The sequence below is a fragment of the Festucalex cinctus genome, chromosome 1, assembly GCF_051991245.1.
Source record: "Festucalex cinctus isolate MCC-2025b chromosome 1, RoL_Fcin_1.0, whole genome shotgun sequence".
In the NCBI taxonomy this organism is placed as follows: domain Eukaryota; kingdom Metazoa; phylum Chordata; class Actinopteri; order Syngnathiformes; family Syngnathidae; genus Festucalex; species Festucalex cinctus.
Genome location: NC_135411.1, coordinates 53,245,283 through 53,386,760, shown reverse-complemented (window position 1 = coordinate 53,386,760; position 141,478 = coordinate 53,245,283). Strand labels below are relative to the sequence as shown.

General features: G+C 40.8%; 11 protein-coding genes and 1 long non-coding RNA gene across 25 annotated transcripts in view; 6 read left to right on the top strand and 6 right to left on the bottom strand.

Annotated features, from left to right (window-relative positions):
- Window positions 1-35,318: 35,318 nt before the first annotated feature.
- On the bottom strand, window positions 35,319-39,193 carry ndufa4a (NDUFA4 mitochondrial complex associated a). Its single transcript, XM_077494316.1, has 4 exons — window positions 39,020-39,193; window positions 38,301-38,389; window positions 36,119-36,176; window positions 35,319-35,559 (listed from the first exon to the last, which is right to left on the bottom strand). Exons 1-4 carry the CDS (start codon window positions 39,059-39,061, stop codon window positions 35,503-35,505), a joined length of 246 nt encoding a protein of 81 aa, XP_077350442.1. The 5' UTR covers window positions 39,062-39,193; the 3' UTR covers window positions 35,319-35,502.
- Window positions 39,194-39,729: 536 nt separating this feature from the next.
- slc35b1 (solute carrier family 35 member B1) lies at window positions 39,730-47,415 on the bottom strand. Of its 2 annotated transcripts, none has more exons than XM_077494302.1 (9): window positions 46,891-47,415; window positions 46,372-46,475; window positions 43,961-44,091; window positions 43,844-43,874; window positions 43,505-43,575; window positions 42,487-42,613; window positions 41,931-42,037; window positions 41,698-41,851; window positions 39,730-40,746 (listed from the first exon to the last, which is right to left on the bottom strand). In XM_077494302.1, exons 1-9 carry the CDS (start codon window positions 47,013-47,015, stop codon window positions 40,694-40,696), a joined length of 903 nt encoding a protein of 300 aa, XP_077350428.1. In that variant the 5' UTR covers window positions 47,016-47,415; the 3' UTR covers window positions 39,730-40,693. The 2 variants fall into 2 exon arrangements, with proteins under 2 accessions (XP_077350428.1, XP_077350423.1); XM_077494297.1 differs by having other exon boundaries at window positions 43,415-43,575; window positions 46,891-47,315.
- A 437-nt stretch (window positions 47,416-47,852) lies between these two features.
- fam117aa (family with sequence similarity 117 member Aa) lies at window positions 47,853-59,807 on the bottom strand. Of its 3 annotated transcripts, XM_077496611.1 has the most exons (9): window positions 59,566-59,807; window positions 56,941-57,089; window positions 52,062-52,157; window positions 51,867-51,983; window positions 50,292-50,408; window positions 50,003-50,210; window positions 49,852-49,927; window positions 49,729-49,821; window positions 47,853-48,704 (listed from the first exon to the last, which is right to left on the bottom strand). In XM_077496611.1, exons 1-9 carry the CDS (start codon window positions 59,666-59,668, stop codon window positions 48,488-48,490), a joined length of 1,176 nt encoding a protein of 391 aa, XP_077352737.1. In that variant the 5' UTR covers window positions 59,669-59,807; the 3' UTR covers window positions 47,853-48,487. The 3 variants fall into 3 exon arrangements, with proteins under 3 accessions (XP_077352737.1, XP_077352653.1, XP_077352830.1); XM_077496527.1 differs by having other exon boundaries at window positions 49,729-49,927; XM_077496704.1 differs by lacking the exons at window positions 56,941-57,089; window positions 59,566-59,807 and adding an exon at window positions 53,746-54,049 and having other exon boundaries at window positions 49,729-49,927.
- Window positions 59,808-61,091: 1,284 nt separating this feature from the next.
- Window positions 61,092-91,817, bottom strand: rundc3aa (RUN domain containing 3Aa). Of its 2 annotated transcripts, XM_077542205.1 has the most exons (12): window positions 91,743-91,817; window positions 91,137-91,389; window positions 81,992-82,107; window positions 80,972-81,105; window positions 80,814-80,899; window positions 79,085-79,174; window positions 77,764-77,844; window positions 77,532-77,697; window positions 74,905-75,062; window positions 62,634-62,747; window positions 62,420-62,526; window positions 61,092-61,571 (listed from the first exon to the last, which is right to left on the bottom strand). In XM_077542205.1, exons 2-12 carry the CDS (start codon window positions 91,241-91,243, stop codon window positions 61,429-61,431), a joined length of 1,302 nt encoding a protein of 433 aa, XP_077398331.1. In that variant the 5' UTR covers window positions 91,244-91,389; window positions 91,743-91,817; the 3' UTR covers window positions 61,092-61,428. The 2 variants fall into 2 exon arrangements, with proteins under 2 accessions (XP_077398331.1, XP_077398321.1); XM_077542195.1 differs by lacking the exon at window positions 91,743-91,817 and having other exon boundaries at window positions 91,137-91,601.
- LOC144000424 (uncharacterized) lies at window positions 63,541-69,098 on the bottom strand. 2 transcript variants are annotated; one of them, XR_013278233.1, is made up of 5 exons: window positions 68,623-69,098; window positions 65,902-65,994; window positions 65,729-65,803; window positions 64,050-65,572; window positions 63,541-63,881 (listed from the first exon to the last, which is right to left on the bottom strand). XR_013278233.1 is itself a non-coding variant. In XM_077494238.1 (4 exons), exons 1-4 carry the CDS (start codon window positions 68,814-68,816, stop codon window positions 65,524-65,526), a joined length of 411 nt encoding a protein of 136 aa, XP_077350364.1. In that variant the 5' UTR covers window positions 68,817-69,098; the 3' UTR covers window positions 63,541-65,523. The 2 variants fall into 2 exon arrangements, 1 of the variants encoding a protein (XP_077350364.1); XM_077494238.1 differs by having other exon boundaries at window positions 63,541-65,572.
- zwi (zwilling) lies at window positions 82,420-83,543 on the top strand. The gene has a single exon (XM_077494283.1). The coding sequence runs from the start codon at window positions 82,532-82,534 to the stop codon at window positions 82,778-82,780; it is 249 nt and encodes an 82-aa protein (XP_077350409.1). The 5' UTR covers window positions 82,420-82,531; the 3' UTR covers window positions 82,781-83,543.
- LOC144000432 (uncharacterized) lies at window positions 83,678-88,855 on the top strand. 3 transcript variants are annotated; one of them, XR_013278235.1, is made up of 3 exons: window positions 83,686-84,399; window positions 86,281-86,421; window positions 87,363-88,855. It is a non-coding gene; the product is annotated as an uncharacterized LOC144000432 (long non-coding RNA). The 3 variants fall into 3 exon arrangements; XR_013278236.1 differs by lacking the exon at window positions 86,281-86,421 and having other exon boundaries at window positions 83,678-84,399; XR_013278234.1 differs by having other exon boundaries at window positions 86,281-88,855.
- A 194-nt stretch (window positions 91,818-92,011) lies between the features above and the next one.
- rnf113a (ring finger protein 113A) lies at window positions 92,012-95,798 on the top strand. The gene is made up of 10 exons (XM_077494228.1): window positions 92,012-92,261; window positions 92,354-92,433; window positions 92,759-92,854; window positions 92,979-93,086; window positions 93,200-93,309; window positions 93,902-94,008; window positions 94,083-94,172; window positions 94,314-94,407; window positions 94,468-94,574; window positions 95,658-95,798. The coding sequence occupies exons 1-10, from the start codon at window positions 92,156-92,158 to the stop codon at window positions 95,726-95,728; spliced, it is 969 nt and encodes a 322-aa protein (XP_077350354.1). The 5' UTR covers window positions 92,012-92,155; the 3' UTR covers window positions 95,729-95,798.
- On the bottom strand, window positions 95,760-112,596 carry strada (STE20 related adaptor alpha). 5 transcript variants are annotated; one of them, XR_013288094.1, is made up of 14 exons: window positions 112,451-112,596; window positions 112,165-112,222; window positions 111,921-111,978; window positions 110,418-110,446; window positions 106,054-106,156; window positions 105,546-105,667; window positions 104,856-104,964; window positions 104,653-104,776; window positions 103,670-103,841; window positions 102,602-102,706; window positions 102,268-102,536; window positions 102,145-102,187; window positions 95,982-96,199; window positions 95,760-95,902 (listed from the first exon to the last, which is right to left on the bottom strand). XR_013288094.1 is itself a non-coding variant. In XM_077542158.1 (13 exons), exons 2-13 carry the CDS (start codon window positions 112,174-112,176, stop codon window positions 96,044-96,046), a joined length of 1,302 nt encoding a protein of 433 aa, XP_077398284.1. In that variant the 5' UTR covers window positions 112,177-112,222; window positions 112,451-112,596; the 3' UTR covers window positions 95,975-96,043. The 5 variants fall into 5 exon arrangements, 4 of the variants coding, with proteins under 4 accessions (XP_077398284.1, XP_077398292.1, XP_077398302.1 ...); XM_077542158.1 differs by lacking the exon at window positions 95,760-95,902 and having other exon boundaries at window positions 95,975-96,199; XM_077542166.1 differs by lacking the exons at window positions 95,760-95,902; window positions 110,418-110,446; window positions 111,921-111,978 and having other exon boundaries at window positions 95,975-96,199.
- A 22-nt stretch (window positions 112,597-112,618) lies between these two features.
- Window positions 112,619-134,544, top strand: ddx42 (DEAD (Asp-Glu-Ala-Asp) box helicase 42). Of its 2 annotated transcripts, XM_077542144.1 has the most exons (18): window positions 112,619-112,712; window positions 114,529-114,750; window positions 114,829-114,979; window positions 115,251-115,297; window positions 117,992-118,028; window positions 118,744-118,896; window positions 121,162-121,266; window positions 121,346-121,465; window positions 121,546-121,722; window positions 126,227-126,355; window positions 126,439-126,538; window positions 126,629-126,676; window positions 126,757-126,854; window positions 127,236-127,512; window positions 127,838-128,064; window positions 128,275-128,385; window positions 130,641-130,748; window positions 132,981-134,544. In XM_077542144.1, the coding sequence occupies exons 2-18, from the start codon at window positions 114,536-114,538 to the stop codon at window positions 133,383-133,385; spliced, it is 2,508 nt and encodes an 835-aa protein (XP_077398270.1). In that variant the 5' UTR covers window positions 112,619-112,712; window positions 114,529-114,535; the 3' UTR covers window positions 133,386-134,544. The 2 variants fall into 2 exon arrangements, with proteins under 2 accessions (XP_077398270.1, XP_077398274.1); XM_077542148.1 differs by lacking the exons at window positions 112,619-112,712; window positions 114,529-114,750; window positions 117,992-118,028 and having other exon boundaries at window positions 114,881-114,979.
- LOC144006098 (general transcription factor II-I repeat domain-containing protein 2-like) lies at window positions 123,062-124,551 on the top strand. The gene is given in 2 exon segments (XM_077504777.1): window positions 123,062-124,220; window positions 124,223-124,551. Coding segments are annotated over 2 exon segments (1,392 nt in total). The 5' UTR covers window positions 123,062-123,157.
- A 2,775-nt stretch (window positions 134,545-137,319) lies between the features above and the next one.
- The window catches only part of limd2 (LIM domain containing 2), a 22,624-nt gene continuing 18,465 nt past the window's right edge, over window positions 137,320-141,478 (top strand). The window contains exons 1-2 of one of the 2 annotated variants that reach the window (XM_077542136.1): window positions 137,320-137,538; window positions 139,955-140,151. In XM_077542136.1, the coding sequence (XP_077398262.1) occupies window positions 140,149-140,151 (3 nt within the window). In that variant the 5' untranslated portion in view covers window positions 137,320-137,538; window positions 139,955-140,148. Of the gene's footprint in view, window positions 137,539-138,301; window positions 138,375-139,954; window positions 140,152-141,478 lie in introns of those variants that run through there. The other variant, XM_077542127.1, reaches the window with a different exon arrangement.

Genomic DNA, 141,478 nt, shown 5'->3' with positions numbered 1-141,478 from the left:
GTTGGTTGGTTGGTGTTTGTTTGGTTGATCAGTCAGCTGTCAGGTTGGCAAGTAAGCAGTCAGGTAAAAAAAACGTCAACTAGATAGTAAGCATATTGGTAGGTTGGTTGATTGGTCAGTTTTTAGTTATTGTTGGCACTGTGGGTGGTAGGTAGGTAGGTAGGTAGGTAGGTATATTTAACTTTCAAATGTTACTTACTAGGCAGCATGGTGGCTGACTGGTTAGCATGTCTGTCTCCCAGTGCTGAGGACGCAAGATCGAGTTCGGCCTTCCTGGGTGGAGTTTGCATGTTCTCCCCTTGCCTGCGTGGGTCTTCTCCGGGTACTCCGGTCTCCTCTTGCATTCCAAAGACATGCATGGCAGGTTGATTGGATGCTCTGAATTGTCCCTAGGTGTGATTGTGAGAGCGGGTGGTTGTTCGTCTCTGTGTGCCCTGCAATTGGCTGGCAACCAGTTCAGTATGGATGGGTGGTTACCTACTATGCTACTATTTTAATGTAGGTCATTGTGTTGGTACTTGTAGAGATAAATAGTTTGTGAGGTGGCACTTGTTAAAGTATGAGAGCCACTGCTGGTGTTTTTCCATGCGCTCACAAAGACAAAACAAGCAACAGCACCACCTGCAGGCAGGAGGCATAGAAAGTAGTGGCCTTGAAATGAAACCCTGCTATACCATCAAGTGCAGAAGAAGAAGAGGTGTGCTTTTTGAATGTGGTGCCAGCATCTTAATTGGGCTGCGAGGAGAAGGCAGGTTTGTTTGTTTATTTGTGCGGCAGATGTGAGTCGGCATCAAGTCGCCGCATGTGGGACGCTGCCCATGTCGGCTGTCTTGGCAAATTCCACCACAGAAGAAGACTAATGTGATTTTCACCCCTCTACTCCTCATACCTCCTCCGCCCCCCTTTTGAAGATGGAGATCATCCGACGTGAACAAAAACACTTGGGGGATGAAACGAGGCTTGACTGTGATGCTCATCCAAAAGTTGCCCTGGTGGGATCTTTCATTTAAGGCGAACGAAGGGGGAGAAAAAAGGCAGAGGAGGAAACCTGGCAGCTGAAGAAAGCAAGAAGCTTGTTGTGACACCTGGATTGTTTTCATCCGCGCCGCCTTTCATCTCCACGCACAACAATATTCACGAGATGGACATTTTTGCCCCTATTAAACACGCACATTGTCTCATATTGTCTTGACTTGGCCACGTTTGGGAGGCGCTCCAGTCTTTGGCTCACCACTCCAATGCAATTATCAACAAATAAATAAGCATGTGTGTCTCTACCCAGAGAGAGAAAACAGAAAGTTTAATTAAAGCTGCAAAGTCCCACTCATCCTCCCACGCATAAGCACACACGCGCGCACGCACACTTGTGCTTATATCAGTTGATATCATCCATTGACATAATGCATTTCCGAGCCCATTACCCTAACCTTAAATTGATTGCCTCACCCGAACTCTTACCCTAACCCCAACCAAAATACAATTCAAACCTAACTCTAAAACCAAGTCTTGACCCTCAAAAAGAGTTCTTGAGTTGTGAGGACCGACCAAAATGTCCCCACTTCACAAAAATGTCCGAATTCAGTTGGTTAAAAACTACTTTTGGTCCTCATAATGTAGTATGTACAAGTACACAAACACATTGACACACATGCACTGCTTGCATGTTACTATGCTTATCTCCAAATGTATTTTTACATTTTTATCATGATTTTTACATGTAATTTTTTTACATTAAAAAAATATATATTTTTGTTATTATATATTTCTGATTTTCTGAATTTAATTTGATCTGTAAATACTTTTATGCTACAGTATTGTGTTTTCACAAATGGATAGTGGCTGCATGTTTTCATTTAAATTATTTTCATCTTAATTACATTGCATTACAAACTTTATATTTGTAATTTTGTTTTTTAATAATTTGTTTTGTCACTTTGCATAATTTTGTACGAATTGAATTTAGTTTTTAAATGTATTTAGTGTATATAGATATATATATATATATATATATATATATATATATATATATATAGTGTATATTTAGTATATATATATATATATATATATATATATATATATATATATATATATATATACATAGTGTATATGTAGTATTTAGTGTATTTAGATTATATATTAGTTTATGATTTTGCTATGTTATTATTTTCATCATTTTAATTATTTTTTATTTAAATTTAATACATAATATATATATTTTTAAAATGTTTTCAAACTAAGTTGTTTTATAATTATATATTTTATTTCAATTGTGTTATTTAAGTATTTTTTTAATATTGTTTTATTTTTATAAGTATTTGTATTTGTATATTATAATATCTATATACGTTATGTATGTAATATGTATAATATGTATCAATTATTAATAATTTTAAGATGTTTGTCAATACTATATTTTATTTGTTTTTTTTATTTAGTTTTCATCATTTTGTATTATGACTGTTATAATAATTGCTTTAACTTTTAATGATGATTTTTCATTTTTAAATGACAGTTAGTTCATGTTATTCATGGGAGAGAGTGACCGAAAGTAGCCTGTATATATAAAAAAAAAAAAAAGGAATATGCAAAGGCGGGGGGGAGTTAGATTTTAAAAACAATATGAATTGAATAAGCAGGAGTTTCTGCAAATAATGCCCAAAATAACAGTGAATAAGTGAATTTGAGAATACTGAACCGCAAATATGCTGTACTGTGTTACACTGTGTTGCGTTTTGGGGACTTTGTTACTTGATGCTCCATTATTTGACAGGAGGGCAAAGCGCAAAGAGTCTCACATATTACAATCAGGAATGGAGCAACTTCAGCGATGTGGACTCGAGTCATATGCCTTGGACTCAATTTCACAAAATGTTAAAACTCCACTTGGACTTAAAACAACAATCACTTGTGACTACACTTAGACTTGAACTCTTTGACTTGAAAAGACTTGCTTCTTCCACCAAAACAAAAAGATTCAAATGCATATTAAAGGGGAAATCAGCCTGTTTTCTGAAGCTGAGCTGTGATTACTTGTAGTTGTTACCTAAGACCTGAGCAACTGTGATGTCATTTTCACTCGACAGCAAGTGGCAAAATGGCCGCCTTCTGATATTGATTAAAACTGCTGGATTTTGCTGCTTAACTCATATTGCACTAACGCAGTATTAACAAGAAACCCGTATTTAGACAGTCGTTACTTTGTTTTTAAAAAGCAAGATCTGCCTTCTGCAGTTACAATATAAGCGCGGTGTCATGAAAGCAAAATATTATCATCTAGTATTATAGGTACGAGACTAGCTCTGTATTGTTTATAATGCTGACCACGTTTTGCGCGCGTGTCACCTGCAGCGGGCAGGTGACGCGGCACTGGGTGCGGTGATGTTTTTAATTAGCCGCAGCCTTCGGAAAGGCTGATGAGGGACTATTGAATTTGCACTTCAATTAGAGTGCTTATCAAGTGTAGATTACACAAGGCTCACACTCAATTACTACACTGGCTGCGCGAAGAGTGTGTGTGTGGGGGGGGGGGGGGGGGGGGGGGGGGCGGCATTGCAGCCAGGGAAGGTGGTGACTGAAGGCATTACTTACAGCAGACTTTTGTTTATGATCAGTTTGTGTGATCACTGGCATGAACACAGCAGATCGAACGGTAACGCTGTGTTGAGGAATTCAGAGAGCGAAAGAGCAAAGTACACTGAACAATGGTAGCCTGCCAAACCACACACACTTTCTCAAAAGAAAGTGGATCTGGACGGTCTTCACCATATGGTGATTTGGCAGTTGGCACAGTTCAAAAGGAACCATGAAATCAAATGTTTTTATTTGCTGCGACGTATTCTTCATGAGCAACATCACTCTTCGACGGCGCAAGTCCATCCTCATTGCATTCAAAATGGCGCACAGGAGAGCCCAGCAGGTAAACAAGCTCATTACCTGCCGGTTAGGTAGAAACACCTGTGGCTAAAGCCAATCGGTGGCAGGGTTTTTAACTTTCTGGATCTGAATTTTCCACCTCTAAGCATGATCTTTCACTAAACTGTTGTACACAGTTAAACCTATCTCGTGACACTTAAAGCTTCTCTAGCTAACATAGCTTAGCATAGCTGGTTCCAAAATGTGTGTATTATTGACATGTGGTTAAAACGCATTTGCTCCCAATAACATATAAATACGTTCTATTTTAAATGATTTAAGTGTCCCAAAGCCGTATTTATACGTGTTTTATGTTGTTTTGTGTTGCAGTGAATGGGTGAAAAAATTGTAGTAATTACAAAAACGACCAGCAGGTGGCAGCAGAATTTAAGAGATCAACCAGGGCCATGTTGAAAACAAGCTGCTTCCCTACAATTCTAAGCAGATTTGTGAATAATGATTAAACTTAGCTGTGAATGGCGGCACTGAGTGAAATGGCCACTGGGTGGCAGTTTGCGCCATCAGCCTGGTGTTGGGGTGAGCAGGTAATTAAGTCTGAAAGGTTTCACCTACTCAGGTCTGCTGCACTGTCATTGTTTGGCACATCAAACATGCGTCTCTGTGTGCTGCTGTTGTTCGGGTCCTGATTATTTCTTCATGTTAGTTTTCTTTCACAATCTCAATGAGTCTTTTATTATGGCTATTGTTGTTGATCATCCGCATCGTTTCTGTGTAGGATGTGAACTCACCTGAAGTATTTGTTTCAAGCGTTTTAGCACCCTTGGTTTGTGGAACGAGGTGCTTGAATTATTTGTTAATAGATTGTCTTTTTTTAATGTTAGAGTAAATGTGTTTATTGCTAGGTGAAAATTAATGGTGCGTATATATGTATGTTTTACTTTTTTGGAAAGTGCTAATATTTTGTGTATATTAAAGTTTGTGTAGTTATAGAGTTTTTTTTGTTTTATATTTTATTGACCCTTTGTTTTTTTGTATCATAGTTTTCACGGTGTCTTCAGTAAACCACCCGTTTGAAACTCTCCACTATGCGTGATCATTGATGCCAAGGGCAGCTACATTTGCTACATTCTAATGCTAAATGCTGCAAAACAAATGTACTTTTATCCTGATGAAAGAAGAGACTCTAATCTTTCGTTTGGTAGGTTACATTTATTTATTTATTTTTAAAGCAAAAGAACACAACATTCTGTCTCCTTGCAAAATCAGTCAAGATCCAGTGAAACAGCCGGGAGCGAATGGGTTTGCTTCAATGAAAATGGCTGGGTGTGAATGAGTTAAGTAATGGTCCAGTGTGAACTTAAGCAACGTGATTATTGTGGGGTGGGGGGAGGCATGGATTACCCAAGTAATTGATGAAATAGTCAACTGGATAATCGATTGTGAAATGATCTGTTTGTGACAGGCATTCTGCATTTAAAGTATATCAATTTTACTGTTTTTTTATTATTATTATTGATTTAATACTTGTTTCACTTGGTCAGTCTGTATTCACCTTTTCCATATTTTTTTCTTTTTTTTTTCTTTTTTTTTAATCAGTTTTACTTGTTTACACTAAGTAAGGATGAGCAGTTCAAACAATAGCTGGATGGACTTTTTTAATTAATATTTGTCTGCATCTGTTTTACATGTTTTATTTCGGCACTTGGCATTTATTCTTTTATTCTGTATTTATTTAAATTTTCTTATTCACTCATCTTGTCATTTGTTCTGTTTTTTTAAATATATTTATTTGTGCTTTCCTTTGACATTTACGGAGGACATGTGAGCACTCCAGCAAGGACGCGTGACAGCTTGCTGCTAATTCGCACCGTCTGATGCGCGTGTGCTGTTGAAGCCTCCTTCAGAGCGCCAAAGAGGAACACGTTGTTCAGAAGAAGAAGAAAAAGAAGAAAAGACAACAATGGGTAAATTCTCTGATGGATTACTGCAGCGATGACTGAACGTTGAGAGTGGATTTGTCTGCAAGGCGCCGATAAAAGGACGACTCAGCGCCTTCGGCGCGTCAAGGACTTTGGAGTCGACACGCCACCAAGATGGCGGAATGTGAATGAGGTTTTGGGGGGTGATTTACCAGAAATTGTGGCCAAGGGAGGGCATTATTTGACTTTAATTGAAGATCAGGTGGAGGCTGGTATTTTCATAAATGTGTATGAAATCAATTGGGGCATTGTTGTTTTTAGTGGGACGGCAACTAATCACTTTCTAGCCTTCACAAGGAACACCAAAGAACCAAGTCCACATGACGTGTTTCAAGCTTTCTATAAAGACAAAACACAAACAACTTTTCCCCTTTTGACTGTGTATGTTTAGATCATCTCCTCCTTTCTACCTGCCTCTACTCCCGCTACTCTCCCTCCTCATCTGTACTGTCAACAAAGAACATTCAGTCCTCCCACAGGACCCGAAGGCATCGCTCTCCTCCAACCGCGCTCACATAATCACTTCAGACCTGCCGGTTTAGGCCGACATCTCCCCCGGGACCGAGATGCAGCCTGAGATGAAGAAGAAATGTAGTAAATGGACCGGTATCGTCGCTTACATGTTGCTGAGGATCTGGGTTAAGAAATATTGTGTTCACCTATTTGATGATATCATAGAAAGTGTACTGCTCCGAAGAATCATAACCCTGTTGCCAGTTGATACATCATCTGCCAGGAAATAGTCAAACTATTACAAACTAGGTCTGTATTCTACGTTGTGACATTGTGCGGCAATATATGGCGATATTACTGTGCACAATTCTCAAATCGATTCCATGTGTATCGTAGGTGACAACGGGCAGTAGGTGGTGTACACCCTGAACTGGTTGCAAGCCAATTACGGTAAGTAAATACAAATTATGTGAAATAAATTGAAAAAATAAAAATATAAATGATGAATACCAAATTAAAAGTAAAAAACTAAATGCCAAATTTACAATATATATAAATAAGCAAAATTACAAGTAGAACTACAAAAAATGGCCTAAAAATAAAGAAATACAAAATAAAAAAAAGGAACAATACAAATCATGCCTTGCGATTGGCTGGCAACCAGTTCAGGGTGTCCCCCACCTACTGCTCAGAGCCAGCTGAGATAGGCGCCAGCACCCCCCGCGACCCTTGTGAGGAAGAAGCGGTTAAGGAAATCGATGGATGGATGGACAACACAAATCAGACACCAAATTTCCAAAATATATAATCAAATACAAATAAATGCAAAGTTATTAAAGAAACTGACTAAATAAAAATAAAATATCAAAAATATAAAAGGCAAACTGGCGGCACGGTAGTCGAGTGGTTAGCACGTCCGCTTCCCAGTTCTGAGGTCTCCGGTTCGAGTCCACGCTCGGACCTTCCTGGGTGGAGTTTGCATGTTCTCCCCGTGCCCGCGTGGGTCTTCTCCGGGTACTCCGGTCTCCTCCCACATTCCAAAGACATGCATGGCAGGTTAATTGGGCGCTCCGAATTGTCCCTAGGTGTGCGTGTGAGTGTGGATGGTTGTTCGTCTCTGTGTGCCCTGCGATTGGCTGGCAACCAGTCCAGGGTGTACCCTGCCTACTGCCCAGAGCCAGCTGAGATAGGCGCCAGCACCCCCCGCGACCCTTGTGAGGAATAAGCGGTCAAGAAAATGGATGGATGGATAAAAGGCAAACTGACTAAATAAACAATTCAAATATCAAATTCACACACTAAGTACAAAAGATGAGGGCTGCAGATGTGCTCTCAGCAAGCTGGTTATTTGCTACGTGCAAAGTAGCATACGCTTGCCAGGAGTGCAGTGTGTGCCCGGGCTCCAGCAGCAAAAAGAAAAGAAAAAAAATTAATATCTTAATTAACAAGAAAGCAGAACGCAAGCGGCGCTTGCTTTGGCCCGCTGTCAGGGGTTGAGCTCACTTTGACTGACTTGAGGAAGCCGATGCAGCCTCCAGCGCGACTCCGGCGGGGAACATTTGCATAGTAAAGCCTGGCGTCGGAGCTCAAGGGCTCTCACAACCGTCTAATTACGCTCAAAGTGTGTGAAATATACACAACACTGCACAATGGTGCAGTAGTACACAATAGGGATACATAGAGGGTTTAACATTTATTGTTTTTCTTTGTGAAATATACGCTTAAACAAGGTTCTTTATTCACTTTTGACAGGTTTCACGGGGAAGGATTGAACAAGCCCTTTCCATAAAGGACTGGAAGGAAACAATTTAGAAAAGGAATTTTCAAAGCAGAAGCCGTAAGCGTGGATATTTCTCATATTTTAGCTTACAGAGCTAAAAATGCTAAATGAATCTCGCTGGAATCGCACTGCCATAAAACAGAACAGATTTGAACAGATCCACAATGTAGCACAGGGATGTCGCTTCACCATGGCGAGGGGGTGCTACAGCTCTGTCAGAAATCTGTGTAGCCCCAGTTAAGCCCCTCCAAAAATATATTTGATATTCTAAAACTACTTTATTAGCCCCCAATGTGTCGGTCAAGCCAGGCTTTTGACCCGGAGAGAAAAAATCCTGGTGCCGTGCTTGAGCGAGGATCATCACGACTTGATCAGCGGGCCGTTTTCAGAGGTGGAGAATTCAGAAAGTAAAAACCCTGCCACAGGTGCCAAAAGGTGCTTCCACTCAACTGACAGGTAAACAAGCTGGATACCTGCCAGGTAAACATCAGATCTGTGTCAGGGTTTTTACTTTCTGGACCTGAATTCTCCACCTCTGGTCGGTTTAAAAAAAAAAAAAGTGCTTTTTTTTCCATTTACTTGGCAAAAATGGTGTTACAGAGGCTGAAAATGGTAAAACAAAAGGATAAAGTTTTATCAATTTTACACTTTATTTTCATTTATGTCTTTAGCGAGCAACGCACAATATTTGACAACGCAGCACACGAGGGGATGTTTTTTTTTTCCACTGAAAATGCACAATATTCAAAAATCTGTATCAACGGGATTCATTTCTAAATAAATTATAAATGTTTCAAGCTAAAGCTAACTGCACTGTAGCTTTGCTTATGCCCCGGAAATGCATCTTTCCTTTGGAAAGTCTGCTTTAGAGCGCCTCGTCTCGTCGGCTGTGAGTGAGCGCATGTTGTGTGAGGAGGGCAGAAAAGATCATTTTTCCAGGTCGTAGCAGTGGTGTTTGATTCACAGTTGACATTTGTAACACCCACAGTGCTGAAGAACAGTTTGATTTGATTTTGCAAGATTGTAAAGCCGCATTTCATTGGTTTTGTTTGCTTTATAATTTAGCAGGTTGGTTAACAACGCTATTCTCTGTGGTATGTCAAAATTACAAAACTAATAATTATCAGTGGGAATGCTTAGTAAGTCACATATGTGTTTCCTTTAAGAAAAAGAAGGTGACACTGTTGACAGCGGGCAAACAAAGTGGTCTATGTGTCAAAGTGAAGCGAGACAGACTGAGGCTGTCTGTCTTTCAAGGCTTGGTTGTGCTTGGCTGGTGAAATATGAGCACTCCAAGGAGAGACAAGGACACGCGGGGGCAACATGGCCGCGAGCGGACGCTCTTATTTGTCATTTTGCTTCATCTCCGCCTGGCCGCTGTAAACATCTTTCAATAAAACGAGAGCGGTCGCAGGCGCAGTTATCCGTCCTCCTGACGCGAGCGGGACGCGGCGACCCGGCACCACAGGTCCGAGCATTTTTCTTCTAGCCGCCGCTCATTAGGGAAGCCAGGCTTTTAAAAAGTGCACAAAAACAAGCTCTGCTGCGCCCATTAAAGTGGCACGTGGACTTTTTAATTAAGTCTCATAACGTGATGGAGGCCGGTGAAGTCGTTCCCATCTCATTTATTGTGAAGGTTTAACGCCATTAAAGCACCGCAAGTCTAACGCCTCACGTCCCAGCGGTCGCGTGCGTCATCGTCCGTTGGCATTGTGCTCTTTTTGTCCCATCATGACAAAGAACCAGAATTCTTTGAACCAAAAGGCGCTCATTGGTCTTCTCTTTGGTGGCGACAAAACATAAAACTCCAGATTGTGGTTCGCTCACATCATGCAGTGAATGTGACGTTAGGAATGAATTAAGGCAGACATGAATTCAGCAGTCTATTGACCTAATGTAGGTCAGAAAGAGAATTCAATCCTAAAAGGCAAAGAGCTGAATTTCTTTTCTGTTGGTTCACTTTTTTGTTCCTGACTGAATAAAATTCGTTATGTTTGACAAAAGAGTCTGACTGAGCCATAGCGCAACAAAACAACTGGAAGTGGTCTTACTTGGGTCCACTATGTTATGTTAGTTCACTCTTTAGTGAAAGTGCGAAAACTCTAGTAGGGCATCTGATTTTGTTTAAAAGTAAATACACACACCAAAAAAATGCTGACTAACTGCTCTAAATTCACTTGGATGGTTAAAATGTGTGGCTCACTGCAGTTGATGCCGAGAGACACATTTGTCATGTACAAAGACTGAAGAGATTCATGTAGTTAGGAGTATTGACATAGAGCCCTTGAAGCCCTGGCGCCTCCCAATTGGGTACTCTACGAACTTTGAAGAAGAAATTGTGTGAAACAATGCACTAATCATGACAGAATATAATGATGTTGCACATCAAATTAAACTGCAGAGGCTATAAGCCATTTTTACATGCCCCAAACTCAACTCAAACGCCAACTAATTTAATTATCAAATATAGAAATTGCAATGCGTCACACAGTGAAATAACTTGTCTCTCCCGTTGTGCTACTTCATGCAAAACAGGTTTTGTGTTTTGTTCTTTTCACATTTGTGCTATGCGACATCTTCATTTACTTATAACCAGTGACATTTATTACACATATGTTTACACATCTCATTTTAATAACCAGTAACATTTATTACACGTATATTTATATAACTGAACAAACCTCACATGTTTTCCCTATATTGTGACATAAAAATTATTCAAATAGACCTTGTGGTTGCAGACATATCCTCTTTTTTTTATTTTGGGTATGCAATTTTCGAGCAAAAGTCTGAAAAATAGCTTAGGGCTTAAAAGGGAATTTTTCTTTAAAATATGCTCTATGCAGACCCACTAGTCCAAACACGGCATTCTAATTAATATTGTGTTTCAGGAATATGACTTAAACAGTAAAATCCACCCATTTTTGTTTACCAATCATGGCTGAGCTTTGCAAACAAAATGGCCAAATTCAGAAAACGGCTGAGCTCTGATTGGTTGTTACCTAAGCCCTGAACAACTGTGATGTCATTTTCAGTCAACAGCAAGTGGCAAAATGGCCGCCCCTGAGATAGATTAAAAACAGGTGGATTTTGCTGCTTACCTTATATGGTATATGGTCTTTCACTTACTTCATTACAGGTAATCAGAATGTCACATTTAGACAAGTGGTAAAGAATATTTTGGGTTGACTTTCCCTTTAAAATGGATCAGAAAGAGAACCTGGAAAGAGTCTTTGAACGTTATCAAAAGGCGAAGAACTGAATCCCTTTTATGTTGGTGCACTTTAAGACTGACAGTTTGTTGAGTTAGAGAACAAATGACAACAATCAAGTCAGTAATCGCATGAGACACCCAGAAATGGTCTGACACCAGGTTGAGTTCAGGTCTGGGTCACAATGCCGGTCACCGGTACTTTTTTTTTCACCGTACTGATTGAGACCATATTAGATCCGAATTCATTAAAAGCATTCAAATTTGTCCAGAAAATTATGACTAATTGCTCTGAATTGACTTTGAAAACTAAAAGCAATAAAGTGGCTCACCGAAGAAATCCAATTGAGCATACTTGGCAAATGTGAACAGCACAAACCACATTGAATCCTTTTTTTTCCTAAAGTGATTTAGAGTCGGGCGGTACGGTGCACGTCCGCCTCCCAGCTCTGAGGACTTGGGTTCGAGTCCAGGCTCCGGCCTTCCTTGGTGGAGTTTGCATGTTCTCTCCGTGCCTGCGTGGGTCTTCTCCGGGTACTCCGGTCTCCTCCCACATTCCAAAGACATGCGTGGCAGGTTAACACATTCACTGCCAGTCCAGCAAAGATGCATCATTTGACGTGTTTTTCCGTCAATGGTAGTGAATGAGTTAATTGGGTGCTCCGAATTGTTCCTAGGTGTGCTTGTGAGTGTGGTTGGTTGTTCGTCTCTGTGTGCCCTGCGATTGGCTGGCAACCAGTTCAGGGTGTACCCCGTCTACTGCCCGAAGCCAGCTGAGATAGGCTCCGGCACCCCCGGGACCCTTGTGAGGAATAAGCGGTCAAGAAAATGGATGGATGATTTAGAGTCACTTCACCACTTGTTAGGTCACTTTGCTAATAGGACTTGAAGTGAGCTTTGCAAGATAAATTTGCTAAATTTGATCCAATTTGATATCAGAATCTTCAAATCGGATCATACGAGACCTTGATTCACCCTAAATCTGCATGTCAGGAACTGTAAAATTTTCTCCATCACTCTACTCCTGGCAAAAGGCCTCCTGGAGCATCCTTGCGGGGGACTCTGGTTGAGAGCATCACACTTTGGGTCCCCTTTGGCTCGGCCTGGCTCGCCGCTCATCACTTCTTAAACGCCTCCTTCCATCGCAATATTCCATTCTGCCTTCCATCTGTTTATTTATCTCGCTTCCTCTTTTCTGCCTCCGAGGGGGTTCTGTTGCCAGCCACGTTGGCCTGCTCGTGGATTTGCATATGCAAATGAGTGCCAACGTGCCTGCTAGATCTGCAATTAAGGCTGACAATCAACGTTGTCCCGCGTAACTGCAACAATGAGAGACTTTCCTCGTGTGGGTTTACTGTACGTGGCTGAAGCGGGTGAGCGCGGTCCTGCACCGCACGCCTCGTCTTTGATGAGCCAAGCAGTGACTTACTTTTTATGCGTTGAAGAACGTATTAACAATTGATTAACATACTCTACAAAGAAGCGGGCCTTCGTTATTAATAAGCCGCAAATATCAGGAGCTAAAACCGACATTAACATTTTATATCAGGGAAGGGCGAAGAATGGCCCACGCAACGTTTACATCATCGAGAATATTTGCTGCCTTCATCCAGTCGTTTTTTTGTTTTAACCTAAAATTGGGCTATCCAAATTTTGATGCCAAATTTGAAAATGGGTCTCGATGTGGACTTTATTCAAGCCGTCTGGATGACCCAAGCAGCGACTTACATTTCATGCATTAAAGAGCTTATTAACAATCAAAGCATCGGGAACCCATTTACATACTCTAGAAAGGAGCGGGCCTTCTTTAATAAGCTGCAGAGGTCAGAAGCCACGACCGACATTGAGATTCTATACCATCAAACGTGGAGTTAATGACATGCAGGCCCAGATTTTTTTTTTCTTAGCGCCAGGAGCTCTCACTTTTACGCATAATTAGCATTCTCTCTGAGTCACCTGTCAAGTCCAGGAATCATTTGGAATTCAGTCCCGGATTCGTCTCCAAATGACCGCATCGGGACCTTGGCTCGGGGAGGTTCAAGGACCACCGCTGGAGGGATGCTTGGGGGGGCTTCCATTGCGAGGCACTAAACCTAGCTGCCTGCCTTCGGGTTGAATCCCAGTTTGTTTAAATGCGCTAAATTATTTGTGATGAGCTAAACTTTGGATAACCCCTTTTTGGACACTTGGGAGTACAAAAAAAAAAAAACACCACAGTATTCTATCCTCAAACTGTTTCCTTAACGTTGCGTTCCTCTCCACACACTCGACATCAAACAACATCATGCCTGAATGCGGCGAATGGAGCATTCTTGGATGTTATTCTGCAACAACAAAAAATGCTAATCTGAACATTTTAAGAGTTGTCGGCATTGCCTTTGCAGATGATGTGGTGATGTTTGTGGAGACATCCTTGAGGTTGTCTCTGAGGAAAAAAACAAAACGTGACTTTGACTTTGTGTGTCAGGTTTAGAAAAATAAAACCAGCCATTTAAAGACTTGTTTGCTCAAGGGTGGCAGACCACTGTGAGGCGAAGAGCCACAATTTTTATGGTGTTACTGCAAAGAACCACATCATACACTTTTGCATGTTTTGACAAACACCAGTGACCCAATAGAAGAGTGATTACATTGTGATACTCTTTAAAGGGAAGTCAACCCCCCCCCCCCAAAAAAAAACCAAAACAATCCCTAACAATATGTTCTATGCACTAGTTTAAATACCGTGTTTTGTTTAATATTGCATTAGTGGAATATGAGTTAAGCGGCAACATCCAGCAGTTTTTACCACTATTAGAAGGTGGCCATTTTGCCACTTGCCATCGAGTAAAAATGGCATCACAGTTGCTCAGGTCTCATGTAACAACTAATTACAGCGCAGCTTCGGAAAACAGTGATTGGTCGTTGACTGAGCCCTGAGCATCTGTGATGTTTTTTCAGTCAACAGCAAGTGGCAAAATGGCCGCCTGAGATGGATTAAAAATGGCTGGATTTTGCTTCATAACTCATATTCCATAAATGTAATATTAATCAGAATGTCATATTTAGACTAGTGAGGTCACATATTCAATCCAATCCACTTTATTTCTATAGCACACTTTATAAACAAGTGTTTCAAAAGTGCTGCACATTGAGATCCACACACTATCATACACATTAAATCTAGTAAAACCAACTATCAAAAATAAAAAACAGTTGATAAAATACTAAAATACAATAAATAAAATAAAAAAATACTGCGATTGGCTGGCAACCAGTCCAGCATGTATTACTGCCCAAAGCCAGCTGAGATAGGCTCCAGCAACCCCCGCGACCCTTGTGAGGAATAAGCGGTCAAGAAAATGGATGGATGGATGAAAATAAAAAATATTTCAATAAATAAATAAAAGTAACGTGAAAAAACACAAAAAAATATAAGAAAGACATAACATATTATTGTCAAGAAATGTTTAAGGTTGACTTGACCTCTTAGATAAACCAGTTTTCTTCAATCAAGAGAATGAACGCCAACCGCTCCACCAACCTGAAGCAAACCGGAGTGAAACCAGTTTCAGAACTGTTGATTGTCAGCCAGTCTGTCGGTTATACTCGTATGAATTGTGAGTGTGTGCTGCCTTGAAAATGACATCTCAATGTCTTTCTTCATCTCAACATTCACGCTGCTGCTGATGAGCCTGGAACTCCACGTGTCTCATTATATCAAACATGGACGCACGCACGCTATGCAACCTATTCCCACTGCATGCATAAACATGAGAATTGGGGAGCGCTTCATCCGGATACTATTTATTGTACTGCATGTTTAACCACATAGTAAACAGTGAAAAATGTTGGAACAGTTTGAACAGATAATGCAAGCTTACTTGAAATTAAAGACCACAACATCAATTGTATTATTTTGTTTTCTGCAGATTCAGAAGCTATGCAGACAAACACATAGCTTTATTAAGATCCAAAATGGTAGTGGGCCTATGGGCAGAGCCTAACCAGTGCTGTACTGTGATTAGTCAGTCTCAAGATCAAATGCGCCCGATGAACTGCTGTGAAGGGAAGCCTGTTGATTCTTGATGGCTTTAACCATCCATGAGAAAGGTTGCGTAGTTTAAAATAAATAAATACAAACGCATAGCTTTACGCATAGCCTCCATTTATCTGGGTTGCCTCACCAGGCAGACAATGAATTCTACTCACGTGAATGGACCACATAATACCAACCTTCCTGAGCATTTTCACGACACTCCATCAGTATCATCTCCACTCAGTCATGATCAAAGACACGAAGGGCACCCACATGTTTTTTTTTTTTTTTTTGTCCTTCTTCGTTGGCCGATCCAGGTCTTTAGAACGCCTACAAAGACCTGTTCCCCAACAAAATCGATAATCCAATATGCTCCGTCAGTGGTAACAGATGATCCGAGGAGATAGGCGGCGGCGCCTCCATCAGGAAGGCCAAAGCGCCGCCCGATCTGGCGGGACTGCCAATAAGAAACTAGCAGACGGATGAAGGCAATAAACAGCAATGGCTTTGGATCTAATAAGAGGTGAGACAGGACATTTTTCTGACATTTGTCTGCTTCCATAAGGCAAACATACAAAAGGTGACCATTTGTAGTCATAACAATTCAGATGACATTCTACTATTGACCATTTTTCAACGCAAACTAAGTGCCCCAAACTCATAACAAAACTATATTTTAAGGTTAGAAATGGTTTTAGAATGTGTAATTCCTTAATTTTGTAAGTATGTATCCAGTGGCAGACAGAGAGCGGGGAGGGAGGCAATAGGTCACTGGCCCCGGGCATCCTAATGAGGCAGGTGGGCATTACTTCCACCAGGTCCCCTTGATGATTGGTTTACAATTGAGAAACGTCCATCCTCACAAGATTGATACAGAACAGCATGTATAAGCTTTTGGAAAATATATTGTTCTTTGTAGTATTTGCAGCCAGTGTGAAAGGGGTTTCCAAAGTCGAAAAAGACCGCTTTGCAGAGGTGGGTGCATCAATGAATTTTGACGGTCCGTCATTCATCATCCATCATTGTTACAAACCGAACCAAACGTAATCGTCAATCTGTCATCATTATTTTAACCGTGCTTCTGCCATCGCAAAATTACAGCCTGTCCATCAATTTGTCACTCAGTCAACGTTATTATCGTCATGAAATGGTGAGTGGTGAAACATTTTTTTTTTTTCAAATACACTTTATCAAGTGATGCACCTGGCTGAAATTAAGTATTAAAATTGGATTTACTTATATTTCACAGTTCTGAAGGAGTTCTCCTCTTAGTTTTTTGGCGGATTGCAGCCTGTCATACTCTGCGTGGCCTGCAACTGCTGGAGTCTATTCTCCTAGACTATAAGACAGCAGTAAAAAATATCTACAGCATATGAACAACACTTCACCACAATAGAAGTATAAAGCTTTTTTGTTTTTTTTTCTTTTCAATGAACTATTGACAACAGTTTGGGGTGGACAGTATACATGTATTTAAATGAAAACAAGGAATCAGGAAGTACAAATGTTTTGCTACGCGGACCATCCGTGTAGTTACTTACGGACGTATATAATGTAGTTAGCAATGAAGCCACTAGCGGCCATCTTACGTTGCCACTCGCTAAACTTGCCTATGTTGAATACATGGATTTATATGCTGTGTTTTCACATTATTTTCTATTTCCACAGCGAAACTGCTACACTGTAGCAACTACAGTGTATGGCACACGGTTGCACTAATGAATATGAAACGGGAGTCCGTCAGTCGGTACTTGACTCAGTTATTGAGGATTACATTGACAGACGAAAACCTGCTTCCATCAATGCTTAAGTGTGTCAATTTTTGAACTTTTCCGTCAATCATCAACAAATGTCTTCCATTGATGATTTCATTAATACAGAACAGTGACATGGAACATGATGTATTTTCCTACCAGTGCAAAATGGGCTTCTGAAATTAGCTTCAAAATGGGAAACATTTTCATATTAACTTTTCAACAATTACATGTCGGTGCCATTAAAATACCAAAAGACTTAAAATTGTGTTCCTTTCCAGGCAATGTAAAATGAGCTTCTGATAATACCGCAAAAGGAGAAAATGACAGTGCCCTTGTCAATGTTAATATAGAACAGCAACCTGTAAAAAAGTATGAAAAACATTGGCTTTTTTATAGTACAATACTTACAGGTGGAGTATTTTCACCATTGGAGTTTCCAAGTTGCAGGATTGACTTCCTCCCCCCATTCCATGTTCATTCCATTTGGCACAATAGTGACACCAGAAAAAGTGGGAAATGCCATCGTTTCACGCAGGCATTGTGAAAGAAGCTTCTGATAGTAGCTACATCTGAAGGTGAAAAATTCCCAAATCAAGTTCACACCCCAATTCCATGTCAGTGTGATTTACGTATACATAACAACGAAACGGAAAAAAGTCAATGTTAAGGGGACATCTGATACAAGCTCAAAAGCTGGAAAATTCCTGAATCGATTTCACCCCGAAGGAAAATGTTATCTTTTTCATGTAGCGTGAAAAAGCCTTCTGAGAACGCAGAAATATTCCCGATCAGCTTGGCCCCTGTTTCCATTCCTCATTTCCAATGTTGTTGTCTTTTTCTGGCAGTTGAAAGGAGTTAGAGTGATGTTCTTTTGCATAGTTAAAGTTGGGCTTTTTTGAGTGTGCGTGTGTCTTATTTACTCTAAGCCGCTTGACTGTGACCTGCAGTACGTGATTGCTCGTGCTCACGGCCTAATTGTGCGACCTCTCTGGTCGAGCAACTAATTGACTTGAAAATTGATTCAAGGGGGTGGGTAAAAAAAAGTGAGCGGGACAATGGCATCCACTCTGATGAGGCCGCATGTTGCCAATTAGGCTCACTGGCGTTCGTCTGAAGTGTGGGCAAGCGGGCGAGCGGGGTGGGAGCATTAGGCCGACCGGAGGGCTTTTTGTCCTCGCCGTGACATCATTACGAGTGTGTTCGCTCACATTAATGCCGCTTTGTGTCGGCGCCCTTTCAGTGATGAACAACACGCTTTGACTGGCCCTAATGAAAAGCTCTAATAACATGCAAATGAGCTCATGAACAAGAACAACTACAACAAACTTTCTTCTGTGATGTTGTAATTGGACTGCTTTCCAGTTGTTGCTTTGACATCATTTTTAAAAAATAAATAAATAAATACATAAATACATATATATATATATATATATATATATATATATATATATATATATATATATATATATATATATATATATATATATATATATATATGTACACTAATGTTATTTATCAAGACAAATACTGTTGTGAGATTAAAGAATTTTCTTAAAAAAAGAAAAAGACTTTTTAATCATGTTCAGGGGCAGGGGAGGGGGATATTCTTGCAATATTGTTACTGTTTTTATCAAGACAATGGTTTATTCTCCTAATGTTATAATTTTGTCCTAAAATAACTATTCACAAATTACAATTAATCATGTAAAATAAATATTGTTGTAAAAAAAAAATCATTTTTTTTTATTTAAAAAAGATCTTTTTTCTATGATTATTATGATTTATTTCTGCAAATTGTGGTGTTTATATATATATATATATATATATAGATTGATTACACAAATACAATACTGTATTCTAGTAATTTTATGATTTTTATTTTTCTCACAATATTGCCAAGACTATCATTTTATCACAACAGGAGGTGCCAAAGGAACCGGGTGCGCATTGAGCTGGATTGGCAGTCTCATCCCCGGCTTTAGAAGCTAGCTTTTGGGAAATGGAATGCCACCTCTCTGGTGGGCAAGGAGCCTGAACCGGTGTGTGAGGCAGACAAATTCCAACTAGATATAGTCAGACTCGCGGTTAACGCACCTCTATGTTACATGGAAATCAGGGACAGTGCCTCTGGATTTGCAGTCCGGGGTGGTGGTCCCCCTTTTTAGAAGGGAGACCGGAGGGTGTGTTCGATCTATAGAGGGATCAAATTCCTCTGCCTCCCTGGTAAGGTCTATTAAGGGGTACTGGAGAGAAGGGTCTGTCGGGAAGGAATCTCAGATTCAGGAGGAGCAGTATGGTTTCAGTCCTGGCCATGGAACAGTGGACCAGCTCTACACCCTCGGCAGGGTCCTCGAGGGTGTGTGGGAGTTCGCCCAACCAGTCTTCATGTGTGTTTTTTGGATTTGGAGAAGGCGTTCAACCATGTCCCTCGGGGGGTGCTTCAGGAGTACGGGGTAGCGAGCCCCCTGATACGGGCTGTTGGTTCTCTGTACGACCGTTGTCAGAGTTTGTTCGTTAAGTCAGATTCGTTTCTAGTGAGGGTTGGACTCCGCCAAGGTTGCCCTTTGTCACCGATTCTGTTCATAATTTTTATGGACAGAATTTCTAGTCGCAGCCGAGGCGTTGAGGGGTTCCGGTTTGGTGGCCTCAGCATTGCATTGCTGCTTTTTGCAGATGATGTGGTGCTGTTGGCTTCTTCAAGCCGTGATCTCCAACTCGCACCGGAGCGGGTCGCAGCTGAGTGTGAAGTGGCTGGGATGAAAATCAACCCGTCAAATTTGAGACCATGGTCATCAGTCGGCAAAGTGTGGAGTGCCCTCCCCGTGTCGAGGATGAGATCCTGCCCCAAGTGGAGAAGTTCAAGTATCTTGGGGTCTTGTTCACGAGTAAGGGTAGGATGGAGCGGGAGATTGACGGATCTGTGCAGCATCTGCAGTGATGCAAACTCCGTATCAATTCATTGTCGTGAAGAAGGAGTTGAGCTAAAGCTCTCGATTTACCGGTCGATCTACGTTCCTACCCTCACCTATGGTCACGAGCTGTAGGTCGTAACCGAAAGAACAAGATCCCAGATATAGCCGAAATGAGTTTCCTCCGTAGTGTGTCCGAGCTCTCCCTTAGAGATAGGGTGAGAAGCTCGGTCTTCCATGAGGGACTCATACTCGAGGTGCGGCTCCTCCACATTGAGGAGCCAGAATCTAGTTCGGATGCCTCGTGGACGCCTCCCTGGAGAGGTGTTCCATGCATGTCCAAAAGGTGGGAGACCCCCAAGGACGACCCAGGACACACTGGAGAGACTCTCTCTCGGCTGGCTTGGGAACGCCTTGGGATCCCGCTGGAGGAGCTGGTTGAAATGGCTGGAGAGAGGGAAGTCTGGGCTTCCCTACTAAAGCTGCTGCCCTGCAACTGACCCCGGATAAGCGGTAGGAAATGGATGGATGGATGGATGGATGGATGGATGACTTCATTTTCATATGTCTTATTTGATTTTTTTTTTAAATTACATATTACTGTAATTTACAACTCAACAAAAAATAAAATTTTACAGTTTTTTTTTCTAGCAAACAACACTTAATTCTCATATTCTAATTTACTTGAATAGACTTTTTTTTCTTGACCTTCACGTCCTGAAAAATTGTCATTCAGTAATGCTTGCTAGGGCGATGCACAATTCTATATGACAGAATAAAAGCCTATATGATAAAATAATATTTTTTTTTATTTTTTAAGAGACTCCTCATAAAGAACATAGCAACTGCTTAGCAACTACAAAATAAGAGTGACTAGACAAAATGACAGTGACAAACATGTCTTCATCATAAGGGACCTAATATCATAAAAATACAATGAATGACCCCCATGACTCAACCGAAAACAGTCATAACAATTTTATCTTTTTCTTTTAGAATTGTAACTTTTTTTTATTTAGTGTTCCTGCAAAGTTTTTTAAAAAAGTTTTTTTTTTCTTCAGCCACTAGTTTACTAATACTAGTTTATCACAATATTTAACTCTTTATTGTATCAATAAGACGATTCAAAAATAAGAATTCTGAGTAAACTTTCCCAGTTCACCCACATTGCGCGACAAACAATTACACTTACGTGGAACAACAAAACATCACGTAATGACACGAGCGGGCGATCAGAATGGAAATATTCCCTGCAAATTTGTTTTCCGTCTGCATATTAGCGCGGGGCGGCATTTAGCCTGCTGGGCTTCATCTCGCCTCTGAGCGGACGTTGACGTCCATCCGTCGGCTGTCATTAGACCTAATAGACGCGTTGCGCTCGGGCTCGACTCAGTTATGAAATGCATTAAGGCCGCAATGAGCCCGCGCGTTCTCCACAACGTCTTCAAAGCACGCGCGGAAGACTTGTTTTGCACGCAATCTATATTTAAATGTCTCTGATTGCGTGGCCTGCCTCTGCAATAAGGTGTAATGAAGCAGAAGCCTGGCTACATAAGGAAAATGAGACTGTGTGTGCTACATTACCCAGCACTAAATTGCAAACATGGGATGGAAATTAAGGACTCTGATTGTTTTGTTCGCATTCTCCATTAATCATAATCATTGCAAGGATGTACGAATAATAGATGACATGTGAGAGATGAGCGGATGCTGAATGAAAAGGAAATATGGAGTATGAAAATATAGATTAAAATGGACAAAACCAGTGGCATTTTTTGGCATGTGCGACACATTAGAAGGTGTAAACAGTTGGCATTTTAAATGAAGGATTTCCGAGCCCTTGAGGCACACTCTAATGTATGATAGTAGCAAAAGAGATGCATAGTTAGTGACGATTCGTCTAATGATGTGTACAGCTTTAAATTGAATGACAATGAGACCACATGAGTAGCCTGCGGGCCTATTCTAAGTACCTCACCAGTCACGGGAAATTTTGATTTCCTAGGAATCTTGTAGAAGTGTGCTTTCATCAGAATGAATATAATTAACTATTCATAACATAAAATAATACAATATTAAAGGTCATTAAAGAAAATGTATTTCAAAAGTGTATATCAAACTGGTAGGTAGCCTTTCCCATTAGTCATTACCCCAGAATTGACCTTTAGGAAACCACGCCCCAAACAGTCCAGGTCTGTCAAGCTCTCATAGACTCTTAATGTAGCAGTGATACAGAACACTTCTGTCAGCTGCCATAAAACCTTACCAAAAAGTTCCAACAAGCAAAATGGTGAAGTGATGTGCTCATGGATTATGTACTGCAAATCGGACACCAAGTTTCGGACAACAGGTTGTCAGGTGGAGTCCTAGCCTTTCCAATCCCAAAGACAAAAACAAAGCTGTAACGTTGTCTTCAATGTATTACACAGTGTGGACGGCCTCACTCCCAGCTATATGTCTCCAAGATTAACATACATTCTTACGTTTGCTCCAAAATAAGGAAAGGCCTGTAAAGTAGCTAGATGGGCTAGGCTAAAGCCATATCGGTAATAGGAATGTAACGATATCCAAACATCACGATACGATATTATCACGATATGAAGGTCACGATACGATAATTATCACGATATTGTGGGGGCGTTGGCGATATTTAAAAAAGATTGCAATATTGTAAATAAGAGAGCTCCTACTAAAAAAAAAAAGCACAATATTGTGCTTTTGTACATAACAGCAATGCATATAAACCACCTACAATCTCTAATAACAATATTGAGGCACTTACTTGCTAATGCAAGCACACATTGATCGCTTCACAAGCAAATTAGTTTCCCCTTCAGCTGACAATTAGCCTAGATTTTAAACATAGAAGGCCAAAACATCCCTAATGAAAATTAAATTGCATTAATAAACTAGCCACTAGAGGGTGCTAAAATTGCACAAATGGAAATCAACCTGACTGGGGGGGCGCTCAGTAGATCTACCTTGTGTTGTTGTTGTTGTTTTTTAACCAAACCTCAAAGGAATGTAGGCCTAAGTGTTTTTCAAAGAAGCCACAGCCTTTAAATCAGATTTGGGCCTCCACCAGAAACACGAGGTGATGACATTAAAAGAAACACAGGAAAGTGTTATCACGACCTCCTGCCGACATTTGAGAGCTTTTTCAGGCTGTTGGCCAGACTTTCTGGCATGGAGGATTCTTTATCAAGTCGTAAACACAGCAGGTGAAGAACATCTGGTTCAGCGTTGCCAGGTCGGAAATATAGGATTATCGTACCATAGACTCAAAATTATCATATTTTGATGGAAATTATCGTACATCCATCATAACCAAAATACACTGATTTGCGACAGTCAAATATAGTCGTTCTTGTGTTTAAAAGCGCTCACCGCTCACAGGCACTCAAGGCTTCGTTGCGGGTTAACGTCACTAATCTGGATAGGTGGTTTGAGTCTTGCGCGATTTCCTGTTTGGGAGCGTTTCCTGGGGGCGGGTACTTACCCTTCAGCCAATCAATGCATAGACGCCTCTTGTTTCTCATGCTCAGCAAAACGTGATTGGCTGGTATTATGTCACATGAGAACAGATACCTTCAGGGTTCGCAAAAAAACAACAACTGGCAGTTTCAGTTTTATCGGTAATAATCTAAAATGGTCAAATTATCGTACATTTGCCATTTTTTGGGATTATTAATCGTACATCGTACAGAGGGTCAAATTATCGTACAAATACGATAATTATCGTACACCTGGCAACACTGATCTGGTTTAGCCACTCCTTGGAAGTCTACACGGTGTGGTTCGCTTCGACTGATCAGTGGGTGGCAGTGTTTGGAATGAAACACATTACAAGCATCCACTGTAGTAACTGAATTTCACATCAAGACTCTACACATGCAGTGGTAAGCAGTTTTAAATCACTCTTTACAATGATGATTGATGTACGAAGCTGATATTACATGACTCAACACAGATGGAAGAAAACAATGTTTCTGTAGTGACTGATGTATAACTTTGACATCTAGACTCATGCTTACAGACGAAAACTGCTTTTGAACAGCTTGTCACTGTAGTTCCTGATGTGCAATATTGAGATCAAGATCCACACTGGTAGAAAAAAAGCTTTCAACAGCAGTTCATGTAGTGATTGATGTGCATCTTAGACATCAAGACTTCACTCTGTGCCAGATGGCTCCAGGCCTCTGATCCCTCTTCTCCAGTACGGTTGTGCAGATCGATCCAAATATCAATAGACTCGATATTAATGTGAGTATTGGTATCAGCTCAATACCAGAGTACTAGTATCGATATTTGACATTTATTTATTTAGGTTTCTCATGGGTCCCTTTGTAGCACACGCGCATGTGCTGACCTGCCAATCACAGCAGTGGGCGGCACTGGCGGTAACAATTCATTATTTTTACAGTGAATGCAATGATGCTTCGTTTGAGCTATTTTAACACTTGTTGAGCTAAGTGTTCGTGTAGCACAACATGTAAGTGTTTTTTATGTAATGTGACTAGACTAGAGGAACTTCGGTGGCTGATATTTCTTTGAATGCAAAAGAGTGACAGGGACTAAGAGTATGAAGATTATTACTACTTTGCAAATTTAAATAACAGCCCAGGTATGTTTCCATTGGGGATATTATATTATGGCATGTTTAAGAACTTAACTAGAAAGTCTACTTTGAAAAAAAAGAGGGGGGGAAGCTTATTTTTTAATAGGATAAATGATTAAAATAACCTAAAAAAAACTAAACCTAAAAGTACTTGGTGTCGGTACTGGCGATATTGGCACTAGTATTTACTTGGTATCGATCGATCCCAATATCTCTATCGCACATTTCTATCCAACAAGCGTGGCTTGCTCTCAACAGCTCCGCACTACTCTGCTGACCCCCAGTGGAGGTTAACCGCGCACTCATTCCAAGAGGACACTCGTCTTCATCTGCGTTTTTAATTGAGGCGACGAAGGGTTCGGTCTCCGAGGACGGTGTCGTAACCCCAAAGCGTCGGAGTCCACAGCTCTGTGACCTCCAGTCAGCGCTTTGGCGATCAATGCAAGCCCGGCAAGATCATTAGGGATCCTTTAAGGAGCCGGACACCAACTCCAGTTTTCTCCACTGGACCTCGTATTAACCTCCCGCTCATTTAGCCGTAACGATCCAACGGGCGCTCGTTAAAAGTAGCTCCCAAACAAAAAAAAAAACAAAAAAAAAAAAGCCAGTTAGGTTTGAAAATGCTGGCGCCGGTAAATGTTCCCTCCACACCTCATTGAAGGCCTTCGCCGTTATATTTTCCAAGCCTGAATAAATTCCATCACCTGAGTCCGTCGCCACTGCTGCTTGTTCGTTAAGCGCGCCGCTGAATTACGAGCTCCCAAGGGCGCCCTTCTGCTTTTGTTCTTTGCGACAGTCAACTTGCGGCGGCAGCGGCTTTAAAAAGAAATCCTTTGGAGTGTGACGCCGTGCTCTGCGTTCAGCCGCAGAAGAAGCCTCGCAGTGTCCTCTGATGAACCCCAAAGAGAACGTTTTTCACCTCTAATGCCCATGAAGTCAGACAAGGCCGGGATTCATCAAGTGAGACCTCACTTCAACGTGCATCAGAGGAGTCCTTGGAAAATATTTTGAGAGTTCACTTTCAAAGCAGCAAGTCTCCATCGTCACTTCTCTCGAGTGAGTGTTTTCGTTAGGTAAGTGTCTTTCTCAGGAGCACGTACAGGAGTCAGGAAGCAGACAAGTTACGTTTGCCATTTGTCCACAGTGGAACTCCATTCCAAAGACTCAGGTCCTTACAAATGAGAAACATGCATCAAATCAAGCTCCAAACTCGAGAAAAAAACATGAAGTCACTCCCAATGCCTGCTGTGGGAATGTCTGATGAATATGCTGAAAACAGCAAATAAGTATGATGACCTGGGAAAATGGATTCTACTTCATCTAAATTTTTCATAGTTTTTACTGTATGTAGTGGAAGGGAGGTGACTCATGCTGGGGAAGAAGAAGAATTAGGCAAACTGAAATGGTGGAAAATAGCTGTGTACATATAGAAGTTAGCGGTTTGTAATATTTTAGTTACTGTATTTAGGATTGTGATGCAAATATAGAGCAGGTTTTAACATTGTCTTGTCTATTTTAATTTTACTATGCTACTTTTTGTTGCATTCTTTGCTTTTAAATGTATTCAATTATTTTGTTCATAAATTATGTATTATGTATTTTAATTATGTGAAGCGCATCGAGTTACCTTATGCATGAAATGACCATGCCTGCTTGTCTTTTTTTCCCCAGTGAGCGCCGCTAAGAACATTTGTGCAGAATCTCCTTTGCCTCCATTTTAGACAACCAAACAAGATTTCATTTGCACTCCATCAAGCTGCGGGTTGCCACGGTGCCCACATCCCGCAACGCCCTGCTGCCACACGTGTCGACTGTCACACCGGAGCCTCGAACGACCACGGGCTGCAAGTGAGTGATAGATACCAACTTGATTTATTTGGCTAAGAAAAAAAAACATGCTAACCATTCGGGCTTGAGTAACTTTCCTAAATCCAGGGTGCAAACAAAAGATCCTACTAAAGTTCCTGGGGTAAAGAAAAGCTAGCATGCTAGCTTGATGTCAAAGTTGTGCATCAGTCACTACAGTGGAGTTCTAAAGTTTTTTTTTGCTTCAGGTTTTTGACAACAATATGCGACACATACACAAAACAGCTATGAAACAGCTGTTCATTATATCGTGACCGTTACACAAAATTGACATCAAGACTCCACCTTGTGTTTGAATTGTCGTGTTTGGTTAGCGCGTGGCCTGAGTCTGTTGCCGCCGTCGAAGTGTCGCTAATCAGCTGTTGGCAGCCGCACGAGTGGCGGGAGGGTGGTAGTGTGTGTGTACGCGGGGGGTGCACAGGGAGGGGGATGGTGGTCTCTCCCGGCGGCAGCGCCCCGGGTCGGAAACAGGTTTGAAGTTTAATGATGCCAGCTGCCAACTCTGCCAGGCTGCGAGTGCTAACGAGCTGGCACCGGCGGCGGACTGAGCCGCGGCGGTAGCACCTGGAAACGTAGCACGCTTTTTCCGAGAGGGCGGGCGGGGATGAGAGGGGGACTGGTGAGAGGAGGGTGGGGTGGTGGGGGGTGGGTGCTGGAGACCTCGCCACCAAGAGGCCCACATCTTCTCTTTGAAGACTGCCGAATTTCCATATTTCATTACACACCGCTGACTGACAAGGCCCAGCCAGATGTTCTATTTTCAGCTATTTAAATTCTGACCTGCTTTTCCAGCGGTGGGGAAAGAAACAAAAATTGTTTTCTTTTTTTCTCATCTATTCTTTTTCTATACAATTTATGCTGTTCAGAAAACTTATCCCAACTGTCATCGGGCAAAAGAGAAACGACATCCTGGATGGGTCACCAGTCAATCACAGGGCACAGACAGACCACCAAAATGGCCACCTAAAACTAAAATGGCTTCTTGAGACTTTTCCATGGGTCTACTCGTGATAGCCAAATTTCATGTTATGAATTGAAACTGAAACTTGTGATTGAATTGCATTTTCAAAGTAATCATGAGTTCTTTCAAGAGAATTGTGTTTATAGTGATTGATCAAATGTTGCCATCATGCTCCCCCTACAAGTATAAAAGATTTAAAAGTTTCCGTGGTTCAAATTTGATGAGATCAGATCCTACTCATGGTTCTTAAACAGATGCCATGACAAGGAGGAGGATGATCTGTGACTTTTTTGTTCATCAGCTGCCTCTTCTCCCAGTGAAGATGTACCCTCTGCCACATAAAACACACAACACCTGTCGTCTGCGCTTCTGGCTGAGGACACTATTCACGCGGCACTGATTGTCCCCGGGATCAAACCCGCGGCCTCGGCACGTCTCATCCCCACACGCCACATAAAACATCGCTCGGCTTCAGCGTCCCTGACGCGTCGGTGATTCATCCCGCTGCTGTTTCTCTAAACAGTTGCTAAACGGCGCCGTTCCGACGCCATTCCTCATGAGGAAAATACAGCGACAGCCGTGACCTTTCGCTGCGTACTGTGTAAAATGGCACTTTGTCATCCCCACGTGACAAAGCACAAGGATCAATAAGAATTTGTCGGGATAAAAGTTCCTTGACAAACTCCCCCGGTCCACTCATGTTAGTGTGTTTGAATTTGTCTCCCCAGTAGAAGGCACTCCTGTCAAAACACACACCATCAATATCATCATCATTAATGATGACCAAAAACCCAGTTGAGTGATTATCATCATGGGCAAGGATTGAAATAAGCGGTATAGTGTGGCAGTTTAAGGCAAAATTACCATTTTGCACTGCATCAAAACACATTCAATAGCAAGAGAATCCACTACCAAAAAGCTTGGCTGGGTTGGACACATACGTCGCTCACATCACCTACCATGGGTAGTTGGAGGAAGTATTCACGCTGCACCAGCTAGTACAGTCACACCTCGGTTTTCGAGCACTTCTGTTCTCAACCAAATCGGTTTTCAACCGGAAAATTCGAGAACCGGAAAATTCGAGAATTTTATGTCTCAGAACTTGTCCGAAAATTCAACTCTCAGCCAAACTGAAAAAAGCAGAGCGGACCTGAACGCGACTCACTCGGGAGCCGAGCTAACTGGGGTGCTTTGGGGGGCGGGCGTGCCACCTGCACCCGCCGGGTTGGGTGAGGCCCCGCTGGTCGCTCCTCTTACTCACTTCACTAGTTTTGCACTATACACTTTGTAAATATACACATTGGGCACACAACACATTTCTTGGTGGGGTGGGGAAGGGTGGAAACACCGTCTTCACCCTTCAACTCCCCTCCAATTTTAATGCACTTCATGTCCAAGGGGAGGGGTGAGTTGGGGCGGGGAGCCATCAGGGGGGATGGACTGCAGTGCCTGGCAGCGCTGTGGTCCCCCCATCTGTGTCCCTGCCCCACCACTTTGTCCCTCCATTTCCTTTTTTAATGCACCACACATATACATATTAATTTTTTGGGGGGGAAGGGTGTATCGGATTAGGGGAAATTTTTTTCCCTCTGCTCCGACTCACCTGCTCCCAATTTTAATGCACCACACGCACACACTTGTATATACACTGGGTGGGGCCACATTCACGGTGTAAGGGTAAAGCTCGCCAGTCGGCGAGCTGGCGGACTCAGTAACAGGGTTAGGTGTCACTAGTACGCTGGCGTGACGACTGGGGCCTCTTCCCACCGGGCTCGGTGTTCTGGTGTTCCGCCTCTCCCCCGGTGCTTCCTCCTCTGCTTCCCCCCTCCCGCCGCTGTGCTCCTTTCGCACGGCTGGAGGTGGGGTGGGCACGTCTTCCCTCTCTGCGCTTCTGCCCGGTGCCGGTTTCCGGGGGTGGGGGGGGACTCGCGGGGCGGTTGGCGGTCGTCGGTGGGGGGCGGCTTGTTTGTGGGGGGGGGGGGGGGGGGGTATGGGTGGGTGGGGTGTTGGGTGTTGGGGGTTGGGTGTTGGGGGTCGGGGTGTGTTCGGGGGTTTGGGGGCCGGGGGTGGCGGGGCCTGGGTCGTGGCGGGTGGCGGGTTTGGGTGGGGTGCGGGGGGGTCGTGGGGGGATGGGGGCTGGGGACCGGTGGGGCGCTGTGGGGGCCCGCCGGGCCTCGTTCTGCGGCCTTGGGCTCGGGGGTGTGGGCCGGGGCTGGGGCGGGGGTGTTCCGGGCGTCTGGGTCGGCTCGCCGACCGGTGTCCGCTCGGGTGGCTTGGGGGTGGCCTTGGGGCTGCCGCGGCCTGGGGATTCCAGGGGGGGGAGGGCGGTGCTCGCTTTGCTGGGCCGCGGTTGACGGCTTCTTTCTTTGGTGGTGGTCCTTATGCATGCCAGATCCATCGCACCAGCATCTACTAAAACTCAAACAGAATTTGCCTCTCCCTCCCACAGCCCCTTGAATCAGTGGGTGCTGGTGTCTGTGGATCTCACTTTGCTTTATCTATCCTTCCCTCCTTCCTCTCTTTAGTTTTTCCTCTGGTCACTTGAGATCTCAATTTATTGGAAGTTTGAGGTTTCTGGGGTTGGCATAAGACTCTGGTTTTGTAACCACGCAGGAGGGGTTTGGTTGGTGCTGGATTTCACTTTGATTGATTGGATGTACTGGCTTCTATGGATCTCACTCTGCCTCATCGATCCTTCCCTCCTTCCTCTCTTTAGTTTTTCCTCTGGTCTCTTGAGATCTCGCTAATTTGTTGGAATTTAGAGGCTTCCGGGGTTGGCGTAAGACTTTGATTTTGTAACCATGGGGCGAGGGTCAGTGAGGGGGCGAGGGTCAGTGAGGGGGCGAGGGTCAGTGAGGGGGCGAGGGTCAGTGAGGGAAGAGAGAAGGAGAAAAGAGGAATGTCACATGAGGAACTACATTTCCCATCGCGAGATGCTGTGACTATCGCGAGACCGGTAGCGAGACTGGGAAAATCTAACATGGCGGCGTCCTGCTGCTAAAATAGAATTAGCTTTATATTATAATATTAGTAATATTTCTAATTAAACCCGAATTTAATGATTAGATAAATTCGATTTTTTTCTTTTCTAAGAAAGATCGGAAATATTATCCAGTGTGGACGACCTCGAACGTTTTATTGACGATTTTTTTTATAGCTGCGCGATGGATGAGCCGGCGGCTAGTCGGGATAATCCTTCGAAAAAAAAAAGGAAAAATGACTCGTCAACAGACACGGACGATTTAGCAACCGCCGACGTATCGGTGAGTATGCTGGATTCCATAAATAAAAAACTTGACGTCCTCTGTCTTATCCGCGAGGACGTCAAAGAATTAAAGGCAAGTTTGGAATTCGTTAGCCAACAGGTAAGCGATCTCCAATGCGATAACTCCGAGCTACGCTCCTCTCTCGTCGCTGTCACAGCCGAGTTGGAGACGATTAAAAAAGAAAATAAAATGCTAAAGGAAACGGTCTTAGATGTTCAATCCCGTAGTATGCGGGAAAATCTAATATTTTCAGGTATATCCGAAAATACCCCAGATAATCCAGAGGGCGAGATAAAAAAATGTATGACATTATCGCTAAAGATCCCTCAGGAGACGGTAAATAATATCTCTTTTCACCGTGTACACCGGCTCGGAGCTCGTAAGGGCAATAAGCTCCGTCCTATTATTGCTAAGTTCGAACATTTTAAACATAAAGAATTGGTAAAAAGTAAAGGACGGGAGCTCAAAGGGACATCTTTCGGGATGAATGATCAATTCCCAAGAGAGATAAACGAGCGGCGAAAAGTACTGTTTCCTATAATGAAACAAAATAGACAGGAGGGTAAACGGACTTCGATGGTCGTTGATAAATTATATATCGACGGCCAGCTATTCCGAAACCCAACCTCGACCCCTTGGCTGTTCTAACTGATAATTGGTAGAGCCGAGTATTGTGTGATTATTTGACGTATGTATATGTATGTGTATGTATATGTGTATATATGTATATATGTATGTATATGTATGTATATGTGTATGTATATGTATGGATAATGGGTTACGAAACTGAGAATATGAATTTATATCATGTATAGGCTATATAGTAATAATAATAATAATAATAATAATAATAATATAAAAATATATTCTTAAAAAAAAAATTAATAATAATAATAATAATCTCGCTTAGGTCACCATTTACTGGTGTATTGTTATGTTGAATCCCCCACAGATTTCCTTCACACTCACTTCCCCCCACGTTTCTTCACTATTATACTTATCTACTTGCTATCTCTCTCTTTATATAAATTATATAAATTGCCTAATTACTCTTTTGCTATCCTACAATATGTTAATATTAATAAGCAGCTTATATAGATGTATACATAAGACTGAGTCTATATTGCTTGTATGCAGAAATTAGTTCTGGTCTCCTGGAATGTGTGTGGCGCTCGCTCCCAGGCAAAAAGAATAAAAATTTTAGACCATCTCTCAAAATTTAAGGCAGATATTTGTCTCCTACAAGAAACCCACTTACAAAAATCAGAAGAAAAATTATTTATAGATAAAAATTTTAGTCAAGTTTACTCTGCCTCCTATAATAGTAGACAAAGAGGTGTCTCTATACTTATACATAAGAATTTATTCTTTACTCTAAATAATATAGTAACAGATTTAGAGGGCCGATATATTATTATCCAGGTAACTATATTTAATAAAGTATATACAATTGGTAATTTATATGCCCCAAATAATGATTTTGTAACCATGGGGAAGGCAGGAAGTGTTTGGTCGGTGCTGGATTTCACTTTGACTTATCTTTCTTTTCTCTTTATTTTTTCTGACCTTTTCTCTGGTCTCCTGACCATTTGAACCTCACGACTCTGGCAAGATTCTGAAGTACCTGGTTAAGGCGAAGGGTAATGGGATATTTCTAAGGTTTTAGGTGAATTCATGAGTATAAATTTATACGTATTTGCACGCACACGCACGCACGCACGCAAACGCACACACGCACGCGCACGCACGCAAACGCACGCACGCACAAAAAAAAAAAAAAAAAAAAAGAGCAATGATGATAAGCGGTTGAATCGGTAAGACTACCGAATGAACAATTCTGAGCTCTGAGAAAAAAAATAAATAAAATAAAAATAAAAATAACTCGAATGCCCAGGATGCTTCCTCTGTAGCACATTTGTGTTCAAAGTTCGTTTGGAGCAGACCTGTTCATTGTTGTTTACGCAAATCTTTTTTTTTTGTTTTTTTTTTGTTTTGCATCGTGTATTAGCTCCTAATCATGGGTCCAAAGAAAGCAAGTGCAAGTGGTAAAGCTGGTGAAGAAAAGAGGAAAGTAGTGCACAGAACTATTGAATTTAAAAAATAAATGTTTGCATTGTTTGTTTGTTTTTTTCCTCATTTTAGATAGGATATCTAACAGTATATAGTGTAGTTTATGGTGTACAATAGTTCAAAAAAAAAAAAAAAAAACTCGGAGAAAGTTTTTTTTTTTTTTTTTTAGACTTGGAACGGATTAAAATTATTTATATTAATTATAATGGGAAAAATTGTTTCGGATTTCGAACAAATCGCTTTTAGAACAGCCTTCTGGAACGGATTATGTTCAAAAACCGAGGTTTGACTGTAATTGGAATTAAATGTTTGGGTAAATCACAGAAGTCTAGCATAAAAGCGGAGGGGCTATAACAGGGTTCCCATGCTGACTGGAAAACCTGGAAAATGATTAGCTGATTTTCAAGTCAAGAAAAACATGAGAGGGGGGCGTGGGGGGTCAGAACGTCCTGGAAAATTATATTTCCGACCCTCTGCTTGTCACTGCCTTGTGGATGAACGCAAACAGATTTAACAAGACTGATTGTTATCGTACTCAAGCAACATTTCAGCACATTTAGAAATCAAAATAATCCTCACAAATTAAATTACAATGATCCAAAGTCCAATACTTTTCCGTGGTCATTTCAGAGTTGGCCGCCATTATTGACTTGCGACGTAAGCTCGGAATTGTCAATACCGTGTGACGTGTGTTCATACTAGTGTGGGCACATAAAATGTTATTGCAAATATTTTTTGCCTTTAATTGCTATTAATTGTATAACAATGTAAACTTCCCCCTAAAAATGATAACATTATTAATACTATTTTATGGACTAACAGTGACTACCAGCGGTAAAAGGCAGTACAGCTGCAGGTGCATCTTCTCCTCTTTCAAGGAAACGACAGTTTTCTACATGGCAACCTGCTTCTGACCTGTGCGGGAAAGCATTAGGTGAGTTGAGTGGTTACCATGGCAACTCATCCAATCTCTTCCAAGAATCTTATTGATAACAATAAATTTAAGGCAATCACTTTATTTGCGCATTACAAAAACACAAGGGTTTTTTGTGTCCGATTTTAGGGCTTATTTATAAAATCATTTAATTTTTCAAGACATGCGCCAAAAACAAGGCAGCGCTCTAGCATGTTAAGGCTTTATTAAAGCTCCCATAAGTACAAAAATAGACTTTAAGGGAAAGAAAAAAGAAAAAAAAAACACTCCAAAACAGTCCCTGAGACAAAATGGATGACTTGGTGAGCCTTTTTATGGGTCTGCATGTGACAAATATGTCCACTAACCTTTATGTTACTAAATTAAATGGGCTTTGGGAGATCATTTAATTACTAGACGGTTTATGGTGAATCATCCAACTTTGCCATTATACACATTTATTTAAAACAGAGGTGTCCAAACCCTTTTCTCTGCCAGCATCATACAGGGGAAAATACATGGGCTTGCTGTCGCCTTTAACTATTTTTCATGCTTAGATTGAACACTAATTTATTCAGAAAGCTTCCTTCACCTGTGTGTTATGTGCATGCTTTTTGCAGTGACAGACCTCTGACCGGAGTGAGCAAAACTGCAGATAGCGCTAATTCCAAATCAACTCAACTTCATGTTAAGGATTTCCATTCCATCAAGCTCATTTGGGAACATTTAGACTTCCTGGTGGAGTAAAGATATAAGGCAAAAAACACAGAATATTCCAGGACTGTGGCGGTCCGGGGCTCTGTATTGCCTTAGAAAAGATAAGTCCCTGCACTAAGCAGATCCTCACAGAACAATCTGCAGTTTAAGTTGAAAACATTTAAACAAGTGTTTACATGTGTTTGTATATAGCTGTTTTTGTATTTGTATATATATTAAAAATAAATAAATAAAAAAACAGGTTATTATTTGTGGCGGTAGTAGTTTTCAGTTCACACTTACCTCTTCAATGCTATTTTTTAGTGTATGGCGCTGGCTGTTAGAATACAGACAACAGAATGCAAACTGCCCCTTACTGTATTTAGGACTAGCCTTTTTTTAGTCACACATCACCATTAAAAAGCACTTCTAGATAATGAAGCGCACGGGCCTTTGCAAAAAAGCGCATGAAGAAGGTGCTGGCGGATTTAGCAGAGTGCTTCTGTTCAAACACAAAAGGTCTTCTTGACATTTTGCACGCCCGCATTGGGTGCTCATCCTTGTCGCGTCGTTCTCGCACGCAGCGACGCCTCAGAAACGGCGACATGTTGACATTTACAAACTTATCAGACTGCAAAAGAAATGCTATAGCACCAAGTAGTCTTTCTGCTTAATTGTTACTACTAAAAAAATAAAATGAAAATAAAGCACAAGTCAAGTCGTTGCTTGCTTGTTTGTTTGTTTACATAATATTCCTAGAGGGCGCTCCCCTGTGGATTTTTGACCCCATTCGACTGATAAGATTCTGGATGGTGGCCAAATGAAGTGAGCAGCATGCAGGTGAAATGAGGGTAAGGGATGATGAAACCCAGCAAATAAAAAGCAAACATACACGACTGAACATGTTGCACAAGGACAAGGGGAAAAAAATCAATAAAAAGAAATAGATTATTTTCTGTAGAAGACTCCTTTCATTTTATTGACACACACCCAAGACTGAAAATGAGGTGTTCCAAATAAAAGGGTATGTGATGAGGGAGCTTAAATATGAATCATTGCGCAGGTGCAACCTTTGCCACCCGACGGGTCCAACAGTGTGCTTGTGCGTTTGGTCCAGCAGACGAGAGACGCTTTAGAAGTCGGGACCTTCCTTCTTCAGTTTGCTGTAGTCCATGTTGATTGCGAAAAACTGGAGAGCATAACGGAGAAGAAAGATGGCTCAGAAAACTCTCAACCTGCTCCCTCCCTCCCATCTGTTTCAATTGCAAATGGTGGTGGCTACAGTTCCACTCTGGTCCTGTTGGTGGCAGTAATTACAGTAACCTCATTGAGCTAGTTGAAAACTTGGATCTCTAGTAAAATATTTATTGATTTCATCCTTGGCCAGTGTCACACCATTCCACGGGATCTTGTACGAAGCATTTTTTTTTTTTTTTTGTCTTTGATAATGTTCATTAAAAAAATAAAGATCCTTGAATTAAAAAACAGCCTGATACAAAGTTACATTGACACTGAGCTCACCTTTGAGTTATAAAATTTCACTTAACAACTCGTGAGAACGATTGCACTGAATCAAGCATTTGAGTAATCCATGTCAACTTTAATAGGTAATTTTCAACACAAAACTACCACCTAAAAGTTCCTTTACTTTCTGATATTTTCATTTGCTTGTACTTTTTAAAAACACAGGCACCTTGTCAAAAATACTTGATGTGATATTAACAATACTGATGCTTTTTCAAACCAACCTTGTACTGATAAGTTGGGTCTAACTTATTCCAGGGCTCGGGGTTCCTGCGATCCCAGCTGCAAAAATCAAACAAATGATTAAAAACTTAATTTAAAACGGGGGGTTGACAAATGATTTAACACAGTCAACACATGACAGAAAAATGTATGGCAGAGCCTTAGTTCAAAGTGGAAAACAATCCATTCTGTGAAACATTGTGACATTAATTAAATCGTTCCTAGTTCGATGATTAAAGGGGGGGTTTCCCAATCAGGTTTTATGATCCTGATTATCCATTAGTGAGAGATTGGCTGATACAGATTCCAATACCTATCACATGGATTAGGTACACTCTTGTATTGTTGTTGCTCACAAACGATTATTGTAATAATCCATTAATCTGTCAATTTTTTTTAATTATTAATCAATGATTCTGATTTTTTTTTTTAACATATCCAACGTTACATCCTTTTATGATACAAAACTGGCCATTATTTGAGATTGACGGTGAAGAAAACGCACAAACATTATGATTTAGTATTTCAGTTACTGGTTTGATCTGTAACGTGCAGTAAAAAGGGATGGGACTAAACCACATACAGGTTGGTCTCTACTTGGCTGCAAACTGCGAGATGTGGGTGATCGGATTTTGTGATCGATATATGCTGATCACGTACTTTTTCACGGAAATTGGCCCAACACGATTGGCGCACCACTAAATAATAAACGTTTGTATCGCGCCTATTCAAGGTGCTTCACAGTAAATACAGTCAATGAACAAAAGAATACTAGTGAGCAATTTTACACAAACTTTATAAAATACAAGAGAAAATCAACAAGTAAAAAACAAAATGCAGAGACAGAAGAATACCAACAGCATCTAAGAGTTAAAGTTAAGCCTTTTAAACAGTTATTACTTGTAGGGTCAATGTTTGATGTAACACTTAACATTCCTGTCACACAGGTGTAAAAAGCAAAAACACCAAACACAAGCTGCACCTGAAGGCCACAATGGAGCTGAAACATCTTTGTGGAGCGATACTGTCACCTAGTGGTGTTTTTGGGCACTGATACAATTTACAAGTGTAGTGGTAGCACCGGTAAGTTTATTTACACTAGCATCTCTTTAGCAAAATCTAAGGCTGTGTGATCTGAACACAATTTCATATCTCAATATTTGTGCCACATATCTTGATATTGCTACTATGGGTCCAGTGAAAAGTAAGGTGTTTTTTTTTTTTTTTAAAGCAAAACTATCAATCCAAAAGGATGCATGCATTTTTTATTTTATTTTTTTTAATTTTGAAATTACTGACAGTAATCAACATGAACAAAGTTGGCAATACATAAACGGCAAGGGTCCTTTTGTCCCTTAAAAGCACTAGATAAATACAAGTTATAATTATGAGTAGTACCTGTACGAGTACTCAACTCAAGTACACACCGAGACCACTTGTACTTTTGATGCATAAAATTTCTATTAATCCAATGACAGATCATTTTGAAAAAAGCCCTTTCGGGTTTTTTTTCTACCCAAAGTCAGAACAGCTGCTCTGCAATAGAGACCGTAAACGTAATCCAAAATAAAATACAAACAACGATCTCCGGATCTAGGATACATTTCTAAGAAAGTAATACAAGTGCAAAATAAAGCTGACAGCTCCCTGAGTTTTAGTCTTTTTTTCTTTCAAAATAAATAGCAGATTGTCATTTTAAAATTATTTAGAAGGATTATAATTAATTTTATTTACATATATTGTAAGTCCCATGAGGGAAAATAAAGATGAATAGCCGCTTTCACGTCTACTATCAATGAACAGGTAGACAACAGCAGGTGTTCACCCATCCATAATAATTATTACAAAGTGGATATTTTGCCGTGAATTGCACAAGAACTACAAGTCCAAATTCTGCGCCAGGGAATGTTCACTACCTTGGGGTCTAATGCAGTTACCCTGCAAGCACGTGGTTACAAGATCAAATCCAGCTTTCTATCCACTTTTTTTCTTTTCCTTAAACTACAATTTATTGACAACGGCCGATTTGCTCTGACGGTTAGGGTTAGGCAGGTAATGCCGATAGCAGCCCATCTTCGGTATCAAAAAAATAGAAGAAAGAAAACTTCGTGAAAATCTACAGAAGGGGTTGAATAGCAGTAGTAGTAGTAGACGTTATATTCCTTCTAATTTGAGCATATTTACCAGACATCCGGGCTTTTCAGGGCCAGTCGAGCCAGGTACATGCCAGACATGAGTGTGCCACCGCCGATGAAGAAAAAAAGTGGAATCAACTGCAAGGAGGGGGGAAAAAACAACAACATAACCGTTGACAAGTTAGTCACAAACAACCACGGACACCTGAAGCATAAAAATAACTAATTAGATTATTTATGTAATATGCATGTTTATGTATTTATTAATTTAATACTAAACGTTTGAATTATTTACCCGATTAAAATTAGGTGTTACCACTATCAATAACTAATAAAAGGTAGGCTAGGTATGCATACTATTTATAGATAGGCTACATTTTACTGATTTAATTTAAATAAATACGTCTATTGAATTCATTTGCGTTTAATGTTTCTGAATGGCATTAGTACGCTGAAAGCGATATTCGATATTTACTAAATGGCTAATAAGCTAAGCAGCTGCTATTTACGACCTAACAACTACTTGTCTTATCAGGGTGTACGCCATCTGATCCGATTTGACTCCAAAGCATCCCTTGACACACGTTTAAGCACTGCAAATGTTTAATGAATCTACACGTTATGGAATATCGACAAAATGGGTTTTAATTTACGTTTGTCGAAGACATTCACGGCGTGTCAGAGCTAGCGTTGCTAGCTAACCACCAAAATCCACAGAATTCCGAAGCAGACATTGCTGTTTTTCTCGGATAAAAATTGTTTACTTACAGCTGGGTGGTTCCTAAGTTGCTTGCGGATCGTGGCCAACATCCTGACAGGTAGCAGGGTGTGCTTTCTCCCAATTTGTACACAAATAACAGGATTAAAGAAAGTCAAGACAAAAACCGTGTTCGTTAATCCGCCAGTTTGAGCCAAAGAAACGCAGACAGCACTGAAATAGGAGGTCGAGGAGATTGCCTGACGAAAAGTTGCAAAATCGTAAGAATAATAAGTATTCAATTGTTTTCTATACTCTTCAGAGTAATACAGATAAATACGTAGACACGTTGAAAAGTTCTATTAGTGTAATTTCAGACTTCATTGATACGTTTGTATTGAGCTGTCAAAACGACTGTCTTAAGGTTGTCACTATTGTAGTTTGTGTAAACAAGTTATTTCTGGTATGTTTAATGTAAAGTTTCTTTAAATCAGTATGTAGTATGTATGTAGTAGTATGATGAAATGATTTGTTGAGCCACTCAACCAGAGCACCAGCTGTATCTTTAAAGTAGCAACAGGAGTCGCTGTTTAGCACGGTTGGAGATGAAGAACTGACCAGAAAATAAGCCTCACAAGACCTTCAAAACATTCTTCAGGTCAGTATGCCACGTTTTCACCTTTTCAGTTTCTCAATGGGAAAAATAATGTGGATTTTAGTCATCAAAATAGTTAACGATGACTGGCGTATTCACTAGGATTTCAATAAATTAAAAAGAAAGTTACGACAAAAGGTGACAATTTCCTTTTAATGCAAGTGATTGGTAACTTGTACAATTGTACAAAAAAAAAAAAAAAAAAATCAACCATTATGCTGGCCAACGTTTCTTTCTAGTGCCAAAGATATTTTAATGGTTCCTTGGTAATTTAGGCTGCTACATCCGAGAGTGACTCCCGTTTCTTTGAATTGGCTTTAGTTTTTGAGTGATATTTTTTACAATTAATTAATTGATAAGGGGATACCAAAAATCTTGTGAAACAATGGTCTCTTCCTTTACCGTCCGCGTAGTCACACATATTAACTGTGGAAGAAAATGTGTAAAGGTTCAGTTGACTCATATAAATGATGATGTGCTTTGACCGTTTACGAAATGTATGTTTGTGCTTTGACACCACATCACCTGTTTTACATTACAAAAAAAAATAGTTTACTGCTAATGTCAAATTTTCTTTTCTTTTTTTTTTTTTTGCTTGATTTTCATATGAAACATGATTTGCATATAAAAACCTCTGTGATAATTGCTGTTTTTTACAATATTGCAAAAATAAATAAAAGAATGCTGTATGGACATGCTTGAAAAGACAAAATACAGCCACATCAAAAATTGTACCATAAACATAATTTGTGTAATTTTAGCATTTTTTTAAGAACAAAAATATGGACTATCCCAAAAACTAGAGCCAATAGGATTCAGCAACATCAAAATACCCTTAAAACCGTCGAACCGTTTTTGGCACCAAAATGTGCGTTGACCAGTTTTATTGGCCCAAAACACGTGATACTGTAACATTTTTGCAAGCAACATGATTTGGTAACGTCAAAGTGACTTTAAATGCTGGAATTGTTTGTCCTTGATGAATGTATTAAAACAGAAGAGTCTGAATTAATTTTTAGAAAATGAGGTCATAGAAGTTACAGCCTGTACGAGAAGTAAGGTTCCGGCTGGTGGATTGTGTATCAGGGTCCTAATGTGTTGTCTTCTTGGGTCCTTTGCCAAATTTAGCGTCCAATCCAAGGCCTGAAAGGTCAACAGAGGCATAATAAGGAGAAGTGTAATTGTCAAAAAAAAAAAAAAAAAAAAAAAAAAAAAAAAAAAAAAAAAAAAGATATCTTAACTTGTGAATTTTTTCGACATACTGTAATAGTAGCTGCCACTGTTATGAGCAATGTTTTCAGTTACAACCGCTAGTTGGCGGTGGTGGTAGCAAATTTTACAACATTGAAAAAGGGGATGTTCAAACTGTTCATTGCCACTCACAGTTTAAGTCAACTGTAAAAGTAAACATTAACCAAATAGAATTAATATCTATTTAACCACCTACATAACTTTGCGTTGCAAAAAGTCCCCCAGTTTAATGTTAAGATATAATGCAAAATGGCATAAATGGGCATCAATATTGCAGTAATTTGACACGTTTAAAACAATGGACACTTGAACACAAACGGTGAGGCAAACATATTGACATATCATTTAAAAATATGGTGGCAACCTGGTGTGCGCACCTTTGGTGGCAAAGGTGCGCACACCAGAAGGCAAAATTACTTTTTATGTTGATACCGTATGTTTTTAAACAGTAAAATACTGCAGAGTGCACTTTTTCTTACTAAAAACATATTACAAAAATGTTTGTTGGTGTTTTTTAGGGAGGACCGCCACAGATTAATGGCATTTCTAGTAAGAACAGTAAGAAGATAATATTTTGTCTATAACTAATTTGATAATTTCTTTATTTTTTAATGAACAATTAATACCTTTCAAAACACATGTTGCCACTTGCTGTCAACTGAAGTCTACAGCAAGCAAAGTTATCAATTTAATTCTGGAAAAACAAAATAACTTTTTACTGCTGGAAATGGGTCAATAAGTCAAGTATCCCTTTAAGTAAGTTACAGGTGTGGTCACAAAGCAAATGAAACTCGTAAGTGAAGGTACCACTGTACGTCCAACTAAATTGCCACTCTCTCTCACCAAGGAACACCAGAATGGTGCCGACCCACTGCATGTCGCTCATTTGGTTCCCAAAGAGAAGGACGGAGCCCAGGATAGTGAAGAATTTCCTGGTGGTGGTGACGATGGAGCATGTCAGGGGTCCAAAGTAAACCACCGTCATGAAGATGAACGTCTGGCGTCAAACAGGAAACCATGTCATTTATTTTGAATATGCCCTCTTTGCTTTTAATCAACTTTGACCGTTGGCTCACCTGGCCCAATGCGCTGGTCAGTCCAAAGAGGAGGATGTTGTACAAGATGCTAGGGTAACGTTCTGTAAAGCTCAGGAACTCCCACACTTCACCGGTCCACAGCACAGCTGCACACAACATATTTCACCTGTACTGTATTCCCTTAATCGGCTCCAGTTTGAGACCACAAAAAGGACAAAAGATGATCAAATGCTCCTTTCTGACAAGTTTGGATTTGGATGTGCTGGCATAAGTGCTGTGTCTATGGTGCCACCAAGTGGTGTGTAGAAAAATGACATACAGAATGAATAGATGGAACTCAAATCAGCTTTATTTATAAAGCACTTTAAAACAAGCATTCGTTAGCATTCAGCTTAACATCCAGCTATTAGCATTCAGCTTTCAACATTCCCATGCAATTCCTCCAGAAATTGCACTTAGTCTAGTTGTGGGAATGCTTAACATTGTCAGACAGATGTTATGATTTAAGACTGTCCTTGAAGGCAACACCTGAATTCATCAAATAAGTCAAGTGGTGATTAATTTTTCCATTTCTAATATTGCAAATGTGACTCACCCAGTCCCAAGAGTACAGTGGACCACAGGTTGATGTTGAGCATCATGTGGTTGGCGCTGGTTTGGAAGCGAGACCTCATGTGGTCTTGGGCCACGCCTGTCAGGCCATCCAGCGTCAAAGACACCAGCTTAGGAAAAAAAAAAAAAAAGATAATAAATGTGTTACCCTGAGGCTTTTTTTTTTTTTTCTCAAATTTTACTGTCTACACTTTTAGTATGTTTGCAGCCATGCTTATCCACGGAGAGGCATTTTCTGTCATTTTTAAGATTAAAAAAAGATTTATTTATTTATTTATTTTACAGCATTTACTGCATAAAGTGGTCTACATCAACTCCTTTTTAACAATTCAAATTCTATTTTGTTCTCAAATATTCTCAGCACAACCATTTGTTTTAGTATTGCTCAGAGTACATTATTGTAACAACCAGCAGAGGGGGTGTCTACCTCTTAAATGAAAATGTGATTCTTCATGGTCAGCAGAAGTCTTCAATCACAATTGTGCAATTCAATTGTTCCATTGGAGTGCAATAAGCCATTAATCATCACTTCTGGAAACTAAAAATATTATTTGAAGTAGCTCTATTTTTTTCTTTTCTTTTTTCTTTACTTTACAAAAAATGGTACAAGACATGATTGGTCATTACTGGATGCATGAGCAACTGCGGCAAAATGGCCGCCTCCTGAGATGGATAAAAACGGGTGGATTTTTCTGCATAATTCATATTCCACAAACACAATATTAATCAGAGTGCCATGTTTAGACTGTTGTTTGTTTGTATGTAGTTGGAAATAACAAAATTATACAAAAATTACTGTACATTTTCATGATTTATTTTTTTAAAGTAAGCGAGGTGGACACAAATGGCCACTATAAGAGCCCAAATGGTTTAACAGAGTTTTAATTTGAATTCTAGACGCAAATATTCACCAAGAGGATCTCCCCAAAGCCAAAGACGTGGCCGTCTGCCACCGTCGAGCTTTTGTTGGGCTTGTATAGAAAGAGCGCCACGCCACTCACGATCAGAATCACGCACAAGTACTTGGCCATCGGGTAGCGCTTCCTCAGGATGGTCACCCCCAAGATCATCACTGCAGTGAAAAACAACAATGAGATGGAACGACATTTTGAGCAAGAAAAACTCCAGGAAGGCATGACAGCAGGACAGGTGCACACGTGCAGAACCGCAAACATGGCTTAAGTGAGATAAGTGTGTTTAACTTTGTGTGAAACACCACAGTTAAAAACACAAAACATTCATTATGAAACATAACACGTGATCATGAAATACTCAGCTTTATAGAATCGTGATAAATATTAGCTAATTCATTGAAGTCATGGGAATTTAAGTTAGCTCACCCGGGATTGGCTTGCAAGATTTTCCCAGCACCTAAAAACAGTGTTATTGTTTTAGAAACTATGAACACTTTCTCGATAAACTATGATTGGTGCACATTAGAAGGACTTCTGACTGACCTGTGTGGGGTAGTTAACATACTGTAGAGCAGAGTTACTGGACACCATGGCTCCCACATAAGAGAGGGAACACAGGCCGTACAACCAGCTCCTAGTGAAGTCTGGTTTGGGACCCTCGAAAAACTGAATCACTGGGAGGAAGAGGAAAAAGAATAAACACAAGAGGAGACTTGTAGTAAGCACATTCACATTTAAAGCAAGAACCTGACATCTCAGTGTTTTATTTTTTTTTGACAGATTTAAGAATAAATAAATAAATCATAGATACACTTGCTTCCCCAAGCCATAGAAAACAAAGTCTGAACTTGCGCCAGCCACATTGTCACCCAGCTTGACATATATTCATATTCAATGTACTGCAATGCAATGGAATGTTTCCCAAAATTGACCAAATGTAAGGGATATTAATATTTACACAGAACCTTGACAATATGTTACATTAATCTTAGTGAACTATAAAAGAAATAATCTACAATTATTAAGACTCTTTTTTTTTTTTCTTTTTTTTTTCTTAAACCAAAACCATCAGAAGAGAGCAGAAGCTGTGCTGGCAGTGGCAATCACACCCTTTTCAAAAATTTACATTTTGACAACAATTCATTATTTATCTGTTTTAATGACACTACATTTTGTTCAATAATTATTTGATTAATAATGGGTTTAAACCTATTGTATTTGTTTATAAATTAACAATGTTCATGGGTAAGTGTGACCTGTTCTAATATTTAAATCATCAAAAAATATCACATAACACAAACGGAAATGTACAAAAAAAAAATGAAGGCAAGCAGACAAATTTGAACCTGAGTTTTGTTTGTTTGTTTTTTCTAGATTTTCCAAACGGTTCAATTTGACCCACAACTTCTTAACAGGAGGGTTAACTCCCACAGATGTTATCTTTCAGGACACAAATCTGCACACCTTCTCTGGGATTAGTGGAACTGACTACACAAACAATTTTGCCAAAAACTGGAAAAAATTCATTGGTCAAAAGTTAATGATCAAGCCTAACGCAAGGCAATGCCAAATGGAGAGGCGAGTTGACAACAAGGCAGCTATAAAACAGGTGACATTGATTTAACCAATAACAGAGCAGTGCCACAAGTTCAAAGACTGTCCATATTTTTCTCTATGGCTTTGTTGCATTAAAGGTTATTGCTAGGCCGAATTCATAGGATTCAATCGTGATTTCTCATTGACAAATGAAAAAAATGACAAGCCAGTCACACACCAATACACAGTTGTGATCAAAAGTTTACATACACTTGTAAAGAACATATCTCTCCTGAGCTTTCAGTTATTTCTTTAACTCTGATTTTTCTCTAATAGAGCAATTGGAACGGATACTTTATTGTCACAAAAAAAACATTAAAGAAATGTTGTTCTTTTATGACTTTATTAGGGTGAGGGTTTATTAGAGGTTAACAGAAAAAGTGAGCAAACCTGCTGGGTCAAAAATAAACATACAGCAATGCTAATATTTGGTCTCCTGGCCCTTTTCACTCCAATTAGGCGCTTTTGGTAGCCAGCCACAAGCTTCTGGTAAGCTTCTGGTTGAATCTTTGACCACGCCTCTTAACAGAATTGGTGCAGTTCAGTTAAATTTGTTGGCTTGCTTACATGGCCTTGTTACCTTAGCATTGTCTGCATGTTCTCAATGGGGTTTAGTTAGTACTTTGGGAAACCATTCTAAAACCTTAATACAAGCCTGATTTAGCCATTCTTCCATTACCACTTATTTATGTGAGGTTGAGTTATTGTGCTGTTGAACACCCAACTGTGCCCAAAACCCAACCTTTGATGAGCTTGGGACCTGCAGATGCTTTGAAATGGCTCCAAGCAACTTTCCTGATTTGTTCAAGTCAATGAGTTGCCAGATCAGTTTTGAGACTGCTGAGCTCCTTTTACTGTCCATTGTTGCATTTGTGGGCATTGGTATCCAATGAGCCCTATTTCAATGGCCTCAGAGAAGTCACAGTCACTCATAATCACACACAAGAAGTTAAGAGGCAATGGTATTTAGCTTATTTCATTGACAAACTTTCTAAGTCACCAAATGGCTAATTTATTTTGCTGGATACATATGTGTGACGTAGTAGATTCGCTCACTTTTTCTGTTAACCAATCATAAAGTCATAAAAGAAGCAAACTTTATGGATGTTTTTTGTGACAAAGTAGTATCTGTTCCAATCACTCTATCAGAGAAAAACTAGAGTTGGCGAAATAACTCGTAACTCAGGAGTGCCATGACATTATGTTCTTTACAAGTGTATGTAAACCTTTGGTCATCAAGGATTTGTGATGGTGACAGTTTGATTATTTCAATTACGTATAGTTCCTGTTGGGATAAATGACCTTGAAATCTGAACCAGCATCCAACTGTGTTGGACCTTGGAGGTCGAAATACTTACATATCCTGGCAAATAGAGCGTTGATGATGCACTGGATGAACACCAACGTCCTGGCAAATCGAAACTTCTCTTTTAGGTCACCATGGCTGTAATCTCCTCTTGTACTGCGGTGAAAAATGTTAATACAAAAGTTATATACTTCATCAGGTGGTGATGTCCTGAGGCGTTTGAGTTCAACCAACTTATTGTTAGATAAACAGTGTGTGTGGGTCGTTCGGTTTTAGTAACCAGATAGGATCTCTGCACCCTCCCCATACCACTTGGGCAACAGCATTCCATCAGTGTCGTGGGCCACTACCAGCTGACACTGTAATAATCAACATCAATCACACAGCCACAAATAAGTAGCATCAATATTTGCTATATGTTTACAGTCATATACTATAAATAGGCTACTATATTCATATTTACATTATTAATCGCGTGAGAGAAGATAATGAATAGCAGCTACGTCAATTATCAATGAAGTAATCCCACCAGCTGTCGCGTCAAACGCCAACTAAAGTCCTGGTTACTTACATGGTTTCCTGTAGAATTCCATAATAAAAGTAACACACAAAGACGCCCAGGAAACAGACGATGAAGCGCAACCGCATGTTTTCCCATAGTGATGGGCCCCTGGATGCTCCTTTGCCCGAAGTCATGCTGTCCGCCACTAGTCCGGGTATGGAAACCGACACCGCCGCGCTCCCGTTCCCCCCGACGCCGACGTCCCGCTCCACTATAGCTGCTGTCCCGAGGCGGAGCGGGTGTTCTTGTTATCTTTTCACTTTTGCACAGCAGGTGTCATTATTGTTGTTTTTAATTTACTGTTTTGCATTTGCGGTGTCTGAATATCTCTGATCCGCTGCAGTGGAATGTTGTTATGATGAGGTAATTTCAGGTTTTATTCATGCGTCCGGAAATTTGCTGTTGTGAAGACCTTCAAAAAAATGGTGCCCGTAAATTCGCCTGAATGTTTCGTTTTTATTTTACTGCTCTACTTTGGTACGTGAGCGAAATTTATCTCTAATGCGCGGTGATGAAACCAATCAAAACAACTTTTACATTAGTAATATGTATATTTTATACCCGGGCACACATTGTACCACGCAATGTGAAAGGCAGCTGTTCTAGTAACCAAAAACAAAAGAGGTCCTTTTCTTAAAAACGTCGCATACCTTTTTAACGTCACACGATGTGGATTAAGCGTGTTGGTCCATACGCTACAGAGACAATTCTCCTCGGCCTATTACAGGGCGGCTCTGGTAGAGATAGGCGGGACTTAGAGGTTTAAAAACCGCAAATCCACGTGTCCAAGGAAAATATATAGGGTGCATAGGAAATTGGATTTTAATATCGAAAAAAAAATTAAAACAGAGCATTTTCCCCCAAATCAGTCACTGGTTAATCTTTATACTGCATCGTTGTGCTGAGAAGTTTATGCATCCAAGCAGAATGTGTGAATTAGGACATTTTCTTTGGAAAATACAACTGACTAATGACCATCTCAATATTTTCTTTATTGTTATTATGAACCACCTTGTAGTAAAATTTGAAATTCATTAAGTCAAGTTAACATGCTTTGCCTGATCTTTTCTTTAAAGAATGCTATTGTTATTCATTAATTTTACCAGGATATGTACACTAATGAACACAACTGTACAAGGACATTAAGGCAAAAATGATCATCACAGAGAATAAAACGGAAAGCTTTCTAGCCACAGTATAGAAACATGGGCATGGTTGAATGAGAAACAATTCTACATAAATAAAAATTCAATTTAACAATCTTGCATTTGCAATATTTTGAATAGAAAGAAAACTTCAGTGGGCAATTAAAGCTTCCTGTTTCTAATGTTGGACACAGTAGAAACCTAAAAATGAAATTATTTATCCTGCCTGATACAAATAGCATCACAGATGTTTTAAGAAAGCTACAAAAATATACTTTAAACCTTCTTAGTAAGGACTTGGTAGAAAAGTAGCCATTCATAAACATAAAAATAATACAGTAACAAACTCACAAAACATTTTGGTATTCAGTCACAATTCCAGGATCAAGGCTACAGTGACGAGGCAGTAAACTCCCCAAGTAAACTCAGAGCGGTTTAGCCCAGTGAGGCAGTCGTCACCCTTACTGCATGCCCAGCTGCCTGGTGGGAGATGCCTGGCCCGGGCAGCCGGTGACGGGTGAGACGGACAAGCCGCGGAAGAGCAGGTCCATGGAGGGCAGGAGGGGCTTGAGGAGGCTGACGGGGCAGAAAGCAGAGCCACCATGCGGGGTGAAGTTCACCTTGTTGAGGTCGGGACAGGACGGCTGGAGGTGGACAGACTCGTCCGAAAAGGCCAATCTGCAGTGAAAGATATAGTGTCAAAGCGCACAATTTGTCCATTGTTCTTAAACATTTAAATATCGCACCACACAATGTTTTTTACACTGTACTTAACCATTTTAACATCAAACTGCACATTGTTCCATTATTCTCAGACATTTTCAATGTCAGATTGTACCATTATGTTCTTTAATTATTTCATTTTGACTTTTTTTTTTTTTTTAATTCAGTTAATTTTTAGAGCACGTTTGTTAGTTTTTATTTTTTCAAAAATGTTTCATTTCAGTTTTGTTTTTTTATGAGGTAGTTTTAAGAAATAGATTTCGGTTTATTCAAATGTAGTATTTGTTGAGTACAAAACGGGGAGGGGCAAAGGACACTAAATATTGTGCAATAAAGTAAAATAAACTATTAACTACAAATAATTCTCAAACGATTGAACTTCCTTCTTCTGTACAGCCATACAAATAAATACATCGAAAATGAACCCCAAAAGCTCATATATATTAATTGAAAACTAAGGACATGTTTGCTTTAATAATAGCTATTTTCAGTTAGTTTTATGAACGCAATATGTATTGTCAATTAATTTTAATTTTTTTTTAAAGCATTTTCATTTTTATATTTTAGTTTTTTTATAAGTTTCTATTTTTTTTTTTAGTTTTTCAATTTTAGTTTTAGTTATTTTATAAGTTTCTATTTTTTTTAAAGCTTTTTCGTTTTTTTGTGTTTTTCAATTTTAGTTTTAGTTATTTTATAAGTTTCTATTTTTTTTAAAGCATTTTTGTTTTGTTTTTTGTGTTTTTCAATTTTAGTTTTAGTTATTTTGTTTCTGTTACCTATAATAACCTTATCTGAACCATTACATTTTAATTTCAAACCACACAGATTTGACAAAATTTTTCAACATTTTTAAGCATCAAACCTCCCAATTTGTAAGCTGTTCTTAGGTATTTGAATGACAAATGGTCAACCATTTTTATATCAAACCCCACCTTTCTCCAACGTTTACATTGTATAACATATAGGAAAGGGAACTCACATTGTGTCCTGGCACACTTGAAGCGGCTCGCAACCTTCTGGAGGTGGCCGCTGGAAGGACAATCTTTGGTCAGGACACGGCAGCCGCAGTGGCGGCGAGGAGGACGACGACGCGCATGGTGGCAACGCAGGAGGATCCACTGCATATGAAGGGAAAAGCGTGGAAGGAGATGGACAAAAGACCTCACGAGAAGTCGCGTCTGTTACATGGACATAAATGCTGGTTAGTACTTCTGAAAAATATTAAGATAAACCCATGAAAGCGCCAACCTGACCTGGTGATTGGGAAGGGGAGAAGAGCGAAGGGTTCAAAGGCGAGGGTGAGGTGGACGGAGACAGTAAGGAAGGATCCAAGGTGCACGGCGACTGAGAAGGAGACAGCAGGGCAAGATCCAAGGGCCCCGGTGAGGACTCGCTCTGGGAGCCGCTGCTGCACCTTCGGACCGGAACGGGAGCCCTGTGTCCGTCCGGGATGTCCAAAAGCTGCAACACAAAGCAAGGCCTTTTTGATTTCCCTCTACTCCAAGAATCCCCATTTTCACGGCAACTGATCCCGATCTGAACCTCATGCTGGTCGTCGCGCTTTTCCGACACAAACACCTCCTCCAGCTCCAAGTTGAGGCCCTCGACGCTACGCCGTAGACGCGAGGCCAGTCTGCTCAGCGGCACCAGGGGTGACATCTGGAACAAAAAACACCCACACAACAATTTCATGGTCATACATTCATTCTCCACATTAGGTTTCCAGCTATTTCCTCGACCTTGATGAAATTTTCAGATGCATGTGTATCATCTTGAAAAATAATCCGTCCGCAAAGCACCTCCACCAACTGCCCGAGAGCTGTGCATATATTCTGTTTATTTTTAGTATTTGTTTTATTTTACCGTAATTTCCGGACTATAAAGAGCGACTTTTGTCACACGCTTTCAACCCTGTGGCTTATACAATGATGCGGCTAATTTATGCTTTTTTTTTTCTAACGGCCAACAGGGGTACTCGAGCAAAAAAAGTAAGAGTGAGACAGGTGGAATATATGTGTCGAGGAAGACGTAAGTTTAATGTAACTTTGTGCTTTGTGCATGAATAAAATAAGCATGAACAGACACTCATCATGGAAAATACAAGAAGCCTCAGTGACTTTTACCGGTATTTTATTTTTAACCAGCCCTGTTAGTTACTACCGTATTGCTGCTGTGCTACTGCCACATCACAGGCACTCTTTGAAAAGAAAAGTAATGTATATTATTAAACCTTTGAAACCTCTTTCTGTGTACCGTCTTTCTTTGTAAATATCTCATGTTTCAATGTGGGCACATGCGGCTTATAGTCAGGTTATGTATGTACAAAATGCTTTTTCCTTCAGAAATGTACTGGCTGCGGCTTATAATCAGGTGTGCTCTATAGTCCCGAAATTACGGTAAATGTATGTTTATTTTTAGGGTTAAGGTCTTTTGAGCTTCATTTTCAAAATATTTAGCGTTATGTTGAAAATGTTTACATTGTATTTTTTTTTTGTATTTTGTTTGTTATTTAAAAAAATAAATATGTATTTAAAAATTGTAATGTATTTTATTCATTATATTATGTTTGCATATTTATTACATTTATTTTATAATTATTTTCTAATGTATTTGTTTATAGGATTATGACTTTCTAAAGGTGCATTTTCCAGGACCTTTTTGTAGTTCCTGGAACAAAAAGATTCCAGTCAGATATGCCCCCGCCTGCAAAGTTTTCTACAAAGTGTTACTCCACTAGCCGGGTTTTTGTTCTGACCCTGACAAAGACCTCAGAACTGAATTTAGACGACAGCTCCAGCTGCCCAACCACTCCTTGGTCCTCCAAAAGTTCAAAAAGTGACAACAGTGTTTCCTTACGAATATCGACTATTCCCACAAATGTTGTATTAAAAACCCATAAAAGTAACTGACATCCACCACAAAAAAAAAAAAGTTTACAATTAGATACCACAAAATGGCAGAAAAGCATGACTGTTCTACCAGACAGAACTGTGACCTGAGCATGGAGGCTAGGTAACAAAAAATTTAAAAAAATTTAAAAAAAAAAAAGCATTGTAGGCCCATGTCTAGTCTAGTTCCTATACAGAGAAGAACCAAAGATGGCCTCAGCAGTTTTACCTGGCCGACGCTCGCGGCGTGGCCTGCGGTCAGCTGGTGGTGAGGTGATTCGTACCCTGCCACGGAGGGAGGAGCATGGCGGGATCGCTTCTGCAGCTGCTGCCTCAGCTTGGCTACCTGGGGGCAGTTTAATGATAAAGAGGAACATGAAGAAGAAGAAGAAGAAGAAGAAGAAGAAATGATGAAGATGCTTGCCTCTTTGAGGTGCTCGGCGCTGCCCCACGATGCTGAACGCTTGTGACCACCAATACTTCTCCTGGCCTGCGTTTCCTCAGCCCAACAAGATGGTGTCTGAATGCACCATAACAAAATGGAAGACAAAAGACACAGAAAAATGACAGGGAACGATCATGCATTTTATTTTACAGCACAGCAAAACCTCCACCAAGTAACTGGCTGATAACTTCGTGATAACCGACTACCTGATTTCCTAAGTAATTGACTAACTTACTCATTGACTGACTAAGTAAACAATTGACTGAATAATTATGCTACAGACTGACTGATTTACTAAGTAACTGACTAAATAACGTACTAACAGACTAACTGACTTACTGACTGATTGAATAAACGCTCATTGAGTAACTAATTCACTGCTGCATGAAACACTTAAGTTCGTCTCTGTGTGCCCTGCGATTGACTGGCAACCAGTTCAGGATGTACCCTGCCTACTGCCCGAAGGCGGCTGGGATAGGCTCCAGCACTCCTGGTTAAGAAAATGGATGGATGGATGGATGGATGGAACACTCAACTTGCATCTGACTGGAGCATAACAGATTTTATTACCGTACCTGACTGGCTAACAACTGTCTCACTTGGTTGAATGATTACTAATAATTAAGAAACTGACTGACTCTTAGACTCACTGACTGACTGATTAACTGACAAACAAATCTACTACAAAACTGACTAACTGACTGACTGACTAATAACTAACTAATGAACTGACTCTTGAAGTCAGTTATAAGTAGTGTTGTTCCGATACCGATACTGGTATCGGCAGAGGTGCCGATACTGCATTAAAACAGTGGTATCGGTATCGGTGACTACTCAGAAGTAACATGCCGATACCATTAATTCCAACGCTAATATAGGATTTTGGATGAAGCATCTTGTGTCTTGCTCATGCACGACATTCACTGATATGTGACATGTTCACTGCATGCTGATCTAAGATATCCTATTGGCCCTTGAATGCTCTAAACCAATGGCAGGACAGCTTTTTCATGTTGACGAAAATAACCTTAAGTATCGGTATGGTATCGGTATCGGCCGATACTGCAAAGCTGGGTATCGGTATCGGGAGCCAAAAAACAGTATCAGAACAACACTAATAAGTATCTGACTGCTAGCTAGACAGCTACTGAATGACTTACTGGATGATTGATTGATTGAAGTCATTGAGTAACTGACTGACTAATTATATGACTACTCTGATTGACTGCCTGAGTAATTAACTACCAGGTTAGCTTACCCCCTAATTAACTAATTGAATGACTTCTCAAACTCACAAAGTCAGTGACTGACATACTAACTGACAAATAACTGACTGACTAAATAAAAAGGGAGGTAGAGTATCATCCAATGCACAAAACATGAAGGCATTTCATTGTATAGTTGCTCCAAGGCAATCCTAAAAAAAAAAAAAAAAAAAAACGGAAGCTTTCATGCTTCCAACAAGCATGACAAACAAACAAAACAGGTGTGTGTGGTCCACCTGCCAGGATGCACCTGCACAGAGGAACACTACAGGAACCACTCAACAGAACCACTTCCTCTCACGGTACAGTGGAGACAACATCACCAGCACCTCTATGAATAGACGCAAGCATGCAACCATTGGCATTCAGCACCTCACACATACACACGCACACACTACCGTTTTCTTCACATGGACTCTCGATCTTCTAGCAGGCACTCTGCTGTCCATCACTGACCCCCAAGTTGCAACTCTCCTGGTTCCGACCCCCGCTGTGGAAACCTAGCAGACTCAAGTCAGTGTCCCACCTTCACTTAGTCGCCGTCACAACACACAAAAGAGAAAAGGGCTGTCGTCGTCCTGGACGTCGCGTCCAGTGGCTAAATAAGTCTGGGTGAGTCATACCATGACTTTCCTGGATAAAGTTACAGCCGTCACCCTGACACCTCGCACCCTCTGCCAGCAGGGGGATCATGAGACACCCAGCTATAAAAAGACCACCAAAATGGCACTGCCATGCTACATGTAGTAATTAAGCAATACTAGAGTACATTTTTGACAAGCGGTAGTATCAGACGTCACCTTTAGTTACACTGCTTATTAAAGACCCTGGAAGGTGAATTCACAGATTTGTTTCTAATCCACATGTTTGAAGAGAAACTGCAATACATAGTTAAACTTCTTTTCACCATTTCTGTTTTCATGATTGTTTTGTGCGAAGCTAAAATGGCATAAGGCGCCCCTCCCCGCTGTATAAGAACATATCTTGGCTGGCATCAGCGGTTATCTGGCGCAATTGTGATGTGAAGTTAGCTAGCTAGCTATGCCTCCACCCCGAAAATGCACCTTCCCTTCGAATGTTCTGTTTGCCTGGTCACTTGAGCAGGGGTCTCCAAGTTCGGTCCTCAAGAGCCCCTATCAAGCCTGTTTTCCACGTTTCTCTCCACTAACACACCTGATTCATGATCGGGATCGTTATCAGGCTTCTGCACAGCTTGCTGATTAGCTGATCATTAGATTCAGCTGTACTGAAGGACGGAGACATGGAAAACAGGCTGGATAGGGGCTCTCGAGGACCTAACTTGGAGACCCCTGCTTTAGAGTGCCCCATTTTTGGGCATGAGTGTGCACACATTAAGTAAAGAAGGTGGAAAAATGAGGTACTGTTCGCACTGGGGTGGCCGCTTTTGAGCACTTCGTTGTCATGGCAGGATAAAGGACGAGGTGGGATATAGCCACCAGAACCTTTGAGTGGATTTAATTAAACCACTCATTGTGGAGACTTAAGAAAGATGCTAGACAAAGTCACATCCATTTTTATCGGTTGTAGTAGCATTTGCGTGAGAGTTAACAATGGGCGTTGTTTCAGAATATCAGGACATGCCCAAAGCATTTGAGAGCAGAGAGAACTATTTTTATGTCTCATTTTATTATATTAATCAGTTCCATTTGGCAGGGTTTTTAACAACACTCTTCTACATGTTATGTTGAATTAAGAAGAAATATTTATATTCACATATTGATGGTCACTTTACATAAATCTTAATGACAGTATTTGTCCGCCAATTTCAATGATCTGTTCTGTACAAAGTCAAGCTAGTAATTTTCAAACTTCTGAGGGAGTATCAGAAGCCCCTTTTACACTGTCTATATAACACCCGCCACCACCACCCCCCGGTTCTGTATAAACACCTTCAACACAAAGCATATAAAAACATGAGTCTGCAAATTTTCCACCCGTGGATTTAATATCAAAAGCCCTCGTCCTACTACCTGTAAAGTCAGCACTTTTACATCAGCTTCCATGTTGCTGTCCGCTGTAAATGTCACTGACGCAAAAAGCGGGCAACAAAATCAACTTGCAGGTAATTTTCCACCTTCTGAAGTAATATTAAAAGCCACATTTTTCTACATCTTTTCCATGTTTTTTTAAAGTTTGTTTTAAAAGATGTGTCAATTAACAAGCATCTGAGTCTCACATAATGCTAAAATAATCAAGTCCAAAGATACGGTTTGCAAAGAAAGCGAGTCAAGGATGAAATCGGGGCAACAATAAGTTGTATGATGGGATGCCATGGGGCTGGGGGTGGTTGGGCGGCAGACGCTGACTGGTGTGTGTTTGTGGGGGTGCGTGTATGGAGGGGGATGGGGTGTGCGTATAATGAGGTCAGGAGGGGTCTGCCGCTCCTCACAATGGAGGCCGAGGGGTTCGCTCGCCTTTAAACTGTGTCAGGAGCCCAGAAACCTTGGAGGAGCTTGGTGAAGCTCCTCGGGCTCGGGTGGCAAGAAGGGAGTGTGGGCGGGTGGGGTTTTGTGCACCATTTTGATGCATGCTTGAGTGTGACACACACACACAAAAACCATCAATTTTCAGTTGGTTAGCGCGTGTGTGTAAAAAACACCTGCAAGCCAAACACTACACAATTTCTCTGAGTGTCACATTACATAACCTGACTGGCATGTTGATTCTGTTTTGAATGTTTATTTTCTTTATTTTATTTTTATTTTTTTTATATTTGTGGCTTTGGTAGCAATTGGAACAAATGTGGATAGAAAGGATGAGCTTGTCTTTGAAGAACCCCTGCGAATGGCTAAATGATGTAACTTTGCAACAGTTGTTGCCTCAAACCAAAATGGCAGATGTCCTGAGTCTTTTTAGACACGGTTTCTTGAGACTGTTTTGTGGGTCTATTTATGGAAAAATTCCAACCAAAACTTGTGGTAGGCTCGTGGTAAAACTCGTGGTAGGCAGGCCTACCCAATTTCATGTTTATAAGTGAAACTGGCTTAAGAGGCAGAATTTTCAAAAGATTTTCATATTTATAGCAAATCAGAAGTGGCCAAAATGAACATAAATTCATCACCTCAAACCAAAATGTCAGATTCCTGCGTCTTTTCAGGAATGACTTTTTCGCGGGCCTAAACATGGTCAACATGCCTTCCCAATATCATCTTGCTAAACGAAACTGGGGCTGAATTTTTAAAACTGTCATTTTTTATGGGGAGTCAGAAATGAACAAATTCAGCAAAATAATGTTCACTTAAAAACAAAATGGAAAACTTTCTGTGAGTTTTCAGTCCTGACTTCATGACACTTTTTTTTTTTTTTTTTTTTTTTTTACATTTGATCCTGAGTGAGTGAGTGGCCCTTAAGCTTCCAAAGCCCAATTCCTTACAGATAAGCTCCTACCAAAATGAGAATAAAATGGTCGCTTCAAACCGAACTGGCAGACTTCCTGTGTCATTTCAGGTATGGCTAACTGAGACTTTTTTTGCGGGTCTCCCCATGACAGACATGTCACCACATTTCATGATGCTAAGGTTTCGGGGAGTGAATTTTCCATTTTTCGTAAAACCAGCTGTAGTGACACTCACCTGTGTGGCCTTATCACAGACACAGGTCCCAGCCGGGCCCTCTTTGGGCTCTTTGGGCCACTGCCCCTGCAGGTACGGTGCTAGGATGGCATCCAAAGAGAGGGTCCGCCGCATGGTGGGCTTGGGCGGGCGGGCCGAGGTCCGCTCAGCTTTTTTTTTTTTCGGGGGATGGAGAGAGACAGAAAAAAAAGCATGAAAAGACTCTTAAGACGAAGTTATTTACTAAATTGATCCCAGATGTTCAACACACATTTGTGAACTTGGCCAACCCACATGAAGCACCACACGCAAAGCACAAAGCATCCTGTGTGACGCAGCGTTAATCACCATTTTCTTCAATTTTGACTGCCATGACTAAATAACCCTGATCATCAATGATATTTACATTTTAAAAACAGACTCAGCTGCATATTTAATCAAGCCCTTTCTCAATCAGTAGTCAGCCAACCACCAGGGGGAAAACACATGGTTAAGGCTTGATTATGCTACCTTAATAACAAAACGGTGCACCTTGCAGCGAGAGTCACTCGGTGGATTGAGAGCGAGTCATGTCAAGAGAAGAAATGACAGCAAAAATTGGAGATGAGGTCATAATATGCTTTTCTTTATTTGTCATTTATTCTCTCAGAGTTTCAGAAATGTAATTTTACACTGAAAAGTGTTTACATATAGGTATTGTTTGTTGAAATGTAGTGCAATAAAAAATACCAATGCTTCCTTTAAGCGATACAACACTTATAACTCATTTTCCAATATTGCATTAGGCATTGTGTACAAAGAATAAAAGTGCAAATATCTCTGGCATCTTATTCCCTGAATTTTCTTTTAAACCGATTTAAGTATCAAAATACGAACATACTGTGGCGAACGCCATTATCCTGGTCATGTGATCGTGATGACGTATCCCGTGCGTAAACAGACGCCGCTTTCGCTCATTTCAATGGGAGTTTGCTGCAAGATAAAGACCGTCTTCGATCCAAAATACTGCCCCAATTCTGTTCAGAGCAAAATCGTCAGCATGTCATTCGGTGTGGGGGTGGCCTCTTAATGTGGGCTAAAGCGTGCTTAGCACACGACATGTAACTTAGCCTAGCAGAGTAAAAGTTACCCGGATGTTTACCATCCATTTCTACACGCCGGCGGCTGGAGCTGCCAGATTTATCCGGCTTTCGGTTGGAAACAAATCTTTGGCGCGTCCTCCATGGCTGTACTGCTTTTGAAGAAGTGCTTCTTTGTTGTAAGGCACAATTCAACCTTTGATGTCCGCCGTAGGACGCAATAATTCCCTGTGAGTTCTTTGTTGTCATTCATTCAACGTGTACTTTACGTATACGCGATATGCCACGATGATCACGTGACTATCCAAAATACCCGATACAGTACCCGGGGGCCTCCCGCTGGTGGGGCATGCCTGGAACACCTCCCCCGGGAGGCGTCCAGGAGGCATCCGAAACAGATGCCCGAGCCACCTCAATTGGTTCCTCTCGACGCGGAGGACACCCTGCGGAGGAAACTCATTTCGGACGCTTGTATCCGGGCCGGGATCTTGTCCAATATAGTGCAATATAGTGCAAGAAATCTATGGTCCACACCATCACGTTATCTCATTGTGGTGGCAATCACAAAGTAATTCATGATACAACATTATCTCTATATGTTTCCCCTAATTTTTGGAAATTTTTCATAGGGATGGCCAGATGGGGACACTTAAACCAAAGCCATCATTTCAGGATATCATTAAAGTGTTGACTCAACCGGACAGTAGAAAGACTTAAATGTCTCCTAATATAGTTTGGTTACTAATAATCTAAATAATGTGCAGACTGCAGAGTAGTAACAGTGCAGTTAAAATTTTCCAAATGTTACTCGCCAACTAAATTTATAGGGGTCGCTAGAGTATTTGTAGGGTTGGCCTTGGTGGCGCCATTGGCTGATACAAATAGTATTCCAATATATCAATTGCATGATATAGTGGAATTAAATCATAGACAATATCTTATGATATATATTTTAGGTGGGAATTGCACTGTAGATCATTACAAGTTACTATTGCGATGTTCCTATAATGCCGAAAGCCACTGCGAGAAACATTGGACAAAAAAACACGGCTGATACATCATGATATCTCTTAAGGGCCCCGGGTGGGAATTTGTATTCATAGGATGTAATTACTTCTCAATAATTTTCCAATGACGCATTAGATTTCATCACAATACAGAAATTGTACGATATCAAACTGCAAATGACAGCATAACTCACAATGTGATTACAACATGTACTTTAATTACATTGATATCGATTGTATCGTGATACAGACGATGTGTATATTGGAAGAAAACTATAGCTGTAAAAGTGGTATACGTAAACACATGTAGGCCTAACTAACTAGTGCAAAATTGTAATCGGACAGTGATGAAATCTATATTATAATAATCCTTCTAGCCGCTTCAATAACAAAATTTAAATTATTTAATTATTTTTGTTTGGTATAACTGAGGCATTTTTCCAGTTTCTTTGTTTCATCAGTTATTTTGCATCTCATTCCTAACATTTTACAGCGAAATATTAATGCATATTTATGAAGAGATTAAGTGTGTGTGTGTGTGTGTACGTGTGTTTTTTTACCAGTCTTGAGGAGCAGCTGGTAGGGCACCGTGGCCCGAAGGGGCAGCAGCGGCACGTTGGAGTTGCTGCACCCGCGAGGAGCTGCTCCACTTCGGCCCGACATCCCTCACACAAAGTCCAATGAATTCACTCGCACATGCACACGAGCACGCGCACGCACTTCTCTTCTGTTCACGCGCACTGATGCTCTCAAAGTCCCATGGTAGTTTACTGTCAGATGTTTTCTTTTCCTCTTGTGGTGTGAAGTCTACTTGCTCCCAACACAAGTGACAACAAGAGTCGCGACACCATGCAAAAGTTTTGGGTCGTCTGGCATCTGGTTGGTTGGTGCAAGAAAAACTAGCTCCTATTGGTCGTCATCTACACCCCTAAAAAGTTTGGAGGTCCAACCCACTTCTTTTTCTTTTACGATTGTATGGCCTTTGTGTGCGTCTATGCAGACAAGTCTAATCAACCTACATGTAGTTGATTGGGGGAAAGTTCATGTTTGTGCTAAGCATTCAAGTACATAATACACAGATTGTATATATAATATGGTCACAGACCATCAAAAAGCAACTGTCCAAATGTTATGATGTACTTGAAAAATAAACACTAAAAGCTATTTTTTTTCAAAAAGTTTTACTTTTTAGAAATAATCCTTGAGATAATTTATTCAATATTTCAAAAATATATTTAATTTCCCCTTGAGGATGAGGACAATTAGTACAAATTTAAAACAATAAAGCTTAATTTGAATACTAGATGCCATTTGCCTGTGAGGTAAGAAAATTACTGAAACAAATAGATTTTATATATTTTCAAATTATGTGACATTTTAATGGGATTAAAATTCCAATAAATATTTTTCCAAAACATCAAAATAAAAAAGTTAAACGATGGAAAATGAATGCATTTTTTAAAACGTAAATTACATTTGGGTTCTCATGGGAAAAATAGTGATTAATGCTTATTAAATGTTTATATCGTGCCCTACAAATAACTTGCAACATGTCCAGTCTGTTTTGTCTGCCTTTGGATTATGGTTGAGCATAATGAATACAGATCATACTAATTTGACATGCGGTCTCGGTGTTCCTACTAGAGTGGCCTGTGGAATGGTTTTTACTGTTTGCCATTAGATGGAGCCAGAGCACTTGTGCCATCAAGTTGCTGATTCCTTTTAACACTGCCTTTGACAAGTATACTTGTCAATTGTATTTTTTAGAGCGGTGCTAAATGGGGGCGAATCTGAGCATGCTCCACTGTAAATATCAAACTTGGAAACAACTTTACTGATGCCCAACCACCGGTAGATGACATCATTGCCCCATTTTATACGAAATAAACAGTTTCAGAGTCCATAGAAGAAATGGCTGTATTTTGGCAAACCTACATTTTTCTACTGTCAATTATAAAAGAACGGGACGGGACAAAAAGTAGGGAGTCTATTCTGTCATTTGGTAGATTCGGTTCATATATAATTATTGAATGTAATATCACAATTAGTTAAACAAAATTCCTGTACATAAATCAGGAGCATATCATCATGTAAAAGGCAATTTATTGCAACACAAAACAATCGTAATAGTATTAATTATCTCAGGTGTGAAGCGTACAAAGAAGGAAACAGGCTGAAATAGGAAGCGACACGTCACATCCAATGCTGCTGTGTTTTGGTTTTCCAGTATTGACGTGTGAATTGTGGTGTTGTGATGTCCGAAAGACAAATAAATATAGGAGAGAAAACAGAGAGCGAGTCGAGGATAATAATGACCACAATTCCTGCTGTACATTCACGGAGACATTGGCGGTTGGTCCGGGTGGGAGGGATGAAGTTGGAAGGCAAGGAGGGGCGGGCGGGCAGGGAGGGGGGGGGTTCTCCTAGCTGGGGGAGAGTGCAGGGCTGGGCTCGGCGCTGATGTTGACCAGACACTCGCTGGACTTGAGGCTGGTCAGCGACTTGGAGCTCGGCAGCGAGGCCAGAGAGCCGCAAAGGCCCAACATGGACGGCGTATTGTCCTTTCCTGAAAGGACACAGTAAGCATGCAGTTGTACAAGGTTGCGGTTCCACATCAGGTTCTCGGAATTTTTAGCTCTTTTTTTTTTTTTACAGTCAGAACCCCGTTTTGTTGCCGTTTGAGGAATTTTTATTTTCACATTTTTTTTCATGACCAATGGTTCTTGGCCTGGGGCCAAGTGGGGCAGTGACCCACCAGATTCACCAGATGGCACTAAAAAAAACGTGGTAATTGGCAATCCACCTCCTAATGTGCCTAACTACAACCTAGTTGCATGGATTTAACTGCATATACTGTAATTTACCAGTTATGTGAACATGTGTTGGCATTGTTAACTCTAAAGCCTGAATATATGAGATTCTTTGTAAATAGATTTATTGGTCTTTTTGAGAAAAAAAATAAACATTTATTTTTATTTTTTTTTTTTAAATCAACCCACATATGACTTGATTTTTTGATATTTGATTCATTTGGTCACAGTGCTTTAAATTCATACATTTATAACTGTCAAAAATATAATACACAGACCTATCAAACATATTAGTATTTCCAAAAAATTAGAAAGAACATTTCCCACTATTAAGTATAGGCATCTCTCCTTTCTTAATTGGGGCAATTTTGCAAGGTTGCTGAAAAGCCATCAGCTGGGTGATACTGCCCTCTAATGGATTATCCATGCAATGCATGTGTCAGATCATATACATCAGGGTTTAAATTCGGAGAAGTATATTATACTCATGAAATAGAGGGCTCAAAATGTTTTGTATTTAATATGATACGTTTAGCTTTATAGGGTTAATATGAATGAAGCTAAACATAATTGTGATAAGCAGCATGTCATACTCATACGCTACCTCCCGAAGTCCAGGCAGCGTCTCCATTCTGCCTCTCATCTGTCCTCTGAGAGTCCGAGTTGAGGCTGATCTCGGTGGAAAGTTGCTCAAAACTGTGGAAACTCCTCCTGTCGGAACCACAAATTTACTTGCGGGTTCGCTATTCGCAGTAGGGCTTAGTCACTATGCTAGCATGAATTCACTGTATTCCGTTATATGCTACCATTGTGATTACCTGCGGAAAAGTTTGACTTCGCCCAGGTGGTCGGTGATGGTGGCCCACTGGTTGATGACAGGGATGGAAACGTTTTTTCCAAGGTGGGAAGAGTCACAGGGCATGAGGGACGAGCTTAAGGAAAGATAGAAAATAGTCATTCAATAGTGATCTTCTAATCTAAACCCTTCTCCATCATATCAGTACCGTGTGTTCCTCAAAGCTGAGGTACTTGACTATATACAAAGGTTATATGGATGCTGGAGTACCCACTGTGGACAGCTAAGGTGTTAAAATCCTCATTTGAAAATGTTTCTGTCATAAATGGTCAGATAAAAAAAGGCTCATTTTAGGCTACATTTAGGCAATTCCTACAGAGAGCAGCTTTAAAACTGGTATTTTCTGTTGCTGCTGCAAGGCCCTCTTCCTCTTCTCACATTTCGGTTGTGGTGATCACCCTATTGACTGGGGCTCAGACTTGAAAACTGCATGGACCCCAGCCCACACCCTCCGAGTCAATTCTCAAAATCTGCTGATCCAATGGCGTGATTAGAACATACTCGAAACCAAGGGCAAGTATGATTTACACATTCATATGTCAATGCATCTTGTGTCAAAATGATGTTTCTGGAGGCATCTCAATGACAAATGAAAGGATAGCTTATATGAGGGCTGCCTAACTATGATCCACACAATCTATTTAGTATTTTCCTGCATGTTTTGGATCAGTTCAGGTGTGATGGAAGAGGGAAACATCTGAAACATGCATGATAATAGATCTTGAGGACCAGTGTCGGGCAACCCTGGACTAAATTGAATGGTAATGATTCATAACTAACACGAAAACAAATAACTTCAGTCAAAAATAAATAAATAAATCAGAAAAATATACATGATAAATTCCAATAATAAACAACTTGTGAGTTCCTTATGTGTAGTGTTTTGTTCTTTTATTATACATGAACGGAAATCCTTTCCTAAATTTCCCAAAAAGTGGCAATGGCACATTTCTCAGTACTGCAATTTCTGTTGCAACTCTAACAGACAGGCATGTTGTTTTCCCTTCAGAAAGCCTTCTTGTTTCACGTCGGGTCTCCTTCCTCTTTCTGTCCTGTGCGAGTTCCTGCATGTGGGCAATTTCCCGTTCAATCACAAGCTTATGCTGGAACTTTCATCTTGAACCTGTACATGTCTTGTACCGAACGCGGGCATTTGCAGCGAGAATGACCAGGATGTCGTAGAAGACTGCTACAGGCCACCTCCGTGTTCCTGCACACAGTTTTTGATCAAGCACATCAACACCACATTTCAAATTCGTGTAGTTTGTGATGACAGTAAAAACACGTTTTTCTTCTCTTTACCTGCATAAACTGTCAGCAGGGCACTGCCAGAAGTAAACAGTGTTGAAAACTGATCGTGTTCTGTGGTGTTTCTCACCTGCACTGGAACTTCCTGATGAATCGTATTCATTGTGCCAAGCAGAGTTGTGCTGAGTTTTAGAAGCCTGTTTTCCAGAGATAATGTGGGGAAAAAACTTTCCATAGTGACATTTCCAACTCTGTCAAAAAAAAAAAAAAAAAAAAAAAAAAAAAAAAGTACTAGTGCCCAAGCCTGCTACAATCCAAAATTTCTTTGCAAGGGACGAGTCACTTTGTGTCTTGCCAACTCTGTTGGCCCTGCGTTGGCTGAATGATAGTGAAGTCACTGGACCTAAAGGAGTGCCAGCTTTTGCTGCCTCACACGGTCTTGCCTAAAGATAACATAAAATGAAACCTCAATTTACCCAAAAGGGGGGTATTTGTTTTGCATTTGACAGTATACAGTATATAAATAAAACAAACAGACAGACACAAACACCGCTAAAATATAACATACTATAAAAAAGGACGATGACAATAAATACCTTATGAGTTTTCGCCAGTGGCTTTTCTGGGCCTAGAAAGACTTTTGCTCAGTGAGCTTGCGCTTCTATGATGAGGAAGACTTTTCTCCACCGCAGTTCATCTTTAGAAAGCTGCTTGCCTTTCTTGAATTGGGAGAACTTCCCTTTCACCCATGAAACATGCTGCTACAATACTGATCAGTGATCACCCTATTGACTAGACCATTTGCGCAAATGTGTTGAGTAAAAAAAGGTTAACAAAACTTAAGAAGTTTTACTTCTCATTGATTCTTGCAGTGCCGTGTGGACAAAAGCAGTAGTGTTTTGCCTGAAGTAAGACCACATTTCCCATGCGGACCAGTGCATAGTCATGAGTGGCATCCTGATCTCCTGGTTGCCCTCAGTTGGACTGAATTACATTTCTGTTTCCAGTGGCTATGTGAAGGATGAATAGCGATAAGGAAATGAATCTAATTGTGTCTAAACAATATCAGAACGTTTACCTCTGGTCATCTGACTTGTCAGCATTTAGAGCCTTGAAACCGATCAATAAAACATTATGTTGGATAATTTCACAGGAGAGAGATAGACGCCCAGATACAGCAGGAACATGCCGCAGCATTGCTTGAATGCTACACAATTTTCACAAATATACAGTTAAGTCTGTCAGGGAAATTACTACTACAAGTATTTATTTGTTTCTTCACATTGTATTGTTTCCTCTACAGATTCTATGGAGAACTTTACATACAGGAAGCTTACATTTATTACTAAAATTCCTCTATGCGAATGTTTATTGTCACTGCCATTTTTTAATTACTAAATAGGCTTTTAGCAATTAAAAAATGACAGTGACAAATTTGTCTCGGCTTTTACGATGAGAATGCATGCTGCAGTATATTGTAAATGTAAGTAGACTAATCGAAAGAAAAAATAAATATTTACATTCATTCGGTCAACATTTATTCAAGCAATCAACATTTAGTCTCAGGGAGAGCAAAAACTGTGATGCACTGTTTGTGGCAGGAGTCATTCCCCTACTGTCCTGCACCACTCAACATAGTGTTCCATGTGAGTCCTGTGCAATGTGCCGAAATCCATGAGCAAACAGCATGGGAGCGTTGGTGAATGGCGGAACACAGTATGTCAGTGTTGTGAAAAACTCAGCAAGTGTTGCCATTGAGATGACCAGGAGCTCACACCATCTACCAAAACTTCATTTACAGAAACTCACCTGGCCTCTAACACGCCAACTTCTTCTGTCTTAATGGCTTTTTCTGGGATTTGGACATCGACTTTCAGATCTTCACTGAGTCAAAATAGAAAACAGGACATATTGGAAAATATTCAACATAGTCTAAAACAAACAAAAACCAGGTCCTGGAAACCAGGAAAAAACATAAGTACCTAACAAGGTCCGACTCTTTTTTTATGCTGGAAACTATAGGCTGTGGTGGTTGGAGGTGTTGCTTGTTTGCTTTGCTGTTGCTTTGTTGATAGCTGTAGAGAAATAAGTAAGAAGAGAAACACAAAATTACACACACTGGAAATAAATGGTACTACATCACACAATGTAATAAAATGCCTCTTATATTTTTCTAAAGAATTATAAGATAAGAAGTTAATAATAATCAGCGATACAACATCAGGTGTAAATAGACAACATGGGAAAGAAATTGGAACAACACGAAGTCAAATAGTCAGACAACAAGAAAAATAGCTTGCTATCATCAGACTGACTTTAAAATGCAAGTGTACTTTCTACCCGAGTTTGTAACCTTCAAAGTTAAGTGCTTGGTGCTACTGAAGTGATCTATTAAGGACATTCACGGCACACAAATAAACTTTACATGTAGAATTTTAATCATGGAACATTCTCTGTAATATTAGCTGCACTCGATGCAAAGTATATTGATAAGCAGGGCTATGAAAAGTCATAACTCGATGCACATTGCACAGGGTTTTTGTTTTACTGATTATTTTGAGCAAGCAACACAGTTTGATTTCTTTTGCAATCACTGTAGTCAACAAAAACACAAGCATCCCATTTTTCTCTGTAACTATTACTTCAAGTCACAACAGAGAGGTCTGTTGCATTTTCAAAAAAAATGCTCATGCGCAAGACTGTCCTACCTGTTCATTAATCTGTATATACTACTGGATAGCTGACAAGTTAAGACTTTTGAAGCCGCAAGGCCGCCATATTACTACTCCCATGAAACGTTTCTTGGCATGCAGTGGTGTCAAAGTCCGGTCCTCAAGGGTCTGAGTCCTGCATGTTTTAGAGCACTAGTGGCCAAATTATTTTTTTCTCGAGAGCCCCTATCCAGCCTGTTTTCCACGTCTCCCTCCTTCAGCGCAGCAGAATCTAATGATCAGCTAATTAGCAAGCTTTGCAGAAGCCTGATAAAGATCCTGATCATGAATCAGGTGTGTTACTGGAGAGAAACATGGAAAACAGGCTGGATAGGAGCTCTCGAGGAGCGAACTTGGCCACCCATTTTGGAGGTTTTCCACGTTCAACACTGCTGATTCATATTTAAGCTCATCAGCCAGCTCTGCAGTCGTCTTATAATGATCCTGATCATTGAATGAGGTGTGTTGGAGTAGAAAAAGCGGTAAAACATGCAGGGCTCTGGCCCTGGAGGACCGGATTTTGAGAAATGTGATTTACAGTATCAAAAATGGAGAACATTTGTGACATAACTTAGTAGAAACAGTATGATTTATGATGTTTCGAATTTGTTAAACGTACATAAAAGGACTTCAGACATTTTACAACTTGCCTTAAATACATGTATAAATTAGTGTTGTTCCGATACCGATACTGGTATCGGCAGAGGTGCCGATACTGCATTAAAACAGTGGTATCGGTATCGGTGACTACTCACAAGTAACATGCCGATAACATTAATTCCAACGCTAATATAGGATTTTGGATGAAGCATCTTGTGTCTTGCTCGTGCACGACATTCACTGATATGTGACATGTTCACTGCATGCCGATCTAATATATCCTATTGGCCCTTAAATGCTCTGAACCAATGGCCAATGGCAGGACACCTTTTTCATGTTGAGGGGGAAAAAAAAAACAAAAAACGTAAGTATCGGTATAGTATCAGTATCGGCCGAAACCGCAAAGCTGGGTATCGGTGGCCAAAAAACGGTATCGGAACAACACTAGTATAAATTACATGCTTAGTGATGTTTACAGGAGGAAACTTGTACATTTTTTTTTAATTAAAGAATTATACCTGTAATTCAACAACAGATGCCTCTGCCAAATCTAATATTGGGGTCTAAGGAACTGAGCGATAATAGAAAAAGTGGGTATTATAGGTGTCAAACTCCAGTCCTCGAGGGCCGCAATCCTGTTGGTTTTGGAGGTTTCCCTTTTCCAAGTCCAACACAACCTATCAAATGTCGGGAGCGTGCGCGAGTTCAACGGAGGTGACATGATAGGGAGGGAACGCAATGTTTTTTGTTTCTTTCTATCATGTCACCTAGGGCTCCGTACTTCCCCGAACTAATTACTCAAATTATTAAAAATTCAAAGTTACCTGTCGAGGAGAAACTTTGCAACTGAGGCATCAGTGGGAAGTCCAATTTGTGCTTTCAACGCACGCCATCGCTCGAAAGAATCTCCCAAAAACACTCTGGTCTTATTTCTCTCTTCCGAGGCCTTTCTCTTCTTCTCATAAACTTCATAGACAGGTTTCCTCTTGCGACTCTCAGCCATTTCCAAAGTACGCTGTGAGATCGGTGGAACCTACAATGAATGGATGAAATCGAAGCTCACCGGCTAAACAGTACACTCGAAGTGCGCATGCGCAGCTATTGAGCACGCGCACACACGACCGCGTTACGTAAATATGTCTCCAGATTGACAGGATGGTGGACGAATAATTAAGATTATCCACGGAAGCAGCCAAAATATCATCAGAAACTATGGTCACGTACACAAACTCACTACTGACACAATTATTTTGAGTTTGTTGCATGGTTGGCCGTGACAATATATGGAACTGCTAACTACTAAGCTGATGGCTATGTATTGCTAACACGCAGATTTCCGATAGCTAACTTTAGCGTTGTCGTTTTTTGATTTGAGCATCGAAAGCTACTTACTAGTCCAGCAGGAACAGAGCCAAGGCAGCGTCGGTCGGAAATCCCTCGTCGTCTTTGAGATCACGCCACCGAGAGAAAGCCGGGCCGATGTTTATTCTTGACTGTCCTTTTATCCGGCCAGATTCCCTTTTTCTTCTTTTTGTGTCCTCTGACAAAACCCTTCGTTTCTTTGGTTGCTTTGCAGCTTCTGCCATAACAGAAGGAACCGCGCGTAGAGTCGGAGACGTTCGATTTACGCCTTTGTAACGAATGGGTGAACGAGGGAAGTGATATGCCGTCAAGCAGTCAGCACATCTGTAGGTTTTTTTGTTTTTTTTTTGTGTGGCAGGCTTCCTGCGAGTGCGACCCTCACAAAGTTGCTTCGTGCACGGTACGTGCTTAGTGACACAATAAAGGTACCAATATTCAACTAGTTCTAAGTCGATGTTTCATCATAAGACTAGTGCATTATAAGTGCAGTTCACTGTAATATTAATGCAGTATACCTTGTTATTTTATACATGGACCATGTAGGGAAAAAGAATGCATCCTCCAGTATATTACTGCGGTCAGGCCAGCCGCCACTCGAAAAGACGAAGTCAAGCCAGCCGCCTCAACGATTGTTAATACTGTGTATTACGGTAACGTGCCGACGTGCCCCTGCGCTGGCCACCTTCAAAATAAAAGCTGCGCAACACCTGGTTTATGGTTTAAAATAAAGAATCATAAAAAAATAACGGGTTGTTATTCCAGAACCAGACCAGTTCTGAGGGACACTACACCATCCCAGGTATCCAACCAAACTACTTTCAACAAACCTGATGTTGCATTTCAAAATAAAACTCATTTGAAAATTTAAATCTCGACTATTATTGCTGATTTAAAAAAATCATTAAAAATTCATGGTTTGTTATCCCAGGACCAGACCAGTTCTAAGGGACACTACAGCACCCCAGGTATCCAGCCAAACTACTTTGAACAAAATCTGATGTTGCATTTCAAAATAAAACTCATTTGAAAAATTAAATCTCGACTATTATTGCTAATTTTAAAAAATCATTAAAAATTCATGGTTTGTTATCCCAGGACCAGACCAGTTCTAAGGGACACTACACCATCCCAGGTATCCAGCCAAAGTACTTTGAACAAAATCTGATGTTGCATTTCAAAATAAAACTCATCTGAAAATTTGATTTTCAGACATTAATCCCTGATTTCAAATAATCATTAAAAATTCATGGTTTGTTATCCCAGGACCAGACCAGTTCTAAGGGACACTACACCACCCCAGGCATCCAACCAAAGGACTTTAAACAAAATCTGATGTTGCATTTCAAAATAAAACTCATTTGAAAAATGACATCTCGACATTAATCCCTGATTTAAAAAAATCATTAAAAATTAATGGTTTGTTATCCCAGGACCAGACCAGTTCTAAGGGACACTACACAATCCCAGGTATCCAGCCAAACTACTTTGAACAAAATCTGATGTTGCATTTCAAAATAAAACTCATTTGAAAATTTAAATCTCGACTATAATCCCTGATTTAAAAAAATCATTAAAAATTCATGGTTTGTTATCCCAGGACCAGACCAGTTCTAAGGGACACTACACCACCCCACGTATCCAACCAAAGTACTTTAAACAAAATATGATGTTGCATTTCAAAATAAAACTCATTTGAAAATTTAAATCTCGACTATTATTGCTGATTTCAAAAAATCATTAAAAATTCATGGTTTGTTATCCCAGGACCAGACCAGTTCTAAGGGACACTACACCATCCCAGGTATCCAGCCAAACTACTTTGAACAAAATCTGATGTTGCATTTCAAAATAAAACTCATTTGAAAATTTAAATCTCGACTATTATTGCTGATTTCAAAAAATCATTAAAAATTCATGGTTTGTTATCCCAGGACCAGACCAGTTCTAAGGGACACTACACCACCCCACGTATCCAACCAAAGTACTTTAAACAAAATATGATGTTGCATTTCAAAATAAAACTCATTTGAAAATTTAAATCTCGACTATTATTGCTGATTTCAAAAAATCATTAAAAATTCATGGTTTGTTATCCCAGGACCAGACCAGTTCTAAGGGACACTACACCACCCCAGGTATCCAGCCAAAGTACTTTAAACAAAATCTGATGTTGCATTTCAAAATAAAACTAATTTGAAAAATGAAATCTCGACATTAATCCCTGATTTCAAAAAATCATTAAAAATTCATGGTTTGTTATCCCAGGACCAGACCAGTTCTAAGGGACACTACACAATCCCAGGTATCCAGCCAAACTACTTTGAACAAAATCTGATGTTGCATTTCAAAATAAAACTCATTTGAAAAATGAAATCTCGACTATTATTGCTAATTTTAAAAAATCATTAAAAATTCATGGTTTGTTATCCCAGGACCAGACCAGTTCTAAGGGACACTACACCATCCCAGGTATCCAGCCAAAGTACTTTGAACAAAATCTGATGTTGCATTTCAAAATAAAACTCATCTGAAAATTTGATTTTCAGACATTAATCCCTGATTTCAAATAATCATTAAAAATTCATGGTTTGTTATCCCAGGACCAGACCAGTTCTAAGGGACACTACACCACCCCAGGCATCCAACCAAAGGACTTTAAACAAAATCTGATGTTGCATTTGAAAATAAAACTCATTTGAAAAATGAACAAACCATGAATTTTTAATGATTTTTTGAAATCAGGGATTATAGTCGAGATTTAAATTTTCAAATGAGTTTTATTTTGAAATGCAACATCAGATTTTGTTCAAAGTAGTTTGGCTGGATACCTGGGATTGTGTAGTGTCCCTTAGAACTGGTCTGGTCCTGGGATAACAAACCATGAATTTTTAATGATTTTTTGAAATCAGGGATTAATGTTGAGATTTCATTTTTCAAATTAGTTTTATTTTGAAATGCAACATCAGATTTTGTTTAAAGTACTTTGGCTGGATACCTGGGGTGGTGTAGTGTCCCTTAGAACTGGTCTGGTCCTGGGATAACAAACCATGAATTTTTAATGATTATTTGAAATCAGGGATTAATGTCTGAAAATCAAATTTTCAGATGAGTTTTATTTTGAAATGCAACATCAGATTTTGTTCAAAGTACTTTGGTTGGATACGTGGGGTGGTGTAGTGTCCCTTAGAACTGGTCTGGTCCTGGGATAACAAACCATGAATTTTTAATGATTTTTTGAAATCAGCAATAATAGTCGAGATTTAAATTTTCAAATGAGTTTTATTTTGAAATGCAACATCAGATTTTGTTCAAAGTAGTTTGGCTGGATACCTGGGATGGTGTAGTGTCCCTTAGAACTGGTCTGGTCCTGGGATAACAAACCATGAATTTTTAATGATTTTTTGAAATCAGGGATTATAGTCGAGATTTAAATTTTCAAATGAGTTTTATTTTGAAATGCAACATCAGATTTTGTTCAAAGTAGTTTGGCTGGATACCTGGGGTGGTGTAGTGTCCCTCAGAAGATCAGGTCCTGGGATAACAAACCATGGATTTTTAATGATTTTTTTAAATCAGCAATAATAGTCGAGATTAAAATTTTCAAATGAGTTTTATTTTGAAATGCAACATCAGATTTTGTTCAAAGTCCTTTGGTTGGATACCTGGGGTGGTGTAGTGTCCCTTAAACTGGTCTGGTCCTGGGATAACAAACCATGAATTTTTAATGATTTTTTGAAATCAGGGATTATAGTCGAGATGTAACTTTTTAAACGAGTTTTATTTTGAAATGCAACATCAGATTTTGTTTAAAGTCCTTTGGTTGGATACCTGGGGTGGTGTAATGTCCCTTAAAACTGGTCTGATCCTGGGATAACAAACCATGAATTTTTAATGATTTTTTGAAATCAGCAATAATAGTCGAGATTTAAATTTTCAAATGAGTTTTATTTTGAAATGCAACATCAGATTTTGTTTAAAGTCCTTTGGTTGGATACCTGGGGTGGTGTAGTGTCCCTTAGAACTGGTCTGGTCCTGGGATAACAAACCATGAATTTTTAATGATTTTTTTAAATCAGGGATTAATGTCGAGATGTAACTTTTTAAACGAGTTTTATTTTGAAATGCAACATCAGATTTTGTTTAAAGTCCTTTGGTTGGATACCTGGGGTGGTGTAGTGTCCCTTAAAACTGGTCTGGTCCTGGGATAACAAACCATGAATTTTTAATGATTTTTTGAAATCAGGGATTTCTGTCGAGATTTAATTTTTCAAATTAGTTTTATTTTGAAATGCAACATCAGATTTTGTTCAAAGTAGTTTGGCTGGATACCTGGGGTGGTGTAGTGTCCCTCAGAACTGATCAGGTCCTGGGATAACAAACCATGAATCTTTAAGGATTTTTTTAAATCAGCAATAATAGTCGAGATTTACATTTTCAAATGAGTTTTATTTTGAAATGCAACATCAGATTTTGTTTAAAGTACTTTGGTTGGATACCTGGGGTGGTGTAGTGTCCCTTAGAACTGGTCTGGTCCTGGGATAACAAACCATGAATTTTTAATGATTTTTTTAAATCAGCAATAATAGTCGAGATTAAAATTTTCAAATGAGTTTTATTTTGAAATGCAACATCAGATTTTGTTCAAAGTCCTTTGGTTGGATACCTGGGGTGGTGTAGTGTCCCTTAGAACTGGTCTGGTCCTGGGATAACAAACCATGAATTTTTAATGATTTTTTGAAATCAGGGATTATAGTCGAGATGTAACTTTTTAAACGAGTTTTATTTTGAAATGCAACATCAGATTTTGTTTAAAGTCCTTTGGTTGGATACCTGGGGTGGTGTAGTGTCCCTTAAAACTGGTCTGGTCCTGGGATAACAAACCATGAATTTTTAATGATTTTTTTAAATCAGCAATAATAGTCGAGATTTAAATTTTCAAATAAGTTTTATTTTGAAATGCAACATCAGATTTTGTTTAAAGTCCTTTGGTTGGATACCTGGGGTGGTGTAGTGTCCCTTAGAACTGGTCTGGCCCTGGGATAACAAACCATGAATTTTTAATAATTTTTTGAAATCAGGGATTATAGTCGAGATTTAAATTTTCAAATGAGTTTTATTTTGAAATGCAACATCAGATTTTGTTTAAAGTACTTTGGTTGGATACCTGGGGTGGTGTAGTGTCCCTCAGAACTGGTCTGGTCCTGGGATAACAAACCAGGAATTTTTAATGATTTTTTGAAATCAGGGATTATAGTCGAGATTTCAATTTTCAAAACAGTTTTATTTTGAAATGCAACATCAGATTTTGTTCAAAGTAGTTTGGCTGGATACCTGGGGTGCTGTAGTGTCCTTCAGAACTGGTCTGGTTCTGGAATAACAAGCCGTTATTTTTTTATGATTCTTTATTTTAAACCCTAAACCAGGTGTTGAACAGCTTTTATTTTGGCCAACGCAGGGGCACGTCGGCATGTTACCGTAATGCACAGTATTAACAATCGTTGGGGCGGCTGGCTTGACTTCGTCTTTTCGAGTGGCGGCTGGCTTGACCTCAGTGTTATATTGTACTTAAAAGTTATGTACCTAAATCCTAAACAGCCATATTAGACATTTTGATTTTGAAATGTTTTTTTTATGTAATGGGCCAAAGCGTTTTCTAAAATAAAAGAGGACAAAGTTTAATTTATCTTGTTTTTTTTGTTTTTTGTTTTTGATGATCCAAAAAAATAATAATCTCCAATCAGCACCTTTACCTGTATCTGTGCTAAAATACCATAGCCCTATAAAAAAAAAAGAAAAAAAAAAACATAGAAATGTGTCCTTTTTTTGTGAGTGTAATTGTGCTTATCCCAACCTAAAGGCCTTGTCCAGACTGCCAGCCAAAATCTGATTTTTAGCACATCCAGACTGAATTGAATGGCTTTTTTTGTAGTCTGAATAGTCACAAAGCACATGAACCGATTTTTGCGGGACGGATTGAAACCGTGAGGTAGTTTCATATCCGATTATTGACTGGTCGTAGCCATAGACATATGACCATTTATAAAAAAATAAATAAAAAAAAGACGCTTAAACGTGCTTGAGCGGAGTAGGCAATGTTAAATAAAAATATGACGTTAAACACTACATGCCTGTCAGATGGGTCTACAACGTGGCCCAGTCTGAACAGGGCCAGATCGGATATGGACATTTGCTTAAAAAGTCTGGACAGTCATCCCTAGAAATCGGATTTCAAGAGGAATCCGATTGGAATCAGATATGCCTGCAGTCTGAATGTAGCCAAAATTAAAGGTAGAGGAGAGGACATTGTCTCACAGCTGAGCCTGCAGCTCCAACACCACGGCCTCCAGCTCCTTCTTCTCACGCTGACTCTGCGAGGTCACCTCGTCGACTTTGGCCCTCAGACGCTTGTTGTCCGTCTCGATGTTCTTTAGCTGCGACTCGCGAAGGCGTACCAGCTCCTCTAAGTAGCCCTGAATATCACGCAGGGAAGGAAAGTGTTTGGTTTTTTTTGTTCATAATACCAAATGTATCGGGGCCGGGCGAACGTGTCAGCTGCGTCACACATGTAAGCTTCTGTGAGTGAGTGAGTGGAAAAAAAGAATAAATAATCCGCGTGTGCTTTCAAATTGCCGCGGGAGTTGACGTCACTCAGCTGACACGTTCGCCCGGCCCAGTTTGCGACACACCATCCCCCCGCTCTGCGATTGGCTGGAGGGGTGTAAACATTGTCTTTCCACAGAAATGTCCCGCTGCTTACAAAACAAACACAAAATAGCGAAATACAGGCTGGGGGTGTGGGGGTTTAGGACAAAATCACTCCCAGACGTTATGAAAAGCCCATATCTATAAATTGAAAAGTAGTTAATTTGTTTAAATCCTGTATTTAAAAAGTGCATTTTACTGAGTCAAACCGGCAGACAGCCCCTTTAAAACAAGGAAATGGGCGTGTGCCACGGCGTTGCTTGCGGCAGCAGCGGCGTTACTGTCAGCCAATCAGACGACAGGTGACGTCACAGCCCCGCTAGTCCCCCGACGACCGGCGCTGCAGAACCGCTGTCAAAAGGGTTCTAAACAGCGGTTACAACGGAACGGCTCGGCCCCGAAAAAGTCCCGTGGAGACACTAACATCCGGGGACAAAAATTGCCGCTTCGGTGTGGAACCGGTACGGTGGAAAAGCGCCATAAGCGCCTGGGGTACAGTGTTCCCTCGTTTTCCACTGGGGTTAGGTTCCAAAAGATACCTACAATAAATACAACCCGTGAAGTAGTTAGCTTTCTGTTTTACATTTATTATCAATGTTTTAGGGCTCTAAAACACCCCACCACACAGTTTATACACTTTCTTATTAAGGCATTTACATTTTCTCACATTTCTCTCTTGTTTAAACATTTTAAAATTTGATAAAATAGGTACATTACTGTAATAAAACATGAATGCAAAATTACACTAAAACATACAGCAAGACCATGAAAAGTGAACCACGTTATAGCGAGGGAACACTGTATTGGGACCAGATCCTGCCAAACTGTTTTTGATTTGTTGGATGAATGAGGGTTTCAGTTTCAAAGAAAATTCTGTCACTTATTTCATGGTTCAGGCTAACATGGTGAACGAAAATGGATGTACAACAATCCCTCACTTATTTGTGGTTCAGTACTGTATTCACAAATTCTCCTGTTTACAACCACTTTTTTTTTTTTTAACCTATCACCAGCTCTTGAATGAAAATGTCATCTATTTGCAGCTCTTAGCGGATTTTTGCACCCTTTCTGTGACAGCCTAAGATGCCACAAGATAGCACAGAAGCATTGGCTATATGACGTAGTAATTCGTTTCAAGGAAGTAGCATGAAGTGATAGATCCCATCCCAGTGACCTTTGTTGATCAGCCTATATCTAGCCTGGGATGTCAGCAGAAGTTACACAGAGTGTGTGTATGTTTTTACTCTTTATTTTTCAAAACCAAACCATCTATAAATCAATTATTTTTCAGGGTTGTAACATGAGTTTGAAATTATTATTAAATCATTTATTCCCAAGAACGACTTAAGAAGTCCAATAGAATCAAAACTTTCCATGCCAAGGTCGAGTTATGTCATTTGACACGTTTTTTTTCTCTTTTTTTCTTTGGGAGGGGCTCATATACTGTAGCTCTGATGCACTGACCCTTTAAATTGGAAGCACCAGAAGTGGGTCGCGGTGCACCATTTTACCCCAATGTTTGCCAACTGTGTACAGTGGTGGGGTTGGGCGCTATCATGGTGGCATGCAAGAGTCAACAGACTTTATGTTGGATGCTAGGTTATTTTAGTTAATGAAAACTAATGAAAAAACTCAAACTAAAATTCAAGAAAAAATATCGTTAACGAAATAAAATAAAAACAAAACAGCTTTTTGAAAAACGAAAACTAACTGAAACTACATTTTATGTTTACAAAACTATCTAAAACTAACTATAATTATAGCGAAAATATCCTTAATTTTAGTCTTTGGCCATTAATTTAATGCATAAGCCTTTGGGGATGATTTTAAATGTGATTTTAAGTAGATTTATTTTGGTATTATTCACCATAATAAGGACGTTTTAAGTGTGTCTCTCAGAAGTGGCATCATCTTGCAGCAGCCAATAGAAAACCACCTTCAGATGACTTCACTACTTTGGCTCCAATGGCTCAGCTTGCCTGCTTTTTCATTTAACAATGCCAAAATACGACACTGCCGTAAGAAATGTGTTACTTTTTTCATTTTACAATGGTCTTTTTGAAATATTGCGTACAAGTAATACAGATTTATTTAAAAACTAAAACTGTGGAAATTAAACTAAAATTAAGCATTTATGAAATAACTAAAACTAATAAAATTTTGGAGGAGTGGTTAATTATACAATCCATAGCTGGGCTTGGACATATGACTGAAAGTCTTTTTTTTTTTTTTTTTACCTTCTGGGCATATACGATCTTAAATCTTTGTTCCATCTTGCGGCACTTGTTGCTCCAGCTCTCCTCATCGGTGACCAGTGGAATGTAAGGATGCTCGGAGACGCTCTCCTCACTGTTGCTGCTATCTACGCTGCGCCTGTCCTCGTCATCACTCAGACAGTCATAGCTGCGGCGGATCAGTTGTTGTGTTAGTGACACATGCTAATGGTAAGTTAATGGCAAAATGGCTTACCTCTGAGTGAACTTCAAGTAGGGAGTGTAGTCAATCACTGCTGGGGACTTGCCATCCAATGTTTCCCCCTTCAGGCAGAAACTACGCGGAGGAAATTACATTTTTTGGCCCATTATTTCATTTTCTCTGTCGATGTGTCCTTTGTCAATTAAATTATATTGCTTAGGTTGTGACCAAATGTGAACAATTATTTGATCCACCACTTTAGTTGGATCTGGTTGGCCCCAGTACAAGCACACTGAGATGACTAATTGAAATTCCTCAATTTGCACCTTTATCAGTCTATGATTGGTCACTGCCCCATTTGGCCCATTCAAGCAGAGGCAATGTGGATAATATATTGTTTAATTTTTGTATTACATTTTCATTTTTACTTGCACTTAATCGCTGCCAAGAATATTTAATTGATTCACTTAATGACAGTGTATGTTCTTCTTTCTTTCATTATATTTTGGAGAGATTTTTTTTTTTTAATTAATTCATGTGTACCCCGCCCGAAGCCAGCTGGAATAGGCTCCAGCACCCTCGCGACCCTCGTGAGGAAAAGCGGTTAAGAAAATTGATGGAGCCATGGATGGATGGATGAATATCTCATCGAATCAGGTTGTTGTTTACTGTATGTAGGATTATTAATCAATTTAGTACAGAGGTCTCAAACTCAATTTACTTATGCTAGAGAATGTAGACAGAATCTTAATATTCCACAAAGAATGGGTTCAAGTATTCAATTAAAGCACAGCTAATCTTGCCTTCTCAATCGTTATTAATAACAGTTCAGAAAACAAATGCATGCTTCTTCAGAACGTGAACATTGGTGAGCCAGTCCTTTATCTCATCTCCCTCGTACTTTGCATATTCCTCAGCATGTCTAGTCAAGTAATGATGTCTGATTTCTTGAGCACTGTAACTTTATCTGTGCATACAAGATATGTCTGGGTGCCACTGTGCTAAAAAAAAAAGAGAAAAAAGAAAAAGAAAAATCATTGCCTCTGTTGTTTTTCTTGAAATTGGTTGTTCTCGTCACCAACCTTTCTCTTCACGGTAGGTTTTTAAAAAGAAGTGACTGGGACTGGGTGACAGGATATCTTTTTCTTCCACTTGGTGTCACTTCAGAATTATATTTCGCTGTCATGAGCATGAGCTATGGTAGCCAATAAGTGAAGGAAAAACAGAACAGAGCAATGACTCGGCAAAAGGTGGGGCGCGCAGGAACATTAAACTTTGATGTCAAGTAGAGGATGCAAAAAACCATCCTGTGGGCCGCAAGCTTTTGAGACCCCTGTTTTAGTAGTTTGTACCTAATTTTATGGCTAAAACTCACCTGAAGTCAATGGCACTCAGTCCAATGAGCATGCCTGTCAGCACTGTGGCCTCCTCCCTGAGCATGATGGCGCCATCGTCGTAGAACCTCCTGTCAACACAAAAAAAACTGTTACAGTCAACGAAGAAACCAAATGGTGACGAGAGATAGTGATTACTGTCCATTGATAGTCAAACAAAAATGAAAATGGTAGCTGTCCAGTTGGCAGCCATGTTTTTCAGTTTACATTTTGAGTTGGAACCAGGAAAGTTCAATTTTCATTGGCTCCTAAATGCAGCAGGAGCCTATCTGCTTGTTCTGGTGTTCCTCAGGGCAGATGATTTGGAGAGTCACTGCCCCATTTGGCTGCACCCAAAATAAATGGACTGTTGCAGTGAAACTATCCATTCATTTTCTTAACCGTTTGGTCCTCACAAGGGTCGCGGGGGTGCTGTAGCCTATCCCAGGTGGCTTCGGGCAGTAAGCGGGGTACATCCTGAACTGGTTGCCAGCCAATCGCAGGGGACACAGAGACGAACAACCATCCACACTCACACGCACACCAAGGGACAATTCGGAGCGCCCAATTAACCTGCCATGCATGTCTTTGGAATGTGGGAGGAGACCGGAGTACCCGGAGAAGACCCACGCGGGCACGGGGAGAACATGCAAACTCCACCCAGGAAGGCCGGAGCCTGGACTCGATCTTGCGTCCCCAGTCCTGGGAGGCGGACGTGCTAACCACTCAACCACCAGTCTGCAGTGAAAGTAAATGAATTATTTCCTGGATCTGTTGCAACTCTTCCCTACCTGGTCCAAATGCAAGTAGACTCATGACGTGACAATAAATGATTCGACCTGGACCTTTATCGGGATCTGGTGAACCACTGTCCTACTTGGTGCTCTTGACCGGTGAACCGTCACGACGAAATTTAAACATAATAAATTATATATATATATATATATATATATATATATATATAATTTATTATGTATATATATATATATATATATATATATATATATATATATATATATATATATATATATATATATATATATATATATATATATATATATATATATATATATATATATGCCCTGCGATTGGCTGGCAACCAGTCCAGGGTGTCACCCGCCTACTGGCCAGAGCCAGCTGAGATAGGCGCCAGTACCCCCACGACCCTTGTGAGGAATAAGCGGTCAAGAAAATGGATGGAGATATATATATATATATATATATATATATATATATACACACACACACACACACACACACACACACATATATAAAATAAATAAATGGAAATAGACATTTTAGGATCTGTAATGAATAAATGTGAAAATAAATTCCTTGAAGTACACCTCTAACTGGATCTGGAGGTACACTGCCCCCAACCACACAATGCAAGTACCGGTAACTGTAATGACCAAATTTTGCCGTAACTCGCTCTAGTCGAGCAGTTCCATTATGTGAAGCCAAAGCAATGACACCAGACGTCCTACTATATATACAGGAAACCCAGCCCTAATTGTGGACTGGCAGACATGAGAACCCTATAGACTCACATTAACTTTCAGTTGAGTCTTTCGGGTTCTCATGCCTGCCAGTCCTCCACCAGAGCCTGGGATGGGAAGGTTGCGTTAAAAAATTGGTATTACTCAAAAACATGGTTGGCCAAGCTTACTTCCAATTTGGTCTTTAAACATCTGATTGTGATTTCCCAGCCTTCTGGATCGTGATACTTACCTGGTAGTTCTGGTATCCCTCAAGGCAGTGGACACGTATTCCGATAGACGTTTCTCCATTAGCGCCACTCGAATCCATGCTCGGCCCTGAAAAAAAAAAAAAAAAAAACATGTCAGTCAGATACAGAACCACATGCACACATAACAAGGAATACTTGCCTTGGCTCGAGACGTGCTGATGTTCTCAATGTTCTCGATGCTGGCGATGCAGTTGTTGTGCACCTTACCACAAGCCAGCCGGATGTACTCCCAGAAGCTACGCTGTCCATCTGAGCTGAACCAGCTGGCTGAGCCTGATTAGCAGAGGACACAATGTTCTATTGTAAAAGTAGACGTACCTGCACTAATTAAGCTAAAAAAATAGACTCTGAAATGCACTCAAGTACAAAAAGTGAAACATGGCATTTACTGTAAATTATATACCTGTTTTGATGCAGCCACAATAAAACACTTCTCTGAAAACAATTCTACGTAATTTCCTTCTCTTATATTAACTTACATAGTGTTTACAATGAGGAAAGAACAGTCACCTATGTTGCATTTTGTTTTTTAAACCAAGAGTAGCCAACTAGCATTGGTTCGACATTTCAAAATGTGTTCCTGTAACTTCGCTAACCTTGCGATCTCAGTAAGAAAAAATGAAAATACAACAACAACAACAACAACAACAAAAATACACCTTTCCTTTTTCCAGATAACGTGTGAATTTTTTACATTTTTTAGGTGGGTACAAGATGGATCACGTTCACCAATTATAAGCCTTGTAGCTGGCAACACCAAACAAATAAAATAATAAAACAAAAACAAATAAAATAAATAACAAATAATATGCCTCAGATGGGGAAGATTTTGCTTCTTCAATATCATTGTTTTTTTGTTTTGTTTTTAATGGATTTTGCTCATCAGACTGATATTACGTTATGTCGTTATCCACAGGGTTGAAAGGGTAAGCATATTTTGACTAAATAAGAACTATAAAGTAAAACGTCATCACAAAATAAATACGTAAAGTACACATAACTGATAAATCTACCAACATACAGTGAGTGACAGCATATTTATACTGTTAAATTAAGTGTTTGTGCTTCATTACTTCCCACCAACATTGTACGAGTGGTACTACAGGAGCAGAACATTAAAACTCGATCACCATCCTTCTCCGGGGATGTTTTTCATTACCTTTAAAGCGGTGGCTGAGAATGTGCTCCAAGATGGCAGCAAAGTTGACAAACTCTTCGGCTGAGTCGTCGATAGGCTCAGCCGTGTACTTTTCCAGGAGAGTCTTGACCGAGAACCTAAACATACACAGAAAAGTCTTCTTTAGCTGGGTACTGTACCCAGTGGACAAATGTGCTACTGTATATGTGAACACTGCAATGAGGCCGTGGTGGTGGCGGCGGCTTTTTTGTTGGTGGGGGGTGAACCATGCCATCTTATCCCTGAGGTCACCCCAATTGTCTTGTGTGCTACACAAAGCACCCCTTCAGTGTTATCACGACAATACAATTAACCCTCTGTCCTTGCAGCCTTTGTGCACACACTTTTGTGCACCGCTTATCAAAAAAAAAAAAAAAAAAGATCAAATCCTTCCCTCCCCCTGATCTCAGCTATTTAGTGCTGCTGCAGATTTAGTTTAGCTCCGGATCAGAAGGGTCCCGAAAAAGGGCGACAGCCATGCAGCGCGCATGCTGAAGTCGCTGGCCACTTGCTTCCGGGGCGATGGGCAACACCAGCATCACAGAGGGTAAGACCGCCCTGGCCGTGGGAAGCACCTCCATCGCCAGGGGGAAGACCACTGTCGCCATGGGGAACTCCTCCATCTTCCGTGGAGTAACCACCACTTCCATGGGAGATTCCACCATCCAGAGGCAAAAGACCACCGTGGCTCTAGGACGGGCCAGCTTCAGCAGAGGGACCACCACCACCTCCTTCCGCAAAGCGCTTATGCCCAAGCGTAGGAACACCTAGATGGAGCGGACCCTGGGAGCCAGCGCTGCAAAGAAGAAGTCCAAAATAGACTCTGAGAGCGAGTGGAAGACCAGCTATTCATCCAGCAGGACCTCCTTCAGCAAAGGCAAAGTTTCCCTGCTGAGCACCAAGTACATCATCTCCTGGGGCCAATTCTCCATCTCCTGGAGCAGAAGCACGCTAACATTGGGAAAGAGCGGAGTAGCAGTCGGCAAGACCTCGGTCAGGCGAGGTGAGACCACCAGCTCCATCACCACGCTGACCTTCACCCACGGCACCAAGTGTGCATCTGTGGTCAGGACCACCCTGCGCAGGGGCGACAAGACTCACAGCCATGTCTACTGGAATTACCGACCATGAATCAAGCACATAACAAAGAAAAACAGAGCGATGTTTCTCTGATTCCAGTATGTAGTCACTCAAAAAAAAAAAAAAAAAAAAACTTGGACTTGTTGGTCTGATCTGTTTCAATCAGGTCAGTCATGGTCCTTGGTTTGAGGGTGTAGCGAGGTATGATGGTGTATCAGCAAGTTGACAGAAACGGGTTTAATCAAAGAGATGTTTAACCGTGATGAGGGATGTGTTAAAAGACGAGTTTAATCAACAACCCTTTAGAGTTATATGTTTACAGTTGGCTTGACTGTTTTAAGATTTGACCCAAAATATTCTTTATATGTTTTAACTCTGCTTGTGTTGGCTTTGTGTTTGTCATGACTTGCAAATGGATAATAAAATCCATTTCAATGAACTGCATGGAAAGACATTTTGACGTGTTTTTGAGTTATTTCAAACATTTATTCTTGGAACAATGGTGCAGAACAAAGTGATGTCACCGCAAGATTGTAGACCAACCCCGACCCCCCCACTCCCACCCCACCACTTTCAACAATGTTCCCGGTGTCGCCAAGTCCAAGGGACAATTGCACAACTGTCCTACGTTGCACCCCCAGCCCCTCACCCTCTCGATAGGCAGTCTCCAACCTACGGGCTGCCTCTGTCCATTCACAGCGACTCCCTGGTGGTATGCGGCCTTCCCGAGCCCACGTCCAGCAACTCAACGAAGGCTTTATGTCGGTCGAGGGTCTCTCGGTATTCTGGTGGGCTCCGGATCGTCGCTGGCGTTACTGCTGCGTTTGAGGGCTTGCAGAGCGGGCGTTCAAGCTGCATGAGCGTGCCATGCTCAAGGTGGAGTGAGACCCAACCGCCGCCTCCAATTCTGGGTCCAGACGACGACAAGCTCGGCCTCAATGGGCAACACCAGCTTCACCGAGGGCAAGACTGCCCTGACACTGGGCAACACCAGCATCAAGCGGGGCAAGAGCAAGCTGGCTTTGGGCAACTCGTCCATCTCTCGAGGCAAGAGCACCACCTCGCTGGGCTCCTCCACCATTACCAGTGGCAAGACCAAGATCTCCTTAGGCGGTGCCTCCTTCAGCCGGGGCAGCACCACCACCTCGTTTCGGAAAGCCATGTTCCCCAAACGCAAGACGCTCTAGGCAGGAAGGGGGCAAACACCACGAACATCTGCAATGGACCTTCTCCAACCGGAAACAAAAACTGGATTAAATTCAATTTGGGGCCTCGACTGTTTTCTGGGCCACATTGGAGAATTAAAACAGGTCAGTGGTGTCTTATTTCTACTGGGAAAACAAATTGGTTTACAGTTAAGCATGGTTCCTGTGAATATCGAGACTGAAACCAAAAAAGGTGGCTTAGACGCCAGTGTTCCCCAACATTTATCGAGTCAAGACACCTATTGTACATTAGAAAAATCTCATTGCACAGAACCAAACAAAAGTCACAAAAAGTATATATACTGATGAATTAATGATCTTGTCTCATTTGACTTGCCGATATACTCCCAGGAAGCCCTGACTTATTCTGTTGTATGAAAGACAACAAGTGGGAACAAAGGTTTATTGTATATTCTTCCATCTAATGGAAATAACAAAATGATTCAAGATACATAAATACAGACTGCTGTGCCACAGTACCCTGTTTGCTATTGTTAATCACTGGTTTGAGAGCTAAGCATGATTTCTGTCAGAACCAAGAAAATTGGATTAGTAAGCTGGTTCCTGTCAATATCCAGAACCAAGAAAAGTGATATATAGAGTTAAGCATGGCTCCTGTCAGTATCCAAAAACCAAGAACTCTGCAGGTTGATAGGCATTAGGGCTCAGACGGTATGTTCTGTAAAACCCAATCGAAGAGGCATCACCGGTGGTCTTTGGACCTAGTTTAGGAAGGACTTCTGTATTAATCAGAACATATAAGTGATTTGAGTATGGCATACAATGTGTTGAGTGGGTGGGTGGCCTAGTATTATAAATGACCTCGTTGACCAGATTTTCGCCTTCCTCAGATTCCAAAGGGAACCTGCTGGTGTAGACTAGCAGCATGCTCTTGGTACCATTCGACACAGAAAAACAACAGCTTGTCCTTCTGAAAAGCTTCTTTTGTGTTCACCCCCTCAACATACACAACCCACTATCACTCTGCCTTGAGCAGAGCCCGGCCCACTCACGACTTGCTTTAAATGCCCTCTTGTTCTCCCGTCACACCCATCTACTGTACTATGGAACCTCTGAGCTCGAACACAATCTGTTCTGGAACCATGGTTGAGCTTTTCTTGTTGAGGCGGCTTATTCTTTCGGTGGCGAAAATGTCAGAGAAAAATCATGACCCTTTTTTCATTGCCCGACAGCAACTGACCTTGACATAGGGGTGCAACGGTAAAAATCATAGTTTGGTACGTTGGTAACTAGTTTTTTTCTGTTTCTGTAAAGAACTTTGTGACACCTAAGGCTGTTTGAAAGCGCTATATAAATAAAGATGACTTGACTTGACTTTTAATGTCACCATTTGATAGATGTTGTTTTTGGGACGTGGGAGGAAGCTCGAGTACCCGAAGTAAAACCCCTGTGAGCACGGGGGCAAAATACTTGTTCATCGTGCTGCACAGAACAGATTTAATGGCATCTGCATTGTAACAATAAACAGCTGCTAAAACCTAATCATGTTCCACTAGCCAGAGGGCGAGCTACACTATCTGTATTTGTGAAGTAGTTGGGTGTCTGGAGTCCAGTGTGTTACCATAACGTACCTCTACTTTTTTCAGTCGTTTGTGTTACATACACGTTTGCATGATCAGAATCAGGTACGATGAGGTACTGTTTACCACAGTTAGTCAGTCTGGGTTCCAAGTGCTCTCAACCAGGTGGCATAATAGACCACTGCTGGTCACTCATCGAATAGATTCATGTAATTACTGAGTTTATCCTTAAGTATTGTATTAATAAGTGTAATAGGCTGATATAGGAGGGCCCAAATCATACCACATTTTGAGGGCAGGGAAATCAAAGGTTCTACTGCACTTACTAATATAGTGTCTTGATACAAACCCATACCAATCTTTCAATTCTTCTCAGACTCCCTAGAAGAAACTCCCCTCATCTGCTCTTTCTCTCTCTGTCTACTTCTTCTTCTCTATTTTTCAGTCACATTTGCAGCAGACGATGATGAAGCAGGGCCCACCCGTCAGGTGGACGGTCTGAGGAGACGTCCAAGAGAATTAATGGCTGATGAATAATTCAAGAACTTTGGGTCAAAGCCAAAATCGAAAGTGTAACTCCGGTCGGGTGTGTCTCCTATCCCCTTTCTCCCATATTATAGTGTCTTGGCAAGTGTTTGGCTGTTGGTGGACGTGTGGAAAGAACAAACAGGCGAGGCAGTCAGGAGGAATGTTGGAAATTGGTTGGATCAAGGAGAATGAAGAACCTTTAGAAGCCTCTATTGTCTTTAAATTATACACTGGAGAGGGGATAAATCAGGCCACAACTATTCCAGACATGCATGTTCCAAAGTGTGAGAGATGATAGAAAATTAAAGACTTTAAGAAGCCCCAGTGTTTTTAAATCAGACACTAGAGTTGGGGAGAAATTGGGCCACAATTATTTCAGAGAAGTTCCAAAGAAAATTCATTAGCTAGAGTACCTCTGAAAGTCGGAACACAGAAGATGTGGAAAAGTTTAGAGTCGTATGGCAGTGAGACACATGATTGTTCAGTTTCTAAATTCCCACAAAATTGGCACCACATCTTTCACCACCAATATTCAGAATTGCACACGTGTAAGGAACATCTGTTCAACAATCAAGACCATATTGTGAATACCTGGCACCAAGTATAGCGAACCTCCACCTATTTGAGAGTCACCATTTTAAAACTTACCAGCTATCGCTATATTTATGTGCTCTTTCTGTAACACCATAAGATGTCACAAGGTACCGCCAAAAGGGTTGACTAGTAGGACAGTAGTTTTTTTATGGGAATATGGGTGGCTTTTGATTCCTGTTTCACTGTATTCATGATTCCAGTCACCTCCTATACTCAGGGAGGCACAAATCTCACAGCTATTAAGAAAAAATGAAGAAAAACCATGCTGTGAATTCCTGTTATTTTTCATAAATTGTGTTGTGATATGATTGTATTTTATGACATTTTTTTATTTCACAATCTGACAGCCATTTTTTTTTCTCCACCATCCCCTCTTTGGTCTTACTGCTGTCGTTTGTTTCCTAGGTTCACCAAGTCCCTCGCCGCCGGCACCAACGCCGTAAACAAAGCGTCCAAAATGTCTTGTAACTTAAAAGTTGCATAAACAGCCCCCTGACCCGTTGCTAGCACCAACAGCAGCAGAACTCAGTGACAGTGCACATCCCTCATCCTCGTCACAAGTTTTCACCGAACTCAGTACATCCTGGTTTTTCCAAGATGTCATCACATGATGTTTTTATTGTGGCTTTTGATGCCCTGATAACAACTTCACACTGAGATTTTGGTATGTTTTCCCCTCAATTCCGTACAAAAAGGCCAAACAGGTCCTATATTAATTTAACAAAACTTTTTAGCGCTACACCATTGCCAAAATAAAAGCTAATTTAATTGAGGATGTTCATAGAAACAAACATACAAACATTCAAAATGATAGGGATTAGTTTAAGGTTAGGGGATTCGGTTAAGGGTGAGGAGATTAGGGTTATAGTTAGGGCTAGGTTAGGAAAGATGTTTAGGGCAGTGGTTCTCAACCACGGTCCTCGAGTACCCCTATCCGGCCTGTTTTCCATGTTTCCCACAAGCAACACAGGTGTTTCAAAGGATTAGCTAATCAGCAAGCGCTGCATGAAGCCTGATAATGATCCTCAGCTGTGTTGGCTGGGGAGAGATGGAAAACAAGCTGATAGGAGTACTAGAGGGTCTGAGAACCAGGGGTTTCCAGGTAGGGTTAGGATTATGAGATTTGGTTTGGGTTTTGGGGTTCCAGGGCTAGTGGGTTATGGTCTGTTATGTATTTTTTGTCTAACATCTAGCTAACAAACAATGTGGTCGACGAAAACATAACCTCATTGGGGGAGGTAACCCCGAGTCTTCGATCAACACAAAATATGTATTCCAACAAAAACAAAGACTCCCGAAATTGGTGGTTACAGCAAACTAAAGACTCCTTTCCATGAAAATGCTCCTATTGTGTATTATATCACAATGTCATTACACTTTTAATCTGGCAAGCACCACAGTTTGGGAATCCCTGGTCCATTAACATAATCACTAACATCCACATAGCAGCAGCAAGTAGGCCGCGTCACTACTCAGACCAGCTGATATGGGACCTCCGCCCTCCCGCCACCGCCCAACCCATGACAACTACTTGAATCGCCTCCACGACCGGCATGTGGGAGGAGGCAGCGGGACTCATGACTGCCGCTCAAAGGAAAGAGAAAAAGAGTATCAACAATACTGACGGAAATGTGCATGTGCTTGCTTTGTCAGTGTGTCTCGTCCTTGTGCTCTGTTCTCGTTACAGTTATTGATATGATATATATTAAAAAAAAAAAAAAAAAGTGCTTTAACGGATCTTAGAACAGTCTCACGTCTTTTTTGTGAACTTGCTAATCTCCCAAAAGAGATGTATTTACTCTTTTGCACCCTGTGACTTTGTGTGCTTCACTGTTTGTGGCGCTAAAAAAAGCACGAAGGTTGGATGACTGGAATAAAAACTCTTGATGACGTGTCTATTTTTGACTTTGTGTCTGTGATTCTTGTGGTGACAAAATACACATTTTTAACATTATGCGAGGTCATCTATTCAGATGGAAGTATAGAACGGACTGGGCAAAATTGATGGATTGATTTATTATAGATTACTATAAAGTAGTTTGAGAAATATTGTTTTAAAGTGATAATGTTGAGCAACATTTAAAGTTGCGTATTCCGATTTTATATTTTTGTCCATTTAATATTCCTGTACTATTTAAAAAATACATAAATTGTACATCAACTCAGCTCATCTGTATACTCACCAATAGATTAAAACTTTCTTACTTGCACTCAAGTAATTATTTGGAGGAGTTTTTTTTTTTTTACATTAACTTTAGTCTTTCTTTCTTTTTTTTTAAGTAACAGTCTCTTAAAGGGATACTTTACTTATTTAGCCATTTTTGGCAGTCAAACATTAATATTTTGCCTATAATGAATTTGATACGGAACTTAATACGGATGTCCTCTTGCGGCTCTCAGCTATTTTCAAAGTCCGCGGTCAGCTCGGTGGAGCTACAACTATGAATGGCCGAATCCGAAGCTCACTAAACGAAGCTAGCTACGTGCTACAAACATTCGAAGTGCGCATGCGCAGCTAGGAACGAGCACGCACGACGTCTTTTACGCAGATTGATTGACAGGATCGAGAAACAATCGTTAAGATGATCCACCCGGAAGACATAGCCACAAAAATATCCTTGAACCCACCTTTAAAGGGATACTTCACTTATTTAGCCCATATCGCAATAAAAAGTTAATATTTTGTCTGTAATTAATTTGATACTTTCATTATTGTTCATGTACAATTAGTACCTTTAAAAACACATTTTGCAACTTGCTGTCGACTAAAAATGACATCAGGCTCAGGTAACCAATCACAGCTCAGCTTGTGAATGTCACATGACCAAACCTAGAAAACAGGTGAGCTGTGATTGGTTACCTGAGCCTTTGTGATGTCATTTTCAGTCGACAGAAAGTTGCAAAATGTGTTTTTAAAGGTACTAATTGTACGTGAAAAATAATGAAAGTATCAAATTAATTACAGACAAAATATTATTGCGATATGGGCTAAATAAGTGAAGTATCCCTTTAAAGGTGGGTTCAAGGATATTTTTGTGGCTGCGTCTTCCGGGTGGATCATCTTAACGATTGTTTCTCGATCCTGTCAATCAATCTGCGTAACGACTGCGCACTTCGAGTGTTTGTAGCACGTAGCTAGCTTCGTGTAGTGAGCTTCGGATTCGGCCATTCATCGGTGTAGCTCCACCGAGCTGACCGCGTACTTTGAAAATAGCTGAGATCCGCAAGAGGACATCCGTATGAAGCGAGGCCGGCTGTAGAGGCTGATGAAGATGATGATGAAGATGAGCTCGGACGTTAGCGACATTTGAGAGGCGTTTCCCCCAGACGAGCAGGAGAGCTGGTAGGATGGTCTTCCGCATGTGCAGTTTTTTAAACGTGACAAACAGATGATGGCTTCCACTTTTCAAGAACATCATTGAATCCACCTTTAAGTACAATTCTTGCCTATTTTTCACTCTGATTGCGCTCTGCACCCATTTGACCAATTAGCTCCCAGAATGGCATTGGGTTCTCTCACTTGTTTTTAGATGTCCACATTCTACTGCCAGTCCTCCCAGAGGTCGCCAAATGTCTGACGTCATGGCTGCAAAGCAGGCCTCGTAAAATATGCCCAGTGGACGAGAAGCTCCGTTTGTGACGGCCGTAGGCCGATACCTTGGTGTGTGTGCACAACACACAGCCATGACCTCTCATGATCATGATGATCATGATCATGATATATAGGACACACCAAATAGGGAAAGATGGAGGGGGAGGAGACTTTGCATGCCCTTGTCCCATATAAGCAGTTCACATCACTATGATGGAGAAGCTGTCATTTCCTTTTACATGTTTAATAGTGCTTATTAATAATATATTGGCATGATTCAGCAGGTGTGATTAAAGGAAAACTGGCAATTAAAAATATTTGGGAATAATTAAAGCAAATATATGAGCTTTAGGAGCATTAATTGGTATCCTTTTTTGTTACAAAATTATGTCTATTTATAATATAAAATATAAGCATGATTCAGTAGGTTATGTTAAAGGAAAAGGGGCGGCATTTAGAGGTAAAAGCCACTGCACACTTAGCACTTGTCAATTATTTTTAATATTCAACTAAATGTGGTCTTTATTGCGTAGTACATGTGCATTAATGGGGAGAAATGATGATCCTGGATGCATGTCGTGATATACCTGCACACCGTGATGAGGTTCTTTCTTTCCACACCGACGCTCCGGGCGGACGCCTTCTTCGACGTCAGCCCCATAGCCATTGCTGTGCGCATGCAGTCGGGATCCATTCGTCCATTCAGAGCTGCGGCGCCGGGAGCTGTCCGCACCCGCCAACAGCCCCCGCCTTCCCTCCGCCGGGCCCTGTGTCTGACGTGCAGCCGCTGTCCTGTGCGGAAAGTCGGCCGCTGATGCTGCGGAGTGCGGATGCTGCTGACTGGAGGTCGAAACCATAAAGTGCACAATAATTAAATACACTAGTTCCGGTTGTCTTCTTCATAATAAATTTTTAAACCTCACGAAGTGCAATTCTCGCTGCATTTACGGTTTCATGCAAATTATAATTATATATATTAGATAAGTTAATGCTGTGCAGCTGTAGTATATTTCAACGTAATAGGCAAATTTTGTATGCTGTTGTTGCGCAGGTTGAAGGTCGAAAACTTCACTGCACAAGGGAGAATTACACTGGATCCGTTGGTGGGCTTCAAAATAAAACCAACCCTGACGGGAGTACAGTCGTGCAATTTTAGTTGTATTTCCTATTTCAAGCAAATATTTTCGTTTTACCTTATTCGTAGTTAAACTAAGTGTAAATTTGATTCATTTTGTTTCGTACTTTAGCCTAATGAATCGACTTTTCACCGTCAACAATATGTGGGTGGTTGTTCGCTGTGCGAAGTGGCTGTGCGGTACTGTACTGTACTTCTGGTGTCACGTCACGCGAATATCCGGGTCACCCAATGACTTCTTCACGTGTTTCCTGCTAAATATTTTACTATTGAATGAAAACTGACAAGTACTAATCAAACTTCGTGGAAAATGACTAGCCTTAAGTCAAACGAATTTTATTCGTTTTTTTGGGGGGGGTTTAAATCAGCGAGTCCAAGTTTAATTTAAGTAAATCAGTGACAATACTTCCCGGTCTGTAGAGGGCGACGTAGGGAAAGAGTTGTGTAATGTTTACAAACTGAGCGGACAAGATGGAGGAGGCGAACGTCTCAAAAGAAGGCTCCTGCACTTTCTTGTTCAAAAAATCTACGAAGAAATTTTCTGGACGAAAAAGAAAGGCCAGTGACAGCGATAAAGGTACGAGTGACGATTTAAATGACATCTTTACGTTTGCAACTAATTGTAAAATGTTAATGTATACGTTTTCTACATAACGATTTCATGTTCAGATGGGAACAGTGATGAAGAGCAAAGCTCTGTGGTCAGAAAGGATAAGAAAGAGACCCGAGTAAACCCGATGATTCAAAAGGTAACATTATATCTTAAATTATTACTTTTAAGTACGACTAGGGATTCATTATAGTTTTTTTTTCCTTTAGGACAATTTTGTGCGTCCTCGCTGAGATGCACTGGTTCCACGAACATGACTGAGACCAGCTAGTTTACTAACAAACAAAAAGCATCATAATGTCAGATTGCGGGGGAAAATGTAATAAATCATGTTTGTGGTTTTTCAGTGTAGAGTAGACCATACTGTACTTCCCAGCTTATCTTTTAAGAACGACGCAGATAATTTAATTAAAAATTAAAAATACAAATCTCAGATAGTAGCTTCATGTATACTTTGTGTCCAGTCCAAGAAAGTGGAGAAAGAAGCTATGTCCTCCAGTGAAAGTGATGATGACAAGGACAAGAAGATAACCATTTCATACAAGTCCACACGCTCAGCTGTGAGTTGTCATTATCACTACTATCTGTTTCATCATGATTATTATTTACAATGGTATAATATGCACGACCCATGATCTAAATGGAACATCACCCAATTCATTTGCACTGTGCACCTTCAAAAAGAAACCAGAGGGCCCAGAGGACATGGGCGCCACAGCAACATACCAACTAGATACAGAGCGCGACAAGGATGCTCAGGCCATTTTTGAGAGGAGCCAGAAAATCCAAGAGGTAAACCACATGTTTTAATGTGCAGACACTGACTTTTGTTAGCCAACGGTGGTCCAGTTTTTTGATGAAACATCAAATTCTGACTACATTGCTGCTGGATGAACCCCTTCCAGGAGCTGACGGGCAAAGAGGACGATAAGATCTACCGCGGCATTAACAACTACCAGAAATTTATCAAACCCAAAGATACTACCATGGGCAACGCATCCTCTGGTATGGTCCGGTAGGTAACCATCAACCACTACTTCGTGGCTTAGGGCGATCTGGCTACAAAATGAAATCTCAGATATTTTTCAACACACAAATAAGATTTTCAATTTAACCATTGGAATTGGATCATCTTATTTCCTTTTTCACTAATACAATAGTTATCAGAATGCAATGTTCACATTGGTGTTGATATACAGAATATTGTTGCCAAAAAGTAAGTACATTTATTGGTAAATAAACATTTTAAAACAATATAAATTGAACCGCATGGCTCGGCTATTAAGGCAAGTTGAACTCCAATGTATTTGTGGCTTGGAATACTTAAGTTTCCAACATGTTTGCTTTTGCACGTAATCCACATGTACATATTTTGCTATATGTTTGCCAATGTTCAGTGCAATTGGCAACACTGGCATTGCTTTTGTAAAACTTGCTCGTCTCAGCCATGTTAACAGTCATTACACTAGTCACTACATCAGTGGGTGCATGGGGTTTAATCTCTGAACGCCGGTAAAAACAAATTAGCTAATCGCTCAGCCCTACCACAAATCGACAAACTGTTACAATTATACAGTCTTCCCGCTCATTTGTGGCCGAACAAACAGGAAAGGACCCATCCGAGCTCCAGAGCACCTACGAGCCACAGTCAGGTGGGATTACCAGCCGGACATCTGCAAGGACTACAAGGAGACCGGATTCTGTGGCTTTGGTGGTAAATAAAAAGATAATTGAAACATCAATCAAGTAATGAGACAAGCTAGGTAAATCTTCCTGCTCTTATGTCAGACAGCTGCAAGTTCCTCCACGACCGATCTGACTACAAACACGGCTGGCAGATCGAGAGGGAATTGGAGGAGGGCAGATATGGCGCCAATGGTGAGCTTGGTCACACCTTGACATGAGACCAGTGGAAAATGTCATATCACAATTATCATAACCAAAAGGATCACAATTCATGTCACATAATGGGAGAACGAGTTTTGGTTGTTTTTTTTTATTCCTAACATTGTACTCTAGATGATGAAAACTACGAGGTGAGCAGTGACGAGGAGGACTTGCCCTTTAAATGTTTCATCTGCAGAGAGTCCTACAAGAATCCCATCATTACAAAGTAAGTTGAATCATTTTGAGTGTGTGCATACTGCAAACTCACATTTCTACCTCCTCCCAGGTGTCGTCATTACTTCTGCGAGGCCTGCGCCCTACAGCATTACCGCAAGTCCAAACGCTGCTACGTGTGCAACACTCAGACCAACGGTGTCTTCAACCCCGCCAAGGGTGAGACACGCATGCCACCACTGCGAAATTTAGCCTTCATAGATTTTTATTTTTTTTTTCTCACAAATATCAGATTTCCCTTTTTAATCAGTGTTGTTTGCCCCCGCCTTTGTCAGCTTATATGAAAGTCCCGCCCCCACTTTCTGGCATTTGCCATATTTGTCCTGATGCCAAACATGATTTGAACCATTGCATTACCTTGCATCAACCTCCATAGAAATAATACAACTATTTATTTTCTTTGAAGAACAAGTGCGTCCTTTTTTTTTGTGGGGTGGGGGGGGGGGGGGGTCACTTTACTTCCAAGGTGTATCCTTGAGTTACAAGTTCATTTGCCCTGTGACTGCATTTGTAACTCAAAACACTTAAAATCATCTTTCCTCATTGAAATGAATGTAAATACCATTAATCCCTTTCACCCATACCCCCCACCAATAAAAAATGTCATAATGGGTTTTAGATAATATAGATCAAAGTGCCCTGGTGCTCGCACTGCAAATGTCACCTGACCAAACTCAGAAAACATGTCGTGCAAGTTCACTTCAGTGCCACCATACAAGCACTCGCATCTCAAAGATTTTACTCAGCCAAATAACTTGCTTGTATCTCCAAAAACTTAATTGGGTCACTCATATTTCAAAGTATCACTGTATAAGTAAAGAAAAACTTTAAATTATTGAACATTGTACACGTTATTTGATTAATGTGCCACCTTGACAAAATATCAGCGGCTTGGAAAGTAATATGACCTCCGATCAAAAGTTTCCAACGTGGATGTATTTGCGCACTTTTCTTGTCATATGCAAACTGCGAAAATGATTCTGATCATGTTGTCGATTCAATCCATTAGCTGGAATTAAAGTCGGTAGAGGAATTAGAAAAGTCACTCATTTTGGCAACACTGATTGTGCGTACTTTTGCTAGAGTATGCAAAGTACGTGAGCAGGACCTGCGTTGAACTATGAAAGCTACTTTAAAAAAAAATTTATACATACATATATATATATATATGTGTGTGTGTGTGTATGTATGTACACACACATCAATCACCTATCACATGCTCATACTTGATGTTTCTTCCAGACCTGCTGGCCAAGATAGAGAAACGCAAAGCCGCCACTGACCAGCCGCCATCTGATGAAGATGATGACTGACGTCTCCACCCCTAAACCCCCAGGCTGTCTGTGCATATTGTGAATAAACTTATTTTTTAGCAAGTGGAAACATTGCTTTTATTGTCAAAGTTGTAACATTCATGCACAGGGACCAGTAAAGGAACATCCAAATGTGTGTGATGAGTGCGAGGTAGAGCATCTTCTGTACATAGCCTGAGAGGAAAAGGTGACCATTTTAAGACAACAACAAGAAAAGTCAAAGGAAGTGAAACCAGGACCGCCGGCTCATCACCTCTGAGAAGAGTAACGTCAATTTATTTACACTCGGGTGCGGCTCGTCCCCGTCTGCTGACGTCAGAAGTCCCAGTCGTCCACGTCCAGGTGGCTGAGGCCCGACTCCAGACTGGCCAGCCTTGACGGCGAGGGCAGCGGCTGGGAGCTCTCGCCGATGCCGATGGGCGACGCAGGTTTCAGGAGCTCCGGAAGCACCTCGGAGGGACGTCGCTTGACCTGAGAGATGCGGACGCACAATCACTGTTACTACTGGGAGGGACAAAACCTGCATCCTTTCATTCTTTTGTTTAACTCATTTGCTCCCAAAAACATATAAATACATTATATTTTGAAGGTATTAAGTGTCCCAAAGATGTATTTATACGTTTTGTTTTGTTTTTTAGGTAGAGCATATACAAGGCTTTGATGCAGCCTCTGAACTCAAGAGAAGGGTTGAAGCAATGGTAGTTAATACAAAAATGAACAGCAGGTGGCAGCAGAGTGTAAGATCAACCAGGGTCACGTTGCAAAAAGCTCTTTTACCCAGTTCTATTTCGTCCCTCCCGACCGCCAGAAGGCGGTGCTTTAAGCACTGAATGTTCCTTTCGCGCATGCGCAGTTCGAGTAATGCATACCAAATTAGTCACCTGTGACCCCTTGGTGACCCTAGAAGGGTATAAGTTCCGGTGTCACCCAAGGTTCGTTTCCTCTTTTCTTCTCGCGTGGCGTATGCATACGACACATTTTCGAAGAGTGTAAGAATTGGGATTTGTATTTATCCTCTTGACCGCGCCGCTTGGAGCCTTGTGACCGGATCGGTCGGAGCTGCGTAGTTCGCCCTCCAAAGGCTGCGGCGACGGTGTTTTTCTTTCCTTCGTTCGTGACCCGACGTGGTCGCGTATTCTAACCTCCCGTGGGGTAAGGTTATTGACTACTTGTTGTCTACTTTGCCGTCTAATTTCCGCGTCTACTGCGGTGTTTTGAGTTTTTGTGTGGCTAGCCTCGCGTTAGCGCCCTGGCTACCACGGCTCGTGGTTTACCCTATTTTTTCCTCCGCTGGCTTTGGCAGCGTTAGCGCTTCTCTCGGTTTATTAGCGCCGCTTTCTCCGACGGAGTTGCCGTTTGGTTGTTGCTTTTCTTTTTGTGCCTTTGCTGGTGAGGGCAGCGTCAGCGTCCCCGCTCCCAGCTTACGGCGTCGCGCTTCTCGCTCTATTGTTTGTCTTACTTACTTTTGTGCGTGCCCCGCCTGCGGTGCGCACCTGGCTTCAGCTGTACAGGTGGCGTTCGCGCCCCTTCTCTCAGCTTGTCGCCGCTTTCGTGACTGCTGTCTGCCCCTCCCGCCCGTCGGCCGCTCCGTGTGCGTCTGCTGCGCAGGTGGCGTTCGCGCGCCTTCCCTCAGCTTATCGCTACTGTTAACGACTAACTGTCTTCCCCGGCCCTCCGTCGGCTTCTCGGTGTACGTCTGCTGCGCAGGTTGCGTTCGCGCGCCTTCCCTCAGCTTATCGCTACTATTGACAACTGGCTGTCTGCCCCCGCCCTCCGTCGGCTGCTCGGTGTGCGTCTGCTGTGCAGGTGGCGTTCGCGCCCCCTTCCCTCGGCTTATCGCTGCTTTACCGGCTTACTGTTTGCCCCGACCCACGCGTCGGCTGCTCGGTGTGGGTCTGCTGTGCAGGTGGCGCTCGCGCCCCCTTCCCTCAGCTTCCCGCTCATCGCTGTTTGGGCCTCTTTGTGTTCACAATGGAGGACTCCCGTTGCTGCGTGGACTGTGGTATCCTCTTTGAGGCCTCCGATGTCCTGGACGATCGCTGCCCGAGGTGTGTTGTTTCTGACCGTGCCGGTGATGGCCGGGCCTGCAGTCCTGGTGTCAGTGACCCCAGTCCACTGGGTCATCTGTCGTCCTCCCAACAGAGGCGCCGGAAACGTCTCGGTGTGTCCTCTGCTGTACATGCCCCCCCCCAGGAAAAGGGCGGCGCAGCGACGACTCGCTTCGGAGGTTGGGCACCTTCAGGCTGAACTGGCAGAGGTGAGATCTCTTCTGCAGGACCGTCACCCTCCCACACTTACGGGGGGGCCGGGACCACCTGCCCTGCCCATGCCGCGACCATCCACCCCGCCCATGCCAGTGCTTCCTCCTGAGGAGGACGCCATTTCCTTGGCAGCTTCGGCTTCCTTTTTTCATGACGACGACCGTGATCCGGGGTCTGTGGTTTTGGGACCAAACTCTCCAGCGCCCGCTCAGAGTTCGTCCAGTGAGGCGGGGGATGGTTCTATACGGGCTGTCCTGCGCAATGCCTTGGACCTCCTGCATTTGGAGGTGCCTCCACAGGCTCAATCGGCGTCTGAGAGCGCTTTCTTCCGGCGCAGGCGCCCTTCCTCGGCCTTTTCTGTCCCCGCATCTGAGGACTATCTGCGGGAACTGCATGCTTGCTGGAGGGATCCTGGGGCTCTCTCCCGCCCTTCGGCTGATGGCCGTGATTTAGCATCGATGCACGATGCTGCTAGTGTCGGCCTGGACCGGATGCCTGCTGTGGAGCCAGCTGTCGCATCCCTCATTGTGTCCCCGGAGGAGACCCTTCGGCCATCTGTGCGATGTCCTCGACCCCAATGTCGTGTGACTGACGACCTTCTCACACGGGCCTATGGCGCTGGTGCACGTGCTGGTCGCATTGGGAACTCTTTGGCTTACCTCATGCTTGCTCTCTCTACATCCCTGCAAGCGGACGGCGTGGAGGCTGCTGTGTCCTTAAGTGATGCAGCCCTCCAGGCTTTTGCCCTCATGACTAGGGAACACGGCCGCCTCATGTCCTTCCTAGTGCAGGCGCGCCGCCAGGTGTGGCTAGCGCAGTCCCCCTTGTCGGAGGCCTCTAGGAGGGCCCTCCGTGGTGTTCCTGTGGAGCCGGGGGAGTTTTTTGGTTCTGCCGCTGTGGGTGCACTGGAAAGGACGGTTAAGGCTCATAAGACCAGGAAGCAGCTTTCCAGCCTCAATAGGACCCTGCCTCCCCAACAGGGTAGGCCTGGGGCACGCTCTGCTTTTCATCGCTTTCCTCGCGCTCTTTCGAGGGGGCAGGCTGTTGCCTTACGTCGCCTGCTTGCGGCTTTTGGGCAAGCTGACGTCCATGACGGCTGTGGTCCCGTTGGGTCTGCTGACACTGCGCCCACTACAGAGGTGGCTGAACGGCTTCCACTTGGATGCCAAGTGGCACCGCCACCGGAGGCTCAGGGTGTCCCGTCGGTGCCTCCTCGCCCTGGCACCTTGGAGGGAGAGGGTTTTTCTATTGAGCGGAGTCCCGCTGGGTGTGGCCCCGGCCCGCCGCGAAACAATCACCACGGATGCCAGCCTCATGGGCTGGGGTGCTGTCTGGCAGCACAGGACGGCTCAGGGAAGTTGGTCTGTGCGCGACAGGGTCGATCACATCAATGTGCTGGAGCTTCGGGCGGCGTACTTGGCACTCATGCACTTCTTGCCATACCTGAGCGGACGGCATGTTCTCATACGGTCGGACAACACCACGACCGTGTTTCAAATAAACCGTCAGGGCGGCGTCAGGTCCGCCCGTCTGTTGGAGACCTCCCAGCACCTTCTCAGGTGGGCTGCTCCCCGTCTGGCCAGTCTACGGGCCACCTATCTGCCGGGGGTTCGGAACCAGCTCGCGGACTCTCTCTCCCGTCGGGGTCCTCCTCCGGGAGAGTGGCGCCTCCACCCAGAGGTGGTGCGCATGATTTGGAGCAGCTTCGGCACGGCGGAGGTCGATCTCTTTGCCTCCGAGGACTCAACCCACTGCCCACTTTGGTTTTCCCTGAGCGAGGCCACCAGCCCTCTGGGTCTGGATGCACTGGCGCAGCCGTGGCCGGAGTGCCTTCTCTACGCCTTTCCGCCGCTCCCTCTGATATGGCTGACGCTTCAGAGAGTTCTTCAGGAGGGGCACACGCTGTTGCTGATGGCCCCCTTCTGGCCGGCCCGGACGTGGTTCCCCCTGCTCCGTCAACTGTGCTCCGGCGAGCCGTGGCGTCTCCCCGACAGGGAGGACCTGTTGTCTCAACAGGGAGGTCGGGGTTGGCATCCCGACCCTCGGCGCCTTCGCGTATGTGTTTGGCCACTGAGGGGCCCCAACCGCTGCTGACCGGCTGTACAGAGTCTGTCACGCGGACCATTCTTAATGCGAGGGCACCGTCCACTCGGCAACAGTATGCCAACAGGTGGAAGTTGTTTGTGACGTGGTGCGGAGAACGCGGGGTGGACCCTGTTTCGTGTTCCATCCCCACCATCCTGGATTTCTTGCAGTCCCTCCTGGATAAGGGCAGGTCTCAGTCGACTCTGAAGGTGTATGTGGCAGCTATTTCTGCCCGGCATGTTGGTGCTGATGGCGGCTCCGTGGGGCGCCATGAGCTGGTGTCCTTGTTCCTCAGAGGGGCTCTGCGTCTTCGTCCCCGCCCGGCTCCTCGGGTTCCGGCGTGGGATCTGCAGTTGGTGCTGGACGGCCTGTGCAGGCCTCCCTTCGAGCCCCTGGCGGGGGCGGACCTTCTATGGGTGTCGCGCAAGACTGCACTCTTGCTCGCCGTTGCCTCCGCCAAGCGCGTCAGCGACCTACACGCTTTATCGGTTAGCCCTGAATGCCTGCGATGGCACCCGGATGGCGCCGGCGTCACTCTGTGGCCGAACACTGCCTTCATTCCCAAGGTGTTGTCTGGCTCTCGTTCTAACCAGCCTCTACGGCTTAAACGTTATGTACCCACTCCTGCTGATGGCGGGGACAGGCCGGAGCTCTTGTGTCCGGTGAGAGCCTTGCAGTGTTACATTGACGCTACGGCGGGCATTCGTACGTCTGCCCAGCTTTTTGTTTGTTATGGTGGTCCTACCAAGGGCTCCGCTCTCTCCAAGCAGCGCTTGTCTCACTGGGTCGGGGATGCCATTCGCCATTCCTACCTGCTGTCTGGCCGCCCCCTGCCGTCAGGGGTGCGCTGTCACTCCACCAGGAGCGTTGCCACGTCTTGGGCCGCCCTGAGGGGTGTTTCCCTGGAGGATATCTGTGCTGCTGCCTCATGGGCGACGCCTTGCACCTTCTCCAGGTTTTATAGCGTGGATGTCGCCTCTCCCCATCCGCTTGGCGTGATCTTGGGTCCTGCTGGGGCTTCTCAGTGAGGTTTGTGTCTGAGATCCCTCGCGACTACGCCGGTATTAGTCATTCAGTGCTTAAAGCACCGCCTTCTGGCGGTCGGGAGGGACGAAATAGAACGAAAGTTACAACTGTAACTACGGTTCTATGAGTCCCGGACGACCGCCAGGGCGTCCTGTCGCTCGGAATCCTCGTGTTCACGCGAGAAGATTCCGTAGGAAACGAACCTTGGGTGACACCGGAACTTATACCCTTCTAGGGTCACCAAGGGGTCACAGGTGACTAATTTGGTATGCATTACTCGAACTGCGCATGCGCGAAAGGAACATTCAGTGCCTTAAAGCACCGCCTTCTGGCGGTCGTCCGGGACTCATAGAACCGTAGTTACAGTTGTAACTTTCGTTTTAAAGAATTGTGAATAATGCTGCAACTGAGCTATGTTCTAATGCTAATTGCTGCAAAATGGAAACAGAAATATACTTTTTTTTTTTTCCCCCCCCTATGGAAGAAGAGACTAGTATGTTGTTTTGTTTTCTCTTCTGTAGTGTTGTTAACTGTCTTTGTTATGGAAGCCCATTCCCGCCAGTCAAAAAAAAAAAAAAAAGGGGGGGCCAACCACTGTCAGAGGCCCATTTCCACCAGTGGGGGAATTTATTATTATTTTTTTACACCATCAGATTAAGCCAGTGGGAAAAAAAAAAAAAAAAAAGTTCATTCCCTCACGCCTGTTTTTCATCATACACCCTTAAATCCTCCCTTCTTGAACCTGCTTATCTGTCTTCATTTCATTGCACCTAATTTTTATTTATCCCTACCTTCCTTCCATCTATCACACCGTTGTTTATTCACGCATCCTAAACATTCTTTCTTCCTTTTACCTACATTCATTCCCTTTTTCCTTCACGCCTGGTTTTTATTCATACATATTTACATCCTTCCTTCTAGCCCTTGATCCCGCTTTTGTGCCTTTCAACCCCAGATCAACTTTTTCAACCTACCTTCTTATAAATCTATAGTGTTCCCAATTAGCTACGACGACGTCAAGATAAATGCATGTGTCATACACACCTGCTTGAAGAAAGGATGACCTATGAGAGCGGAGGCAGAGGGTCTAAATGGGGGGGAGAAAAAAAAAAAACGTGTCAGTTTCTTGAATGAAATGATATAGTGACTCGACTCCACTGACTCCACCTCTTCTCTGGATCCCTCTGAAGACACAACTCGACAAAGGCGTGAAAGTGTGGCGAGAAAGTTCGGTTGTACGGGTGTCCAGATGAGGAGGAGGAAGCTGGTTCACCATTGGCGTGGCGGACCCCGCCAACACTGCCGCCTCCTGCCGGCCCCTCGCAGATGCCCGAGTCTGCACCGGAACGTGACGGCTTCATAGAGAGTTCCTCTGGTGGGATGGTGGTGGTGTCCAGCAAACATGGCACTGTCCCGTTTAGCTTCTCCAGCAACATCTGCTCCAGAGAAAAATGTTAGCAAGTTGCAGTCTTTTGTGAGAAGTCCAACATCATCCTCTTACTTGCGTAGCCGGCATGTCCTTAAAGGGGACGTGTCCGTTAGCTAGCTCACACGCTGTGATGCCCAGGCTGTAGATGTCTGAGCGAAAGTCATAGCCCTGCAGGTTCTGGAAGGGGAAAATAATCATACAAGAAAACAATTAAGAGGGTGCGTTGACAATGTAGAGGCTCATTGAGCTGACTTTCATGCATGTCTGGGATTTGCAGTCAGAGCTTCAAGAAGATGTCTGTTCAAATGGTGAACCCTAACACAATTATCCACAATGAAAATGGATGGATTCGGATCAAAACAGTATTTAGAACATCTGCCTGAGATGTAAGAGGGAGTTTCAGGCTCCAGCCTTCCTGTGTGGAGTTTAAATGTTCTCCCCATGCATGCATAGGCTTCTCTGGGCACTAAGTGCTTGTTCACTGCGCCACCCAAAAAAGGTAAGGTATATGTAAAAAAAAAAAAATTCATTTTACTATTATGTATAATAAATAAATTTTTAAGCAATAATTTATTAGCTTAATATGCTTAAAATCATGAATTAATACTGTGCATTTTGATTAATAAATTTAGGGCGGGAAATATAATCATAATACAAGAAATATAACAGGCCTCTTTGTAATGTAAATGCTCAATGGCCCGGATTAAAATAAAGACATTACAAAGTAGATCCCAACTGCTATTGTTATTCTTTTACTGTAGTTCAATTTTTTGGATTCGGTGTGTCCCCATTTAAGCCAACTGTAATTTCCAATTTAGGAATTTTCTGCTTTTTCCTCCCATCCAAAATGTGAATTTAAATGAATGCATCTTTATCTTCAAATCACTTCATCTGCACTCTGCACCAAAAGCAAGACTGAGATATTTAACGTCATTCCAAGCAACTGCACCATTACGCCTAATTTGAATATTACCTAAACATTGCCTATTAACCTAAATACAGTACAGCAAAATTTCAAACTATACCTAAACAATGATTCAATTCAAAGGCATTGCACCTAAGTTAATGAAAAACAGTACCTAAATAAATGTTTGAAAAAAAACTGTTTGAGAATCCCTGAGCTCAAGTGATTTTGCGTACCTGTTGCAGCACCTCAGGACTGAGCCATGGAAGCACCTTGTTGCTGTTCTGCGGGAAGTCGTGCACTACCTTGGCCCGCTGACCATGTCGGATTAAGCTGAAGATGCTGCGAAGTCCAGACATGCGCACCTGGCCGTCGGCGGCAATCAGCACGTGACTGGCTTTCACACTCCTGCACGCCAGATAAAATTTTGTTAAAAACGTGTGATGTCATATACAGCATATATATTACAGTTAACTAGGAAACACAGTAAGATAACAATGCTTGTCAGTAACTCTACACTCTAGATTGTGCATGTGAGATGAATACATTCTTGCGACTATGCACTGGATTAATTTTACATGATGTTATGTGTTCCACTACACTATATACTGTAATGTTGATATTTAAATCACCTTTTAAATTGCACTCATTATGACTGCAGAATGTGAGTAAATTGTGTCATTTTATTATTTAATGGATTTAATTCCTCTCCTTTTTGTTTTAAGTGTAACATTGTTTTGCTGACATACTATGCAACAGTAGATGCTTCATACACTTTATACATGGCTCGACTACAATTTATTATGTTGTTAGATATCACTATCACTTATATTTCCCACTTTGCACTCATTGTACTGTTAATAATTTAGTTAACAGGTATCAGCATGAAACAGCTTAATTTTTTTTCATCTCTTTTTAATGAGAGTTGAATGGAGGTGGGGCTATAATAGAGGGGATTTATAATAAGAAACAAAAAATTTTCACATTGTTTAGATATCTACCAGTACCTTACACAGGGGTGTGTGTGTAATTCACAGGATGTTATGGAATATTATTAATACGAATGCAGATGTGTTGATGTTGCTGCTGCGACAATTGAATTAGTAATGACAACAATAATAAGTCATCAGATTTATATAGTACTTTTTCTGGACACTCAATTTTCCTCTTGCGATAGTAGACAGAATCCATCCATCCATCCATCCATCCATCCAAGTACCTGTGTACATATCCCATTTGGTGGATGTACTCCAGCGCTTTGAGGATGCCCAATAGGATGTAAGCAATGGTGAGCTCACTCATGCCGTCAGGGAAATATGTGCTAACGATCTCTCTGGCCGAGCCTGAGGAGGAAAAAAGGAGAAAAAAAATGTCGGCATGTGATCTTAAAGCAGAATTGTTATCCAAATACCAGCACCTCACCATAAGCCATGAAGGGGGTGATGACCCACAGCTCATTCTCAGCAATGAAGACACTCTTGTATGGCAAAATGCTGGGATGGTGAAACAACTTGGACACGTGCAACTCGGCCTGCGGGGGTGACACTAAAGCGGTTAAAAACTCCAAGGCTTGTCTTGAGTTATGGCAATATCATGATATTGCGATATTAAAGCTGCCACAATATTAAAAGCAGCAATCTGTTAAAAAAAAAAAAGAAAAGAAAAAAGAAATAAAAAGAAAAAGTCAGGTTGATTTCCATTTGTGCAGTTCTAGCACCCCTTGTTGCTAGTTTTTTTTAGCGCAGTTTAATTTTCACAAAGCATGTTTTGCCCTTCTATGTTAAAAATCCACGTTAAAGGTCAGATGAAGGGGCACGTAATATGCTTGTGAAGCAAGTCAATATGTGGAGGAACACAATGTGTGCATGCATTAGCAAGTAAGTGCCTCAATATCAAGTGTAATTAGAGACTGTAGGTTGTGTATATGCATTATGTACAATAGGACAATTTTTTTTAGTATAAGCTCTTGTTTTGTTTTGTTTTTGCAATATTGTGGCCTTTTTTTGTATCGCCAACTTCCACACAATATCGTGATCATTATTGTATCGTGACTTTCAAATCATGTTTATATTGTATCGTGATTTTGGATATCGCTACATCCCTACCGCTGACCTGCAGGTAGGCGACCATGTCGTTAGTACATGACTCCAGGTCGATGCGTCGTATGGCCACGTGCTCCCCGGTGGGTCTGTACTCGGCCCGGTTGACCGTCATCAGGTGGTCCAGGCCTTGACCTGTTGAACTATCAAGTGTCACTCAAATGATCCTTCCAGTGATTTGTTGAGGTGGTTCTAACTTGAAATATGACTGTACACTGAACCTCTGCATATTAGCAGTTCGACATTTGCCTATTCAAAATAATAATAATAATAATAATAAAAACAATTAAAAAAAAAAAAATCACCTGTTAGCTGTGCTCTGGCCACCTTGGCGCCAAGGAATTATGTTGGAATTAGTTGAGGATCATATTTGCCCCAACCTTGCGGCATCCATACAATTACAGTGCAGTATGAAGCTATTTATAACTTAAGGATTTTCACGATTTGCGGCAGAGCTTGATGTCTTTCAACCTCTGATAGCAGCTGTTCACTGTACTAATAAAATGAGGAGAAGGGCCTACCAATAACAGCAAGCAACTGGTAGGCGCTGCTGTCGGGAAGGAAGCTGCCCATGGTGTCTCGACGTGGAAGAGACGTCACGCTTTCCCTGCTGTCTTCATGGGCCTGGACAAAGATGCAAGAAAGGAGACATGGATGTTGAATTCAACATGTTGACATTAATATTGATTTAACAAGGACCAAAAGATGTCCAATTCATATTTTGTTTCTAATATATGCTCAGAGTTATCAAGTCAAACTAATTAGTTACCATTTATAATGTTGTCGTCGATATTTTTTGGCAGGTTGTTAGTGAGCAGGATTGTGTGACAAGTGATGGTCTTTTCTAAATCAATTATGACAGATGCAGGAAATGGGCAGAGGTGCACGCTGTTGAATCAGCTGCACTTTTCCCAGTGAAAGGGTTCAACACCCACACGTTTCCTGCTTCAAAGATACAGATTATCATTTCAATTCTGTATAGTTTTCCCAATTAATAAAGCTTAGTCAAATACAAGGTTATGACATACAGCAGTTTGAGTGTGCAATAAAATAGTTTACCGAGTGGCACAAAACTACATACATGGTCATTGGTCACATAGCACAAGATGACACAGCGAGGTAGTGCTGAACTTGACATTATTTATGGCCTGCAAGTGTTTTCAATTTCATAAAATTTTGACTTTAATTATGACCTTGCTCCTCTGTTAACATGGGTTCGTGAAACATGTTACAAATTAGGAAAAAATTTGCTCACTTTAAGTCGCCCTGGGAACAAAACATTGTTGTAAGCATACTGTTAAACACATCGTAAACAAACAAAAAATGCAGGCATAACATGTATAGAAAAAAACAGGTAGTTTTTCAGGTCTGTGTACATGCATGTGCCTTTAAGAGGCGGGGCCAGGTGCAGTTTACTGCGATGTAAGGGAGTACGCGTATGGACGTGAGCAGAGGCCAACAACAGCTTCAGTGCAGGTGTGCTCAGTCTTATTGTTGTCCAGCCCTTCAATAAAAAGCTGAAAAGTGAAATCATTGACTGTTGCTCTCCTTTCCCACATGTGAAGGCATTACAATCAATGAGTATAGTGTTAAAAAAATGCTATGTATCAGATTTAAGAACAGTGCAGTAACAACATAGCAAGGAACATGGAAGTGGATATTGCAGATTATAAGTGTGTTCACTGTTCAGTGCTCGAATGAGGTCTCAAAATCCACAATTACATTAATACCATCATCAACAAGTTGTTCAATACCATAAGTCATATTTGTAAATACATTCTGTGAAGTGTGAAGCAACACAAGGTGAGAGTACACGAGCGTTTGCTGTGTCACTGCATTCTGGTACAATGCTGCAACCTGTGTGAGTGGTGGTAGTGAGGAGGACTACAAAGAGACTGAAAGTCTAAGGCGACGTTTGTCGAAGTGGTGGTGGCGGTGGCGGCGGCGACTGGAGCAGGCGGACGTCGCCATGCATTGCCACAGCGGAGAACGCCATCCAACGTCCAAAAGCCGCACATTAGCAAACACTCGGCACCAACATGCGTCCTATGTGATCTCACCACAAGCAGCCATTTTGTGATGCTTTGATTGACAAATCTTCTACTGGATCTAATTAAAGAGAAGGGCTGGGCGATATGGCCTTATCTGATTTCCAAATCCATTTCCACCCATCGCTTACACCCCCCCCCCCCCCCCCCCCACACACACACACACACACACACACACAAAAAAGATGATATTCAAGCAATGTTCTCTTTTTTTGTTTTGTTTTTCAACATCTTTCAAATGTGCAAATGTTGCACATTAAACAGTGCAACTACACGTTTCATCTGATCGCACGTGTGACCAGTGCTGCGCCAAACAACACAATCAAGCCAAAACAAAGGGCTTACGGACTATCTGGTGTTTGCTTTACTTCTCCAGGTTACCATTCTTTTCCAGCTGCCCAACTAATAGGGATGTAACGATATTCAAACGTGACAATACAATAGTATCACGATATGAAGCTCATGATACGATAATTACCATGATATTGTAGGAAGGTTGCCGATATTTTAAAAAGGTCACAATATTGTAAAAAAATTTTTTTTAGCTCATACTAAAAAAATAAAAAAAAGCACATTATTGTGCTTTTGTACATATTATCAATGTTATGTTAATAATAATAATAATAATAATAATAATAACGTTTTAATATTATCTTCTGTTGTTAATGTACGCACACATTGAGTTCCTCCGCAAATTGACTCGGTTTACAAGCATATTAAGTTCCCCTTCATCTAACAATTAGTGATTTTAAAAATAGAAGGCCATAACATCCCTAATGAAAATTAAATTGCACTAAAAACCATTCACAAGAGGGTACGAGAACTGCACAAATGGAAATCAACCGGACTTTTTGAACAGATGTGATGCATTTAAATATCGTGAACATGACGAAGATGATATTGTGGCAGTTTTAATATCACAATATCGCGCCATAGTTACATCCCTACCAACTAAACCTGTAAGCGAGAAGTTCTGAGAGTCGGTTGAGTCCATTTTGACTTTACTAAAGTAAATATCTGTTACACGCTTTGAGAGGAAAAAAAAAAAGTGGAAAATAGTAATTATTACAGAAAATTGTGCAATTAATTAGTTAAAATATTTAATCGTTTGACAGCACTAGGGCTGGGTATTGCCAACAACAACCCCACAATACGATATGTATCACAGATACAGGGGTCATGATATGATATGTATCGCGATACGTATTAGTTTACATATGTATCGCGATACGTATCATATCATGACCCCTGTATCTGTGATACATATGTAAACTAATACATGATCTTCAAGGCGATACGTATCCCGATATTTTACATTAATTTACTTGCATTTTTATTATAACAGTCAAATATATACCTAAATGATAGGTTTATTATGTTGCATGGCATAAATGTTTTTGTTAGCAGCTCTTCTAGTTTACCACCAAAGGCCATGCCTGGTCTAAATGTGCACGCACTGCAGAGCAAGGAGCTGCTTTCACAGACACACCGGGAAACTGTAGAAATAGGTATAGGCTGATATGAGTAAAAATGTATAAGTATTAAAATTACAGCTCTAAAATGTGCTTATTTAAAATATTTGGGGAAATAAAAACTTTTTATGGAACACATTCTATTTCGTTTTTAAACAAATTATAGAAAAATTGGTACATTAAGAAACATGTACCATGTTAAGTTTCTAATTAAGTAAACGTTCATCCTCTGTTTTAATTTTTCTTAGCAAGACAGTATCCAATCATTGGTGGGCTATTAAAACAGACTTGACACCACTTTTTTTTTTTTTTTTAAATAAAGTCGACTACGTTGCAAACTAAACACCCAAGGCAATCATGTCCTTTTCGTCTGCGCTCGGACTACGCTCCTCGGCTGCGCTCATGCGACAAGTGGACTAATTGAAGGTAATTAACTTTAAAGACACTGCTTGTTAAGTACAATGCAGCTGCAAAAGCAACAGTGTCTCTTCTCTTCAATGAAAACGCATTGACCTTCATTTTATAGGCAGTCTAGTGCAGGGATGTAACGATATCCAAACATCACTATACGATATTATCACGATATGAAGGTCACGATACGATAATTATCACGGTATTGTGGGGGCGTTGGCGATATTTAAAAAAGATGGCAATATTGTAAATATGAGCGCTTATACTATTAAAAAAAAAAAAGCACAGTATTGTGCTTTTGTAGATAACGGCAATGCATATATACCACCTACAATCTCTAACAATATTGAGACACTTACTTGCTAATACAAGCACACATTGATCGCTTCACAAGCAAATTAGGTTCCCCTTCATCTGACAATTAGCCTAGATTTTAAAGATAGAAGGCCAAAATATCCCTAATGAAAATTAAATTGCACTAATAAACTAGCCACTAGAGGGTGCTAGAACTGCAGAAATGGAAATCAACCTGACTTTAACAGATGTGTTCCTTTTAAATATTGTGACCATGACGATGATGATATTGTGGCAGTTTTAATATCACGATATTGCCCTTATCGTGACATCCCTAGTGTAGTGCAAATATCAATGGCAAAAATGAAGTGAGTCGTGACAAACTTTAATTAAACACCCAGCCCTGTAAGGCATCTATGATGTTTTTGCCAGACCAATAGGAACACATGTGAGCACCTGGTGATGCCATCCTACAGTGAGCCGACTGAATTCAGAGCCCATTGGGGAAATAGGTTGTAATTACTCATGCATCCTAAATAAGTGTGAAGACGCCTGTGGTCGGTGGGCTTCCACACACAGCGTTGAACCTGTGCGCACACACGCGCATGCACGCACACGACAGGCACAGAGGGCGTGGTGATGCAATGGCAGGACACTTACTTCCCTGTGAGAGAGTTCCTGAGATTGCTCTGGGGTAGAAAGACCACATCAGTGACATGAAGACATCAACACGCACACACATGAACACTATCTTCTCGATTAGTTTCGGGGACCACCTTCCAGCTGTCACTTGCACCTAAAAGTTTCCTTTACAAAAACCAAAAAGGTAAGAAACCAGTGAACCCCACCGTGACACACACACACACAAAAAAAAAAAAAACACTTCAACTTTAACAACAGAATTTAACTGAAATTGACTATTTAAGTGGACCTAAATGCCAATGTTCTCTATGGAACCTCAAAAGTGGAAATTTGAGTAGATTATTCAGGAAAATTTCACCAGGAACGTCATACTATATTTCTGCTTTCAAACAAAGATACCATACAACAGAGGAACTATCCTTCATCTTGTGCCTCAAATTCAGTGAAACAACTTTAGACTTGCCCCAAGCTACCAAAAAATAAAACCACTACATTTTAAACCTTTAAATGCCAGTTTATCCATCCATCCATCCATCCATTTTCTTGACCGCTTATTCCTCACAAGGGTCGCGGGGGGTGCTGGCGCCTATTAAATGCCAGTTTATTATTTTATTTATTTATTTATTTACTTTTTATGACCAAAAAACCCCACACAAAAAGTTAATTGTTTTTCATATACTGTAACAATAGCAGGGTGGTGAGGCTTTGGTGGTGATTTGTCTTGGATATGTCAAAAATTAGCAAAAAAAAAATTTAGTTTGATTGCATTAGTATTTCTTTTTTTATGTTGTTCAAAAATACTCCCTCTGCAAACCTTTGTGATCCAAAATGCCTAATAACTTATGAGTCATAAGTATTTCTGTTAAACAGGTGATGTAATGGCGGCGCGGGACTAAACCCCTAGTGCAGGGTTCACCAATTCCGGTCCTTGAGGTCCAGAGTCCTGCAGGTTTTAGATGTTTGTGCCTACCAACACACTTAATACTAAAGATCAGGATCATTATCAAGCGTGCTGATGAGCTGATGATATGCATCAGCTGTGCTAGTGGGCAGAAAATGGAAAACATCTAAAACCTGCAGGACTCCGAAGAGTCTGAACCTCAAAGGACCGCAATTGGTGAACCCTCCCAGTGGGTGGATGCTGCAGGTAAAAACAGCATTGGTTACATATAGTTGATAAAGGTTTCATGGTGACAATGTGATATTAAGAAAAGCCAGCCAAGTAAGACTATCTTGTCAACCAGAATCCCAGAATCAATTATATTCAACATTAGAGGCTCAGTTCCACAGATCAGCATGTTCACAGTGATGTCAAAATAGCATCTGCGTGCCCCCACAGTGACTCCACCTGGCCAACAAATTACAAGTATGTACCCAATGTGAAAGCACAAGGTACAAAAACAGAACCTTGACAAAATATTGAAGCCCCTATAAATGTACAAAGAAGTCTATTTTTGTTTCCCAGATCCTGATTGGTTCTTATAACAGATACTGTCTTCTGATTTTAGCGTTGGGCCTCACCTCCAAACAACTCCAAATCCCGCAGGCTCTCCACACTCAATTTCTCAGACACCCAACGCTGATAGACAGAAGGTTAGAATTCACAGACAAACAGGGAGAAAAAGAAAAAAAAAAGAGGAAATGCGATTCAAGCATGAATGAGGATAATTTGCTGCGATGAATGATAATGGCTCACAATGGCATCTTATATGCATAACATATAGACTATTTCACTGAGACCGTAATGGTAAATAGGTGGACTTACAAGAAAAGACATTGATCTCTTTGTTTCATCTAACGTTGTAGCCACGTACTGGGAATACCTGTGAAAGCACATGCAAACATGTGATTATTATATTTATATATGCGGACAGAGGTGAGCGGCTGCGAAATTTTATCTAATTAAATCACAACATAGTAGAGTAAATCAGTGAGTCTTCGTAGCAGCTCAGTTGTCATGGTGAAGTGCGCAGGCTAGCGATACTTCGCTTGCAACACTTCATTTGTACATACATTTCTCGCTATACGATGCATTTAACATATCCACTTACTGTTTAAATTGTACAATGTTCGGAATTACACCGGTATGACTAAATTTCTACTTTAACATAACTAAATGAGCTTGCCATCCTCGGAGTGCCGCTGACAGCTAAATGTCGGTGATAGGTGTCGCACTTTATACACGTCACACAACGTGACCAAAGGGAGGGAGCAAAAAAAAAAAAAATCAGGAGGCGTATATTGATGACGTAAAGCATTCTTCCTTCGCTGTAAAAACAATTTAACGGCGCATTTCGGAACATACGCAAGCAGGTAAAATAAGAACGTTTTGGCATATAAACTAAATCGAAAGTGTAATCAGTTATTTTTATGTACAACGCACCTTATGTATTTCGCCACATGTTTGGAGAAGGTAATCCCATGCTCATTACGGCCTCAGTCATGGTTTGGCGAGCAAGCTAATGCTAATGCTAATGCTAGAATGTCGTCATAGTGCGCATCCTACATTGATTTTATGTATATTAAAAAAACAAAAACAAATGCCCACGATACAACTAGTGTCTGGTTTTGGATGGTATTTGTTATTTCGCTTGCACAGTTCTACGTACAGTATTAAGACGCACCTTTCTAACAAGCGATTCATCGTACGGTACCTCCATTTTAATGTCTACATTGTGCATAAACAATCTATTTTTTTTATATAATGGAGTAGAGGTTACTTGAACTGTACTTTGATCTATGTGTCCAGAACGCAGCTGAAGCAAAGATTTGTGATAATAAAAGTACATTTAACATACTAGGGATACCCACACAGGACATTTCATTAGGTACACCTAGGTTGTCAAAATGGCGTCCAATTCAATAATCTACAAATAATACTCAGTTTTTATTGTCGACTTGTTATTAAGTGTTAAATTAATACAGCAATAAGTGTTCTCTTGCTCTTCACTGAGGTTTATGGACAAGGTTCTGTTGATGCCCCCCACCACAATTAATGTTTGTAATTTTCTGTATTATAAACTTCAAACTATGATTCCAGAATACATAAATATAATTTCAAACTTCTTATAACAATGCCCTTATAAATAGATGGCTTGCAGATTTGATTTTGAAAAATGCATCTAGAGGACGCTGGCAACTATGTTGTCCAGATAGCAATTACTACTTTCCTATTATAAATTTATTATGTCGTTGACTCAGTGGCATGAAGATACTTTCACATTTTAGATGCATATATGTAATGTATCTTCAGTTTAGTTCTTATTAGGGGTGTTAAAAAAAATCGATTCGGCGATACATCGCGATACTACATCGCGAGATTCTCGAATCGATTCAATAATCGGCAGAATCGTTTTTTTTTTTGTTTTTGTTTTTTGTTTTTTGTTTTTGTTTTTTTTTAGGATTCACACCTTGAGCATGGAAGAATGTTATATGAACGGAACATTAAGCCTTAATATTTTATTTTAATGCCGTTCAAACATGAAACAGATTACAACCTCTAAGACTGAAATTTCAGATAAATAAATAATACATTTTCATATAAATCTTACACTCTACAAGCTTACTGATTAGTATTTTCTAAATTTGAATGAAAAAAAATCGCAACAATCGACTTATAAATTCGTATCGGGATTAATCGGTATCGAATCGAATCGTGACCTGTGAATCGTGATACGAATCGAATCGTCAGGTACTAGGCAATTCACACCCCTAGTTCTTATTATTAATTACACTGAGCAGTTAGACCAGGCTTCCCCAATCCTGGTCCTTGAGGGCCGGAGTCCAGTTGCTGTTGTTGTTGTTTTTTTTTTTAGATGTTTCCGTCCTCAACGCACCTGATTGTAAAAATCAGGATCGTTATTTGGCTTCTGCAAATCTTGCTGATGAGCTGAGTGATTATAGCAATCAGGTGTGTTGGAGAATGGAAGTATCTAAAACCTTCAGGACTCTGGCCTTCGAGGATCTGTTTAGACATTAGCAAGTGATCAGCTGTTTATATATACCACTTGCAGACCTTTCTCTGTATCATCTTGAGAAGTTTGACACCCTAATTTTGCCGCAGTGAACATCATCATGTTAGTCCTAATTGAATAAATGAGGCAAATTTTTTAATCCCTCCCACCCCCAGCACAACCATGAATTGGAACAAAGGCGGTCCTGGTGTGAAGCGTGGCTTCGGCTTTGGGGGCTTTTCCCTCGCCAGCGGGAAGAAAGAGGAATCATCATCATCACTCCCCCATAAATCCCACGGGTCGTTTGGGCCGCCAGGATCGAGCAGCTACGGGAAGAGCCAACTGCCATCATTCTACAAAATTGGTACCAAAAGAGGCAATTTTGACGAGGAGAATGCGTGAGTGTTGATTCTAATATAGCAGAAGACCAATGAAAACCAGTATAGAAATAACATTTCTAAGCTTTTCTCAACAAGGTACTTTGAGGATGATGAGGAGGAGTCCAGCAGCAACGTGGACCTGCCGTATATCCCGGCAGAGAACTCGCCAACGCGGCTGCAGATGAAGTCCGGCAGCGGCTCAGACAGTGACGACGATCCCCTCGACGCCTTCATGGCGGAAGTTGAGGTTCGCATGATGAACTGTTTATTTTCATTCTGTCATCTTCGAAACTTTGGACCCGTGTACTCCCAGCCAAGATGGGTTTGCCTCACACTACACTATTAAGGATCATGAGAGAGTTACAAGGAGGGTGGTGTTACTTTTAAAACAACAGACATGTCATCGTTTTCCTAAAATAATGGAAATATAATTGATACAAATCTGAGCTTTTTATTTTAAGACCGTATCGCCAAGCTTTGCTTTGTCCTGTCTAACTGAAAAATGTCTTCTATCCCAGAACCAAGCTGCAAAGGACATTAAGAAAATCGAGGAAAAGTCGGCCAAGTAAGACCATCTTGAGTTTCTTACAACATATTTATTTGGGTGTTTAAATTATGTGTTTTAGCAAGAAGGAAAATGCCCACAACTTAATTAGATTGTTGTCTTGTTGTGTGGCACAAAAAAGGTGACATGCCAGGATTTCCTTTCTGCTTTTCTGGCTTCCATAGTACAGAAGAGAATTACGGCCACACTGAAAATATAATAAAATAGCAATATGGCTAGAATTCTAGTGAAATATTATGAGAATATAGTTGTAATACAATGAGAATATGTCTGCAATATTACCAGAAAAAAAAGTCCAACTATATTACAAGTAGGGGTGTTAAAAAAAAATCGATTCGGCGATATATCGCGATACTACATCGCGCGATTCTCGAATCGATTCAATAATCGGCAAAATCGATTTTTATTTATTTATTTATTTATTTATTTATTTTTATTTTTTTTAAGGATTCACACCTTAAGCATGGAAGAATGTTATATGAACGGAACATTAAGCCTTAATATTTTATTTCAATGCTGTTCAAACATGAAACAAATTACAACCTCTATAAGACTGAAATTTCAGATAAATAAATAATAAATTTTCATATAAATCTTACACTCTACAAGCTTACTGATTAGTATTTTCTAAATTTGAATGAAAAAAAATCGCAACAATCGACTTATAAATTCGTATCGGGATTAATCGGTATCGAATCGAATCGTGACCTGTGAATCGTGATACGAATCGAATCGTCAGGTACTAGGCAATTCACACCCCTAATTACAAGTATGACCATAAACCTGTGATAAGTGAAGACCTATTAAGGATATTTTGTCATTTTCACAAACCTTGTTGACTAGTACAGCTGCAAATCTTGTCGGAAAAAACATTACGACTTCTATCTGGTCACATTGCAACCTAATTCTTGTAAGATTTATTTTATTTTTATTTGAACTTATAACATGACTTTTTTGCTCATAATACAATCCTAACAGATTTAGGGTTTTCTAATAACGGTATGACTTTAATCTTCTCACAGTATGACTTATTTTTAATTCTCATAGAAATTATAGTTGCTGACTTGTAGCTTTTACAACATATTTTGTAAAATTACTACTTCATTGTTGTAATGTAAATAAAAAAAATAAAAATGTATTTCATTCTTTACACAAAAAAAAAACATAATATAATTTTGTTTCAACATTCTGACCTTAGGCTATTCTTGTAAAATTCTGCCTTGGTTGTTCCATATTCTCTCACGTGATGTTGTTGTTTCATAACATTGCAACTTAATTCTCTTGACATATGATGTAATACTTGTAAAATTCCGACCGCATGTCATTACGGCTCAATTCTCATTTCACAACTTCTTATAACATTCCTTTTTTTAATCGCAATATTACAACTTTATAATCATAGTATTACCCGGGATTGGTTGCGTGTGCAGTGCGGCTGCGGTGCGGTGCGTCTTGACTGCGTGCTCCGGACGCGTCAATTTTTTGGCCAATCCACACCGGCTCCGCACAGCTGCGGTCCGGCAGCTCCGTTCCGTCGCCGACCACTTCTCGCCGTGTCTCGCGTGACCGCGTGTGATCATGTGGCATTAAAAGCAACGACAAACACACAGAAAGTCTGTGCTCAACAGAGAAGCAGAAAGAGAGGTGGACTTTTATTATTTTGTGGCTTTCTACCTCCAATATAAACCTCTCCTGGTCCATGTTCGCTGGTGTTTAAACCGTGAATGAGCACCTCGCACGTTAACTCCAGGCCCGTCTACGCCCACATCACGTTTTGCTAACATGCTTGCGAAATAGGAGCTGGCGAGTGTTTTATCTTGAAAGGTAAACGGAAATTTATTTTGAAACTGCGTCGGTCTTCCTGTCCCGCTCGATGTGTTTTGTGCTATCTTGCCATTTGCCGGAGGCCTACCGCTGCGGCGTCCGGCAAAAATAGAAAATAGGTCTATCCTTGCGGAAGGGCTGCGGCACGCCGCAGCTGAGACGCAGTCGACACGCAACGCACACGCAAGCGGTGAAAACTGCACCATTCGAATGAATGTATTCTAATTGCTTTCGTCGCCGGAACGCACCGCAGCCGCACCGCAACCGCATCCGGTGTAAATCCCGGGTTAGTTTTTCTCACATTATGACTTTATTCTTGTAACATTGCTCTTAAATTATTGCAATACTGTATTGCTTTTTTTTTTTCTCGTTGCAACTGAATTGTCGTAGAATGCCGTCTATGTTCTAATGATAAAATTATTCCTGTAGTATTATGACATTATTCTCTGAAACTCACAACTTTTCTTGGAACATTTGAACTTAATTCTCAGTGATTTCATAGCTTAATTCTCGTAAAATTCCGACTTGTACTTTTATTGTAATATTACCACGTAATACTAATGACAGACTTTTTTTTTTTTGCCCGAATTTATTTATTTATTTATTTAATGATTTATTTATTTAAAAAAATATTCACACTTCTTGTCATAATACAATATTATTCTCATAACACGATTTAATTGATAGCTTCTTTTGGTCATTTTACTCTATTTTTAATTTCCAGTGTGGCCGTAAGGCTCCTTTGGATGGTAGTTAGCATACTATCAGGTAAGCATAGTGAGTCGTGTGCTCACACAGGTTTGGGGGGGTCTGTTTTGGGTGTACGAACGAGCCGCAGGGAAGTTTTTTTTTCTCCGCTTTTCATTTCAGGGGTATTCGTGATGACATTGAAGAAGAAGATGAACAAGTGAGTAGTGAGACCTTCGTAATACTTGAACCATTCGATTGCATCTTTTTGTCAACTTACAGGCACTATATAGATTAGGACTGCACAATATATTGAAAAAATATCTATCACGATAATCGCCCATATGCATATTCGCCAATATGCATATAGCAAACACATGCAATAAGTTTCATTGTGTGCTTTTATATGAATTTGACCAGTCAGATACAAACTTCACTCAGTGTTCATCGCCATCCAATAGTTGAACATTATCTAGCGTAATTACAATTAAGAATACATTGAGCTTGCTTCGTTTGCCGCATGAAAAAAAAAGATTTTTTTTTTTTTTTATAAGATGATAATAAAAAAAATCATTTCTTGAGGTAGCGTTACTTGCTTCTCTTTCTTGTTCGGTTCGTTTTGTTTGCATGTTCAAAATAAAGACGAATAATAGTGCATGTTAAATATCGCAATAATATGGATATTGCTATATTCAACAACTATATCGCATGTTTTTCAAATATCGTGCAGCCCTAATATAGATTGTATTGGATATTTGCCATGTATTCTTGTCTTTCTTTTGTTGTTGTTGTTGTTCTGTGCAGACAACAAAGCATGTTTTAGTGTTTCTTTACCTCTGAAGGATCACTCCACAATATTGACCGACATAATGCTGAATGTGCATCATTATTGTTGTCCGTTCAGTTCTAGACATGCATTGTTGTGCTTTCTGCAGGAGGCCTACTTCCGCTACATGGCTGAGAACCCCACCGCCGGCCTGATGCAAGACGAGGAGGAGGAGAACGTGGACTATGATAGCGACGGCAACCCTATAGCCCCCATCGCCAAGAAAATCATTATGCCCCTGCCTCCTATTGACCACTCAGAGGTACTACACAGTAATCCCCATGCTATGTTGTGGTTCGCCTATCGCGGCCTCATATCACACCTTTTTCTTGTTAAATTAAACCTATAAAAAATGTGAAATGTTTACAAAGTGTCTATAAAAAAATAGGAAGGGTATTTCAAACAGTTAAACAAATGTAATGTTTTTTCATGTCATAATTATTTTGTATATATTTTATGCCTATGATATTTTTGAGGTTGAATACGTTAAAAACTTTGTTATAATAAGTTTGAATGTGTGTGTGTGTGGTTTTTTTTTTGGTTTTTTTTAAGAAGCTAGTTTTCATGAGCTGCCAACTGTCAGCCACTGTATTTCCTGTAAATACAGATGGAAAGGGCAATCAAAAATGTTGTTGTATGATGTGCACTTTCACAACCAAAATTGACATTTCCAGTTAAAAGCGTGATTCAGTTGACCGTTGCCATTGCATTGCATTATACCAAGTATAATGCAATATATATACTACGGATGGATGTCCTGATCCTACCACGTGATCGGGAATCAGGCCCGATCATGTGGTTGTTGACTCGATCGGATTCAGACGTTGTCTAAAGCCCAATTCACACTGACTGCGGAAAAGATGCGTTGCGTTTTCCGTACGACTTCCGCAAGGTCTGCAATTCACACCTCGCATGTTGCATGTCTGGAAATCTGCACCCGCAAGACCACAAGATCACGTGGGGTTCACGCTGGAGAGTTGAGTTCACCCAATAACAACTCAACTCAACTTTATTTATAAAGAGCTTTAAGAACAGGCGTTGCTGGATACAAAGTGCTGTACATAAACAAACATCAGTTTTGCGGTAAACAAGAACAAAGCAAATATTTTGAAGTGCAAATACAGGTGTTTTTTTTGTTTTGTTTTGTTTTTTTTTACAAGTAAATACATTTTACATCAGTAAATAAATATAAGGGCCAGGGCCATGTTGCAAAAAAAGCTCTTTAGCACACTGTTTTAAACAGATTTGTGAATAATGATGAAACTTGGCTATATTCTAATGCTAATTGCTGTAAAACAGAAACAGATAGAAATATACTTTTTTTGTTTTCCTGATGAAAGAAGAGCGTAATCAGTTCTGAGGACTCGGGTTCGAGTCCCGGCTCCGGCCTTCCTGGGTGGAGTTTGCATGTTCTCCCCATGCCTGCGTGGGTCTTCTCCGGGTACTCCGGTCTCCTCTCACATTCCAAAGACATGCATGGCAGGTTCATTGGGTGCTCTGAATTGTCCCCAGGTGTGCTTGTGTGCGTGGATGGTTGTTCATCTCTGTGTGCTCTGCGATTGGCTGGCAACCAATTCAGGGTGTACCGCGCCTACTGCCCATAACCAGCTGAGATAGGCTCCAGCACCCCCCGCAACCCTTGTGAGGAGCATGCGGTTCAGAAAATGGATGGATGGAGAACACAATATTCTGTGGGCCTTGCAAAATCAGTCAAAATCCAGCTGGGAATAAGGGGGTAGTTGCTTCAGTGAAAATGGCTGGAAGCGAATGAGTTTAAGGAGTGTTTAAAAAAAAAAAAAATATTATTATTATTATTATTATTATTATTATTATTATTATTATTATAAACAAAACTACCTCAACAGCTTTTATGTGGTTTATCCATCCATCCATTTTCTTGACCGCTTATTCCTCACAAGGGTCGCAAAAAAGAGGGTTTAAATGTTCTACTTATTTAAACCCTCTTTTTTTTTTTTTTTTTTTGGGGCACATCTATGAGTTACTCAAAGGGCTATTATTAGTTTTTTGCCCCCAATTCAAGCTTTGAACAAGCATGCACTAAAATGTAAAAAATAATGACTAGGTCAATTTGGTGCTGTGTTGCTCTTAAGTTGCACCAGTCAAAAAAATTTATGATGAAGAATAAAAAAAATACAATAAAATAAAAAAAACCTCTCTTTCCCGATCATGTTTGATAACTAGAGTCCTTCGTCACATTGTGGCCAAAGATAGAAGCCTGGTCGGTTATTGCGACTTTTGTTGTTGTAAATGGTAAATTCTTTTGGCGGTTCTTAAATACTTTTGGTGCATTACCGCCACCTTCTTTAGCATGCTAAAGACTTCTACCAACTTCTTTTGTATGGCACTCAAAGGCCACAAAGCATTATGTGCACATGCACTAATCCAAATTGAATAGTCTAAAATCACCATTTTGAGATTGAAGATTGTACTGTAATTTTTGTTAAATTAGATTAAATTATTAAATTGTTTTTAAAAGTCTCAATGTAGAATTGACTCCTCTCCATAGATTGATTATCCGCCATTTGAGAAGAACTTCTACAATGAGCATGAGGAACTCAGCAGCCTGACCGGAACTCAGGTGGTAGAACTGCGGCAAAAGCTCAACTTGCGAGTAAGTATTCATATCATGAATGGTCATATAGTGCAAAGGTCACGTCCCAAAGTGGTGATCTTGATTTCTAATGTCACAGGTATCTGGCGCCGCACCGCCTAAACCATGTACCAGCTTCGCCCACTTCAGCTTTGATGAGCAGCTGATGCATCAGATCCGCAAGTCCGAGTATACTCAGCCCACTCCCATCCAGTGCCAGGTATAACGAGATACTCAAAAGTATGCCAAGTTGGAAAAATGAAACTTGTTGGATGCGTTGTTTTGTGGGTTTATCTATAGGGAATGCCGATCGCTCTGTCGGGCCGCGACATGATCGGTATTGCCAAAACTGGCAGTGGAAAAACGGCGGCGTTTATCTGGCCCATGTTGGTACACATCATGGACCAGAAGGAGCTGGAACCCGGGGACGGACCCATCGGCATCATCGTATGCCCGACCAGGGAACTCTGTCAGCAGGTATTGACAGGGGTGGGGCTAGGGTTTTAAATTCTCTTTGCGAGCCATATTTAAATGATCAAATATGGATTTTAAGCAGGGTTTCATCAAATGAGTGTTTCGTTCATAGGTTAAGGCAGGGGTGGCGAGATCCGGTCCTCGAGGGCCGCAGTCCTGCAGGTTTTGGATATTCCCCTTCTTCAACACAGCTGATTCATGATCTGCTCATCAGTAAACTCTGCAGAAGCCTGATAACGAGCCTGTTAATTGATATCAGCTGCACTTCGAATAGGGAAATCTATAAAACCTGCAGGACTCCGGCCCTCAAGGACTGCAGTTTGCCACCCCTGGGTTAAGGGCTTCAACTGAAAGTTAAGGTTTCGAATTGACCTTTCGCATAAGCTCCGCCCCCCTTAGTTACTTTTGCTAGTCCGTCAAGCTTGGTGACTCCGACAGCACAAGCCGTGACGGGAAGACTTACACCGGCGTGTATTAGTGATTTCTTTTGGAGCAATACCAGTGCAATATCCTCCAGATCGAGGCAAAAAGGTTTACAATATGCAGTGGAGGGTTATAGTCATAATATTAAATTAGCCAGCGAAGGGGAAACATACAGGACGCACGCTAAATCTGAGAAAACCCCATGACCTATACTTCAGATGCAACCAGCACAGCATTATGGACCAATCGTGCTCTTGTACTGCCGGGTAAGTTTTCTTACTTATATTAGTCTAGTATTGTTAAAATATGGCGATTACTGTTAGGTCAGCAAGTTAGCTAAACCTCGGTGTTTATAGCTAGCTAAACATTAGTGTTTGGTTTTTTTTGTCTTTGAAAGCATCAGATCAGTCATTGTTATTCTTTGTCCATCATAAAAAAAATATTTATGTCACCCTAGCCATGGATTTAGTTAAGGTTAAAAGCCTTCGAGCTGCTCCCTTGTCTGGTTCAACACTTGTACAGCAAGCACAAGATTGGGATACTCCGGAGACGGGTGTCCATTCACAAAATGCTGCATGAAAAATGAAAACAAGATAAGCTTGGGGCACTTATTAGGACGCTAAGTTTTCCAAAATTGACGAAGCTTTGTGTTAACGTTAGCTCGCAACATTTAGACCAGGCATGTCAAACATACGGCCCGCGGGCCGGACCCGGCCCGTTGGATGATTTTATCCGGCCCGTCATAAATTTCTGAGTATATAAAAAAAAAAAGCGAGTCAATAGCTCATTTCTATCAAAAGTTATGATTTTTTAAAATAAATACAAACCAAATGCTCGCTCCGGCCGCTAGAGGGCAGTAAAAGAGCTCACGTCCAGCATGCGGCACTGACACGAGTTTGTACCAGGAAATAAACATTCGCAACGTGATGTGTCCAACTAGAAATTAACCGGTAAGCTTGCTTCACCATTCACCACTACTACTAAACAAGTTATCGGTCAACACACCCTTCCCAAAATGGCACTGTCAAAAAAAAGAAAAGTGGACACGGAGTGCAGGGTTTTCCAGGAAAAATGGACTGAGAATTATTTATTCACAGAAGTGAATGCAAAACCAGTGTGCTTGGTTTGTAATCAGCAAGTTGCAGTGTTCGAAGAGTTTAATATTCGGCGCCACTACGAGACTCATCATAAAGACAAGTATGACGACTTGAAAGGACAAATAAGAAAAGACGAGATAAACAAATTGGTCACTCGTCTGAAGAAACAGCAGTCTGCTTTTACGCGCAGCCGCGATATCGCTGATGGGGCTGTAAGAGCCAGCTACATTATTGCCAACGAGCTGGTGCAGGCATCCAAGCCATTTGCTGATGGGGAGTTTGTAAAAACATGCATGCTGAAGGCTGCAGAAGTCGTGTGCCCTGAAAAGAGACTGGCCTTTGCCAATATTAGTCTAACGAGGAACACTGTCGCAGATGGGGTGACAGAACTCTCAAGTGACTTGAGCAGCCAATTGAAAGAGAAAAACAAATCATTTATCGCATTTTCAATTGCAATAGATGAGAGCACCGATGTCACAGATATTGCTCAACTGGCCATATTCATTAGAGGTGTTGATGAAACTTTGACCATCACCGAGGAGCTGCTTGAATTGGTGCCCATGAATGACACCACGACAGCAGATGACATTTTCAGCGCTCTCGTTGGAGCGCTGGACAAGGTGGAGGCGGACTGGTCCCGTGCTGTGAGCCTGGCGACCGACGGTGCGCCATCAATGGTGGGGAGAAAGGCAGGCGTTGCCACAAAATTCCGTGACAAAGTACAGACCGCAAATGGAGGACAGGAGTTTTGGGCATTTCACTGTATTTTGCACCAGGAGGCGTTATGTTGCAAAACACTGCAAATGAACCATGTTATGAGCGTGGTTGTGAAAACTGTCAATTTCATCAGAGCTCGCGGTCTAAATCACCGCCAGTTTGACTCATTTCTCAGTGATCATGACATTCATGCTGGCCTACCATACCACACTGACGTGCGCTGGTTAAGCAGAGGTGCAGTACTCAAGCGCTTCTTTGAGCTCGAGGCGAAATTGGACAGTTCATGGAGAAGAAGGGACGCCCAGTAAAGGAACTTCAATGCAAGGAATGGGTGCAGGATCTTGCCTTCATGGTTGATATTACGCAACACTTGAATACACCTAACACTACATTGCAGGGCCGTAATAGAGTTGTCACTCAATATTACGACAGCATAAGTGCGTTCAAGATGAAACTGTCGCTGTGGGAGACGCAGCTATCCAGCGGTGACACCACGCACTTCTCATGTCTCACAGCTGTGCGTCCGAAGGCACCGGATCGTCCCGATTTGGATAAATATAAAGACAACATAACAGATTTTTCTGCGAGAGTTTGAGCGGAGGTTTCAGGTTTTCAGTGAACTTGAGAACAAATTCGGCTTTTTTCGCTCGCCATTTACAGTGAAGCCCTCTGATGTGCCAGCTGACATTCAGCTCGAGCTTATTGACTTGCAGTGCGATTCCGCTATGAAGGATAAATTTGGGTCCGTGGGATTGGATACGTTTTATCAGTCTTGTGCCAGGTTACCCCAAATTAACAGCCATGGCTGCAAAAGTTCTCTCCATGTTTGGGACTACTTATCTTTGTGAACAGGTTTTCTCCGTGATGAACAATAATTAAACAAAGCAGCGCTCAAGGTTAACAAATGAACACTTGAATCACATTGTTAAATGTGCTGCTACTCAGGATTTGAAACCTGATATCGACGCACTTGTAAAGGCAAAAAGATGCCAAGTTTCAGGAGCCAGCAGCAGCAAGTAGACTGCAGGAGTGCAGTGAGAGAGAGAAAAAAGTGTGATGACACGACATTTGTTTGCACTCATGAATACAGATCATTAAAAATAAGATTAATCTGGTTTCATATTAAAGACAATTAATATTGTGCAGTATATTCTCAGCTTCAGTAGGCCCAGCCTAGTAGTTTGAGCTGATGTAGTATAATCTTATTGCCCATGCACTGCTAAAACTTTTCTTTTGTATTTTTATTTATTATTATATATTTTTATTTATTATTATTTCAAAGCAGTATGACAATTAAGGCAAAACATTTTTTTTCATAGCTCCCACTTGAGTTTGTTTAGTGTGGTGAGTTGGTTCAGGTGTAAAACTGCATTCACTCAACTGTTAAAATAAACCAGTTGTTAACACATTCAATGCCAAACATGAAAATCATTTTTTTTCTCCATTGTTTGTGAATAAATGTGTTGTGCTTAGAAAAGATCCCTTGTCATCCGTGATTATAATATGTAGGGTAGGCTACAAATGTAGGCTGAATGATAAAGCATAGTACTGAAAAACAAAACTAAATAGTTGGAGTTGACATTCTTTTACTGATCCGGCCCACCTGAGAACAGAAAGTCTGGATCCGGCCCCAGAGCCAAACTGAGTTTGACATGCCTGCGCTAGATGCAGATGGTGGTCTCTTGAGACTCCATCGCAACGAAACGCTGTAGTAGTTCCGACTTCGTGACTCCAGGAAACAATAAACGAAAACGCACATGACGTCACATCCCGCAGACAGAGGGCGGGAAATTCGAACGAATCGGACCGGATGCTTCCTGAAAAATAGGAGGCTTGTAGGAGTACCCATTGTGAACAGCTAAGATGTTGATCTACTAATTAGAATATGTTTTAGTCATAAATGGTCAAATAAAAAGGCTATTGTTAAGATGCTTTTTGGGGAAATCCTCCATATTACAGCTTTAACTGATTAAGTGGGTTGAGCCCTAGTGTCAAGCATATGTTAGGGTTTCAAGACAGAGTTAGGGAATCGAGCAAATGTTAGCCTTTCAATACAGGGTTAGGTTTTCCATTCGGCATTTCAGGCAGGGCACATTCGAATTTCAAAATAAGCGTAGAGAATTGTTAAAGGTTAAGGATTCAAGACAGTGTTAAAGAATCAACAAAGGTTAGGGTTTCAAGCCTGTTTTAGATCTACAGGTTAGGATTTTAAACCTGATTTAGGGTTTCAAGCAAAGTTTGTTTTACTGTTGCTTACTTGTTTTTTTCAGATCCACGCTGAATGCAAGCGCTTTGGCAAAGCGTACTCTCTGCGCTCAGTGGCGGTGTACGGAGGAGGCAGCATGTGGGAGCAGGCCAAAGCACTGCAGGAAGGCGCAGAGATTGTGGTGTGCACCCCGGTAAAGAAATACAACACTCGTCCAAACCTCTGCACTAAAACATGACTACAAATTGATACAAAATGCTTGTTTTTTTTTCACAGGGTCGTCTGATCGACCACGTTAAAAAGAAGGCCACGTCCCTGCAGAGAGTGTCCTACCTCGTGTTTGATGAAGCGGACCGCATGTTTGATATGGGCTTTGGTGGGTTCAAATTAGAATACAAAATTACTCCCCATAAAAAAAATCTCTAAACTGAAGAAGTCATACATTTTTTTTTGTTTCTTTTTTCAGAGTATCAAGTTCGATCCATTGCAAGCCACGTGCGTCCAGACAGACAGAGTAAGCGCTTTTTATTATTTACAATTTTTTTTATAATTACATTTTTTTCAAAAATGCAATGAATATGATTCTTGCCACAGCGCTTCTGTTTAGCGCCACGTTTCGGAAGAAGATCGAGAGGCTGGCCAGGGACATCTTGATGGATCCCATCCGCGTGGTGCAGGGAGACATCGGAGAGGTGACACGCAATCGCCACTTTTCATAATCACGTTGCAACAGTGTTGGGGTTTTCAAATTAGGATTTGTTGGTAAGATTAGAGTTTCAAATAAGTGTTTCAAGACAAATTTAGGGTTGCAAATTAAGTTTTAAAGACAAGGTATTTAATAGTGTTTTAAATTATAGTTTAAAGATAAGGTTAGGGTTTCAAAGTAAGGTTTTAAGACAGCTTTAGAATTTTAAGACGGGGTTCAATTTCAAATTGGGATTTGAAGGCAGAGTTTAAAGACAGGACTAGATTTTCAGATTAGGATTTTAAAACAGTAGTATTTCATAAAAATGCTACATGGGTTCTTCAAACGCAATCAACGGATTGAAGCTTTTTTTTTTTTTTTTTTAAAGGCCAACGAGGACATAACACAGGTGGTAGAGATGCTGCCGAGCGGCGCAGACAAGTGGAGCTGGCTGACGCGGCGCCTGGTGGAGTTTACATCCAGCGGCTCGGTGCTGATCTTCGTCACCAAGAAGGCCAATTCGGAAGAGCTGGCCACCAACCTGATGCAGGAGGGCTACAGTCTGGGCTTGCTGCACGGCGACATGGACCAGAGCGAGAGGAACAAGGTCATAAGCGACTTCAAGAAGAAGAACCTGCCTGTCTTGGTGGCCACCGATGTTGCCGGTGAGTCGGCGCCATCATATTGACAAAGCAGTAAAATGATGGTTCATTGTTCATGATTTCATGGTTAAGGAATTATGTTGAAATGAGTTCAGGAGCTTCATTTAGATGAAAGTAGTGTTTTGTTGCTATTTTGGTAGTTCATGACTTTTCCTCTTAATTTTTCTAGTTGAGTTTTTGTTGTATTATTACTTTGGAGTTACTGCCACCTACTGGTCTGGAGTAAAACTTTGTTGCCTTACACAGTATTTTTGTTCGTTTAGCTTAGGCAGAGGTCATTTGAGGTCACTTTTTTTTCTTATACTCGACCAATCATTGTCCTCCCCAGCCCGCGGTCTGGACATCCCGTCCATCCGCACGGTGGTCAATTACGATGTGGCGCGGGACATCGACACGCACACGCACCGCATTGGCCGGACGGGTAGAGCTGGTGAGAAGGGCGTGGCCTACACTCTGCTGACTAGCAAGGACACCACCTTTGCCGGTGACCTGGTGCGCAACTTGGAGGGCGCCAATCAGAGTGTCTCCAAAGAACTGATGGACTTAGCCTTACAGGTAACGGCTTGGGTCAAAAGTATTTGGACAATGACATTTGCTTTTACACTCTCACAGCTTATATGTGAGAGGTGGGCATACTTTTTTGCGCAAAGGCAATGTTTGTTTTTTGAAATGGACAAAGCTTAAAGCTAATATTATACAACTCGCTGATCCAGCTTAGTAGCTTTACATTATGCTTTTTTTTTTTTTTGTTTTTTGAAATTCTAGAATCCGTGGTTTAGGAAGTCCAGATTCAAAGGCGGTCAAGGAAAGAAGCTGAACATCGGAGGAGGAGGACTTGGTTACAGAGAGAGACCAGGATTGGGTGCAGACACTTCTGTGAGTTTTTATGTACAATATCTGTTGCTTAGGAGTATAAGTCACACCAATCAAACAATGCATCATGAAGAGCAAGTCGCTCCAGAGTATTAAATCACATTTTATGGGGACATTTATTTTACAAAAACCGAGATCAATAACAGTAGAGCTCAGACTGGCACCCAAAAGCCACGTTCCATAATCATGGGTGCGTCTGGAAACTCAGAGAGTTGTTCAAATGTGCTGTGTGTATGAGTGCCGGAGTACAGATGGAAACGGTTCAAGCACGAGCTACTGATTGGTTTATAACACAGGCTGCGTTCAGAAATTAATGGGAGGGAAGCATGCATTGCCTCTGCATATACACCCTCTTAAGCGTGAATTTCCAAACGTAGCCCGTGTTGACGGTGCCGAACAAGTTGGATTTGACACTTTTGACACATGCTTATAACTATGGATTTTTTTTTTCTTTTTAGTTTATGATGGCCAACTTTAAAGCTGCTGAATGCAAAAATTTGAATTTTTAATCTCTACTGCCACCTGTGGCCAGAAAGTGAAACTACACACTCCCTTCTTCACATACATCACGTGTCGAGATCTGGTCCTCGAGGGCCAGAGCACTGCATGTTTTCTAGGCTTCTCTACTCCAACGCACCTGATTCAAGGATCAGGATAATTATCAGGCTCCTGCAGAGCTTGCTGATGAGCTTAAATATGAATCAGCTGTGTTGAAAATGGGAGGCCTCAAAAACCTGTAGGGCTGCGGCCCTCGAGGGATCCAGTTTGACACCACTGGTACATACGCAATGTGCACTTGACGTCACATCTGCAAAAAGAGGGCATGCAGGAAATTCAGACCCAAATCCAGTCTGAGCACTATTGGCCATTGTGAACAGCTTTTAGGCAAATTGTTACATAGAGCAGCTTTAACTACAATCCGCCTTTTAGTTTTGTGAATAGGTGATCCTTGTCATAGTGTAAGCAACATGATGAGCTAGCGATATGGCGAACTTTAGTTGTCATAACTACTACTATACTACTACGTAGGCTACCTACTACAGTTGGAAAATGCTTTCAGTGCATTACCGCCAACAAGTGGACACTAATGGCACAGACTTGTATATGTACTTGAACTATCAATTGGCAGACAAATGTTTGAGTAGCACCAAAAGATATACCTTTTATAAGAGAAAATTAATAATCATATTCTTTGCATTGAAATGTACGGTGCATGTAGCACTTCTCCCAGACTTGTTGGTACAATTGTACGCCACACACTCGCATGTACCCTGTAGAGACAGTAATAATGCGAAAATGGCGCAAAGAAATCAATGTGTTCAAGTTAGGCAAGCTTAGCAATTTGGCAACATAAGATGGCCGCCGGTTGCTTCACTTGTCACTTGGCACGTAAGCAGCATTGTTAGTCTATTCATATAGACATCCGGATTTCATATGACTAATCCACCAGGTTAAATGGTGACTAGATACCTCTAAGTAGTAGTATTGCCGTTTTAGCAGTAGGTGTGTAGCGTGTGCAGCGTAAGTAAGAAATGTAAGTCAAATGTTTATGGATATAAATAAGAATGTCTTTAAAACTGTCAAAGCCTAAGACGGGGATTGAAACAAGGACACAGTGAGTAAAAGCAACGCTTGATTCACTACACCAGCTGAACATGATGCGTAACCAGCAATGATACGTAATTTCTTACAATGATTTAATTGGTTGCAAAAACATAAACCCAAGTGCTAATTCACGAGTACTTCTACACACCAAGTATTCTTTTTCTCACACACACATATCTAACTCGCCAACTAATTTGCAACTCACAACAAACGCTGACAACACCCGCAAAGCAGCACCAGGTCTCCAGTCATATGAAGTAATGATACGTTGATGACCATTGACGTCGTCTACACAATCCAAGGCCTCATTTGTCATCGCTAACGTGATTTTCTTGGAAATGACATGCTATCCAAATTGGGGCTTTCATTTCTCACGTCCACTCTTGCTTGCTCCGAAACCTCGGCACATTCATAACATCATTAGTATTCAGTATTTCCGAAACTCTGTTCGGTTTGTCAACAAATTAAAAAAAAAAACACATACGATTGATGATGGAGTTTTTTTCTTGTCATAATTTAAGTAAATATCGGTATGAAAAACCCTTGTAAGCCATTCATATAAAAGGATCAAATGAAACAAGAATCGTATAGGGACCAGTGAGTGATAAAGAAATGAATCTTAAAGACAAACTTATCATTTGTTGACTTTGCAGGATCGCAGCAGCACCAGCAGCGTGTTGTCCTCCTTGAGCGAGGGTTTCAACAAGCCCAGCAGCGGGGCCATGGGAGATCGCATATCTGCCATGAGACAAGCCTTCCAGGTACAGTCAACTTTTTTTTTATTTTTTTTTAGTCTATGTGGTGTAGACCAGGGATCTTTAATCTGTTTTCACCATAATGGCTGTGTCACGAGTAGGGCTGGGGGGAAAAAGTTGAGCAAGTCGGTTGGGTCGACCACAACGATCGCTATTTTCATCGTTTTAAAAAACATATTTGTGGCACCTGGAAGTTGCCGGAACCAACATTTTGTGCTACCGCACGGACACTTACAGTATCGTTGATAGACTCCAACCAGCCATCATCAAAACACTACTAACATGCTTCCTAGGGTTTGTGGTCTCTTTAGACTGAAATGGGAGAAAATGATCATCGCTACATGTCTGATGTTTGTAACAAAACAAAATGCGTCAAAATCGCTAAAGAAAGATTTCTAATGAATTTATTGGGCCAAACACACCTAAGATGGAGGCTCCACATTGTGATGCAAATGTATCACTCTTTTGAACACAAATTGTTTTAGAAGAAAAAACGCTTTATTTATGTGACCCCAGCCAACTCGCCAGACTATTTTCCTCTCGTCAAACACCGGACCAGAACTCGTCTCGCAGAACACTGTCAAGGGTATGTCGGTGCTGCTCGCACATACTGGAGGTGAGGATGAAATAGAGATTCATGTAAAAAAAAATCTGAACTATCCCTTTAAACATAGAGTAAGAACCACTCCTCCAAGTAGCATGATAAGCAGGATAAGCCATCCAGCATTTGCTGTAAGGACTATTACTCTGGTTTTACACTACCAAAGTGTGCAATAACCCAACCAAATGGACCCAGTTGGCCACAACGCACTTAACAGACACGGACGCTGGCGGACATTGGAAATGAACTAATTTTTGCAATACCATTAGCCAGATTATCATTAGCTGGTAGCATTATCAAGTACAAAGCAAGTTGGAAGTGAGTACTCATGATGTTTATTAGTTTAAAATGGAATAGAAAGAAAAACATCAGGGTGACGGCGCGGGATACTATAGCATAAAGTAAGTTATTTTGATGCTGCATCAACATCCAGTGTAGGCGTTGACAACTCAATATGTTTGAACGAGGCTTAGTAAACATAAAGCGCTATTTCATTGCACTCCTTTTACCATTTAATGTTTTGATTAAATTGGATTTTGGACTATGAAAGGATTTTTCGGAAAAGTACAATAAGTGATTCACGTTTATTTGGGGCTAAGGCTAATCGCGAATCATTTAGAATAGGCTAATTTTGTTGGTGTTTGTGGCATATGTGTGCAGAAGATCAAAAACCATATTTATATCCACTACACTTAACTCGCGTTCAACTGCAGTGGATAAAAATTGATTAATCTATATAGGAGACTTAATTTAAAAAAAAAAAAAAAAAAGTCGTCAGTGACAGCAGCAGTACTAGGGGTGTAAATTGTCACACCAAAAAAAATTGTAGCTCTCTATCTTGTAGGTTTTAAATTCACAGTTTGGTACAGTGAAGGAACAAAATGCAAAATAAACTGCTTATGTTTTGTATATAAGGAAACCAATTTAAAGACATTTAAAGGTAGGGTCCTAAGTTTTCACTCAGAAATAAACACTTCATAAACACTGGATGTATACACATGAAATCCTTCTCAATCAACACCTCTGAGCTTATGTTAATTTGTGGTGGTGATTTTGTCAGCAACCACCACCACCCCAGCCTGTATTTTGTCATTTTGCCATAAAAGAGATGTTTTTGGGCGGAATGTCAATGTTTACCCATCCAGCTAATCACACAGTGGGGGGCGTGTCACTGAAGGCAGGTGCGATGTTGACAAGCAGATTGTTTTGTTTTAAGTGTTTACAAACTGTTAAAACTTAAGACCCCACCTTTTAACATGAAACGGGAACAGTTTAAAGGGACTGTGTTGAAACAGTTGCGTTTTCCTTTTGCCAAAAAAAAAAAAAAAAATAGTGCTTTGCTGCCATCTAAAGGCAACTATAAGCCTTTTTCAATTACGGATTTTTATTAGTTTCAGCAGGTCTCTGCCCCCGTCCCCATCGAATAGCAGGGGTTCACTAAATTACATAAACAGCTCTGGCATTTGGTTAGTTATCATGTTTATGATGAATAACTTAGTTTTAAACTGAAATCAAGGCAAAATGGCGGCAAATAACAGGGATGGTTGGCACCTTGAGTTTGACACCCATGGAGACTACCGCTCCATTTATTTCACTCTTTTTACACACACAATTTGCCATTTGCTTGATCTTCCCAGGCTCAGTACAAGAGTCACTTTGTGGCGGCGTCCGGCAACCCGCCCAAGCTCAGCGCCAAGTCCAGCAGTTCGTCCGGCTGGACCAGTGCCGGCAGCCTGAGCTCGGTGCCCACCGAGTCGGTCAGCGGCGCGGAGCGGGCTCAAGCCGTCGCCGCCTCTTTCGCCATGCCTGGCTTCACCAGCGCCGGCTCCCTGAGCACCGTGTCCTCCGCACAGAGCAGCGTCCCCACGCCCTCGCGGGAACGCAGCGATCGTGATCGAGAAAGGGACCGCGGCAATCACCACGGCGACAACCGGAACGGGGATGAAAGCCGGCGGGACAGAAAGAGCGAGAGGGACAAAGGCGACGATAGCTTTGCCGTACCCGAACCACCGAAACGTAGAAAGAGCAGGTGGGACAACTAATGCTGAAAACATTGCAGATAAATGCAGCCACTCTACAAACTCCATCAAAACCGCTTTGTCCGCAGTGTCAAGCAATAGTTCGGGAGTGAGGTGGGCGACGTGGAGATGGGAAAAAATTCAATTGCAGCCATTATGCAGCTCAAAAATATTCATATATCTAATAATAGCTAAATCAGTGAAACTGGTAATTTTGCAGTGGGCTGTTGCTTTTTTCAGAGCTGTACAAATTAGCATTTTGTCTGCACGTTACATCCATATTGTTCCCAGAATCTCCCACCACCCCATTTTGGGGCTCCTCCGTACAGTACACTTTTTCAGATTCGATTGTACTGTACTCTTACCGCTTACAAACTGGACTGTTGGTGTGTTTTCGTCATTTTTGTTTTTTTTTAATCAAAGCTAACTGTTTTTCCTTTGTTAATAATAGAGGATATAGTGCTGTGTGACGATATCAAACATTAGGGCTGGGTATCAATTCTAATTTCGATTCACAAAAGTTCAATTCGATTCGATTTTTTTTCCCGGATTCAGTTTGATTCACTTTAATTCAATCCGATATTGATTTATTTATGGAACATCAATTCTTCTTACATATCAATGACATCATAAAACATTAAAAACAAATTCCAAATCAAATTTTGCGGAGGCATGGTTTAGTTTATTCATGAAATTCACATCTGTTACAATCACTTGTTATACAAACATTGACATCAGCAAGGATGAGATGAAAATATTGTCATAATTCTAATTCCATAATTGCAAATATAAATGTAAAAGATTCTGAATTGTCTTAGTGCAATAAGTCAGGTCTTTCATAAATATAAGAAAATACTTTTACATTCATGTGAACAGTAAATTTCAGTGAAGATACAAAAAAAATTGCCTTTTTTTGGGGGGGGGGGGTGTATCATGGTTTTATGAATCAATATCAGGCTCGAAAATGAAAATCGATTTGATATCGAATATTTCTTTGTTTTGTTTTTTTGTTGTTTTTTAACTCAGCCCTATGCTTGTTCTTTTTCTTGTATTTGAGTTACATAGTGAGGAAGTGCCTTCCCCTGGCATGAGTCTCTTCTGTATGCTCTTTTGTGTTCATTTGTTCATCATTCATACAAAAATTAGGATGTTTTGACTATTAAAGACACTTTTGAAAGCATAACCTCTACCTGTTTTTTTTGTTTGTTTGTTTGTTTGTTTGTTTGTTTGTTTTGTTTTTAATATGACCAAAACATTGAATTGATTCACAACACTGCAAATAAGACCTACAGATTCTGCTTATGAAATGGTGGGTAACTGCACTGCAATAAAAAACGGACCAATTTTATTTGACCTCATTGTTAAGCTTCACAGTACTGATGTTCTGGGCTTGAATCTGTGTTCTAGCCATCCTGTTTGGAGTTTACATGTTCTTCCGGCGCTTTTGTGTGTTTTTCGCTTTGTCAACTCTCGCATCCACGTTGTGTTTATCTCAAGACTCCAGCGGCCCTTATGAAGACAAGCGTAGTTGGATAAACATGCAAATTGCAGCTATTGCTTATGAAAAGAAAAGGTGATTACTGCACTATAATACAAATTTGCTCCGCGTAATAATCCTGGTTAGTAAAGCTTGAATAGTAAGCAAGAATGAGTGTTCACACATGAAATGAAAGGAAATGCCATTTAGGCTGCTCTAGCTTCCTTAAAAAAAAAAAAAAACAAAAGATTAAAAAATAATAATAAAAAAAATAGCAATCTATGTTTTACTATATAAAAACATGCAGTATATCACAATTAAATATTGCTAGTTTTCCAAAAAGATAATATATTCAGGCATTCATGTAAAAATGGTGACGTGGTCCTCAAATGAGCACCAGATCGTATTTGATGCTCATTTTTTTTTTCCCTGACCCACCGACCTAATGGATGAAATTAATAGTAGACTGTGAGCAGTGTGATAAATATAGCTTCTGTGTGTGTGTGTATATATATATATATATATATATATATATATATATATATATATATATATATATATATATATATATATCCATATTTCCCATATATTTTATTATAGAACTTAGTTTTTAATTGGTCAACCCTTTGACTATATATCCACTGCTAAATAATTGTTATATATGTATGTATGTATGTATGTATTTAGCAGTGGATATATAGTCAAAGGGTTGACCAATTCAAAACTAAGTTCTATAATAAAATATATGGGAAATATGGATCATTATAAATTTGGACATTTTTTGTGCTGATTGATTGTGAATTTGTGAGGGTTATTTTGATTTCAAAATGTGATGAAATGACACTTGACTACGATAACAATCTGCCAGGTTTGTACGCTTGTCACAGACAAAACCAATAAAATACGCAGTTTGTTTACACTGTGTAGAGTTGAATTGCATAAATGCCCGGATGTTTGGATTGGAATTGTCCCCTAGCAATGCTTCTGCCACAGTCCTTTTCAATCATGGTTTAAAAAAAATAAAAAATAAAAAATATCGACTATAAGAACATTGACATGACTATGCTTAAATAAACTGATAATCAATGAGATTTCTGAACCATTAACCTACATAAGTTATTACATATTGACTAAGTTATATAAAATTGGCATCAGAAGCCTTGTATGGGAATGTATTAAAAGTTATTTAGATATGCAGAAGCAATTTGTGCTGATTAACAATCACTGCTCATCATTCTTCAATGTTACTTGTGGTGTGCCCCAGGGGTCGGTATTGGGTACCAAATAACATTTGTAATGTGCTCAAAACAATGAAGTGGTGCTTTTTGCAGATGACACAAGCATTTTTTGTTCAAGTGATCATCTAAGGCAATTACAGCAAACAATAGATAAGGATTTGAACATGCTTAAAATGTGGTTTGATTCTAATAAACGTCTATTAAATTTAGACAAAACAAAATTATATAATTTGGAAATCACATAGACATTCAGTGGCATATAAAAATAACAAGAACTTACATTTCTCATGGTCATTATAGGAAAGAAAAATAACTGGAAGTCACATATTGAGCATGTTCAATCTAAACTAGCAAAAAAAAAATTTAGCCGTCACTAGGCCAAGGACAGGCTAGATTATAATTCACTCCACACGCTATACTTTTCCCTAGTTTTACAGTATTTACAACGTGTCGAGTTCTGCGGAAACTACTACAAGAACTCATTCTAGTCAAAAAGAATCTTAAGAACCATTAAGTAGACCACATGGAACACATTCACGTTTTGCAAAATCTATTAAAATTTACATTTCTAACAACTCATGAACAAGGTCAAACATGAGTTGTTTAACTGGGAAAACTTTCAAAATCTTTTTCAGAATAAGAATGGGAATTATGATTTCAGAGGTCAACACAATTTCGAAGCGCTAAACATACGCACATAGGTAAAGTCTGTCAATTTGTGGTGTGAAAGTGTTGAATGGGTGCGGAATTAAAACAATATCCAAACATAAAATTATTTCAAAAGAAGGTATAAGAATATGTGCCCATGGGGGTATGTTGGGAGAAAAAAGGTAGTGTGCATTTTTAAAATGATGAAAAGTAAAGAACAGTTGGGTGTGTCATGTGCTGAACGTTGGATCCCAAAGCTCAGACACAAATAAGGTTTTAACTATTTATTCACATCGAGAGGCGTAGAACAAAATTGACAAGACAAGAAACAAAGAGAGTTGCACAGAGAACAGAAAGTAATAATCCGGCGAAACACACACAATTCTCAGACTGCACCTACAGACAGTGAATCGATCTGATTGGTTGTAGCAAGTAAAAGACTAAAGGACGAGATCACAAAGGTTCAGACATCACCTAAAGGAGATTGACATCACATAGCCTAAAACTAGTTGAAACTAGATTATGCTTATATGATAGTTATATAAGTACAAAACAGACACTTGACCTCACGGTCGTGAAGCCACCTTAACAGGTCATGAACTCAAACTTAACAAACATCCCATAACAAATGAATGTAGAGAGCTTGATTTTCGGCGAACGTTTTTGTTCAAAGGTGGGAAATATGTCAAGCGTCACAAAAAATGTCTCGAGTTGGACACTACATTACTGCGATTCATTGAAACCAGTCGTTTGGAGCTGCTAGCTACAAAAAAAATTCGTTTGTTGGGGGGCAAAGTGGAAGTGGAAGCCTAAGGTAAGTTGTTTTTAGTTGAAACAGTGTCAATCACTACTTTCATGGTGTAAATTGTCATTCATTAAACCGTTTGTGTCGTCTTGCTGTATATCGAAGTCTTCGAGATATCTAAGCTTGCTAGCTGCTAACAAACGTCGTTTACTACACATTCCTCAGCAGAAATCAAGCACAAGTTAAAGTGTTAATTGTAATAATTGTGTTCAGTCGTTAACTTTTTTTTTTCAAAACGACTTGAATACTTATGCAAAAAAAAGTATGATTGTTTCACTAAAGATAGTATGGCTCATTCATCACGTCTGCCTCAATTTTACAATCAGAGGTTAATGTTATGACCAGCTGTATATGAAAAAGAGAAAAACTACCTGATATAAAATGATCTGAGCATATCCTCGTACTTTTTGTGGGTTCAAAGCAGTTGCGTTGTAGTTTTGCTCGCAGTCGCTCTAACCATCGTGCTTGTCTTTCACTCCTCACTGTCTTCCATCTGGTTTAGCATCGCTGCCGGCAACCGAAAGAATGATCTCATCTCCGTTTGAGATATTAGAGCATCCGTCGGCCGCGCACAAGTTCACCATAGCATTGGTAGCTGATTTATCAACTATTTGACCTATTTTGTAGCTCACACTGATTGTTTTCTAATTCACTCGCAATGATGCGCTGACCACCACCGCTAGAGGCGCACTTCAACGTGACGTCACACTGGAAGGGTAGGGTCTTTATAGGCCATTCAGAGCTTCCCAATGATACCAAATGTGTAGGGGTGGGGCTTTGCTACCTTTGCATCATAAAAGAAAATGGCTTCCCTCAGTGCAAGCACTTTTTATGGAAGAGGAAAAGTAAGTGTATAACACTTTTTATTGAACAGATTTAGGCTTTAAATGTTGTTAGCATGTGTTCTATAAGACTCTTAAGAACACATTAAAGTATTGTTTGAATTATTTTAACTGTAATTGAGCCTAGCATTCAAGTTTTAAATAAAATGTCCTCTGTAGTGGACACATCATAGCTTAAAAATAAAAGCTTTTTATTTTTTCAAAAATGTCTTTTGCAGTATTCCAGTTACTTTACAAAGATTGGGGAATATCAAAACAAACATGATTGGACAATTTTTTTCACCCCTGCTAGTCAGCGCAGCCTTTTTGTTTGTTGTGAAGTTGACTCACACATATCTACTGTATTTTTTCTTCCTAAAGTAAAACATTAGGGTAGCCCATCAATTTGTGTTAAGTAGCATGCTTTATAACGACTACAGTAGGTTCTCAAAAATTAAGCTCTTGTAAAAAATTAATACTGTATACTGGTTAATAATGGCCTTTTGAGTTACTCATAGATGTGCCAAATAAAGAGGGCTAAATTGTTAACTTAATGTAACCACTGTCCACTCACCATATTTAAGATGTTGGGGTAGCTGTGCTCACCGCCTCTGGAACTCATTACCACCTCAACTCAGAAACAAGACTTGTTTACACAATTTAAAGCTCAACTCAAAACACACCTGTTTCAAACTGTATACCCTACTTAAATGACATTCTGCTTTTCCACACCCCAACTCCACTTTTTTCCCCTCTCTTAATTCACTCTAAGAGTGTACGGTGTCCTTGAGTGCCAAGCAAGGCACCTTTAAATATTATTATTATTATTATTATTATTATTATTATTATTATTATTATTATTTATTATTATTATTTATTAAGTAATTAATTAATTAATTAAATAATTAATTAAATATGTTATTAATTAAGTTATGTATTTATTTATTTAATTAATTTTAATATGAGAAAAAAAATCTCGTTTATAAAATGCCAAGGTTGATTGGGACTTGGAATCGGTCATCTCAAAATGAGGTGACTCAGACTCGGACTCGTGTCCAAAAAAGTGTGATCGGGACATCCCTAAAAAAAACTTCTCATGATACATGTTTCTTACTTTACCAATTAAATATTCTATATTTTGATTAAAAATGTAATAGATTGTGTTGAATGAAAGAAAGACCTGTTTATATTTACTCAAATATTACAAAAAAAGACAATAATAGCAGCATAAATAAAGAATGCTATGGCGTACTACGCCATAGCATTCTTTATTTTAGAGTACGGTACTCTACTGAAAATGGGGAGATAAAAATCCGTAATACAGTGAATCTGCAATAAGTGAACCGCGAAGTAGCAAGGGACCACTGTATAACGACTTCAAGGCGGGGAAAGTCGTGTCTTTAGTTTCTTGTGTCACAGTTTGACATCATAAAGTTCAGCAGCGATATAAAAGCGCGATCAAAATACGTTACCGCTTTACATTAAATTGTATCAATAATGATGAATGAAAATACATTTTATACGATTATGACAAATCATAGATTTTGAAGTCATAAAAGCCATATGATGTTTGAATTGTCTGATTCCCGTCAACGCCTCTCAAGGATAATCCAGCCAATGGCGTGCGACATCCTTCTGGTGGGGGCGGGGGAGAAAAAGCCTGGCTGGGGAAAGCCAAGAGAGGAAGATTCAAGACTGACACACACGCTCACCGGCATCGCCTTCAACAAAAAGCCACCGAGAGCTCCAAATTGAGAACACGTTTACCGGTGAGAGTTTCTCCCTGCAAGACCTCCAGATGGTGAGTGCTCGGCTCGGCTCGGCCCGGCCCCCACACTGCGTCCATTAGCCTCCCGCCTTCGTACTCTTCCCTCCCTGCGACGATGCCTTTATGTTCGGCGGAGGTGAGGCGATGATGTCCGGGTCGGGGAGGGGGGAAGATGCTCGATGCAAACAGTTTATTTTGCAAAATTAAAATTTCTCTTTCCTAGCACATTTAAAACGTAAAAAAAAAAAAGAAAAGAAAAAGAAAAACACCCAATCACGCGACTAGCCCCTTGAAGTTAGCTAGTTCGCCGGTCAATTAAAAACCTACCACAAAAGGTGCCTTTTAAATCCACAGTAAATTGCGTATTTAATATTCAGTGTTTCATATTAATAAAACGAGTCGTCCTCTTCCTGTCGACACTGTTTGAGAAATGGCATTGTGTCGTCTTTCCTATGTATCAAGTGTTTTGTTGTAATACCAGTTCCACACACAATGTAAGCAGATGTGTTGTAAGAGACAGACTAGCTCGTCTTTACATTGCACAACGTCGTACACAAAACTGTCCTACACAACATACCACAACACTAGGTACACTTGGAACAGGCGCCTAGTTAAATGTTGAAGATTGATTGACAGTATGTCATATAATTATGCGGTTATTATTGTGTGTGTGCGCGTGTGCATGCGGTAATATTGGAACGCTTGTTTCCAAACAACAAATGAGTGCAGTTGCAAACCACCTCTTGTATTACAAAATATGTACCTAATATTACTATGGTTGTGACAGTTGCAGACTCTTCATTTGGTACCATTCCAACCGACTTAGTCCATCTTTTAACAACACCATCGCTATCACATCACATCAGGACTGGCCAATACTATATACAAAAAAATGCCATTGTGTCACATCATCTGAAGCAAGCACTTCAAAATCAATATTTATTGAATAAATTGGCGAAAGCGTTCAAATTATAGTAATTATGAAATGTATTATGTGCAGATGTTACAGACATGTTTTGCTAGTTGAACTTGGCTTTGACCAACCAATCAGAGGACACTAAAATGCTAACTCTTGAAATTGGATAGGTTATTAAAGAAATAGGATATTTGACTCGTTTTTGAAATTGAGTTAAATTAGGGCCAAAAGTTATGTACTTGAAAAAAAAAATAAAACTTTAAACTGAAAATTGTTGTGTTGATCTTGAATTTCGCAAAATATAAAAATGTATTCAAAATAAAAATAAGTGTGTGAAAGTGTTATTTTTTTGGTCAAAATTTATTTTGATTCGCTTCGGTCATTCTTTTGATTTGAATTAATTATTTATTTTACGAACAGAATGTTACGTGGGGGCGTGGTATC

Bases quoted from the DNA above. Each gene is read 5' to 3' on its own strand.
- strada (XM_077542158.1), bottom strand. The intron at 105,668-106,053 runs GTAGGCCCTTCT...ATAGTTCAACAG, and splicing joins CCAGTTGCTTGCTGTTATTG to GTCAAGGCCTGGACCACCTG. The intron at 96,200-102,144 runs GTGTGTATGACA...CGCATCTCTCAG, and splicing joins GTCATCCTTTCTTCAAGCAG to GTCAAGCGACGTCCCTCCGA.
- fam117aa (XM_077496527.1), bottom strand. From the start codon at position 59,668: ATGTCGGGCCGAAGTGGAGCAGCTCCTCGCGGGTGCAGCAACTCCAAC. The intron at 57,090-59,565 runs GTAAAAAAACAC...AAAAAAAAAAAG, and splicing joins CCAGCTGCTCCTCAAGACTG to CTGAGCGGACCTCGGCCCGC. The intron at 50,211-50,291 runs GTTCAGATCGGG...TTTGTGTTGCAG, and splicing joins AGCGCGACGACCAGCATGAG to CTTTTGGACATCCCGGACGG.
- ndufa4a (XM_077494316.1), bottom strand. From the start codon at position 39,061: ATGTTGGCCACGATCCGCAAGCAACTTAGGAACCACCCAGCT. The intron at 38,390-39,019 runs GTAAGTAAACAA...CCCTCCTTGCAG, and splicing joins AACTTAGGAACCACCCAGCT to TTGATTCCACTTTTTTTCTT. The intron at 36,177-38,300 runs GTAAATATGCTC...TGATTTTTGCAG, and splicing joins CTGAAAAGCCCGGATGTCTG to CTGGGATCGCAGGAACCCCG.
- rnf113a (XM_077494228.1), top strand. From the start codon at position 92,156: ATGGAGGAGGCGAACGTCTCAAAAGAAGGCTCCTGCACTTTCTTGTTC. The intron at 92,434-92,758 runs GTAACATTATAT...CTTTGTGTCCAG, and splicing joins TAAACCCGATGATTCAAAAG to TCCAAGAAAGTGGAGAAAGA. The intron at 92,855-92,978 runs GTGAGTTGTCAT...ACCTTCAAAAAG, and splicing joins ACAAGTCCACACGCTCAGCT to AAACCAGAGGGCCCAGAGGA.
- LOC144000424 (XM_077494238.1), bottom strand. From the start codon at position 68,816: ATGGCAGAAGCTGCAAAGCAACCAAAGAAACGAAGGGTTTTGTCAGAG. The intron at 65,995-68,622 runs GTAAGTAGCTTT...ATTTCTCTACAG, and splicing joins GCTCTGTTCCTGCTGGACTA to CTATCAACAAAGCAACAGCA. The intron at 65,573-65,728 runs GTGAGTTTCTGT...CACATTGCACAG, and splicing joins GTTGGCGTGTTAGAGGCCAG to GACTCACATGGAACACTATG.
- rundc3aa (XM_077542205.1), bottom strand. From the start codon at position 91,243: ATGGATCCCGACTGCATGCGCACAGCAATGGCTATGGGGCTGACGTCG. The intron at 79,175-80,813 runs GTAAGTATCACG...TTGTGTTGACAG, and splicing joins AGGGATACCAGAACTACCAG to GAGGTTCTACGACGATGGCG. The intron at 62,527-62,633 runs GTAATCACAATG...TGGTTCCGACAG, and splicing joins GAAGTCAAACTTTTCCGCAG to GAGGAGTTTCCACAGTTTTG.
- ddx42 (XM_077542144.1), top strand. From the start codon at position 114,536: ATGAATTGGAACAAAGGCGGTCCTGGTGTGAAGCGTGGCTTCGGCTTT. The intron at 126,855-127,235 runs GTGACACGCAAT...TTTTTTTTAAAG, and splicing joins TGCAGGGAGACATCGGAGAG to GCCAACGAGGACATAACACA. The intron at 128,386-130,640 runs GTGAGTTTTTAT...TTGACTTTGCAG, and splicing joins GATTGGGTGCAGACACTTCT to GATCGCAGCAGCACCAGCAG.
- slc35b1 (XM_077494297.1), bottom strand. From the start codon at position 47,015: ATGACTTCGGGCAAAGGAGCATCCAGGGGCCCATCACTATGGGAAAAC. The intron at 42,614-43,414 runs GTGAATATTTGC...TTTTTTCCTAAG, and splicing joins GCTTTGGGGAGATCCTCTTG to CTGGTGTCTTTGACGCTGGA. The intron at 41,852-41,930 runs GTGAGCCAACGG...GTTTGACGCCAG, and splicing joins TGACCAGCGCATTGGGCCAG to ACGTTCATCTTCATGACGGT.
- zwi (XM_077494283.1), top strand. From the start codon at position 82,532: ATGGGCAACACCAGCATCACAGAGGGTAAGACCGCCCTGGCCGTGGGA.